The 144,179-nt window shown below is 39.1% G+C and overlaps 5 protein-coding genes and 2 non-coding genes across 7 annotated transcripts; 5 read left to right on the top strand and 2 right to left on the bottom strand.

Moving 5' to 3' along the window:
• The first annotated feature begins 46,859 nt into the window (after positions 1–46,859).
• Positions 46,860–49,560, top strand: LOC122010821. The gene is made up of 5 exons (XM_042567295.1): positions 46,860–47,573; positions 47,749–48,269; positions 48,481–48,762; positions 48,849–49,318; positions 49,406–49,560. Exons 1-5 carry the CDS (start codon positions 46,860–46,862, stop codon positions 49,558–49,560), a joined length of 2,142 nt encoding a protein of 713 aa, XP_042423229.1.
• A 9,931-nt stretch (positions 49,561–59,491) lies between these two features.
• On the top strand, positions 59,492–60,719 carry LOC122011540 (probable glutathione S-transferase GSTF1). Its single transcript, XM_042567927.1, has 3 exons — positions 59,492–59,685; positions 59,771–59,819; positions 60,027–60,719. The coding sequence occupies exons 1-3, from the start codon at positions 59,536–59,538 to the stop codon at positions 60,485–60,487; spliced, it is 660 nt and encodes a 219-aa protein (XP_042423861.1). The 5' UTR covers positions 59,492–59,535; the 3' UTR covers positions 60,488–60,719.
• Positions 60,720–73,222: 12,503 nt separating this feature from the next.
• LOC122010820 lies at positions 73,223–74,686 on the top strand. Its single transcript, XM_042567294.1, has one exon. It carries the CDS (start codon positions 73,223–73,225, stop codon positions 74,684–74,686), a length of 1,464 nt encoding a protein of 487 aa, XP_042423228.1.
• Positions 74,687–90,923: 16,237 nt separating this feature from the next.
• On the bottom strand, positions 90,924–91,029 carry LOC122013101. Its single transcript, XR_006120443.1, has one exon. It is a non-coding gene; the product is annotated as a small nucleolar RNA R71 (small nucleolar RNA).
• Positions 91,030–110,460: 19,431 nt separating this feature from the next.
• On the top strand, positions 110,461–111,710 carry LOC122011539 (probable glutathione S-transferase GSTF1). The gene is made up of 3 exons (XM_042567926.1): positions 110,461–110,672; positions 110,758–110,806; positions 111,014–111,710. The coding sequence occupies exons 1-3, from the start codon at positions 110,523–110,525 to the stop codon at positions 111,466–111,468; spliced, it is 654 nt and encodes a 217-aa protein (XP_042423860.1). The 5' UTR covers positions 110,461–110,522; the 3' UTR covers positions 111,469–111,710.
• Positions 111,711–115,112: 3,402 nt separating this feature from the next.
• Positions 115,113–124,537, top strand: LOC122010819. The gene is made up of 5 exons (XM_042567292.1): positions 115,113–115,334; positions 121,837–122,899; positions 123,044–123,196; positions 123,355–123,691; positions 123,772–124,537. The coding sequence occupies exons 1-5, from the start codon at positions 115,113–115,115 to the stop codon at positions 124,535–124,537; spliced, it is 2,541 nt and encodes an 846-aa protein (XP_042423226.1).
• A 12,311-nt stretch (positions 124,538–136,848) lies between these two features.
• On the bottom strand, positions 136,849–136,954 carry LOC122013100. Its single transcript, XR_006120442.1, has one exon. It is a non-coding gene; the product is annotated as a small nucleolar RNA R71 (small nucleolar RNA).
• Positions 136,955–144,179: the final 7,225 nt, after the last annotated feature.

Here is a 144,179-nt window from a genome sequence, read left to right as displayed (position 1 = left end):
TGATATGACATCATCACTATATGTTTCAAGCTCTTGTTCAACCAACATACACTTATTCCAAAAAAAAATCATTCTCGTAAAAATGAGACAGATGTACTAACTTCTATACATCAAATCTAAAGAATGAGTTCCTAGGATCAATGCATTAGATACAAATTAGCAAATCTATAGTTGTTTCAGAGAAATGACTATCCATCTCCTTTAGAATAATATCGATAACCTACAATTTAAAAACCAAATAACAAAAGTAAAAATTAATAAATATGTTACTGTTTAAAAGAATTTAATTGACTCCAAATAAAAAAAATTATGAACTTACCTCACAAAAGATTTCAACATGGCAGTAGTGATAAAAATTAACATTTTTTTCATCTCTCTTCAAATGACTACGGTTGTTGATGGTATCTGTTATATTAATTACTTCAATGGAATAAGTGTTACAAAATTTCTTCACATCCTCAAGTAAAACATCTCATCCAGAATCTCTCAACTTTTGCAATTCGTCTTTCACATTATTGATCAAACGCATCACATTCACAATATTTTGATTTTTCTCTTGTAGAACCATTGACAAATGATTTGTAATTGCCAATATACGTTTCATCAATAGTAGAATAAATACAAATTCATACCTATCAATTCTTTCAACCAAAGTTCTACTTAAACCCTTAGAAGAACAATCACCATCATCAATCAAATTTTGAAGAACATCTATAACATATTACCACATTTGTTTAATACGACATAAAGTTGAATGATGAGACCCCCATCGTGTATCTCCAGGTCTAGCTAGACTAGTTTCTTAGTTTAGTTCTCTACCAGAACTAATCTCTCCTCTTTCAAGAAGTTAAACTTTTTTTTCATGTTCAAGTTGTCGAAGTTTGTCGACCTTTTTGCAAGATAATGTAGATGTGTTCGCAATCGAACCAACACTCCACATGAAATCACAAACATATTGATTTGCTTTAGCAACAACTACAACCACTAGCTGGAGTTGATGCGCAAAACAATGAATATACCTTGCATACGGATTTTCTTTCATTATCAGTGACTTTAAGCCATTAAATTCTCCAGACATATTTGAAACACTATCATATCCTTGACCCCTCAATCTCTCCATTGACAAACTATACTTAGCAAATAAAGAGTCAATTCCCTCCTTCAAACAAGCAGTTGTAGTTGTTGCAACATGAACTATAGCCATAAATTGTTCAATCACCTCTCCATGTTTATTCACATATCTAATAACAACTACCATTTGCTCACAAGCCTCATCAAGTAGTAAAGTGAACCACCTGTTGGTTGATACCCAAAATATCGTACCAGTTCCCCTGTACAAAAATTTTATACAAGTCCTGAACCATTCCTAACAACCCATTGTGTTCTTTAGAAATTAAATTAGAAATCGCAAGCGGCACTTAACATTATTGATTCTAAATTTAACTTATCTGTTCTTAGAGGTTTAGACTTGGATCGCAAACGATGCTTAACATTATTAATCCAAGTCCACCCATGTTACAAAGTTGATTAAATATTTATTTCTAAAATCGGCTTTCAGGTTAAACATGGCGAGGCACTAGGCCTTCTTGGTTATGGGATCATCCACCACTTCCTTGACAAAGCCTTTTAAAGAAATTCAATATTCAATCTCATAGTAACCCTAGGTTTAACAAATAAGAACAATCGAATCACAAGATCGAAAAAGAAAAGAAAAGAACACAAACTCGAATCACAAATTCGAAACCTAGAATCATATGCCTCTTGTGTTTGGTATTTCAAAATCTATACAAAGAAAACTAGTATGATGCGGAATAGAATTACTAATTATACCTTTCTTTGTAAGCAACAATCTCTTGATCTTCTATCGTATTCCTCTTCTTATCTCGGACGTCGTGTGGGCGACGATCTACCGAAGACGAGAACCACCCAAGCTTCCTTCTTCTCCAACAAGTTTTGGCCACCACAAGAACTTCAAGAGAAGATGAGGTTCGACCACCACCACCTAGCTCCAAGGGATGCTAGAAACAAAGACTCCTATCTCTCCTCCTTCCTCTAACAATATCCGGCCACCAACAAAAACTCCTTGAGATGAAGATGCCGCCGGCCAAGGAAGAAGAATAGGAGATGAAGAGGAAGAGAGGGGCCGACCAACAACCAAGGAAGAGAGGAACTAATAGAAGAGATATTGTTATTAGGTGAGGCACCTCTACCCTCTCTTTTATATTCCTTGGTCTTGGCAAATAAGGAAAGTTTTATTAAAACTTCCTTATTCTCTTTGCCAATGAAAGGAAAGTTTAATAAAATTTCCCTTTCAAACTTTATATGGCCGACCACCTTAATCCCTCCAAATAAGGAAAATTTAAACACAAAATTAAAATTCCTAATTTGTTTCCGAAAATTTTTAAATAAAAATTTCTCTTTAAAAAATTTTCTTCATGGTTGGTCATAAAAGGAAACTTTTATAAATTAAAATCTTTCTATTAAAACATGTAGATGATTTACCAAAGGAAAGTTTTCTCTAAAATTAAAATCCTCCTTTCAATCTACAAATAAGAAAAGATATCAAATCTTTTATTAATCTTTTGTAGAAACTATAAAAGAAAAGATTTAATTTTAAAACTCTCTTTTAAATAATGAGGATGGTTAAAAAAGGAAAGTTTTATTAAAAATTAAAATCTTCCTTTTAACTACAAATAAGGAAAGATATCAAACCTTTCACTTAAACTTTTGTAGAAAGCTATAAAAGGAAAGATTTAAATTTTAAACTCTCTTTTAAAACTATGACTTCCACATAAGAAAGATTTTTAAAAATAAAATCCTTTTTAATTTAATGCGGTCGGCTACACCAAGCTTGGGTTCAAGCTAGGGCCGACCACCTAATGAAACCAACTCACCTTGGTTTGGCCGACCCTAGCGTGGGCTCCAAACTAGGCTTGGCCGGCCACCTTAAGGTGGGTAAGAAGGTGGGTATGGGTGGGTATAACACTTTATAAATAAAAGGCTACGATAGGGATGTTAGAGTGTATATTAAAAGCCTAGCTTTTGCAAACATTTATTTTGAAATAAAAAATTACATTGGTAAAAAATGTCTACATTTATATGCTAAGTGTAGTTGTTCAATTAATTTATATTGTAGATAACATGGTGTGTGGTGTCACACACAGAAGATCATGTTATCAGTTCTTTATAAATTATAAACAGTAGCTCACGACTAAAATGAATAGGAACAAACCATTGGAATAGTCGTAGTGTAATTTGGTATTAGTTTATCTTAACTATAAAATTACACAAGTACACTCTGAGTGTATTGAGCAGGACCATATAAGGTAAATTCTTTTTGTGCTGACTTAATAAAAGAACAAGACCTTAGTTATTATGGAAGTGTGTGCTCTTAATCCTAATATAATAACAAGCACATATATTTTGTATTAATTTTTTTTAACTTATCAATGGGTGAGATTTAGCTTGATAAATCAAAAGGCCCGATAAGTTGGGAAATGATATTACTTATAGTGTGTGTTATTGATTATAGAAGAAAACTGTGTCCTAGAAATCAAGGTTGATAATGTCCCCAAGAGGAGCTCATAAGGATTGTCATGTTAAATCCTACAGGTGGACTTAGTCCGACATGACAATAAGGTTGAGTGGTACTACTCTTGGACTAAGATATTAATTAAAGAGAGTTGTCAGTAACTCATTTAATTAATGAACATTTGACATCTTAAACACAGGGAGACTAACACACTCATAATAAGAAGGAACCCAAAATATAATTTGGGATTGGTGCGGTAGTTCAATAATAATTCTTTAGTGGTAAGAATTATTATTGATGAAATTAAGTTGGGTGTTCGTGGCGAACACGGGAAGCTTAATTTCATCAAGAGACCAAAACCAATTCCTCCTCTCGGTCCCTGTCGTAGCCTCTTGTATTGTAACGACCCACCTTCTACTGGCTAAGTTGTAAGGCCGGATCGTCACATTATACTATTGCTAACTATTCTTAATGTGCGGAAAACTGATCTGATTTAAGAATTTTGCTAACTAATACAATTTTTTTTCCTGTTAATTGCTATTCGATCTGGAGTTCATGTTTAAACTACATCTTGAATATTGTTCCTATGCTAAGGGAGATAATCTAGGCTTCCCATATGATCAAGAGCTGAGATGAGGGGTTTCCACCTGTTATCAGGCCTTCCAATCGATCGGTGGATCGATTGGAGTCACTTGATCGATCCCCTGATCGATTCAGCGTGCTGCTGTGCACGGACGAGATTCTGGATCGATCGGCTGATTGATCCATCCTGACTAATCGATCCCTTGATCGATTCAGCGCGCTACTGTGTGCGGGGTAATATTCTGGATCGATCGACTGATCGATCTAAACTTGTTGATCGATCCGGTGATCGATTCCAGGGCATTTTATTTGCGACAGAACGCGTCCGGATCGATCGGCGGATCGATCCCGGAGCTTACTGTTCGCGGTACAAGCTCCTCAATCGATCAACTGATCGAATGAAGACCCCCAATCGATCGGCTGATCGATCGGGGTTTCTGATTTCGTACCAGGAGTCTGATTTCAGCACTGTTTCGTGCCAAATTCACACACATGAGTTCTAATATGGCTATAAACATACCAACAACAATTAACTGACATTCTAAGCATGGTATACTGCATAATTCACTAGTTCAGGGCTTTCAAACATACTAAAGTGCGAAATGATAAAATGCTAGAAAGTTCTAATGCTTAAAACAAAACTCGCTAGATCCCTAAGATCTTTATTCCATGTTCCTGCCCACACACATCTTTGTAGCATTGCCCTCCAGCCTCCGCGAGTCCATCTTTCCTTTACCTTTATCTGCAGTATAAGGAAAAGAAGTATCTGTAAGCTTACGCTTAGTAAGAAACCATCTACCTCACAAAACATGCATACGATGCAATGTATGCTTTTTAAGACATGCTATTGAAATCTATGCTGAACATGCTAAAGCATGGCATGGCATACTATCATACAAAACATAGAATCAAAACTGATCATAGAACTATCACATGTATCAATAAGAAAGAGCTAAGCTAAAGCATGAACGGAGCTACACTAAAACTAAGCTAGAACTGAAATTAAACGGTACACACAACTGATTTGTGAGTTTTTGAAAGCTATTTATCGTAATAGATTAAAATACATAATCATGCTGTTGATGGGCCCGACAACTGTATTTGCTATGCGCGTATCTCTAACTAGACCCGGGGTTGCAAGTCCCGAATTTACTAGAGTTAGTAGGTTATCTAAACCTAGGGACGACTATGGGAGCACAACCCAATGGACATCTAGTCCAGTACAGTGCCAGTGCTGAAAATAAAATACTGGTTATAACTGAATTTTTCTTATCTTGCTATTTCTAGGTTATCTGAACCTAGATCTAGGTTGTCTAAACCTAGAGGCGACTGTGGGAGCCCATCCATTGGACCGTAGTCCCATATAAGTTGTAATAAACTGCATACACTAAATAAATGCCTCTATTGCATTTAGCTAAGCTATTAAAGCATCTAAGTTGCCCTTTTTCCTGCGCTGAACATATTCTCGAACACTTGGTGTGCGCTATTGCGCAACCTATGTGTCACAAATTCATATGCTACTAAACTAAAGTATGAAATCACACGAGAACTACTTATACTGCAGGTGAGGGGTTTCTTACCTCCTGCTCGAAGTTTCTTACAAATCTAAACGCTAGGTTTCCGGTGGAGAAGATCCCTTCGTCGATCTCCTCGCTTCTACGTGCCCTTCTCGTGGAGAGGAACGTTCTCGTGCTGGAGTCGTCACCGGAAAGGTGCTCCTATGGCCCTTGGATGGAACCCTAGGTTCCTTGGACTTGGGCGCCGAGAGGGTAAGAGAGAGAGAGAAGTCGGCGGTGTGTGAGGGTTTGGGAAGAGAAATCACGATCAGAAATTAACTCCTCACTTAATTATTTTCTATTTATATTAAGTGGTTAATTCACCCAATTTAATATAAATATAATTGATTCCCTTTTCTTTCAGCACGACCCTGCTGGGTTCACTTGGTTTCTAGAATTATCCACAAGTCGTAGGTCTCGGGTTCAATTCCCGCTTAGGTTGTTTTACGACTTATTTATTTTTGCTACTTCCGTTACTCTAAAAATTCTATAAAAATATCCCAAAATTCTAGAAAAATCATAGAATATTTCTAAAAGTATTTTGAGAATTTTCCGGGCGCTACAATCCCCCATACCTTATAAAAAGTTCATCCTCGAACTTAGAATAACCCTGGGTAATTCTGTCTCATACTAGCTTCTGTCTCCCAGGTTGCCTCTTCTGCTGTGTGATTTTGCCAAAGGACTTTTACTAATGGTACTTCCTTGTTTCGTAATTTCTTAACTGCTCGATCCATTATCTGAATAGGCAGACTATCATAGCTGAGGTCTTCGCGGACTTGTACCGACTGGGGCTCAATCACCTGGGTGGCATCTTGGATATGCTTCTTCAGCATAGAGACATGAAATACATTATGGATAGCTGACATCTCCTGGGGTAGCTCTAGTTCATATGCTACTTTGCCAACTCTCCTAGTGATAAGGTATGGTCCCACATATCTGGGACTTAATTTGTCATTCTTCCCAAAACGCATTACTCCCTTCATGGGAGCTACTCTGAGGAACACTGAATCCCCAACTGAAAACTCTAAGGGTCTGCGCCGTGTATCAGCATAGCTTTTCTGGCGGCTCTGAGCTGTCTCTATCCTCTAGCGGATCTGCTGTATAGCTGCTGTGGTATCTGCTACTAGATCTATCTGAAGCTCTAGTTCTTTCTGTTCACCACTCTCATACCAGCAGATTGGAGATCTACACCTCCGCCCGTAAAGAGCCTCATAGGGTGCCATACTGATAGTGGCCTGATAGCTGTTGTTGTATGCAAATTCTGCTAAACTCAGATATTTGCACCAACTTCCCTTGAAGTCTAGGGCACATGCTCGGAGCATATCTTCGAGTACCTGATTTACTCGCTCCGTCTGACAATCTGTCTGAGGATGGAAACCTGTGCTGAATTTTAACTTCGTGCCCAATGCTGACTGTACACACTCCTAGAAGTGTGATGTGAATCGACTGTCTCTGTTGGAAATAATGGTTCGTGGGACTCCATGTAGTCTAACGATCTCCTTGAGATACAACTGAGCTAGCTGTTCCATGGGGTAGGATATCCTGATGGCTAAGAAGTGGGCTGATTTAGTCAGTCTGTCAACTATTACCCAGATGGCATCATAACCATTCGTGGTTCTGGGTAGTCCCACTATGAAGTCCATGGAAATATCTTCCCACTTCCATCCTGGAATCTGAATAGGCTGCAAAACTCCTCCTGGTCTCTGATGTTCTGCCTTGATCCTCTGACAGGTCAGGCAGGTGCTAACATATCTAGCGATGTCTCTCTTCATCCCAGGCCACCAAAAACGTTTTCTTAAGTCTTGATACATTTTGGTAGAACCAGGATGCATCGCATAAGGAGTCCTGTGTGCCTCGTCTAGGATCTTTCTTCGTAGTTCCTCCTGATCTGGAACACAAAGTCTGTCACCAAAGTATAATACCCCAATATTGGACATTCTGAACTCTCCACTTTCTGATTTTGCTAACCCTTGTTTGATTTTCTGAATTTCAGGGTCCTGCTCCTGAGCTGTCTGGATGTCACCAAACAAGGTGGATTCTAACGTCATAGTAGAGAGCTGTCCCACTATAAGTTCGAGACTAAAATCCGTGATCTCTTTTTGTAAGGGCGGTGACATGGCTGCTAGGGATAGTAAGGTGGCGCTGGACTTCCTGCTAAGTGCATCTGCCACCTTATTGGCTTTTCCTGGATGGTAGAGAATATCTATATCGTAGTCCTTGACCAGTTCGAGCCACCTGCATTGTCGCATATTCAGATCCTTCTGAGTGAAGAAGTACTTCAGACTCTGATGATCTGTATACACTCTACACTGAGCTCCATACAAGTAATGTCTCCAAATTTTGAGAGTGAACACAACTGCTGCAAGCTCAAGATCATGAGTAGGATAGTTCCTCTCATAGTCTTTGAGTTGTCTGGAGGCGTAGGCGATCACCTTACCTCCTTGCATTAGTACTGCTCCTAGTCCCAATTTAGAGGCGTCACTGTAAATATCAAAGCTATTTGTGTTTTCCGGCAGAGTCAAAATGGGTGCACTGGTCAATCTCCTTTTTAACTCGCTGATGCTGTTCTCACAGTCCTCTGTCCATTGAAATTTTCTGTTCTTTCTGGTAAGAGCTGTCAGTGGGGAGGCTATCTTGGAGAAGTCCTCTACAAATTTTCGGTAATAACCTGCTAATCCCAGAAAGCTTCTGATTTCACTGGCGTTCTTGGGTCTTTTCCAGTTACTCACCGCTTCTATCTTACTGGGGTCTACCATAACACCATCCTTGGAGATGATGTGACCCAAAAAGGCTACCTGATCTAGCCAGAATTCACACTTGTAAACTTGGCATACAGCTGATTCTGCTGAAGAGTTTGCAATACTATCTTCAGGTGCTCTGCGTGTTCTTCCTAAGTTCTGGAATAGATAAGAATATCATCGATGAACACAATAACAAACCTATCTAAGTATTCTCTGAATACCCTGTTCATAAGGTCCATGAAAGTAGCTGGAGCATTCGTCACACCAAAGGGCATGACTACGAACTCATAGTGTCCGTATCTGGTCCTGAAAGTCATCTTGGGTATATCACCTTCTTTGACTTTAACCTGGTGATATCCCGATCTGAGATCTATCTTAGAGAACATTGCTGCTCCCTTTAGCTGATTAAACAGGTCATCTATTCTGGGAAGAGGATACATGTTCTTAATTGTGACTTGGTTTAGTGCTCTGTAATCTATACACAAGCGCATGCTCCCGTCCTTCTTCTTCACGAACAATACAGGCGCTCCCTAGGGTGAGTGGCTAGGACGTATGAAGCCCTTGTCAAGCAGCTCCTGCAATTGCTCATGAAGTTCTTTCAGTTCGGTCGGAGCCATGCGATAGGGTGCTTTGGAGATGGGATTTGTACCGAGAATGAGTTCTATCTCAAATTCTATCTCCCTGTCTGGTGCTAAGCCTGGTAACTCTTCAGGGAAGACTGCTGGGTAGTCACATACAACTCGGACCCCTTCTAGCTTTTGGTCCTTGTCCTGACTGGTATTGACTACATGCGCTAAAAATCCCGTACATCCTGAATCTAGCAATTTCTGTGCTTTCAGAGCTGAGAGAAATTTTTTAGCTCTTCTCTTTGATTCTCCGCTGTACTCAAATTGTACTCCTGCTTCAGGTTGGAATATAACTTTCTGTTTACGGCACTCTATGGAGGCACCGTACTTCGTCGGAAAGTCCATTCCCAAGATAACGTCGTAGTCGACCATATCTAATATTATCAGATCACCAAAAAGCTCTCTGTCTGCTATGATGATCGGCACTGCTCGGAGCCAGTGCGTGGACGCCATAATCTCTCCCGAAGGTAGCGTCGTCAAAAATTGGCTACTGAGTACCTCTGGAGGTATTGCCAAATTTTCGGTGAATGCCTTGGATATATATGAATGGGTTGCCCCAGTATCGAATAAGACAGTTGTACTTTGCTGAAAAATACTGATCTGACCTGTAACAACTGTCGAGGCATTCGCTACATCTTCTTTGGTCAGTGAGTAGATCCTTGCATTTGTTGCGACTGAGGGGGCTTCTAGTCTGCCTTGGCTGATGTGTGGACCATCTAAAGCAGCATGCATCTGGTGCAATTGTGCTGGCTTGACCTCATACTGGATCGGCTGTGGTGGAGGAAAGCTGGTCTTGTTTGGGCATTGTTTAGCCATATGCCCTTCCTGGCCACATTCAAAGCATCCTCGTGTGCCCTTGCGACAAACTCCTGGGTGAAATTTTCCACAAGTAGAACACTTGGGATAGCTGGGCTGCTTATTAGCTGGTCCTCCTTTTGGGTAATTCCCTGGTTTGCGCTTGTTGCTGGAGTTCCCTTTCCAGTTAGAGCCATGGGAGCTGTGGCCCTGGTGTTTCTGAGTACCTGAGCCTCCCTGACCTTTGGACTCTGAGAGGACTTGCTTCTGCTATTTGATATTGTTCTGGTAGTGCTCGGTGGTCAAAGCACTGCTTACTAGTTCTTCAATGGTTTGTGGCCTATGGACGTCACTGGTCACGTTCATTGCTATTTCCGGTCTTAGCATCTTGAGCATCAACCGGACTCGTTCTTTTTCAGTGCTGACTAACTCAGGGCATAGACGAGCCAATCTGTTGAATTTCTTCACGGCTTCCTCCACTGAAAGGTTGCCCTGGCGAAATTTAGTGAACTCGTCGTAGTGGCGGTTTGTAACCCGCATGTGAAAGAACTCTTCAAAGAATTCTCTCTCGAAGTCAGCCCATGTCATCTGGTTCACTGGGCGCTTCACTTTAATTCTCTCCCACCACATACGTGCGTCCCCTGACAGGTAGAAAGAGGCGCATTTCACTTTCTCATACTCTGGTCAGTCCAGAAGCTCCATCGTACTTTCGAGTGTTTTAAACCAGGCTTGAGCATCCCATAGTTCACTGGTGCCTGAGAAATTCTCTGGCTTAATTTTCTGCCACTGGATCAGATAAGCTTCCCTCCTTGCCCCTGTTGCTGGGGCTACTGGTGCTGTAGGTTGGACTGGTGGAACCGCTATTACTGCTGGGGTTGCCAGGTTAGGTTCCGGAGTGACAGTGGGAGTGTTCTGCTGACTAGCCCTTAAGGTGGCTATCTCCTGCTATTGTCCAGCTAGCTGCTTCTGTAACTGAGCCACTACTGCGGTAAGGTCTGGGGGAGGCACTGAGCCGCCTGCCTCATGCTGGGGCTCAGTAGCTGGTGTCTTTCTAGCTAGGTGTCCTCGTACCATTTCTAAAGAGATAGAGGACATACATGACTAAGGCAATCATGTTTATATAACTATTACTACTATCATGTTAGGTACTATCATCAATTAACATGCTACAGTATCTATAAATATGAAAGAAAGAGCATAATAAAGTGAGAGACATTTCTTACTTGGAAGCTGCAGGTTCAATGCTGATGTGTGTGTAGGAAGTATGGAATTTTTGCTCTGATACTACTCTGTAACGACCCACCTTCTACTGGCTAAGCTGTAAGGCCGGATCGTCACATTATACTATTGCTAACTATTCTTAATGTGCAGAAAACTGATCTGATTTAAGAATTTTGCTAACTAATACAATTTTTTTTCCTGTTAATTGCTATTCGATCTGGAATTCATGTTTAAACTACATCTTGAATACTGTTCCTATGCTAAGGGAGATAATCTAGGCTTCCCATATGATCAAAAGCTGAGATGAGGGGTTTCCAGCTGTTATCAGGCCTTCCAATCGATCGGTGGATCGATTGGAGTCATTTGATCAATCCCCTGATCGATTCAGCGTGCTACTGTGCACGGACGAGATTCTGGATCGATCGGCTGATCGATCCATCCTAACTAATAGATCCCTTGATCGATTCAGCGCGCTACTGTGCGCGGGGTAATATTCTGCATCGATCGACTGATTGATCCGGTGATCGATTCCAGGGCATTCTGTTTGCGACAGAACGCGTCCGGATCGATCGGCGGATCGATCCCGGAGCTTACTATTCGCGGTACAAGCTTCTCAATCGATCAACTGATCGACTGAAGACCCCCAATCGATCGGCTGATCGATCGGGGTTTCTGATTTCGTACCAGGAGTCTGATTTCAGCACTGTTTCGTGCCAAATTCACACACATGAGTTCTAATATGGCTATAAACATACCAACAACAATTAACTGACATTCTAAGCATGGCATAGTGCATAATTCACTAGTTCAGGGCTTTCAAACATACTAAAGTGCAGAATGATAAAATGCTAGAAAGTTCTAATGCTTAAAACAAAACTCGCTAGATCCCTAAGATCTTTATTCCATGTTCCTGCCCACACACATCTTTGTAGCATTGCCCTCCAGCCTCCGCTAGTGCATCTTTCCTTTACCTTTATCTGCAGTATAAGGAAAAGAAGTATCTGTAAGCTTACGCTTAGTAAGAAACCATCTACCTCACAAAACATGCATACGATGCAATGTATGCTTTTTAAGACATGCTATTGAAATCTATGCTGAACATGTTAAAGCATGGCATGACATACTATCATACAAAACATAGAATCAAAACTGATCATAGAACTATCACATGTATCAATAAGAAAGAGCTAAGCTAAAGCATGAACGGAGCTACACTAAAACTAAGCTAGAACTGAAATTAAACTGTACACACAACTGATTTGTGAGTTTTTGAAAGCTATTTATCATAATAGATTAAAATACATAATCATGCTGCTGATGGACCCAGCAACTGTACTTGCTATGTGCGCATCTCTAACTAGACCCGGGGTTGCAAGTCCCGAATTTACTAGAGTTACTAGGTTATCTAAACCTAGGGACGACTATGGGAGCCCAACCCAATGGACATCTAGTCCAGTACAGTGCCACTGCTGAAAATAAAATACTGGTTATAACTGAATTTTTCTTATCTTGCTATTTCTAGGTTATCTAAACCTAGAGCTAGGTTGTCTGAACCTAGAGGCGACTGTGGGAGCCCACCCATTGGACCGTAGTCCCATATAAGCTGTAATAAACTGCATACACTAAATAAATGCCTCTATTGCATTTAGCTAAGCTATTAAAGTGTCTAAGTTGCCCTTTTTCCTGCGCTGAACATATTCTCGAACACTTGGTGTGCGCTATTGCGCAACCTATGTGTCACAAATTCATATGCTACTAAACTAAAGTATGAAATCACACGAGAACTACTTATACTGCAGGTGAGGTGTTTCTTACCTCCTGCTCGAAGTTTCTTACAAATCTAAACGCTAGGTTTCCGGTGGAGAAGATCCCTTCGTCGATCTCCTCGCTTCTACGTGCCCTTCTCACGGAGAGGAACGTTCTCGTGCTGGAGTCATCGCCGAAAAGGTGCTCCTATGGCCCTTGGACGGAACCCTAGGTTCCTTGGACTTGGGCGCCGAGAGGGTGAGAGAGAGAGAGAGAAGTCGGTGGTGTGTGAGGGTTTGGGAAGAGAAATCACGATCAGAAATTAACTCCTCACTTAATTATTTTCTATTTATATTAAGTGGTTAATTCACCCAACTTAATATAAATATAATTGATTCCCTTTTCTTTTAGCATGACCCTGCTGGGTTCACTTGGTTTCTAGAATTATCCGCAAGCCGTAGGTCTCGGGTTCAATTCCTGCTTAGGTTGTTTTATGAATTATTTATTTTTGCTACTTCTGTTACTCTAAAAATTCTATAAAAATATTCCAAAATTCTAGAAAAATCATAGAATATTTCTAAAAGTACTTTGAGAATGTTCCGGGCGCTACATGTATATAGAGAATTATACTCACTACATACCCACCTTTCTACCCACCTTGAGGTGGCCGGCCAAGCTAGCTTGGAGCTCAAGCTAGAGCCGGCCAAAGCTAAGGGTGGAGACAATTTAAGGTTGCCGACCAAAGCTTGGATCCCAAGCTTAGGTGGTCGGCCACTAGAAAAATAAAAAGGATTTTATTTAAAATATTTTCTTATATGGATATCATGGTTTTAAAAGAGAGTTTAAAATTTAAATCTTTCCTTCTACAAAAGATTAAGTAAAAGATTTGATATCTTTCCTTATTTGTAGTTAAAAGGAATATTTTAATTTTTGATAAAACTTTCCTTCTTTGTAACCATGTTCATGATTTAAAAGAGAATTTTAAAATTAAATATTTCCTTTTATAAGTTTCTACAAAAGATTAAGAAAAGATTTGATATCTTTTCTTATTTGTAGATTGAAAGGAAGATTTTAATTTTAAAGAAAACTTTCCTTTTTGGTAATCATCCACATGTTTTAATAGAGAGATTTTAATTTATAAAATTTCCTTTTATAACCAACTATGAAGGGAAAAATTATTAGAGAAATTTTTATTAAAAATTTCAGAAGCAAATTAGGAAGTTTTAATTCTTGTGTTATTAAAACTTTCCTTGCTTGGAGCTATGAGGTGGCCGGCCATGATATTTTAAGAAAAGGAAATTGGTTTTAATCAATTAAAATTTTCTTTTGATGGCAAAGAAAATAAGGAAGTTTTATTTAAATTTTCCTTATTTGCCAAGACCAAGGATTATAAAAGAGAGGGAGGGGTGCCTTCATGAGACACAACTCTATTCTATTTTCCTCTCCTCTCTTCCTTGGTGGTGGCCGGCCATAAGTTTCTTGCTCTTCTCCTTTTCTCTTCCTCCTTGGTGGCCGGCGGCATCAACACAAGAGGAGTCCTTGGTGGCCGGTTCTAGCTAGGAGAAGAAGGAGAGAAAGGAGGCTTTACTCTTGCATCCCTTGGAGCTTGAAGGTTGGTGGTCGAATCTTGCAAGAAGGAAGGTGTTGGTGGTTCTCATCTCGGTAGATCCTTGCCCACACAATGTCCGAGATAAGAAGAGGAATACGGTAGAAGATCAAGAGGTTATTGCTTACAAAGAAAGGTATAACTAGTAATTGTTTTCCGCATCATACTAGTTTTCTTTGTATGAATTCCAAACACAAGAGGCTAGTGATTCTAGATTTTCGGATTAAATATTCGAAGTTGTGTTTCTTTTGTTTTGTTTTTTCGAATTTGTGATTTGATTGTTCCTTTTGGTTAATCCTAGAGTTATATAAGGAAATTAAATATTAGGTTTCTTTAAAAGGCTTTGTCTAGGCGGTGGTGGATGATCCCATACCCAAGAAGGCCTAGTGCCTCACCATGTAATCCTGGAAGCCAATTATAGAAATTAATATTTAATTAAATTTATAGCATAGGTGGATTTGAATCAATAATGTTAAGCATCATTTGAGATCCAAGTCTAAACCATTAAGAACAGATAAGTTAAATTTGGAATCAATAATGGTAAGTTCCGTTTGCGATTCCGAATTTAATTTCTAAAGAACACAATAGGTTGTTAGGAAAGGTTCAGGACTTGTACAAAATTTTTGTACAGTGGAACCGGTATGATCTTCCTAGGACCAACCAACAATTGGTATCAGAGCTAGGGTTTGCCTCTGTGTGCTTGGTTTTTAGTTTAATTATGCACATGTCATATATAATTTAGGCAGGATAATAGTAGGATGTGCTAACTCTGTGGTTGCAGTCTCCAACTATTATGGCTTATAGATATTGTGTGTGATTGGACCCTTGGACATGTCAAGGGCATTTTTGTGTATGCATGATTGTATGTATTAAATACAGCAGGAGCTGTATTAGTTTTAGGATTTTACATTTTTGTTTCGATCTAGATTACATGTATATTCCTTTGTGGAATATAGGATCGATATATGTAAAATTCTATTTTTGTCACGGATCGTATCCTTGCAAGGCGTGGTGCTATTGGAGGACCAGAAGTGCAGCGGAAAAGGAAGCTCGATGGACCCGACGACATGAACCCTAGGGCTGGCAGCGCGCAAAGGATAGTGATGGAAAAGCCATAATAGTTGGAAAATTAATTTCCTTATTTATTGCTTTTATTTACTGTGGTGTGTGTGATGTGTGCTTGCTAGGTTAAAATTCCTCACCTTAAATAACTAAGTGGGAGAGGGATTTTAAATAAATTCCATGGTCTCCATTACTGGTTTGTAAGTGATGCAAACAAACTTACGTGTTGGCTCTAAGTGCCTTCCTCCATATCGGATGAGTTTGTTTGCGGATCACTAGATCAAACTTCCATTTAGATGATTATAGGAAATTAATTAGGAGCGTGTGATCTTCCCCATTAGAAGGGGCACAATCTTATTTAATGGACTAAGTATCAAGTAATGGTATACACTTAGGCACAATTAATAGTATCCTCCCCATTGGAGTCACTGCTATTATTTGTGCGACCGAAGGAAAAACCAACTATTAATTTTATTTGTCATAAAGTTAGGTTGACAAGAATAAAATTAATGGGTAAAACCTCCTCTTACAAATGATTGATTTTGTATACGTCCTCACTATTGTGGCATGTAAAATTCACGGTGGTTTGAGGTGTTGGTAAATTTAAATAGTATTATTTGAGGAATCAATATTATTTTAAAATTTAGAGTCTTGAACAAAGTTTGTTTTGTGATTCTTAGGATGTCTTTCAACCCACTGGCCATTATACTGAAAGAGAACAAACTTACTGGTCCCAATTACATAGATTGGAAAATAAATCTGGACATTGTCCTTACTGCTGAAGGCTATAAGTTTGTACTGTTAGAGGTCTGTCCTAATGTGCCTAATAGTGATTCTAGTCAAGAGGAGATTGAGGCTCATAAGAAATGGGCAAAGGCAGATGAGATGGCGTGGTGTTACATTTTGTCTTCAATGTCAAATGTGCTGCAACATCAGCATCAGGATTTACCAACTGCTTATGACATAATGAACAATCTCAAAGAACTCTTCGGACACCAGAGTCGAGCTGCTAGGAAAGAGGTAATGAGAAAGTTAATGACAACCACCATGTCAGAGGGGACACCCGTAAGGGATCATATCCTCAAGATGATGGGTTATCTAAATGAAATACAGATCCTTGGAGGTGAAATCGATGGGGAAACCCAAGTCGATATTATTCTCCAAATGCTACCCAGAAGTTTTGAGCAGTTCCGCCTAAACTATAACATGAACAAAAGGGAGTATACGTTGGCTGAACTTCTGACAGAACTACATGCAGCAGAATGTATATTCCGTCACAGTTCTCAGATTCACTTTGATGAAAATGTTTCAAATTCTAAGTCGAAAGGCAAGAAGAAGAAGAAATAGGCTGTCTCAGCAAAGAAGGTGAATAAACCTCTAAGTACAAGACCAAAAACTGGAAGGAAGAAGCCGAAGGGCAAGTGCTTCATCTGCAAGCAATCATGACATTGGAAGGCAGACTGTCCTCGAAGGAAAGAGAACAATAGAGGTATATCTCATTCTCTAGTAGTTGAAACATGTTTAGCGGTGTTATCTACCAGCACCTGGTGTGTAGATACGGGAGCCACTGATCATGTCTGCAACTCTTTACAGGGGTTCCAGGAAACCCGTCGACTATGTGAAGGAGAGATAATCGTCTACATGGGCAACACTACTAAGGTGGCAATTGTTGCAGTGGGAGACGTCTACTTATCATTTGATAGGAATAGAAGTTTGGTTTTAAGAAATTATCTTTATGTACCCAGTTTCAGAAAAAATTTAATTCAGTTTCTAAACTGTATTTGGATGGATATTCTGTTTCTTTTAATAACAATGTGGTTATAAAGAGAAATAGAGTTATTATCTATTCTGGTGCATTGGTTGGCAATTTATATACTTTAAATATAATTTCTCCCACAAAACAATAAATGGAAATTAATAACACATCTTCTAATTCTAATAAGAGAAAGGAACCTTCGGAAATGAACCAAACATATCTTTGGCATCTAAGGCTTGGTCATATTAACTTAAGTAGGATTCAAAGGCTTATAGCTGATGGACTCTTGGGTTTATTAGTGGTGGAAAACTTTCCAACCTGTGAATCTTGCTTGGAAGGTAAGATGACCAAGAGACCTTTTAAGGCCAAGGGGTATAGAGCCAAAGATGTGTTAGAATTGGTTCATTCTGATTTGTGTGGTCCTATGTCTATCCAGGAAAGAGGTGGCTTCGAATACTTTGTCTCTTTTATAGATGATTATTCAAGATATAGATACATTTACTTGATGTGCCACAAGTCTGAGTGCTTTTATAAGTTCAAAGAGTACAAGGCTGATATGGAGAAACGTCATGGTAAAAGTATAAAGACACTACGGTCTGATCGTGGTGGCGAATACCTCTTAGGAGAGTTTAGGAATTACTTATCAAAGGTCGGGATTCAATCTCAATTGTCCGCACCTGGTACACCTCAACAGAATGGTGTGGCAGAATGAAGAAATAGGACTCTTATGGAGATGGTTAGATCGATGATGAGTTATTCAGAATTACCAAATTCGTTTTGGGGATACGCTCTAGAAACGGCAACGCACATTCTGAACTTGGTACCTTATAAATCAGTACCATCTACTCCCACAGAATTGTGGAATGGGCGAAAGCCTAGTCTGAGAATTGGCACAATTGGGTTGTGTTTCATGTAAGGAAATATGACATTGGGGTCATATTGCATGATAATTAGTTTTGGATGTATAGATGCCATATAAACCAATGCTAGGGATGCATTGTGATTTAGTATGACCAAATACATCAAGAGGAAGCCAAAACTAGGACTTTAGGTCAAGGTTCAATTGAATCATTTAGCTAGTTTTGGGTTTTGTGTCAATCTTGGGATTGGTGAGAGATACATTTTTTAATGTATTTTTGTTGGTACTTCAAGGTAGTTTTGATGTGATCAAACAAGTTAAGTTAAGTCATGTTGTGTTTAACCGTGTCTAAGTGTGCAGAAACTTAGGAGCACAGGACGTCGAGCAAAAGACGCAGCTAGATAGAAGGACGGCATGGGAGAGAGTTGACGGGCTCAGTGCGTCTGAGGGACGAGGTGCTGCAAAAGAGTACACAGGCGGATGAGAAGGAGGCGCGCAGTGTTTTCGAGGAACGAGAAGCCTGAGCAGAAGCTTGCTCGACAAGGCTAGAAGTTGGGTTTAGGTGAGACCTATTCCGGATGGTCGAAATCATCCAAGCGAGTGGAGCTAGAGCGGAAGACCTGGATTGTTGTGAGTGGAACCAAAGCAGGAGGCTTGGACCAAAAGTCAACAAAAGGCTGACTTTTGGGCCCCGGGGCGCCAAGAGTAGGGGCGCCCGGAACTCGATTCTTAGTCATTTCGACGTGGTGTTTGAATGTTGTGACAGGAATAGAATTTTATCCCATTCTAGGCACCTAGAACCCTTCTAGGCACCCCGAGCAGGGCTATATAAGCAGCCCTACTCCCAAAAGCTAAGAACAACAAGGAAAAGAGAAACAACACTTGTACTCATTCAGTTTTCTATTTAGCTTCTGCTTCTATGCGTTCATTGTTGTAAAGAGGTTTCTCCGCTTGAAGGAGAAATTAGTGCGAGTTCATTTTCCTTGGATTAACAACCTCCCTAGTTGTGACCAAGTAAAATTGTTGTGCCTCTTTCCTTTTTGTCTCTTTTATTATTCTTATGCAAGTATTATTTTAATTAAGTTATAAGTCGTGAAAGGTTTGTTTGCTTAATTTATGTAGGGGCTATTCACCTCCCCCTCCCCCCCCACTCTAGCCAACCGCCAAGGGTCCTAACAAGTGGTATCAGAGTCAAGACGCTTCAGGAGGACTAATCGCCAAATGAAGCACGCGAGATGACCGAACCAAGCATCTACCCACCAAAGTTCGAGGGGGAGTTCGCAAGTTGGAAAAAGCGAATGGAGGTATTTTTCAAAATCAATTTTGAACTTCTTTTAATAATGAAGTTTGGTTTTGTAGCACCCAAAAGTAAGGAAGAATACTAGTGGACGAAGAAGGAGCAGGCCGACTTTGTGACAAATGATAAAGCAGAGTTCCATCTGTTAAGCATCCTACCACCATAAGAAGTCAACCAGATTGGCGCCTATAACTCAGCAAAAGAGCTTTGGGAGAAGTTCCTTAAGTTATACGAAGGGACGTCCGAAGTCAAACTCGTAAGATGGGATTTCCTAAGGAACCAGCTGAGTAACATAAAATTGGAAGCAGAAGAAACCATTGCACATCTTCACTCAAGAATGAAGGAACTAATCACTAGACTCACGAATCTCGGAGAAAAGTTAAGCAACCGAGATTCACTAAGGTATGCGCTTAATGCATTTCCTAGAACTATTGAGTGGGCATCATTAGTAGATGCTTACTATATACCTAAAGATTTAGAATCTGTCACCTTGGAAGAAATTTATTTCAACATTTGAAGTCCATGAAACGAGATGTACAAATTCGAAGAAGGAGCAGAAGCACAATATTGTCCTCAAGGTGAAGATGGATGAACTAGATTCAGAATCTTCTCTAAACGACGAAGAAACGGCGATGATGGTAAATCAATTTAAAAAATTATTCAAATCTAGAAAATCTAACCATTTGCAGGGTAGAAAGAGAAGAAAAATCAGATGCTACCAATGCAATGAAGAAGGGCTCGTTAAAGATAACTGCCCTAAATTGAAGGACAAGGGCAAGAACAAGAAGCCTGTCCAAACGAACAAGCACAAAAACCTGAAGGTGACGTGGGATAAAACGTCGTCTGAATCAGAAGTTGAGGCCTTCTCTGGACTTGCGTTAATGGCAAGTCATCAAGAAAATGAACACAAAGCAAGCTTGTCTAAAATGAGCATCGAGAGCATCGATAAAGAGGGAGCTACATAGAAAGAGAGCAGCAATACAGGGGGAGCTACGGATAACGAGATCGACAAGTCAAGTACGATCTTTTCCTCCCGATAAATTATTCAAATTTGTTAAACTATTATCGAAAAACTATTACGATTAAGCTCAAAATTTAAAATTTTGAATTCAAAATTTTAAAACTGTTCAAACTGTTCAAACTCAAAATTTTAAAAGATTAAGCTGGTATCTTAGATTTCACATGGATCAAATTAGAAAAATTCTCAAAAGTTATGTGTCCCAAAATTTTTGATTAATCCTGTAAGAATGAACCTATATTGGGTTCTAAAAACTTGTATAAATTAAAGTTTAATTGGACTTAAGGCTTTCAAAGAGTAGATTAAATGTTTGATTTCCTTAAGAGGCTTTGTCTAGAAAGTGGTTGTTGTTCCAATAACCAAGAAGGCCTAGTACCACGACACAGCCTAGAAGCCAATTAATGAAATAAAATATTTAATTAACTAATTGATAAAGTATTTAATTGTAATTAATGCTTTAAATAGTTACTCAAATATTTTTTTTACTTAGATTTTTTTTTCCGAAACTTAAAGTTTCTAAAATTACTACAAATTTTTTTTAAGTGATATCAAAGTTATTTTCAAATTTTTCAAAAACTTGATAAGTTTTTCAAAATATTGGAAAATTAGAGTTTCTTTTAACTAAAAACTTTTTTATTTTTGAAAAGTTACCCTTAGATTTTTTTTTTACCCCATTTTTTTATGTGATCAAAGGAGGAGAAGGGAAGACTAAGTTTAGGGGGAGGTAGTTTAAACTTTTTTTAATTTGTGCACTTTATTGTAAAATTTATTTCTTTTACTTCATGTTGATTTATTCTAACTTAATTTGGGTTGCTCACATCAAAAAGGAGGAGATTGTTGGTACCCCAAGGTAGTTTTGATGTGATCAAACAAGTTAAGTTAGGTCCTATTGTGTTTAACCCTGTGTTTAAGTGTGCAGGAACTTAGGAGCATAGGACGTCAAGAAAAAGACGCAGCTAGCGAGAAAGATGGCACGGGAGAGAGCCGATGGGCTTAGTGCATCTGAGGGACGAGGTGCTGCGGAAGAGTACACAGGCGGACGAGAAGAAGGCGCACAGCGTTTCAAGGGATGAGAAGTCGGAGCGAAAGCTTGCTCAAGAAAGTCAGAAGTTGGGTTCGGGTGAGCCCTATTCCGGATGGCCAAAATCATCCAAGCGAACGGAACTAGAGAGGAAGACCCGGATCATTGCGAGTGGAACCAAAGCGGGAGGTCGAGACCAAAACTCAGCAAAAGGCTGACTTTTGGGCCCCAGGGCGCTCGGACCAAATCGAGGCGCCCATACCTGGTCGGGGCGCCTGGACCTGGTAGGGATGCCCAGACCTTATCAGGGCGCCTGGACCTGGTCGGGGTGCCTAGACCTGGTTGGGGCGCCTGGACCTTGTCGGGGCACCTGGACCTGGTCGGGGCGCCCGAACAAGGGGCGCCCAAACCAGTCTGGGGTGCTCGTAATCCGATTCTTAGCCATTTCGACATGGCATTTGAATGTTACATCGGGGATAGAATTCTATCTCATTCCAGGCGCCTGGAACCCTTCCAGGCGCCCCGAGCAAAACTATATAAGCAACCCTGCTCCCAGAAGCTAAGAATAAGAAGAAAAAGAGAAACAACACTTGTACTAATTCAGTTTCTATTTAGCTTCTGCTTCTATGCGTTCATTGTTGTAAAGAGGTTTCTCCGCCTGAAGGAGAAATTAGTATGACTTCATCTGTCTTGGACTAACAACCTCCCTGCTTGTAACCAAGTAAACCTGATGTGCCTCTTTCCTTTTAGTCTCTTTTATTATTCTTATGCAAGTGTTATTTTAATTAAGTTATTAGTCGAGAAAGGTTTGTTTGCTTAATTTTTGCAGGGGCTATTCACCCCCCCTCTAGCTAGCCGCCAAGGGCCCTAATAATTTTTCCTAAGTAGACATGGGTAAAATAGACCTCTGTATAAAATTTAGGGATTTTTGGATGTCTATGGAATTTTTGGTGAATTTCTGAAATTAGATCAGAAATGTTGAAATGGACTGGAAAAGAGTACCAGCCAACTGGTGCAGTTACTAGTCGATTGGTAACAGTATATTTCGAACACAGAATGGTTCTGTGTGTTGAAATCAATAGGAGCAGTCGACTGATGATTTTGGCAGTTGACTGATACTTGTTTGAATTTTTTTTAGCACTGGATTATGACCAGGTCAACTCATTTGGGTGTATGAGATCCATGGGGGATGAATATACGAGTTCATGGTCAATTTGGATGACTAGTTTCAATAATTGGGATATTATTGGAGCTTTTTAATATTAGACAAAGGGGGAGAAGTAAGGTCTAGTTAGGAAAACCTTAAATGCCTTTGCGTAGGGGGAGCCTTGTGATAAGTTCTTAAATAGCCTTGTGGTAGAATCCTAGCTCAATGGGGAGCTTAGGTGTAGGGGGAGCCTTAGGATAGGTTCTAATGCATGTTTTCATTTTTTCAATTCGACGGTGTAAGTCCAAAGGTCTAGCCTTGGCAATGTAAGTCCATTCGGCAATATAAGTCCAAGTGTGTAGCCTTGGCAATGTAAGCTCATTTGGTGGTGTAAGTCCAAGTGTGTATCCTTGGCAACGTAAGTCCATTCAACGGTGTAAGTCCAAATATGTATCCTTGGCAATGTAAGTCCATTCGGTAGTGTAAATCCAAGTTTGTATCCTTGGCAACATAAGTCCATTCGGCAGTATAAGTACAAGTTTGTATCCTTGGCAACGTAAGTCCATTCGGCGGTGTAAGTCCAAATGTGTAGCCTTGGCAGCGAAAGTCCATTCGATGGTGTAAGTCCAAGCGTGTAACCTTGGCAGCGTAAGTCCATTTGGCAGTGTAAGTCCAAGTATGTATCCTTGGCAACATACGTCCATTTAGCGGTGTAAGTCCAAGTGTGTATCCTTGGCAACGTAAGTCCATTCGGCGGTGTAAGTCCATGTGTGTAGCCTTGGCAATGTAAGTTCATTCGCCGATGTTAGTCCAAGTATGTATCCTTGGCAACGTAACTCCATTATTTTTAGCATATTGTTTTTCTATTATGTTTTTCCTAACTTAAACATATTGCCAAACATAAAAAAGGGGGAGATTATTAGAGCAATCCCAATGGTCCGTTCGACCATGTGTTTTGGTGTCTCAGAAAAGAGTTTAAGTTAGGTTCACCCTTGTATTTGATATGTGTATTTGAGTTGTGTAAGTTTTCAGGATACACATATGACTCGGCTTAATGGCTTCGGGTTCGGTGAAGGATGGAGCATCTGAGGGACTGTGGACAAGGAAGTAAGGACAAGGGCCAAGGGAAGCGACTTTGAGGCATATGAGAAGGATGACATTGAGGAAAAGCCACGGGCTTAGATGCATCTGAGGGAAGAGAGCTAAAGGAAGTAGGCTTGAAGGCAAGAGGTTAAGGCTGTAACAAAGAAGAGTGAAGTGAGTTGTAAGGGTGAGGGTCCGAGTGCTGAGAGATTGTACTCGGGTACCAGTCGACTGGTGATTTCATCAGTTGACTGGTTCATTCGACTGGGTAGTCAACTGGGAGTGAACAGAATATTTTTGTTCGCTCGGCCAGTGTGAATTAGCCGACTAGTACTTTCACCAGTCGACTGGTATCGAGTCATTGGGTTGTAACAGTCGAATATCCATAAAGGGCAGTCGACTGGTAGGCAGGGTTTACTAAACCGTGGCCTATATAACTAAGTCTTTGGAGCTTAATTAAGGCTAATGAAATAGAGGTGGTTAACCCCTATTAGTAGTCTACTAGTTCCCTAGCTTCTCAAGAGTTCTTGTGAGAGTTGTGGTGAGACTTCTCCACCCACAAGGAGCTATATAAGCTAGCCACAATTTATTGGGGGTTAATCCACCGATGGATAGGGATCGTCCATCTTACGGACAGTCATGGAGCAGGAGCCCTAATCTCTGAACCACGTTACATCGACGCGTATGGGTTTGCTTTGTCTTTCTTTGTCTTTAGCTTTTGTATTCGTATTTATTATTTTATTTCCGCTTGTACACTAACGAATACCTAGGAAGCAATCAATTTGGGGGTGCCGTCTATCCAACTCCCTTTCTAGCTGACCATACAAGATCTCCAACAGTACTAAGTCCCAGACTTCATTTCTTTCAGACTGGGTTAGTTCTTCCTGCATGGCTATGATCTAGTCTGGGTGAAGTAAGGATTCTTCTATCGTTTTGGGTTCAATTTTTTAAATCAAAGATATTTGACTTAAATTTCTAAAGGACGATCTAGTCAGAACTCTTAGGTTTGGGTCACCAATTATTTGGTTAATTGGATGATTTGGGTTAACTCTTACAGTTCTAGTAGGTTCATTTACTTGAGGTTGACCTTCTTCTTCGTGACTTAGGTTTTCACTAGCCCCTTCTTGACTACTGTTACCTTGAACAAAATCAATTGTTTGAATCTGGGTTTGTTCTAAGTTTTGGTTAGTCTCTTCAAAATTTACATTTACGGTTTCTTCAATTCTTAGTGTGACTTTGTTATATACTCTATAACCTCTACTGTTTAATGAGTAGCCTACGAAGATTCTATTTTCTACTTTTGAGATAAATTTTCTCAAGTATTCTCTTGTGTTTAGTGTGTAAGTTGGGCATCCAAATACTTTAAAATATTTAATATTAGGTTGTTTATTATAGTAGAGTTCAAATGAGATTTTATTATGAGTTTTATTTATTGTGGTTCTGTTTTGTGCATAGCCAGGTTTCTTCTTTCTGTGTCAACTGACACTTTAGTGAGGAACCAGTTAGGTTGATTACATAGATATTGTCTTTTCTAAACCCTTTTAGTTTTATGGTAAGGTTATCTATGTGCTTAATTAAGCATTCAGAGGATAAGAACCTAATCTTATATCCAAAATCACACAATTGACTGATGCTAAGAAGATTGTATTTGAGATTTTCAACAAGTAATACTTTCTTAATAATAAAATCAGTTTTGAGTTCAATATCATCTATCCCAATTACCTTGAGTTTATCGTTATTTACAAAGGCAATTGTTCCTAAGCTTTTATATGTTAATTGAGTGAATATAGTGTGATCCCCAGACATCTGTTTGGAACAACGACTACCCAATATCCACTTTGTTTCCTACAACAGGCAGGAGTTAAAACCAATTTAGATTAAACTTGATTTGAAATTCTTTAAGTTTTAAAATTTGAATTTAAGTTTTAAATTTTAATTTTAATTTAAATTTAAATTTTAAACCCTTAGTTTTAATTTTAATTTTAAATTTAATTTTTAGTTTTAATTTTAAATTTAATTTTTAGTTTTAATTTTAATTTTAATTTTAATTTTAATTTTAATTTTAATTTTAATTTTAATTTTAATTTTTAAGTTTAATTTTTAATTTTATGTTTAATTTTAATTTTAAATTTAAAGTTCTTAGTCATCTCACTCGATCTACATTTTCAATCAGGGAATCCTATAATTTTATGAGATGAGTTAAGTTTAATTTCAAGGTTTGGTTTAACTTTGTGTTAGATTCAGATTTAACTTTGGGTTCAACAAATAGACATTCTTTGGATAAACTTCTGGGCTATGGTGAGTCACTTGGATATCATTAGAGTAATCATACCTTCGAAGTTTTTTAAATAGTCCTATCTACTAAACTTAGTACAAAACCTTAGTCTAACTAGTTAGGATTCGTAAGGGGTAGCTTCAGTTAGTTCCACTAAGTCAAATGCACCAGGTCGAAGTCATATCTTCCTAGATATGCATAGACAGAGTTTTTCTAACCTATCATCCAAAACTTCACCAGTACTTTTGTCAAGTTAAACTGTTGTCTCTATTTTAGCTAGTCCTAATTATCCTACCAGGTAAGTTATTATTTTGGAGGTGTCAACTAATTTGGAGCCTTCCTTGAATTATTGAACTTGATTTTCAAGTTTTGGATTTGTGTCAATTACTTTTATAATTATAGTGGACTTGATGGTAATTAATTTTTTTTATATTATTTTGTTTTTAGAATTTAGTTTTGTAGATTTATTTTGGTTTGAATTTAATGTTTTAGTTGGATTTGATTTTATGTAGTGGATCTCATTTTTAGGTACATAATATTGATTGATTCCTACTTGTGTTGCTAGACATGCTTTTGGAACCCCAAGTTTTAATTTGGATCTTATTTTGATTAACTAATGATATAAAGGATTTGATGGTTGAGCTGGACTTGTATCCGAGTTCGGACTTGTTGTACATAGCTCTTTGTGACCCAAGTATCATGTCGAGATACTTGGATCTAGTTGTGAATTTTTGTAGTAATTCTTTTAGTTCAATTATTTCATTTTTTAGTGTGAGATTATCCTCCTCAAGTTTTGCAACTTGAGTTGGGATTTCAGCTTGAATTGGGTCATTTGTTGAACTTGATTTTAATTGATCATTAAGTTTGTTATTTTCTTTTGTTAGTTCATTTATGAAATTTTCAGAGTTAGTTAATTTCTTATTTAAGCATACAATAATTTAGAAAAAACTTTTGCTTAAATGAAAATATATCTCATCGGAACCTTCAAAAACGAGTACGGACTCGTGGCTTGATTCGGGTTTGGACCCATCTTCCAATTCATTCTCCGATTCTATTTCAAAAGCCATCAGCGTGAGGTAGTTAGAGTGCTTCGGTTCTCCACCATTTGATTCATCTCCGGACGATTCATCCCACGTCACTTTGAGGGCCTTCTTCTTCTTCAGATTCGGGCAGTCGATCTTGTAGTGCCCCTTCTTGTTACACCCAAAGCAGGCCACATTCTTGTTGTTAGAGTTGGTGGTGGAGTTGATCTTCTGCAGGCCCTTTTTGCTGAAATTCTTTTTTCTCCTGGTGAACATCTTGTTGGTGCGGTTAGCACTAACAGTCTAACTCAAGTTTTGATGAATGACAAAATAGGTTAAGTTAGTTTCATTGTTATCTAACACTCTGACCGAGTATGCAGGAGTATCCTAGACAGGTCGATATCCTGACCTGATGTCTAGCACGAAGCCCAGCTAGGTCGACGAGCCGACATGATAGCTGGCACGAAGTCCAAACGGGTCGATGGACTGATCACACGTTTGCCACGAAGTCCAGCTAGATCGACGGATTGACCGGATAGCTAGCACGAATCCCAGACGGGTCGAAGGACTCACCGGACGTCTAGCAGGTATGTGAAGGTAAGTCACTCGAGGGGAGTGAGTGTGACGACGCATTCCCAGGAAGAGAACATTAGGTGTCGATCCGACTTAGATCAATTTCAGATATCTAAGTCGAGATCGTGACTAGATTCCAGTCCCGAGGAGACGAAATCTAATTAATATTTTATTTGATGATAAACTGTGCTAACACTCTATTTTTCAGGATATATATTTGCCTCGGACTAACGTTTTCTTGCAGGAAGGAAACCGTTGAACAAGGGTCCGAGCGCCCGGAAGGGATCCGGGCGCCCGGAGGTGAATTTTATCCCCAACGTCACTTCGCCACGTGGAAATCCCTAGTTGGCTCGGCTACATCATATTCAGGGTGTTAGGACCAAAAGTAGCTAGAGGGGGGGGGGGGGGTGAATAGCTCGTCGCGTTCGCTCGGTGCTCGGCGTTGCTTGTTCCTTCAAAGATGTGCAGCGGAAAATACAGAAACAAACACACAACGCTAACACGGTTGGTTTACTTGGTATCCACCTCACAAGAGGTGACTAATCCAAGGATCCACACCACGCACGCACCCTCCACTATGAAAACACTCCTTTTCGGTAACTACCGAGGGCGGAGAAGCCCTACAAGACTCAATACAAGAAGAGAGGGAAAGGATACAAGAAATACAAGCTTACAAGCTTACAATGAGTACAAAACCCTAACCCTAGCTTCTCTTCTTGGCTTTGATCCGCCTCTTGACTTGGAGAGCTTCCAAGATCCTTCAAGAACTGGCGATCTGAGCTTTGTGAGCGCTGTGGAGGAGTTGGCGAGAGCTCTGGAGTGAATCAGTGAAGTGCTTACCGCAGCCATCGAACGCCTGCAGCTATAAACGACGCCAACGGTCGGATCCCGATCGATTCGAATGTTCCCAATCGATCGGGGAGGCTTTGGATCGATCCACGGATCGATCCAGAGCGCCTGTGCTCTGAAGCGCTGGATCGATCCACGGATCGATCCGGCGCTTATCGCGGAGGGCCCCCAATCGATCCATCGATCGATTGGGACCTCTGATCGATCCACGGATCGATCCGAGGCTCTGATTGGGACAGTCCGGATCGATCCACGATCGATCCAGAGCGGATCGATCCACTAATCGATCCAAAGACTTGATTTTGTCCAAAACAAAGTCCCAAACCTCCCAAACCAACATCCGGTCAACCTTGACTGTTGGTATGTCATGCCTAGCATCTAGTCACTCCTCGACTGCTAGGACTCCCTTACCAAGTGTCCGGTCAACCCTTTGACCCACTTGGACTTTTCTCTGCCAAGTATCCGGTCAATCCTTTGACCTACTTGGACTTTTCTTTCATGCCAAGTATCCAACAATCCTTTGACCTACTTGGACTTCCCAGCCCGATGTCCGATCATCCTTGATCCATCCGGATTTTCCTGGCCGGCTTCACTCACTGTGACTTTCACCTAGCTTCACTCACTAGGGTTTTCCATCTGCCTAGCTTCACTCACTAGGACTTTCACCTGGCTTCACTCACCAGGATTTCCATCTGCCTAGCTTCACTCACTAGGACTTTCACCTGGCTTCACTCACCAGGATTTCCATCTGCCTAGCTTCACTCACTAGGACTTCCTTCTGCCTGGCTTCACTCACCAGGACTTTCCTACTGCCTGGCTTCACTCACCAGGACTTTCATTTTGCCTAACATCCCAGTTAGGACTTCCCAGTCAAGTATCCAGTCAACCTTGACCTACTTGACTCTTCTTCAATCAATATCTTATTGTCAAACATCTAAACCCAAACCAAGACTCAGCTTGGTTACCCAGGTCAACCTTGACCTGAGGGATATTGCACCAACACAGGGTGCCCGAAGGGATCTAGGCACCCTGAACCTCCTATATAAGGAGGTAAAGGATGGAGTCATAGAACAACAACTCACGATCTGCTCTACTGTGCTCCTGTGACGCTGCGAAGGCTTTCCGACAAAGTGCTAATTTGTTTGTTCTTTTTCTTATTGTCGATTGTTTTTTTAGTAATTCCTATACTTCTTTTGTAATCAATATTTCGAATTATTAGTGATTTCCCAACGAAAGCACTCAACGAGTATGAGTCTTGGAGTAGGAGTCGACACGAGCTTCAAACCAAGTAAAAACTACTTGTGTCATTCTTTCTACTTTCAATTTTTCCGCTGTATACTTTCGTTAAAATTTTAATCGATATTCACCCCCCCCCCTCTCTCTATCGAATTCACGATCCAACAAGTGGTATTAGAGCAGGTACCGCTCTGATTTCGTACAACCACAAATTAGATAGGGGGTGAAACTAGTTTCTTTTCTTATTCTTCGGTTTTTAGTTTTTCGTAATATTTCAAATTGGTACTATTACCTTTTTGAAAAAAAATTTCACAATCAATCTAAATTGGTGCAACACTAATTCAGTTTTTATATTATTTTTATTTTCCCCCACACTACTAATCCAAGACCAAGTCTTGGGATTTCCCTTGTCTATTTCTTTACTTGTGTGCAGGTTATAAAATGTCTCAAATTGAAGGTTTCAGCATAGTACATCCTCCCCTATTCAATGGGGATGATTTTCCGTACTGGAAGAAGCGGATGGAAGTCTACCTGAAGACAGACTTCGACCAATGGTTCAGCGTCACCAGAGGCTATAAGGTGCCGGTCGACAACTCTAGAATTCCACTAGACCTGGAAGAGTGGACTCCGGACATGAAGAAAAAGTCGTCAACAAACTTCAAAGCCCTCAACACCCTACAATGCGGACTGACAAAGAAAGAGTCGAACCGGGTAGGACCACATCAAAATGTGAAAGAGCTATGGGACAAATTGATCGACCTACACGAAGGAATTAGTGATGCTAAGCTAACAAAACGGGACCTCTTCTTAAATAAGTTATTTAATATTAAAATGCAAGAAGGAGAAACGGCAAGTCAACTTCACGCGAGGATCAAGGACATCCTCAACAGACTCCACGCGATAGGTCATCAAATGGAGAACCGCGATCTAATAAGATATGTGTTAAATGCCTTTCCACGTAACACCTTGTGGGCATCCATCGTGGATGCCTACAAGATTTCAAAAAAAATATCTAAATTAAAATTAGATGAACTATTTTACGAATTAGAATTTAACGAGCAAACTAACGCCGGGACTGAGAAAGGTGTAGCCTTGTTTGCAGGTTCATCCAAGAAAAGAACAAAGATCAAGCCTGAAGTTGAAGATGAGTCTGACCAGGACTTTGAAGATGAAGAATACCTGGTGAACCTGGTAAGGAAAATATTCACCAGGAGGAAGAAGATCTTCAGCAAGAAGGACCTGCAAAAGATCAACCCCCCAATCGAACCGAGGAATGTGACTTGCTTCGGATGCAACAAGAAGGGTCACTACAAAAATGAGTGCCCGAGGTTGAAGAGTGACAAGACGAAGACATCCAAGAAGAAAGCTCTCAGAGCAACCTGAGACGACTCTTCTTCAGAAGAATCAGAGGTCGAAGATCAGAAGCACCAGAGCCACCTCGCATTGATGACCCTCGAAGCAGAGTCGGAGAATGAATCGGAAGATGGGTCCAAACCCGAATCGAGCCACGAGTTTGTACTCATTTCCGAAGGTCTCGACGAGATAAACTTTAATTTGAATAGAAAGTTCTTTAAAATTATTGCATGTCTAAATAGGAAATTAATTACAATAGAAAATAAAAACAAATTGCTCCTTGAAGAGAATCAAAATTTCAAGGATCAAATCACAAATTCAAATCCAACTCAAGACCTAACACTTGAGGAGGAAAATGTATCACTAAAAATAGAAGTTAATAAATTAAAAGATCTCTTAGAAAAATTTACAACATGATCTAAGAATTTAGATCTAATTTTAAACAATCAAAAAGTAATTTACAATAAAACCAGACTTGGCTACAAGTCAAGTTCAAATTGTAAGATATCACAAAATTTAAATAATAAATATTATTGGACGAAAAATATTATTGGATTTTTTCGGAATTTTTAGAATTTTTTCAGGATTTAAACGAAGTTCGTATGACTCGTTTTGAGGGGATGAATCAGTGGGGCTAGGAGGAGGCCTGTTTGGAATACCATTTGAGTGGGAGTTGATTGAGAAATCAACTTAGGGGTTAATGAAATTAAACCTAAGTATATTTACTCTGCCCGAGCCTTTTCTTCCCCCAATTTCGCGGATCTTCTCATCTCCCTCGACACTTCTCTTCCTCCAATCTCTCGGTTCCCATCGCCGGTCATTGGGCTCGACGCAGATGACTCTCCCAGTACACCACTGCCTTCCCTTCCTCCCGGTGCGATGAGGCGACATTTCATGCGCAATCAACCCGGATCACCTCTGCCCTAGACATGATCAACGTCGTCGCATCTGACCTCGACGCCTTCAATCGTGGGTTGCTCGATCGTCGGTCGTCTTCCATTGAGTGGCGTCGCCTAGTCCATTTCTTGTTTGTGATCACGGTGGTCGGAGGATCTGCTAAGCCATCTGCCAATGATCCTTGTCGCAACCACTCGTGCCCTAGCTTTGGGTAGCGCCACCATCGCCCTTCACCCAAGCCCTAGCTTCCCTCTTCTTGATCCGTTTCCACTGTGAGTGTGATTTGGTTGCCACTAATCGTCTCTGATCACCGGGACATATGATCTGAGCCATTCCATGGCTTGACGAGGAGTTTCTAGGCCCCAAGGTATGGTTGAATTTGAGTTAACAGAGGTCGATTTTTCCATTCCTTGTATTAGGATGAGGAGATTTGTTGATTCTTGACTGGTCTTTATAGCTTTGGCCATCATTGTTCGCTGGATAACCATGGTTCCGACCATTCCTGTTCCGACAGTGATCTCTCCGGCCGTGAGTCGATGGAGGAGCAATCCAATTTGGGTAAGTGGTGCTATGGATTGATTACATTAACTATTGGATTAGATTTGAGTATTTGATCTTAATGTAGTGTTGATTAAGGGTTTTAGTGGAGTTAACTCTGCTTAGTTGTAAATCGTAGATTGATTAAGGTTTGTATTGGGTTGGACTTTGTGGATATGGTGATTGGTTGATATAGATTGTTATGTGGTCATTCTTTGGATCATTGGATTGATTGTTGGTTGGGTTATCAGATGTGGTGGTTTGGTTAGTTATTGATGATGATGTTAGGTTGTTGTGGATTTATGGTAGAGATTTGATTTTGTGATAGGTTATTGTGGGTTGATATCATTATGAGATGAATTGATATTAGAGAGATGGATTTGTTATTGGATTAAAGGATGTGTTGATTTGGGGAATTAGTCAGAGATCAGATTTGATTGGAGTGACCCTATTGGGTTAGGGATTTTATTTAGCTATTTAATTCATATGAATTTAGCTAAATAAAATATAAACATATTGATTGCTGCAGGACTTGGATTCGGGACGAGTGTCTCGACGCGGGATTACTTGGCACAATCTACATTTTAAGGCGGGTATTTCTTCCTTGACTCTATGTAGATTTTTTATTGAGCTTAGTGCATGGTTTTATGTGATAGATTAGGCTGTTGTACCTGATATCATGTTCATTTGTTACTTTCTTGCTTGATACTTATGCTTGATCTTTGAGGTTTTCTAGTTATATCATATACAGTCTCTACTCTTGATATCTACTCTGCTATGTTCACATGTGTAGAGTATGTATTGTAGGATTGTCGGGTTGTTTGTATTATCATGTTGATTGTGCAGATGACGTGGGTTGTACGTAGGTTGGTATGTGTTATAGGAGTCATCATGTTGACCATACATTTGCATGTTGTATGTACACACTTGTTGGTTATGTGCTTTTGGAGGAGTTGTGTTGATTGTATTTTGTTGTATATACACGTGACTGATGTGTTTTTACTGGAGGATACACGTTGATTGTACCGATGTTTTGTGTACCTGTGTCTAGAGAGATTATTGGAGATTTTTGGGTGATTATACATGTGTAGTGGTGTACATGTGTTTGGTAGGATATGTGGATATATCATTACGATTATATTAATGTTGTGTGGTACTTATGTGGATTTGGGGGTTGCATGGATGATGACGTTGTCCATATCATGATTATATATATATCATGTTCATCATTCATTGCATTGCTGACGACTCGTGTCTCCCTTGTGGTTGAGAGAGTCGTCAGTTGTTTATGGCTATCCTTTCGACCACTGATGGAGAGTGGTAGCTTGGAGTAGAGTTAGTCATGTCACGCTTACTCAGCCGCTCAGTGTTCTGTCAGCCTCAACCACTTTAGAGTAGTGAGTCTTGAGGGTACAGTAGTCAGAGGGCTAGAGATGTGAGTGGTCAAGGACCCTTAGCTATGTAGTTAGATAACTACTTAACTGACCGTCCGCTTCGGCCGTCTATAGCGGTGTATGTACTGGAGGCTAGTACGGTTTGTCACGGACCCGAGCCTCTCGGTCATACAGGGGTCGTGGTGTCTAGAGAGGTGGCGGGGGTGACCATAGAGCACGCATGCACATTTTTGCATATGATGCGCGGTGCATCTTTGGAGATATATTTGCATACATGCCTAGTAGATACTAGATGCATATGATTGTGGTTGTTACACTTGTTTGAGATATGCTTGTTGCATATGGTTGTCATGGTGCATACATGTCATTTATTTTACATGTATATACAGTCGTATTTATATTGCACAGGTGTCATGAGTGGGTTTGTTGCAGATCCGGTGAGTTTACTGATCATTATACCATGTGTCGTCTCCAGATTGGGTATGTATTTATCATCTTGTCAGTCGTAGTAGGTGTAGTTTTTGTATGTCAGTTATGATCGTTATACCATGTGAGATAGACTGGTACTGGTAGTTGTGTTTATTGGATATGTTAGTATCATCATGTTCTTTATTCTCTACTGAGACTGTATACCATTGATCTCCATGTTTATTTGTAGATCATGCACTATCTTGTCTATTACCCGCTGAGTTACCTATACTCAACACCGCATTTATACCTTTATGTTTTCAGGTAGAAGATAAATGGGTTAGTGTGTCGCTTGGAGTATCCTGTTTGCCGGGTCCTACGTTACATCCGAAGACCGTTTCGGGATTTGTATTTGTTTTATTTGTAGTTGGTATTCGTTGTATTTGTTGTTGTGGTTGTTGTATAAAGCCTAGCTGGCTAGCAGTGTGTTGATTTGTGTTGTATTGGGCTTTCCGTTATCGTTTTTCCGCTGTGTTGGTTTTTTTAATACAGCCGAGTGGGTTGTTTATTGTATATATATAACTGCGTGGTTGTGTTTTATTATGTTCCAACCGAGTGTACCGAATATAAACTGCGTGGTTGTGTATATATTCCAGCCGTATGTGGATGATGTATATTGTGTCTGTAGAAATGTTTCAGATTGTCTCCAGTACAAGGGAGGTGCTGCCGAAATTTTCTTCGGACAGGGACTTCCCTAGGGCGTGACACAAATAAAATATTTAAATCTTTAATAACCCAACACAAACAATCAAGTAAAGCTTGGGTTCCGAAAGCATGCTTAACCACGCAAGTAGGACTTAACCAATACTACATACCCAAAGAAAAAATATATTATGTAAAATCAAATACATCAAATAAAAAACCAAAATACAAACCTAGACCAATAAATTCAAAATCTAAATACTTTAAAACCCACCAAAACTTAGAATATCATCAAGTTAATTATAATTATAAAAGTAACAGACATAAACCAAGAACTAAAATTCAAAAATAAAGGCCAATAATTCAGGGGGAGGCTCCAGAATAACTGGCACCTCCAAAAATAATCTACCCGACAGGGTAACCGAAACTAACCTATCCGGCAGGGTAACTAGGACTAGTTAGAAAGGGACCAAGTTTAACTTGACCTATGGTACTGGTGAAGTTTTGGATGATAGTACGTAAGGGAAGCTTAGTCTATGCATGTCTAGGAAGATATGGTTTCGACCTGGTGCATTTGGCTAAATGGAACTGACCGAAGCTACCCTTTATGGATCCTAACTAGTTAGACCAAGGTTTTGTATTAAGTTCAGTGGATAGGACTATTTGGAAAACCTCGAAGACATGGTTACTCTAATGATGTCCAAGTGACTCACCATAACCCAGAAGTTTATCCAGAGAATACCTATTTGTTGAGCCTAAAGCTAAAATTGAATCTAACACAAAGTTAAACTAAACCCTAAAACTAAATCTAAATTCACCTCATAAAATTATAGAATTCCCTGATTGAAAATGTCGATCGGGTAAGATGACTAAGGACTCAATTAATTAAAATTAAATCTAGATTAAATTAAATAAAATTAAAGTAAAATTAATTCAAATAAATAAAATTAAAAATAATTTAAATTAAATTAAAATTAATTCAAATAAATAAAATAAAATTAAAATTAATTCAATTAAATAAAATTAAATTCAATTAAATAAAATTAAATTAAAATTAATTCAATTAAATAAAATTAAATTAAAATTAATTCAATTAAATAAAATTAATTAAATTAAATTAAATTAAAATTTCTTTTAAAAATAATTTTAAAAAAAATTATTTTAAAAACTTTAAAATTCTTTTAAAAACTTTTAAAATTTATTTTAAAAATTCCTTTAAAAACTTTAAAAATTCTTTAAAAAACTTTTAAAAATTATTTTAAAAATTCTTTTTAAAACTTTAAAAATTCCTTTAAAAAACTTTAAAAATTATTTTTAAAAATTTTAAAAATTATTTTAAAAAATTATAATAATATTGATTATTTTACTATTATTCTTACCTAAACAAAATTAGAATCAAAACATAGACTAACCCTCAATTCCTACCTATTGTAGGAAACCAAGTGGATCTTGGACAATGGTTGCTCCAAACATATGATTGGAGATCACACCAAATTCACTCAACTTACCTACAAAAGTTTAAGAACAATTACATTTGGAAACAATAACAAACCCAAGGTAATTGGTATAGGTAATATTGAGCTTAAAATTGACTTCATTATTACAAATGTTTTACTTGTTGAAAATTTCAAGTATAACCTCCTAAGTATAAGTCAATTGTGTGACACTAGGTATAAGGTTAGGTTCTTATCTTCTGAATGCTTAATCAAACACCTAGATAATCCTACGATAAGTCTAAAAGGGTTTAGAAAAGATAACATCTATGCTATTAACTTAACCACTTCTTCAATTAAGTGTTATTTAACACAAAAAGAAGAAACTTGGTTATGGCATAGAAGAATGTCACACACTAATTTCAGAAATATAAGTAAGTTAAATGGATTAGTTAGAAGTTTACCAAAATTACCTAACTTAGACTCAATAATATGTAATGCTTGTCAACAAGGTAAACAAACAAAGTTTACTCACAAACCAACTAATCAAACTCAAACCAACTCAATACTAGAACTTCTACAGTTAGACTTATTTGACTCTCATGGGGTCAAATCAATAAATGGCAGTTTATATTACCTAGTAATAATAGACGACTATTCTAGGTTCACTTGTGTAAAATTTTTAAAAACTAAGGATGAAACTTTTGAAATTTTTACAAACTTTTGCAAACAAGTTGAAAATGAAAAAGACCTTAAAATTAAAAGAATTAGGAGTGATAATGGGGGAGAATTTAAAAATCATAACTTTAATAAATTTTATCTTGAAAACGGATATCATCACGAATTTTCGTGTCCTAAAACTCCCCAACAAAATGGAATAGTAGAAAGAAAAAATAGGACTTTACTTGAAGTCTCTAGAACTATGTTGAATGAATACAATCTACCCAAATACTTTTAAGCAGAAGCTGTCAGTACAACCTGTTATGTGCAAAATAGAACAATACTAAATAAAACACATAACAATTTTTTTTTCAAAATATATTATAATAAGCAACCCAATATAAAATATTTTAAAGTATTTGGGTACCCAGCCTTTATCTTAAACACAAGAGAATACATAGAAAAATTCATCTCTAAAGTAGAAGATGGAATCTTTATAGGATACTCCCTAAATAGTAGGGGTACAGAATATATAATAAGGTTACATTAAGAATTGAAGAAACTACTAATGTAAAATTTGAGGAATCCAAACAGAACCTAGAACAAACCCGACCTCAACCAATTGAATTTATTCAAGAAAATAGTAATCAAGAAGGAACCAATGATCACGAAGAAGAAGAAGAACCTTTAGAAAATCAACCGCCTAGAACTATAAGAGTCAACCCAAACCATCCAATTGATCAAATAATTAGTGATCCAGACTTAAGAGTTCAGACTAGGTCATCTTTTAGAAACTTAAGTCAAATTTCTCTAATTTCAAAAACTGAACCCAAAACCGTAGCTGAATCATTACTTGATCCAGACTGGGTCATAGCTATGCAAGAGGAACTAACTCAATTTGAGCGTAAGGAAGTTTAGGACTTAGTACCACCACCCAAAAAATAAGAAAATAATAGAAACAAAATGGGTGTTTAGAAATAAATTAAGCGAAACTGGGGAAATTACCAGAAATAAAGTTAGGCTAGTCGCTAAGGGATTTAGTCAAGTTGAAGGACTTGACTATGATGAAACTTATGCCCCAGTAGCTAGATTAGAGTCCATTAGAATGTTACTCAGTTATGCAGCCCATAAAGGGTTCAGACTGTATCAAATAGACGTCAAATCTGCCTTACTAAATGAACTGATCAAAGAGGAAGTCTATGTAGGCCAACCACCTGGGTTTGAATGTCTAGAGCACCTTGATTATGTTTTTAAATTAAAGAAAGCCTTATACAAACTTAAGCAAGCACCCAGGGGCCTAGTATAAAAGGTTAACCTCTTACCTAATATCCAAAGGGTTTAACTAGAGTCAAATTGACCCAATCCTATTCGTTAAATTAATAAAAGAGGGCATATTTATAGCCCAAATCTATGTAGATGATATAATTTTTAGCTCAACTAATTCAGAATTTTTAGAAGAATTCACAAACTTAATGGAACAAGAATTTTAAATGAGTTTAGTAGGAAAATTAACTTACTTTTTAGGATTGCAAATCAAACAAACAAATGAGGGAAATTATATTTATCAACAAAAATATACCAAAGAATTACTTAAAAAAGTCGAGATGGAAAATACTAAAGAAATAAAAATACCTATGGCAGTTTATACTATTATAGACTACGACCCAAATGGAAAACCAATCGACTTAAAATACTATAGGAGTGTCATAGGTAGCCTATTGTACTTAACTGCAAATTGACCCGATATTTTATTTGCAGTGAGTATGTGTGCTAGATACCAAACTTGTACTAAAGAATCTCATTTAACTCAAGTCAAAAGAATCTTTAGATACCTTAAAGGAACAACAAATGTAGGAATTTGATATCCTAGAACCAACAATTTTGAATTAATAGGGAATTCTGACTCAGATTATGCTGGGTGCAAATTAGACTGCAAAAGTACAAGTGGTGGATGTCAACTACTAGGTCCATCACTTGTCAGCTGGTTTAGTAGAAAGCAATACTATGTTGCTCTGTCTAGAACTGAGTCAGAATATATAGTCATAGTAGAATGTGTTGCCCAACTATTATGGATGATGCACACTTTAAAAGACTTTAACTTAAAACTTACAAATGTAAAAGTATTAATTGACAATATTAGCTCAATTAATTTAACAAAAAATCATGTGCATCATTCTAGAACCAAACACATTGAAATTAGGCATCACTTTATCAGGGATCATGTCACTAAATGAGACATTAAACTCAAGTATATTGAGTCCAAGTCTAATTTAGCTGACATATTTACCAAACCCCTCCCTGAAAGTGAATTTAGCAATCTACATAGAAAATTAGGGATGTTTTCAAAAATAATATTTTCAAATTCTAGGATAAATTTTTTTCTAGAATTTTAAATCAATTTTCACCTTAGACTAGAACAATTCCTTAAAAAGCATGTTCCCCTAGGGCTAGTACTTGAGCATCTCACCAACACCCTAGGATTCCCTTGTTTGTGATTGTTGAACATAGAAAGGGGTGAGATGCATAGACAAATTGCTTGGACTTAAGATGTTTATTTCAGTGCATCGACATAAGTCTGGGCGTTAAATACCAAACGGACATTAATCAGGTTAAGTCATTCAGTTTAGTCAAACACTAACTGATTACAATTAGACTTAACTTGACTAACTAAGTGAAAGTTGATATCCTCTAATAGTCAATAAGTAGCTAATTGGTTAGACAACTTTTGTAATGTCAGGTTCAGGGTGTAGCGACCCACCTTTCTACACTACTACTACTCTCTAAAGGTGACCGTTACTTGACTACTAACTCTACTTAACCGGTATGATTAAAAATCATATGGAAACCCTACCGAAAAATTTCGGCAGCATCTCCCCTGTACCGGTGACCCCAAACTGGGATACATAACATGTATACATCAGCCACAGGCGGCTGGAACATTTATATATTAATCAACCACGCAGTAATAATGACCAACAACTAAAAAAAAACTATTCTAGCAATAGTAAACAGATAGAACTCCAACGATAGGACATAACAAGCTACAAGTGCGGAATAACTCAATTACAATCTCAACTTCATAATAACATAAACTAAAACTCTAAACAGGTAGGTCCGGAAAATTCGCTAGCGAACTCTGGATCTCTCCATAGTCCTGGCATCACACACACTGTCACAGCATCTCCTTGTCGCCTTCCTTCTTATACTTTTCCTTTTCCTTTATCTGCAGTAGGAGGAAAATAGTATCTATAAGCTAAAAGCTTAGTGAGCGCTATCCTACTCACAAAAACTCGATATGCATGTATATAAATAAAAACATGCTAAAACTGAATGCTAACATGTAAAGCTGCTCATGCTCATAAATAGCAAAGAAACTAACTGAAAAGCTAACATGTAAAGATAATCATGCTCATAAATAGCAAAGGAATCTAACTAACTGAAATACTAAACATGTATAGCAAATCATGCTCATAAACCAATAAAGGAATCATACTAACTGAAATACTAAACATGTATAGCTAATCATAGAACTATCATGTGTATCAATAAGAAACTGAATTGATACCTAAGCTAAACTAATTAATGCTAACCTGAGTCTAACTTGTATTCACATAACTAATTTGTGAAGTTTTGAAAACTATTTACATAATAGATTAAAATAATAATCAACTTCTCTTGGGCCCGGCATTGTACTACTTTGCGCGCATTCTTAATAAGAATCGAGGTAGCTAATCCCGAAACTACTAAGATACTTCTAGGCCTTGTGCCTAGGGGCAACTTGGAGCCCATCCCTTGGACCTTGTGTCCGGTACATGCCCTTTAAAAGTAAAATACTTATTATCTTATTTACTTCTTCTTTAAATGCCTTGGCATTTTAATAAGCACCTCGTGTGCCAAAATCCTTAAAGTCTTGACTTTGGGATCTACTTAAGGCCTTGGCCTTTTTCTTTCCTTTCTTTATCTTTCTTATTCTTTTCTAATATTTCTAAAAGAATACTTCTTTAAAAGGAACTGAAATGTTTAAGCAAATTCTAACTTTGAAAGGCTTAAACCAAAAATCTGCCCACTATGCTAATAAAATTCTGCATATTAAGCTTACTAAAATCTGCACACTTAACAACAATCTGCATTCTATAAGCTTACAAAATCTGCACTTTATACTTATAAAATCTGCACTATACTAAGCTTAATAAAATCTGCACACTTATAAAATCTGCATACTTATAAAAACAATCTCATCCTATAATCATCTCTCACATGGTTCGGTCAGATCCAATGTTAAATGATGGACCACTAGTTAGCCATCCAATGCCAGCTACACTGTCTTCATCTCTATTAAAGAGTAGGCTCGAAAACTACAGCTCTAGCTACAATCGACACCCCCACTCATTTCTCTATCCCTCTTAACTAATGGAGATAATTTCACTAATTCCTAGCACGTACTTTGAGCCATCTACTTTAGAACTTCTGAACACATATCTGATAACAACAATCCTTTATTTAGTATCACATCACCGGCATCTACTATCAGTGTCATGCTTGCAAGGGCCCTCTCGCACTCATAAAAGACATTGGGTAGGACCATATTGCTTCATCATTATCACTTTCCCCCTATAAACCTGAATTAAACAGTAAGCTCAAAAGATACAATTCGTGCCCCTTTCACAGCACATATCACGGCAAAGAAAGCCTAAACTCAAATACTATACATATATATGTATCAATTCTGCTCAACATAGTAACAAAGAACCTAAATCCCTTCAAGCTTCTGATTATTTAATCATGCTACTATAGATGAAGACTAGCAACTCAATCCTGCTCACAGCAGTAACATGGAACATGGAATCCAAAAATGGTATGCTAACTATAAGTTATATTCCTAGCAACTCAATTCTGTACCCTATGTTCCGATTCTGTGAACACAAATTCCACTTCAAGGAAACCATGAGAACATCAAGATCGAAACCTTTCATCCAATTCAAGAATTTCTCACGGCAGCAACTCAAGAAAAACAAACCACATGCTAAGCAAACAAAACTATCTCCTTTCTTTGAGATTCTCGGCAGCAACTTCAACAGAAGGCAAAACTTCGGGAACAAAGAAAGGAATCAAGGAATAAAACTAACGAATCAAAGAAGGAAACAAGAATCGGCAAGAAAGCAAAGAAGAAAACGAAATCGCGGAACTACTCCTACTGCAGGTGAGTAGCAACTCACCTCATTGTTCTTGGACTTACAACCGAAAAGGAAGAAGAAAAGCCCTAGGGTTTCGGTCAACTCAAGTCTTCCGGTTCCTCTTCGTGCGCCTTCGTGTGTTCCTCGTCGAGAGGAGCTCGGCGGTGTGAAGACCGGCCGGAAAAAAAAACCCTTCGCCGGCGCCGGAGATCATGCCCTAGGTCCTCCTTTGTTTCCGCCCGTGAGTCGGCGCCGTCGCGCACCAGAGAAGAGAAGGAGAAGATTTTGAGAGAAAATGTTGATTTTCCAAAAAGAAACCTAAATTCCTTTTCTTATACTAGGGTTTCAAATCGAACTATACCTTAAATCAATTTGTTCCCATATTTAATTAACAAATCGAGCGCAGCTCGGTTGGTTGGCTGGGTTTTAACCGAGTCCAGGGTCTCGGCTTCAATCCCTCAGCCGCGCACTTTTTCCCAATTTATTCCCTAATCATTAACTATGCTATAAACTTAGTTCTCACCATATAAGGTTAACAAAACCGTTTAGCTCAGCTGGTTGGGGCTGGTTTTGCTTGGGTCAGTGCAACCCGAGATCGTGGGTTCGAATCTCACCTTCAACATTTTTTTAAAAAACTTCTTTCTTTTTATAACCCTACTAAACGACCTCCAAAAATTACGTAAAAATACTCTAAAAATTCCTAAAAATCTCTAAATATTTTAAAAGTATTTCCAAATATTTTTATGGACTTTTAGAACTTGAAATTGGAAAAATTGGGTCGTTACACAAGGGGAGGATTAATTATTGTTATACCTATTTTGAAATTAATTTTTGAAAATATCTCTTTTTGAATCAATTTAACACTAACTAAGTGTTTTATAATTTTTTTTGGATTTTTCAAACTTGGTTTTGAAAGTTAGACTTACTTAATTGGAATGCTTAAACTTAGGTTTGAAAATTAGTTTTATTTTCAAACTCTAAACTTTTCAAACTTAATTTTGAAATTCATGCTTTTTAAACTTAGTCTTGAAAAATAAACCTTATCCGGGTTTGTAACTTAGATTTTTCATTTTGAAAATATATTCTATTTAGTTTTCAAAATATATTTTTTTTGGAAATTTATTTAAAATAAACTTAGGTTTAAAAATAGATTTTACTTAGTTGGATTTTAAAAACTATGTCTTGAGAAATAAAATCTTATTTAGTTTTGAAAACTTGATTTGAAAATTGAACTTAACCCTCATTATCTGTTTTAAAAAAAATGCTATACTTGAAAATTATGCTTTCAATTTGCAAAACTTATTTCGAAAAACTAAGTTAAAATGACAAATTTTAAAGTTAACTATTTTTTAAAGCACTTTTTGAAAAAGATAAAAAAGCTTAAACTCCCCCAAGTTAATCTGACTTACATTTCTAGATTGTTTTTCTAGACTTCCTTGCATTTTTAATTATTCTATGTTTATTTTTGATGAATGCCAAAGGGGGAGGAGGGTTAGATGCACTACAACAAAAATCACTTTTCGTAGGGCGCTATTAACAGCGTACATTAAAAGCATGCCGTTAATAGTATTATTAACGACGTGCATGTTGATGTGCGCTGTTAATAGTATGAACTTTGAAATAAAAAAAGATATTAACAGCGCGCATTAAAAGCATGCCGTCAATAATATATTATTAACGGCATGCATGTTAATGTATGCTGCGAATAGTTAATAATAATAACAGCCAAACGTAGTAAATAAAAAACATGATTAAAATTTAATGATTAGTTTGGAAATAATAAAGAAAAAGTAATAAAAAATAAAGTTATATTAAACAAAATTAAATTAAAAAAATACATGAAACAAAACGTAACTTAATTGGTTAAAAAAATTGTTGTAACTTGGTTAAAAAAGTCAACAATTCCTTCGAATAAATTTTTTTTCGTTCATTGTAACTTGGTTAAATAAAGAGTGAAGATTCTGCTAAATTAAAAAAACGCCCGAACCCTGCGCCGCCGAAGTCTTCGCCGCAACCTCTCCGCAATAGTTCTGCCTCTCTTCACTACTGTCGTCGTCGCTGTCGCCGTCGCCGGACTCCTCTCTACCTCTCGGCACTCACCGCCACCAGCCGTAGGAATCCTCTCCGCCTCTCTGCACTGATCATCGCCGGCCGCACGACTCCACTCCGCCTCTCTGCACTCGCCGTCGCTGCAAGACTTCCTTCCATCTCTCCGTATCATAGGACCATAGCAAGAGTAAGCAAGCCCTTTGATAGCCACTCCACACTCTACATCAAGCCAAAAGCTCAAAGAAAAGGTAACCCTAATCTCTATGTCCCTAAACTTATTTGGGCGGCACTCTACAGCAAGTAGTTTTATTCATAAATTGGAGCTCGAGTGTATTTATATATTTTACGATTTTGTGTTCATTCTACTTGCATTGAAGATTTTAATCTTGCATGTTCATATTGCCAGCACAAGATTGTTCTATCAATTTTTTTCATTGATCCCCATTCCTGTTTGACGTATTTATATTGTGGACCAGTCCCAGTTCATGAGTTTTCATGCCACTCTGGTCATGTATGCTAGAACTTAGTAGTTACATTTAATGCACATCTAGTTTTAGTCTGTATCAGATGTGTTTCCAGGATTTAGTTTCACCTCCAAGCAAATTGCATTATGTGATTCTGTTTGTCTGCTGTCTAATGTACCTGCTAAACTTTTGGGTTTCATATTTTAGACTATTCCTTTTCATACTTCCTAGAGATGATCTCTATGCAATTTATTGCACTTCTATTAGTCGACAAATTTTTGACTTGTGATCTTCTGGAATATCATTGCCTATCCTATTTAGATTTATATGTGATCTTCTGGGTTTTATTAGTCGACAAATTGCATTATGTGATTTGTCGGACCAGTGGTATAAGTTTTTTTTTGGACTTATATCGAGAGAGATGTATTTCTTTGGTAGCCGAGAAGGTTATCTACTTCCTCCTTTCTTTCCTCTTATTTTTCTTAGAAATTATTTTGGAGTATAGTGTCTCAAATTGTTATTATTATTTTTCTTTTAAATTCTTCCCACAGCATAGATTAATTCTGATTTAATAGAATTGGTTAGGGATGATCAATTCTATAGAGTGTAGTGGAGGAGTTGGATTAATAATTACAATTTCGCATCCTCTTTTTGTGAGCGATTTATATAAAAGAATTTTTAGTTTCGATTGCTTAATGCTTCGATTTGTCTTACAATATTTGCGCTCCAAGAGTCATGCCTTTCTTCTTTATAAAATGATCAAGTATTTTACTAGTTTCAATTTATAAGCACGTTATCGATGGTATAATTCAACACCTCCCATTTTCTTATCTTGATGGTATAATTTAACACCTTCCATTTTCTTATCTTGATTTGGAACACGCTAATTAGATTAGAATTAACTGATCTTGTGTGTTACATGCATATATTAATACAATTCTATTAATTATGCTACCCTTGCTCTACATGAAATCTACATTATTTAGTTCTCACCATTGATATATTTTGTTTGATCTTTTGACATGAGTATATCATTAGAGACAATGATTGATACGTGTAACAAGAATGAATGGACACAAAAATAATGATTAAATATATTAAACTAAAAAAGAAAAAAACAAATTATCAGTCTTTAAAGTGTGTGAATAATACTTTGACATGGCTAGTAAATACTACTATGACACATGATATTTATTTGTTTAAAATATTATGATGTAGGAATCAATTTTTTATATTTAAGTTTTTTATTTATTATGTGGTGTTTTCTTATACATATATTTTGATAAAATCTCATAATTATTTCATATAAATGAAAAAGGTTTATTCACGAGATGGATAAGGAATAGATGCATCTGCCTTCAAGGCTTGTACCCGAGTATGAAGAAGGGGTAAAAAAATTTATTGCACAAGCTAGGAACTATGCAAAAACACGTGAAGTAATCTTATGTCCTTGCAAGCGTTGTAAAAATAAAAAGTATATGAAATTTGACCAAGTGTACGACCACTTAATTATTAAGGGGTTTGATCCTACTTACACTACTTGGGTCTCCATGGGGAAACTTATAACTCACAATCTCAAGATGAAGGTAGTTCAAAAGGCGTTCAAAAAGAGGATGAATGTAGAGAGGCATATCACTTATATAAGGATGTTTTGGTGCCAGAATAAATGGTTGGACACACTATGTCTGGGGAAAAAGATTATGAGTTTGATGATTTATTAAAAGATGCAGAAACACCTCTCTTTCCTGGTTGTACAGCTTATACAAAGTTGTCGGCAGTCGTCACACTATATAATTACAAGTCTACTAATGGTCACACAGACAATAGTTTCAATGAGCTCCTTAAGATCTTAGGTGACATGCTTCCAGAAAACAACACACTTCCAGAAACTGTTTACACAATGAGAAAATTATTAAAACCATTTGATTTAGGATACGAGAAAATTCATGCTTTCCCAAATGATTGTTGTCTATTTAGAAAAGAGTTTAAAGATTTGGACTTATGTCCGAAGTGTGGTTCCTCAAGATGGAAGATAGACAAAGTCACCACCAAAGTTTGTAAAGGAGTTCCTGAGAAGGTCCTACGATATTTTCCAGTGATACCAAGATTGAAAAGGATGTTTAAATCAAAAGAAAAGGCTGAAGAGTTGATTTGGCACCCGAACCACAAAAGTCAAGATCATATGATGCGTCATCCAGTTGATTCAGTGGCTTGGCATACAATAGATCATAAGTGGCCAGATTTTGCATCAGATCCTAGAAATCTCCGCCTTGGTCTTGCGACAGATGGATTCAATCCTTTTGGTGACCTTAGTTCCATATATAGTTGTTGGCCAGTTATTTTGGTCAATTATAATCTTCCTCCATTGATGTGCATGACCAAGGAAAATATTATGCTGACATTACTGATTCCAGGTCCAAAGCAACCGGGAAATGATATAGATGTATACTTGAAACCCCTTGTGGAGGATTTAAAGGAGTTGTGGGACATAGGTGTGGAGGCATATGATGCATTTAGCAAGTCAATATTCAACCTGAAGGTTATTTTGATGTGGACAATCAATGATTTTCCAGCTTACGAAAATCTAGCTGGATGTGCCACAAAAGGAAAATTTGGTTGCCCAATATGTGGTGAAGACACATGTTCTATGTGGCTTAAATATAGTAGAAAGTTTGCATACTTAGGCCACAGGAGATTTCTTTCTCCTAATCATCCATTTCGTCAGAAAAAAAAGTGGTTTAATGGGGAAAAGGAGAGTAAAGGGAAACCTAGACTTTTGAATGGGTTAGAAATTATCAATGCATTGAAAGATATTGAAAATGACTGGGGTAAAAAGAAAAAGGGTGAGACTGTCAACACTTTGAGGAAAAAGAGGAAGAAACAGAGGAGTTCAAAAGAGGTACAAAAACCAGTTCAAAGGTGGAAGAAAAAGTCAATTTTTTTCAATCTGCCATATTGGAGTGTAAGTTATTTTTCACTGTATTCATTAGCTTTTACAATTTGTTATTTTTTGTTCCTAAATTATGTTCTAATATTCTGAACTAACTATAAATCATGTTGATGTTTACCTTTAGGGCCTCTTATTACGTCATAACTTAGATGTGATGCATGTTGAAAAGAATGTTTGCGAGAATATCATAGGCACATTGTTAAACTTGAAGACAAAATCCAAAGATGGTGTGAATGCTCGCAAAGATTTGGTACACTTAAAAATTAGACAAGAATTACATCCTCAAGAAAAAGGAGAAAATAAATATCATTTGCCCCCTGCACCGTACACATTATCTAGAAAGGAAATGGATGTGTTTTGCTCTAGGTTGAAGAAAATAAAGTTACCCGATGGATATAGTTCAAATATTGGTAACTGTGTTTCTGTAGAAGAGCGTAATCTTATTGGGCTGAAATCTCATGATTGTCATATTCTAATGCAACAATTGCTATCAGTAGCATTGAGAAATCTTCTACCGAAAGGTCCACGTAATGCTATATTTATGTTGGGTGCATTTTACAATGAATTATGTCAAAGAGTATTAGACCGGAACCGTTTAGAACAACTCGAGGAGAATATTGCTGAAATTCTATGCATGTTGGAAAGGTATTTTCCACCTGCTTTCTTTACCATCTCGGTTCACTTAACAATTCATTTAGCAAGAGAGGCTCGTTTGTGTGGACCAGTCCAATTCCGTTGGATGTATCCATTTGAAAGGTAATAAATTATTATTATTATTTTTGATAATTTTAATATTATAAAATAATTTATATTTTATTAAACACTTCTTTCATTTAAATTTTGCTTTGTGATTTAGATTTATGAAAACACTAAAAGGGTATGTGAAGAACCGGGCAAGACCAGAAGGATGCATAGCTGAGTGTTACCTCGCAGAAGAACGAATGATATTTTGTAGTGCTTATATAAAAAAGGCTTATAGTATTGGTGTTCATTCTAATAGGAATGATGATTTGGAAGATGGATTATTAGAAGGTCGCCCAATTTCTAAAGGAAAAGAAAAGATTTTAGAGAACCACGTGTTGCAAGCTGCACATCGATATATATTTTTCAATAGTGCAGAAGTTGAACCTTACTTACAGTGAGTGTAGTTAATTTCATATTGTTAGTCTTGATCTATTACATTTCTTATGTATTCTAACATCTCCCTTCAATGATTTTAAATAGGATGCACATTGACGAGCTTAAACAAACAAATCATCGTTTCTCAAGTAATGAAACATTGTTACAAAAGAAACATATGGAAACATTTGCCGAATGGTTATCAAAACAGGTTTCTGTTAACTCTTCAGGTCGAATTCAATGGCTAGCACATGGTCCTAGAAAGCATGTTACATCTTATACAGGATATATTGTAAATGGATATCGGTTCCACACAATTGATGTTGGAAGGTCGACACAAGATAGTGGTGTTTCAATTGAAGCTGATACTATTTATCAATCTAATGCTAATGACAATTCACATATAGTAGGAAGATTATCATACTATGGAGTTATTCGAGATATTATTTTGCTAGATTACTATTCTTTTAAAGTGCCTGTTTTTAGATGTGATTGGGCCAATCCTGGAACTGGTATCAAAATTGAAGATGGTTTTACACTGGTCAACTTACATCAAGGACTAAAAACTTTTGAAAGTGATCCTTTCATTTTAGCATCACAAGCAAAGCAAGTATTCTATTCTAGGGATAATGATGAATCAAATTGGTATGTGTTGCTAAAAGCGCCGCCTCGAGGTATTCATAACATGAACTTGCTTGAAGAAGATGCTTATACGTCATCAACACCTCTTGATGTATCCCAACTTGAGATTAACATTACTGAGAAAGAACCATACTCAAGGAATGAGTGTGATGGAATTGATGTGATTGAGACATGATGGACATTTTCAACTATATATTTTATAGTTATTTATTTTGATTGATACATGTTCTTATCAATAATTGCATAACTCTTTATTTAGTGTTTCAATATATTTGTCTGCTTATTTATTTTCAGCAATGCATCATGTCATATTACATGTTTGACCAGGTCATTACATAGCTTTCAAAGGATGAGTAAAATGGTTAAAAAACGTGGCAAAGGATCTGTAGCTGAAATTCAGTTGATATTGTATTCTATTTTAAATCGTGGTTTATTTTACTAAAGACATTTCAATATCTCTTTTTGCTATTTAACAGGAAAATATAACTAATAAGTTATCGAGAATGGACTCTAACAATTCAGCCAATTCATCAGAAGATTTGCATGGTAAAGAACCAATTGTTGATGAGAAAATTGATAAGAAAAAAGGACGGGGTGCGTCAAAGTTGAAAATGGTTAGTAGCCAAGACAAGTGCAAAGAGCTGGAGCGTAAAGAGTTTGGTCAGCCGATTGGAGATAATTCAGTGAAGTACGCTTCTTTCCTAGGTTGCATGATAAAGGAATTTGTGCCATATACATTAGATGGATGGAGTGATATTGATGAAGAAGTGAAAGATAGGATGTGGAGTTGTCTTCAGGTAATATATTTAGTTACTTAATTTTTCATTTCCATTTTTATAACAAAATGTAGACATATTTTTGTGTTATTAAATGTGCAGATGACTTATAAAGTTGAGGATTGGGAAAAGAAAATAATTTTTCAAAAGTTAGCTAAATTGTGGCGTGATAGAAAATCCAAATTGCAAATACTTGTACGAGAAGCTAATACAAGTCGAGTGGCTTCACGAGATCTCAATTTGTTGAAGCCTGAATTTATGGACCAAAATCAGTGGGACTTGTTTGTACAGAGGACATTATTATCTACCTTTCAAGTAAGTATTTATTCACTTAGACCATGAGTTAGATGGGAATGCATTGAATTTATTCAAATGCTATGGTTGGGTAAGTGACTACTAAGTTTTAATATGTTGGAGAGTTTGATTATGCGATTTTGACTAATCTTAGGAAAAGAGTGCAAGATTTAGAGCAATGAGGGGAAAACAAGACCACATTCACACAATGAGTCGGAGGGGCTATGCTCGTTTGACTCACATTATGGTGATTATTTTTAATTTATTATAATTTAAGTAATAATTAATGATATATGCATCTTTTAAGTTATGCTATAATGATTTTGTATATATTTTTATATTTAAGGAAAAGACAAGTCCGGTGGATACAAAAATTACGAGATTGCAAGTTTGGATTGAAGGTCACAAGAGAAAAAATGGGGAGCCCAGTACTCAAGCCGTTGGAGAGAAAATGGTAAGCATGTTCATTCATTTTAGATTTCTTTGAAATTTTATTCCATTGATATGGTTTTTCATAAGCATTTATACTTAAGATCTCCATTTATACTCTTACCAATGTCTCTGTAGAAAGACTTTTATCATTGTTATACTTAGTGAACAAGTATAAATGAGGTCTTGTCATGTTGAGTACCCAACTTTATAACCTTAAAAAATTCTCCTTGTTTTACATTGAACTCATAAATACCAAAGCCAAAAGTAGATTAGAATAAAGAAAACTGGACTTTCAGTAATTCTCTCCCAATCAAACAATTCAAATCATAAAGTAATATATCACATATAGAGAAGGCAAGTAGTGTGATTTCTTAAAATTGCTGCTTCTTAACATACTGTAACAAATGTATGGATGAGAAAGCAAAAAATAGCAAGACCCAAAAAAAATTCAAAAAAATGTTTCTTTTCCAAGACAAATACACCATAAGTATAACAATAGTTGTTGGCCAAACAACAATTGATACAAGAAGGAAACAACCATTATCGTTGAGAGTACAACTATCTTGCTGGAAAGCAGCCATTAAGCTGACTTGGATGAAATAGAAATTTCATATCAGGTAAATAGTTACCTGGAAACCTACAGAGTCTCCTTTTAATCTGGACTTAATAATGGGTGACAATAATGAGAATGCATACAACCAATTAGCACTTTTTTTCCCTTTTTTGTGTGTATGTTTGGGCAAAGGTTTTCATACTCCAAGAGGAAAATGAAGATTGTTTTAATTAGCTTCATTGAAAACATATGGTCAGTGTTCCTGGCATTTAAGTTTGACAGGAATAATGGATTCCCACTTCTTTGCATCGTAAAATGAGATAGTAAAACCTCAAATTAAGTGCCTACTCACTGGATCATACTGAATAAACTAAACTCGATAAAAAGCAAAGAGGAGTAACAATGGAAACCTTGAGACAAGGATAAAATAAGAGACAAAATCAATCACAGAACCAACAAACTAGACCCCCAAATCTAGCTTTTCAATATGATGAAAATTAATTCTTCAATGACATCTGGTATATTGTATCGATAGAAAGAAGTTTATAGGATAGAGGAGTATGTTAAAGTTGTGCATCTGTTTTATCCTTTGAGGTCTTTTCTTACCATTTGCATAAATTTAACAATATGATGTCTCTATGTTACCTGGATAACTGTCTTTGTGTCAACAAAGGCTTCTATCTTCTTCCAGTCTCGATCAAAACTGAAAATCCAAAAGATTATTATAGTACTAAAGCACTGTAATTATTAGTCAATCTTCTTCCAGTCATCTATTATATTAATGATAATATATTGAAAGTTATTTTTTGTTGCAGAAAAAAATATTAGAATGTTCACCCGAATCTCAAAACACAACTAATATTGCTGATGATGCAATTAGCATTGTGTTTGGCAATGAAGCTCGGGGTAGAGTGCGTGGAATGGGCTTTGGAGTAACACCATCGAAAGTTGGAGCTTCAGCGCAACAAAATGGAATGGTTCAACAACTTCAAACTATAGTACAAAATGTTCAACAACAAATGCAGGAAATGAGGCAACAAAATCGACTAGAAATGCAAGAAATGAGGTCTATGTTTTTACAAAGTATGAGACAACAAAATCATCCAGAACATGTTAGTAAGTAAACAATATATATATATAATAAGTTTGATATGTACACTTAAATGATTTTCAATTATCATGATGACATTGTTTGACACGATTTGGTTATAAAATTAGATTGCTAGTGGTGGTATTTGTAGCGGTATTGGGAATGAATTTGGTAGCAATAGCGATATTAATATTGGTGCCAAAAAAAGTGATGATTTTGGTCATGTTTTTCAGGTGATTATCATAAAATTATGTATTTCTGAATCACAAAATTGTTACAAAAATATATATGATTTAATTAATAACTTTGTATTGTTTATTTACAGTCAAATTCGAGAAATGCGTGTCGTGGAGATATATGTGTTAATACTAAATGTAAGCTGCTTCATTGGTCTGCTGATGAATTAGTTGTTGCAGAAGGTCGAATTGCATCCACAGATCCAAATACAAAAGTGCATTACGTTATTCTTGGTGGATCATGTTGGAAAGTTTGGGTTGATAAAGTTTTGGTGGAAAAGGTCGACCTAATTCGACCAAATCATGAAATGCAGTTTCTTGATGATGCAATAGGAAGCACGGTTGCATGGTTATCGAAATTTATAGTATTGTGTGATTGATACATAATATACTAATTTGTGTGGATTGTAAGTTTAATTGTTGTTATGTAATAACTAGTTTGATAGAGATTTTGTATCTTGTTTAAGATCTTTAAATTTTTTTGGTATAATGAAAAACTATGACTTTTGTTAATTTTGTGGATTTATTTGCACTAAATTTATTGTAAAATTTTGGTTTATTATTTTCATCAAATTAATATTTTTTTTAATATAGTTAAGACTATCAACAGCGTACATTTATAAGCTGTAGATTATTATCCTTAGTGCATAAAAATGCTTTTCGCGGCGTGCTTTGCGCGCTACGGATAATATTATCCGCAGCGCGCAAAGCACGCCGCGGAAACTACTATTTGTAGCGTGCTTTGCGCGCTGCGGATAATATTATCCGTAGCGCGCAAAGCACGTCGCGGAAAGTATTATCCGCGGCGCACAACGCATGCCGCGGAAAGTAGTATCCACGGCGTGCAAAGCATGCCGCTGAAAGTATTATCCGCGGCGTGTAAAGCATGCCGCGGAAAGTATTATCCGCGGCGTGTAAAGCATGCCGCGGAAAGTATTATCCGCGGCGCGCAAGGCACGCCGCGGATAATATTATCCGCAGCGCGCAAAGTACGCTGTCAATAATTTAGGATTTTTAACAGCTTTTAAATGTGCAGCATGCAATGCGCGCTGCGGAAAGCGAATTTGCGCGCTGCGAAAAGTGATTTTTGTTGTAGTGATGGTTTAAGTTAGTTATACAACAAAATTTAAAACAAAGCTAACATAACAACCTGATAAATGCTTGCTTTTACTCGCATATATTTTTCACTAACTTAACCAGGTTGTCATTGTATCAAAAAGGGGGAGATTATTAGTGTGGTTAGCACTAACGGTCTAACTCAAATTTTGATGAATGATAAAATATGTTAAGTTAGTTTCATTGTTATCTAACACTCTGACCGAGTGTGTAGGAGAAGCCCAGATATGTTAACGGGCTGACCTGATGTCTGGCACGAAACCCAGCTAGGTTGACGGGTCGACCGGATAGCTGGCATGAAGTCCAAAAGGGTCGATGGGCTGACCGGACGTTTGGCATGAAGTCCAGCTAGGTTAACGGGCTGACCGGATAGCTGGCACGAAACCCAAATGGGTCGAAGGGCAGATCGGACGTCTGACAGGTAAGTGAAGGTAAGTCACTCGAGGGGAGTGACTGTGAGGATGCGTTCCTGGGAAGGGAACATTAGGCGTCGATCCGACTTAGATCCATTTGGGATATCTAAGTCGAGATCGTGACTAGATTCCGGTCTTGAGGAGACGGAATCTAATTAATATTTTATTTGATGATAAATTGTGCTAACACTCTATTTTTCAGGATATATATTTTCCTCGAATTAACGTTTTCTTACAGGAAGGAAACCGCTGGAAAACAAAGGTCCAAGTGCCCGGAAGGGATCCGGGCGCCCGGAGGTGAATTTTATCCCCAACGTCACTTCTGCACATAGAGATCCCTGGTTGGCTTAGATACGTCATATTCAGGGTGCCCGAAGGGATCCAAGCGCCCCGAACCTCCTATATAAGGAGGGTAAAGGCTGGAGTCACAGAAAAACAACTCACGATCTGCTCTCCTGTGCTCCTGCGACACTGCGAAGGCTCTCTGACAAAGTGCTAATTTGTTTGTTCTTTTTCTTATTGTCGGTTGTTTTTTTTAGTAATTACTGTACTTCTATTGTAATTAATATTTTGAATTATTAGTGATTGTCCAATAAAAGCACTCAATGAGTGCGGGCCATGGAGTAGGAGTCGACACATGCTCCGAACCAAGTAAAAACTACTTGTGTCACTCTTTCTGCTTTTAATTTTTTCGCTGCGTACTTTCATTAAAATTTTAATCGATATTCACCCCCCCCCCCCCTCCTCTATCAAATTCATGATCCTACACATCTTTCTTACCAGGTTCACCAGGTATTCTTCATCCTCTGAGTCTTGGTCAGACTCAACTTTTGATTCTGGTTTCTTCTTATGTTTAGCTTCTTTTGAGGGTTCTACAAGAAGAGCAACACCTTTCTCAACCTGCATTGAGTTAGTCTGTTCATGAAGTTCAAGTTCACAAAATAATTCATCTAGTTTTAATTTAGATAGGTTCTTCAAAATTTTGTAAGAATCCACGATGGATACCCAAAGTGTATTTCGAGGAAACGCGTTTAGAGCATACCTTATCAGGTCACAATTCTCCATCTGGTGGGCGATGGTGTGAAGTCCATTGAGGATGTCTTTTATCCTTGCGTGTAGTTAACTCGCATATTCTTCTTCCTACATTTTTATGTTAAATAATTTATTTAAATAAAGATCTCTTTTTTTTTACCTTCTCATCGTTGGTTCCCTCGTGTAATTCGATAAGTTTATCCCACAACTCCTTCGCATTTTCGTGTGGGCCGACGTAGTTCAGTTCTTCCTTTGTTAGCCCACACTTGAGTGTGTTGAGAGCCTTGAAGTTGATCTGAGCCTTCTTCTTCATTTCTGGGTTCCGCTGTTCTGGGTCCATTGGAATTCCGGCGGTGTCGACGGAGGCCTTGTAGCCTCTGGTGATGCTGAACCACTATTCAAAGTCGATTTTCAACTATACCTCTATCCGCTTCTTCTAGTATAGGATGTCATCACCGTTGAATAGGGTAGGACGAACGGTGTTTTACCCTTCATAGCACCCTTCAAGTTATGTCATTTGAGTGCTGAAAAGATAAACTAAAGAAGGTACCAAGACTTGGTCTTAGATTAGTATAGTTTAAGATATAAATACAAAAACATAGAAAAATTTGAGAGATGTTGCACCAATCTCAAACTAAAACCGAATGAAAAAATTATCTGAAAAGTTTTACCAATTCAAATGGAATGCAAAGAAATCTGAAAGTGATTCCCTCGGCTTGATTGGTGGTTGCACCAAATCAGAGCACAACCTGCTCTAATACCACTTGTTGGATCAATACGCACGTGAAAGGAGGGGGGGTGAATCACGTGGTTTTCAAAAACTCATTTTGTCAATTTTAAAATTATTAGTACACAGCGGAAAAGAATAAGAAAACAAACAAACACCAGAGAATACAAGCAGTTTTACATGGTTTAGAACCTTCGGCGACTCCTACTCCAAGATCCAGGTCCCGCGGACCTATCGATGGGTAATCCATTAAAAACCTCTTCTGGTACCTCCGAAAGAGGGAATCAAGTACAAGAATAGGGATAGTGTAACAACCTACACTTCCCTTTTTAAAGCAGTAATCAAGTACACAAATGAAATATTACCGACACTTTTAGAAATAGAAGTAGGAGCACTTGTGTATCGGCGTTGGTCTACCGGCCATGATTGGAAGTTCTTTGAGCAGTTGTTGGGCGCAGCAGCTTCACAGCAGAGTCGTAGCAGAAGCCTAGGGCAGTCGAAAGCTCAAAAGAATGTGCGGTAGCTCATATCTCAGTGTTGTTCCAATGCCTTCTCAAGACAACCTTATAAAAGGCATAGAAGGCACCTCCAATAAGGCAAATTCGATCCTAAACAGTCCGGTACTTATCCATGACTTCGGTCAAAATTTATCCTACAAAAGGCACTTTCTATAGCCACGGAAGGCACCTTCTATGAACAGTACGAAGGCGCCTTCGACGTTGCTCATATGAAGACAATTTTCTCTTTTTGTCCTGTAAAATAACGTGAGTCCAAATAACCTGCAACACAAGTATTATGACAAACAATAATTAATAATAAAGACTAGTAATTAGTTCTTGTCCTCCCAGGACCATAAACTAGTCGAGATCTCAGCTTAGGGAACTCAAATGAACCTAAATTGGATCGATGCCTACTGTTCCTTCAACCAGGATGTGTTCTCACTTGGTCACTCTCCTCTAGTGACTTACCTTAACTTACCAGTGTACCAGACATCCGGTCATCCCGTTGACTTGTCTGGACTTCATGTCAGCTATCCGATCGGCCTGTTGACCTAGCTGGACTTCTTGCCACATATCCGGTCAGGCTGTCAACCTATCTAGACTTCGTATCAGTTATCTATTTAGTCCGTTAACCTAGCTAAATTTCTTACCAGATACCCGGTCAGCCTGTCGACCTATCTGGACTTCGTACCAGCTATCTGGTCGGCCCATTGACTTAACTGGATTTCCTGCCAGATATTCGGTCAGTCCGTCGACCTATCTTGACTTCTCCTGTACACTTAATCAAGTGGTTAGATCACACCAACACCTAACTTAACTTACTTGTCATTCATCAAAACCTGAGTTAGACCGTTAGTACAAACTGCACCAACAGGGAAGCCGCTCAGCCGGGAGCACTGAAACCTGTCGAGCTCAATTGCTCTTCCGTGTGGTAATTGTGTAGAAACATAACTCCCTCGTTCGAACAAGCTATCTGATCTCCTTTGGCATCTTCTTGTTACATAATGAGCACCAGCTATCTCATGTATTATCCCAAGCTGAACTGGTGATCTACTCGGACAGGTCTCCCACCGGTCAGGTACTGACTGACCCAACTGGCCATTGCAATTGTCCTTTGATCGACCCTTCAACACCTGGGTGTTGACCACCATGACTTTAACCTCCGCCTTGGTAGTTGACCTCATGCCAAGTGGGTCTCCCTCTATCTCAACATCATAAAGTAACCTTTAGGTGAAGTAACCTTTTTGGTAAAGTAACCCTTTTGTGAAGTCACCTTATATAGGTGAAGTAATCTTTTGGGTGAGGATAATCTTTTTGGTTTATGCTCTTCTTCCTCTTCTCTTGACCAAAAACAATCTTGTGTAGTTGCTAGCACAACAAAAGTTATTTCTTCTCCAAGTTGTGAGTGCGTGAGACGGACGGAGAACGTGTTCGTGTGGATACCATAGAGGCACGGATGTACTGATCGCGCTCAGATCTACATCCGAATCAAAGTTGTTGTCGGGAGCACCAGTTCACGCAACAAAGGTAACTATTCTTTCTGATAGAATAGGAAAACGTAGTATACAGTATTCGCAAGGATCTATGAAGGGATCCTTTTTTCTATTATATTATGTGTTATTTTATGCATCAAATCCCTACATTGTCTCTATTAGAAGTTCAGAGGGAACACCGAGAAATCCTTCCAGCCTGTGCATCCTCATCTCCAATTCGAGAATATGATCACAAATCATAATGTTATTCATTGAAGAATTGCTGGATGAGGCTCTACCATTTCTGTATGTCTGCAACTCCAATGAGCCCTATAAAGAAGGAAACCCAACTCTGATACCAACTGTCACAAGGCCGACTAAGACAGCAAAGTATCACTCAAATTCTTCGACCTTGTGCGAATTGAATTTCGCTCCAATTTAATCAGTCAACTCACTTTTGACCTTTCCTCACTAAGTCAACACAAATCAGCACATGCATACAGTAAATGAGGCACATCAATTTACGAGCAATGCTCAACCTTTGCATTCATACACAATCTGAATATTACAAAGGAAAACCATAGTTTGCACACAAAGAAGGCTATGACTTTTGAATACCCTATGCAACTCATGGCCTATGCATAAATACAAGCAGACAAAGAATAAAACAAATAACTGTTGAGTAATTATAATGTCACTTGTTAGCATCAGGATTGAATTCGTGTCTTGTCCAAAACCACCCCCAAACTGTCTAAATGAATCCCATAACTATTGCCCTCAGTCAATTTTGGTCAACACAAGTCAATACAGTAACCACATTCAATGACTCATCAGTACTAAATCTTGAACTTCTAGCACTTATCTTCACACATCCACTCAAATGTGTTAAGTCTTTATGTACTTAGCCAACCCAAGCATGCCTTTATTATCTCACATTACCCGGTGCAAGGTATTAACACATCATGATGCGCTACACTCGCGCCATGAACTAGGTCCAATCGGTCTAACACTAACACTAGTCATGGTGTTGAAAGGGGAGATCATTGGCGCTTGCATGAATCTTATATATTTTTTAAAAAATTAAGAGATTTAAAAAAAAAAAAAAAAAAATTGGGTCTAACCGCCCCCAAATGGATGATTTTTTTTTTTTTTTACCGAATTGTTGTCAAATATGGCTGCCTTAATGTATCCATATAAATAGGCCTTAATTTTTAAAAAAATTAAGAGATTTTTTTTTAAAAAAATTGGGTCTAACCGCCCCCAAATGGATGAGATATTTTTTTTTTTTTACCGAATTGATTGTCAAATATGGCGGTATCCATATAAATGTAGCAGTTAGGGTAGGAAACAACCATGTTCCCTTTATTTTATCTTTACAAAAAAAGAATAAAAATTAAATGAAAAACTGGTGCAACGTTTGCACTTTCTATAAATTGAACATGATCCTTCACGAGACTTCACCCCATACCCTAATTTTCTTGGAGTTTCAGTGTGAGAAAGAGCGCAGAAATGGCTGCGGTGAAGGTATTCTGTTATGCGATCTCAACAGCTTCGATCCGCGTGATTCTGTGCCTTGAGGAGGTCGGGGCGGAATATGAGCGCGTCAACATCGACATGGCCACCGGCGAGCACAAGTCCCCTGCTCACGTCGCCAAAAATGTATCCTATTTACGCATGAATTCAATTGCATATATCTCTCTATTTTTATTGGATTAATATCACTTTTTGATTGTGTTATCTGCAGCCATTTGGTCAAGTGCCAGCTTTCCAAGACGGGGATCTCGTTCTTTTTGGTGAGTTCGTTCGATTCATCCTTAATCTTGAAATTTTCCACGCGATTTATGTTGAGTCGGTAAATCCGTGGGTCGTAGAGGCAGAGCAAGTATGGGCTCGTCTTTTCAAAGATTGGGTTACAGTTGTAGAATTTCTGAGGAAGATTTTCTCATCAAAAGAAGCTGACTTGGTTTTTGTGGACTAATTGATCTCTCAAAACCTTATAGAATCGAGAGCGATCGGACGGTACGTTCTGCGTAAGTTCAACTCCTCCGACGTTGACCTGCTACACGGGAGTAGCTTGGAGGAGTCAGCCATGGTAGACGTGTGGTTGGAAGTGGAGGCTCAGCAGTACGACAAGGCCATCTTCCCCATCTACTACCAGGCTATGATTATCCCCTGCTTCTACGGTGGTACGACGGACGAGAAGGTGGTGGAGGAGAACTTGGTGAAGCTGGCGAAGGTGCTCGACGTTTACGAAGCCCGTCTGTCCCAGACCAAGTACCTCGCTGGAGACTTCTTCAGCTTCGCCGATCTCAGCCACTATCCCGTCACCCACTTCTCTATCAAAATCCCTCAAGTGGCCGCCCTGTTCGATGCGCGCCCCCACGTGAAAGCCTGGTGGGAGAGCTTGGAGTCGCGTCCGGCCTCCAAGAAAGTGGCCGCCAAAATCCCTCAGTTATCATGAAGCATGCAGCTCCTGTCACTGCTCTCCAAATCTTAACCTTGCGATCGATATGTGTGTGCAGTGTGCTATATGCATGCTAGTTGCATAATAATATAACTTCCAATAATAATTCCAATGCTCTGCAACGCTTTGATGTGCGTGCTGCGTGCATTTGTGATCTCACTCCTCCTTTTCTTTTATTTTCAGGGTATGGATCTTGATCGTGAAATTGATTTCTTTAGTTGTTGTTCAAGTTTGTTTGGAGCATTTGATTGTGCACGAGTTTGAGAGCTTTGCTTAAATTAAAGTGTCAAAGTTTACTATTCTTCAATAGTTAAATTTCTCCATAATTTTTTTTTTAATTTTCAATATGCCACATTAATACCACATTAAAAGTGAAAAAATATACTATTCTCTTCACAATCAAAAAATCTCCATACAATTTTTTTTTTGTGGATTCTTCTACATTACAAATCATATATCTTTATTTATTATTTTTTCATTTAATTTCTCTATATAATTTTTATTTAATATTTAAATTAATTCTCATCTTTAATTTAATTTATTTTAATTTTTAATTAATAAATTAATGAACTTATGATTGCTAATTTAATTTATGAATTTTAATTTAATTATAGTCATTTGTATTTTTTTAATTTATCAAATATATTTATTTTCAAAAGAAATATGTATAATTTAACTATTATATAAAATATTTAATGGTTTTAAAAAGTCAAACATGCAATATTATTTTTTCTATGATTAATAGCTCTATCTTCTAGAGAAAAAAAATAGGTTTGAAAAATCAAACCTGCTTTTGAACTAATAACCTCAGAGTTTATCTCCATACTCATTAGAATTTTTTTGTTGAGCTTTTTTAAATTTATAAATCTTTTAAAAAGTTTGCATTGGAGATGTTCTAATAATACTAGTTGGGAAACTTGGATCCATAGGACTGATTCTCCAATCGATGCCCTTCACTGCCCACATTACTCCCCGGATCGAGAGGGTTATTTAATGAGCTGCCATACTGATTAGGTGAATGTTGAGATCGAGCAATCCAATCCAAATAATGTAGCCTGACCTGTACATATATTGGAGAGTAAATAAGCATTCGTGGTCGTCAAAGTTATTTGCTCAAGTTAATTAGCTAGAGATAGGTTAGTCAATTAGTATAGTTTTCTATAGTAGTTTTAGCTAGATCTACGAGGAAAAAAACAACTATTTAATCACTTCCGTCGTTATACTTATTGAGAAGTCAATTTTTTTACAAACGTTTTACGGATGTAAATTTTCGAATGCATGACCCTCGCTTTTGATGAAAAAAATTTGTAAGAGGAGATAAATCTATTTCAAGAGTATGAGAGATAATTTTGTCGGAGAAAATTATAAAATTGTAAAATAAATTTATCGAATATAAATTTTAGACTTATATCATCTGTCGAAATAGTCTTGATTGCTTGAACTCAAATCGGAAAGGTTGGATAATGCTGCAAAAGGTAAAATCGTTTGCTCTCAGCGCCTCCACTGTACCCAACCCAAGGTCATCACAAAGGAGGTAAATCATGATAATCAAGAGGGCAAGTGGTGAGTGGGGTGAGGTACACAGGGAAAGGTTGGATAATGCGCTACCTAGTATAGTTGAGTTGAGCTGTGCAATTAAGTTGAGTGACGGAGTGCCTAAGTTGGCTGAGTGTTGAATTGACCTAGCTGTTGAACATTCGAGTGTCAAATTGGCCAAGTGTCGAATCCTTGACGGACCAGAATTACTACAAAGTTGTAGTAAAAGTTGATTGTGTTCACCCCTCACAATCTATCCTCGAATTATACCAAGTGGCTAGGGGATGAGAGGAGTCTTTTTTTCTTGAGAGCATGCACCCACTAGAAATTGATCTCTTGCCCCTGATCCCGTCCGAAATCTGAGTCAGATGGAGGTCGACTGTGCTGTCGCTAGCGTTGACGGAAGGCAATGGGGGCTTTCCACGGGTACACTGTTGCACGGGCTAGTTCCACAGGTTGTTGACGGGGGTGATGACAAGGATGGCGTAGCGGGAGTTCCCTGCGCACACTCAGATGAGCACCCTCCACGTTAGGGACCAAGAACCAGGAAAAAATCCTCAGAGCAAGTCCTCTGACGTTTAAGTATGGTACTTTTTCCCCAAAAGAATAGTAAAAATTATAGAAAATAGAAGACAGATGCGAAAGGGTGAGTGAGCATACATACGTAAGGGAGAGGACACTCCTTTTTATATGACAATGTGTACTTCTGGTTTCTGACAAATGTCAGGGAATGTCCGGTGTCAGACCTTGCCTAGGGATAAGTGACGCGTGGCATCCTATCATAGGTTATAAGAAGGTTCTTTTAGCGATGAATCACAGACCATTGGAATATACCCTGACACACAACAGTTATTCTCTGATAGGCGGTTACGATTCTCTGGCATAATTGTCGTGTAGTGCCCTACCGACCTGAAGGGAAAAGCTCTTGCTAACTATCCATATGAGGGCTCAGCTTGGGTAGAACTGAGTAACATGCGAGGAGACCCGTCCAGGAAATCCCTACCGGTCTATCCAGACTAGCATATCCTGACCTGTAAGTCTTGGTCTATAAATCCTGACCTGCATAGCCTAATTCGTAAGTCCTAATCTGTAAATCCTGACCTACATAGCCTGACCAGTAAGTTTTGTTCTGTAAATCCTGACCTGCATAGCCTGACCGGTAAGTCTTGTTCTGTAAATCCTGACCTGGCTCTTCAAGTTCTTATATATATATACTTCTGTTGTGTAAAAACTTGCCCGGTAGAGATGGTTCCTTCCCGTTCTTCCTTATTCTTGATGTTATTACTTTGACTTCTTGACCTGAGCATCCTGACCAGTTCACATTCTTGACCTGGACCTCTTACTCGAGTAACTTGTCCGAGTTCCTGACCTGGACATCCTAACAGAGCATTCATCCTGAACTTATGATCTGGGCCTTTTGCCCGAGTAACCCATCTTAATTCCTGACATGGGACTGGCCTGGGACTCCCGACCAAGTGTTAGCTGGGTAACGACCCTTAAACATTACAACTTCTCGGTGGGGCGAGACATCTTAACCTCTGACTGTCATGCCGTCTTGACTTCTGACTACCACGCCCCCTTGACTTCTGACTGTCACGTCCCCTTGACTCCTGACTGCCAGGTCCTCTTGACTCCCGACTACCACGTCCCCTTGACCAGACTCTACCTTTATGCACCGTATCACAAGCCTCCCCCTCAAGTCTAGTCGAAGGAGGCCCAGGTCCGACTGACTAGACCAGAATCCGGTTTCACTTGCCCTTCTTACCAAGATATTAACCACTTCTCCTTTTCCCCTGGTCCTTGGGAATTTATCACGTGATCAAGTGTTGTACAACTTCCCAAATGTTTGGACTACTGCACTTATTATTAGATCTGGGAATGCGTAACATTTCCTTAAATGCGCCATCATTTCTCGGAGGCATTTGCATACCTTAAGGAGAATGCTTTATGTTCATCTCTTTAAGAAGAGTCAACCACCTTCCTACACTTATGCTTTCCTGGCGCTATTACATGTCATGGAACCTTCGATGGGGTCTGACAAAACATCATCCTTACATTACCAAATTACCCATCTGACTCAGTTACTTGCCTAGAAAGATGAGGCCTTATTGGAGATGACTCGGAGTAGAGACCTTCAGTCTTCCCTTCTTTGCGAAATGGAAGAACTCTGGTTGGCTGCTAAGTCCTGGACCCGGGCTGAATCAGCTTTGAAGCATAAGGCTTATGCATATTTGGAGAGCCATACCCACTTTATCACATATATGAAGATAAAACATGAGGCTTCTTTGTCCTTTCTTCAAGAAGAAAATCGGATAAAAGATGAAACTATCGCCCAACAACGCCGCTCCCTTCAGCATATCAAGACAGAACTGATTCAGGTACGATCTTAACTGGAGAAAGTAGGCCAAGCATATAACTCTGGCCATCAGATCCCACCCGATCCTGCCCTCTAAAAGGGAGTTCAGCATAACTAGCGCCTCTAATATGATAGTGTGTATTTCAAAGAATATCCTAGGAACTTTATCAAATGAATGCTAATCAGACTATGTTGTGAGCCTTTGCTCATGCTTTTTCGCTTGTGTTTTCCTTCCTTCCATAGTATTTCGTTTTTAGGTGTAATCCTTTTGGATCATTGAAATTTGCACCGAGGTGAGGGTCGGGAATCCAGGCCGAACATCGAGTATTGTGAGAACTTACTTATAACTCGCCCTGAGGTGAGAGTCTGTGACCAGCCCGAGAAATCGTTGGGCGTGAGCATAGTTTGCAAAATCGTTATCCGGATTGTAGGATCGTACGATCCTACGATCCGGAAACCCAAAATTGATCCAGGATCGTGCAGAATCATTTTTGCAGTAGGATCATAGCAGGATCGGTAGGATCGGTAGGATCAGAATAGAATCAGTAGGATCGGAACAGGATCGGAGCAGAATCAGAGCAGGATCGGTGGAAGCTTTGAGAGGTCATAACTTTTGACTCGGATTGAACCACAGGACTTATAATATATCAAATCAAAGTTCATTCAGAGATCTTTAATAAATTTCAAAGTTTATCCTTAACCACTCTATTTGAAACCCAAAAAATATCATTTAAATCATTTCCGAATGTCTAGAAGATTTTATCTTTTTTTATTATCTTTTTTTCATCTTATTAGGGTTTTAAATTATTTAAACATATGTTTAATTATTTTTTGAGTTAGTTTTTTTATCAACAATATTCTATCATTTCTTTTCCCTAAAATAATGAGTTTTTGGATGTCTATTGTCTAGTATTGTATGACATCAACCAGTCTTTAGAAGATTATTTCCGGCGTTTATATTTTAATCAAAGGATTCAATAGCTTCGGTTATATACGTCAGGTGCTTTGTTGACCTTTAAATTGAATTATCTTATAAACCAAGGAAATATTTTTGACATTGAATGTGTTATTATTATTATTGTGTTAATAGAAATGTTATATTTTTCATTTTATGATATAAAAATATAAATATTATTACTATATGAGAATGATAGTTGAATTACAAGTTAATTTAAATTTGTACACGTAGTAATGTAATTTGAGGTATTGAGTGTACATGATTGCATATATATACAAAATTAGTTAGTTATTTATATATAAATGAGTTTTTTAGGTATTCTTTCTAATTATTAATCATATATGACAAGATTTTAAGGGTTTTTGGTAGGATCGTCTGATCCTACGATCCGATCCTAACCGATCTGATCCTGACCCTAAATCGATTCTGCGTAGGATCGCGATTCTGCAAACTATGGGCGTGAGAGCAGGCTCACTTATAACTCGCATTGGGGCGAGAGTCTGGAGGTGTGAGGGTATGCTCACTTATAACTCGCACTAGGGCGAGAGTCTAGAGGCGTGAGGGTATGTTCACTTATAACTCGCACTGGGGTGAGAGTCTGGAACCCGACCGAGAGGTCATTGGGCGTAAGAGTAGGCTCACTTATAACTCGCACTAGGGCGAGGATCTGGAGGCATGAGAGCATGCTCACTTATAACTCGCATTGGGCGAGAGTCTGGAGGCGTGAGAGCATGCTCACTTATAACTCGCACTGGGGTGAGAGTCTGGAGGCATGAGAGCATCCTCACTTGTAACTCACCCTGGGGAAAGAGTCCGAGACCCGATGATGTGCGTAGATTATATCCACTGTTTAGCATGTTTTGACGCACATTCACATACTTTGAGCATGCTTTATCTATATATTTTCATACTTCTAGCTTTCCTTTCAGCATATTTACTCTTTTTGTTCAGATATCTGCTTTTGTGCATTTTCTGTGTATAGGGGTCGAATTTGGTGAAGGATTCATGTTCGAGGCCAAATCTACAAGCGAAGCTAGAGAGGAAGGCGTTGTACCTGAACCTCACACGACCCTGCCATGGGAGGTTGCCGAGGCCATGTGGAGATCCTTGGCCATGTGGTTGCAGCAGAAAAGGAAGTTGCCTCAGCCGTGTGAACTTCACACGGTCGTGCCAAGATTTAAAGCCAAAAGAAGCCTCGACCGTGCACACTACACGACCGTGCAACATTTCCAGAGACCAAGAAGGCCCTGGCCGTGTGCACCATACGACCAGGTAGTATTTCCAAAGACCAAGAAGTCCCTGGACGTGTGCACCACATGGTCGTGCAAGGTTTCTAGAGGCAGAGGTTGTTCAAGCCATGTAGATCTACACGACCATGCAAAGGGATATGTGGAAGAAGCATGTCACGGCCGTGTATCACAAACGGCCGTGAAAGGTTGGTAGAGAAGGGAGTGGCCTTGACCGTGTGAATCTCACACGGTCATGCCTTGGGGCCGTGTGGCGCGCAAACCTCCCCTCTATATAAGGCCTCCTTCATGAATTGAAAGGGGATCTTCTCCCTCTTTAGGGGAAATCAAGATTTGGGCGTTCCTCCACCTTCTTGGAGGGATTTCCAGCGGTCTAAGGGCAAATCTTCATCGTTTCGGCTCCGAGGAACGAGGATTGGATCCGAAGACGGTTCTTCATCGTAGATAAGCTTTTCTTCCCTTTCTTTCTTGGATTTGGGATCAAGATGCTTGTATTCTTCTTATCTTTGGATTTCTTTCCTTGTTCTATGGATTACATCTCTTGTTCTAAGATGGAGGGAGTAATTGTAAAGATGATTTGATGTAAAACTCTTGTAGATATGCCAATTTCTTATTTCTATGATTTTTCCCTGTTTGTATCCATTCTTTCTTGTGTGGAATGTTGTGATTAGGTCTTAATTACCATACTTGATTGAATGTTTGGATATCTTGTGGATCTTGTAGAGGTAATTCCTCATTCGATTTTTTGAGGGACGTACGTGACAGATATGCCCGTGTAAGGACGTTTAAGGGATGATCTTGAAGGTGAAATAGGGTTATTCAAGGGGGTAGGATAGATAGTATGCATTAATCTTTGTATCTTTATACAGTTGATTAATTGTGAATTCCTATGTTGATTATCCGAGGGACGTTCGTGACAGGAACAAGCCTGTGTAAGGGCAACATAGATTCATACCTAATTGATCACATTTAGGTATAGATTTTAGTCCTAGGTCGGTTGTCTATTGCAAGAGAGAACCGACAACCTTCTACAAATAATAGACAATTAAGGAATAAGATTTGGTAGATCGTTTACATTTAATAACCTTACAAAGAAATCAAAACTCCTAGAACATCCCTTATCATTGCTCTTATTCTTGTTTCTTATTATTTCATTTCTTTGTTTACCTTTCATAGTTACACTAAGCTTTTGAAAACCAATTGATTAGTTGTTTAGCTAATTTGCGTTGAGACATCTTTAGTGGTTATTCTAGTCCCTGTGGATACGATATCTATTATTATTACTTACAACATTTCCGTACACTTGCAGAGAGTCAACAAGTTTTTGGCGCCATTGCCGGGGACTGCGCTATAACATTAGGGATTATCAATTGTGTTAGACTAAACATAACTTTTCTTTTCTTTTCATTTGCATAGTTGAATCTAGTTTTTAGAATTCTGTTTTCATAACTTTTTCTTTTATTCTTTTCTACTTCTTGTTTGTTGCAATTCTAATTCTGCACTTTTAATTTTCTAACATTCTAATCTAATTTTTCTCTATTTTTCTTGTCTTTGATTTAGTTTCGTTCTTCTTTCTTGTTCTTTTGAACAACTATCATTTTGTAATCTTGTTCTTGTGTATGCGAAGATCTAACTTTGCAGGAGAACTTCTTCCTCTAGACCCTGAGATAGACAGAACATTTCATAGAAGAAAAATTCTGCAAAGACATTTAGAAGAACAAGAACATTCTATCATGGCTAATAGACCACTAAAGGATTATGCAGCACCTTACACTAGGGGTTTTCGATCTAGTATTTCAAGACCTTCAATCGAAGAAAATAATTTTGAGATCAAACCGACTATTATTTCTATGGTGCAGCAAAATCAATTTGGTGGAGGACCGCATGAAGACCCGAATCAACACTTGGAGGTCTTCTATGAGATATGCAGCACAATGAAGATGAATGGTGTTCCTTATGAAGCTGTCCACTTACTATTGTTTGGGTTTTCTTTGAGAGATAGAGCTAAGAAATAGTTGAATTCTTTAGCTTCAAATAGCATCACCACATGGGAACAATGTGAGCAGCAATTTCTTGATAAATTCTATCCTCCCAGTAAAACAGCTCATATGAGAAATCTTATTGCAAGTTTCAAACAAGCCGACTCAAAATCTCTATTTGAAGCTTGGGATAGATATAATAGTATTCTCAGACAATACCCACACCATGGTTTGGAGAGGTGGTTAGTGTTACATACATTTTATAATGACATCAATTATCATACAAAGGTGTCCCTTGATTCAGATGCTGGAGGGGCGCTTATGAACAAGAGCTTGGATGAAGCCGAAGAAATAATTGAAAGTGTAGCACAAAATCACCATCAATGGGCTAATGAAAGAAGTGGTGGCTATTCTTGTGTGAACCCAACAACAAAAGCATCAGGGAAATTTGATGTTGATGCAATTACTTTATTGGCTGCAAAACTGGATGCTCTTACAAAGAGATTTAAAAACATGGGAGCTATTCCAAGTACGGTCAATGCCATTGTTTCTTCTTGTGAATTATGTGGAAGTTCAGAACATTCTAATGACTCATGTCTATTGGGGGCTATCACTGCACAAATCAATCAATTAGAGCAATGTGACACCATCATGGGTCTTAATCAAAGGCAGAACAACCCATACTCAAATACATACAACCCTAGGTGGAAAAGTCATTCTAATTTTTCCTATAGGAAAAATCAAGATCAAGGACCATCTATGGGGGCAAGACCTAATTTTCAATCTGGGCAGCAGAATTTTCAGCAACAATCTTCTCAAGGCTTTCCTATGTCTAAAATCGAAAAGATGCTTGAAGAAATTATCTCTAATCAAAATGAAATGAAGCAGGACATTTTGAAGCTTCCTCAGAGAATGGATAATTCTGATAGACATCAAAAGATTCTGGATAGCCAGATTGCCCAATTAGCTTCCTCATCTTCTAGAGCACCAGGACAACTACTTGGTAAACCTGATGTTAATCCTTTGGAGCATTGTAATAGAATTGAACTTAGGAGCGGACGAACCTTGGGATATCCCCAAGTGACTGCTCCAAAAGGGATGCAAACTGAAGAAGAGCTCTCTCCTCCAACGCCAAATCAGATTCAAGATGATAAGGAGAGTACCACTAAGGTTGAAGAGACTCTTCCACTTAACCAACAAAGTAGGTTGTTCCTTTTCCTCAAAGACTTGTAATGCTCAAGAAGGATGAAGAGTTTGGCAAATTCTTGGAGAAAGATAAGGAAATATGTGTTGAAGTGTCACTTATTGATGCAATTCTACAAATGCCCAAGTTTGCCAAATTCTTGAAGGACTGTTAGAGTGTATACTAAAAGCCTAGCTTTTGGTATAAACATTTATCTAGAAATAAGAATCACATTGGTCAAATGTCTACATTTATGATAAATGTAGTTGCTCAATTAATTTATATTGTAGATAACATGGTGTGTGGTGTCATACACAGAAGATCATGTTATCGGTTCCTTATAAATTATAAACAGTAGCTCACGACTAAGATGGAAAGGAACAAACCGTTGGAAGGTCGTAGTGTAATTAGATGTTAGTTTATCTTAACTATATAATTACACTAGTACACTTAGAGTGTATTGAGTAGGACCATTTGAGGTCGTTCTTTTTATACTGACTTTATAAAGGAACAAAGACCTCAGTTATTATGGAAGTGTGTGCTCTTAATCCTAATATAATAACAAGCACATATATTTGATATTTATTTCTTTAATTTATCAATGGGTGAGATTTAGTTCGATGAATCAATAAGCCCGATAAGTTGGGAAATGATATCACTTATAGTGTGTGTTGTTGATTATAGAAGGAAACTGTGTCCTAGTGATACTAGGTTGATAATGTCCTCAAGAGGAGCTCATAAGGATTGTCATGTTAAACCCTGCAGGTGGACTTAGTCCGACATGATAATAAGGTTGAGTGGTACTACTCTTGGACTAAGAAATTAATTAAATGAGTTGTCAGTAACTCACTTAATTAGTGGACATTCGATATCTTAAACACAGGGAGACTAACACACTCATAATAAGAAGGAGCCCAAAAATATAATTTGGGATTGGTGCGGTAGTTCAATAATAATTCTCTAGTGGAATGAATTATTATTGATAAAATTAAGTTGTGTGTTCGGGGCGAACACGGGATGCTTAATTTTATCGGGAGACCAAAACCAATTCCTCCTCTCGGTCCCTATCGTAGCCTCTTATTTATAGAGTTCTATACCCACCTATACCCACCTTCTATACCCACACAATAGGGGCCGGCCAAGCTAGCTTGGGAACAAGCTAGGGCCGGCCTAGGTATAAAATTGGGTGGCCGGCCCTAGCTTGAACCCAAGCTAGTGGGGGCCGGCCAAATTAAATTAAAAAGGTAATTTAATTTTAATTTTTATTATGTGGAAGAAATAATTTATTAAAGAGAATTAAAATTAAAATATCTCTCTTGTAAAAGATCTACAAAAGATTAAAGAAAGAGATTAAATCTCTTTCCTTATTTGTAGATTGGAGAGTTATTTTATTTTCTCTTTAAAAATTATCCACATGTTGATAAAATTAAAATTATAGAAATTTCCTTTTATCAACCATGAAGAGATTTTTAAAGAGAAATTTTATTTTTAAAATTTCCGGAAACAAATTAGGAAGTTTTAATTGTTGATTAAAACTTGTCCAATTTGCTCTCCAATGATGTGGCCGGCCATTGAACTTTAATTTGGAAAATTTGTTTTATTTTTCTAAATTAAATCATGTCAAGGAAATTGAGGAAATTTTATTGTAATTAAATTTCCTAATTTGCCTAGGCCAAGGAATATAAAAGAAGGGGTGAGGGTGCCTTCATGAGATACAACCTCTATTGTTTTCTCTCCCTCTTTTCCTTGGTGTTGTGGCCGGCCATCATCTCTTCTCTTCTTCCTCTTTATGGTGGCCGAAACTCTCTATTGCTTGGAGGTCTTGTGGAGGCCGGATACTACTTGGAGAAGAAGAAGAAGAAGGAGAGGAAGCTTGCATCTCTTAGAGCTTGGTTGGTGTTTTTCTTCTTCCTTGGTGGAGCTTTCTTGTTTTGGCCGAACCTAGCTAGGAGGAGAAGAAGGTGCTTGGTGGTTTCTCATCTCGGAAGATCGTTGCCCACACAACGTCCGAGGTTAGAAGAGGAATACGGTAGAAGATCAAGAGGTTTTTCTACAAGGTATAACTAGTAATTTTTCTTTCCGCATCATGCTAGTTATTTATGGAAATAATACCAAATACAAGAGGCTTACGTTCTAATATTTCGAATATGTTTTTCGAAGTTGTGTTCTTTTGTTTTCTTTCTTTTCCTTGTGATTTGATTGTTCTCTTTGGTTAACCTAAAGTTATTTTAGGAAATTAAATATTAGCTTTCTATTAAAGGTTTTGTCTAGTCGGTGGTGGTTGCTCCCATATCCAAGAAGGCCATGTGCCTCGCCACGTCAGTACTGGGAACCTTTTATGGAAATTAATATTTAATGGAATTAATAACTTAAGGAGACTTGGGTCGAACGTGTTAAGTTCCGCAGGAGATCCAAGTCAAAACCTAAAAGAACAAATAGATTAAGTTTTGGATCAAACGTGTTAAGTTCCGCAGGCGATCCAAAATTTAATTTAAAAGAACACATGGTAGCTAGGAAAAGGTTCAGACCTTTGTACAAAATTTTTGTACAGTGGAACCTCTAGGTTTTCCGAGAAGCAACCAACAGACATTATGTCAAATGATGTGTGCAAATATTATGATCTTCTACGCATGTTTTAGCGCACATTCACGTGACTGATGCACATATATTCTTCACATGATCACATCTTTTATCTTGAATTCATCATATCTATTGTTTTGTTCGGATATCTGCTCTTTATTTGATTTTATGTTGACAGGAAAGATTTTCGGAGCTTGAACGGAGGACATTGATGCACCAGAACCAACCAGACGACATGGTTGTGTAACCCTGCACGTCCGTGTGGCCAAACAGGAGAGGAAGAGCACACGGTCATGCAACCCTACACGGTCGTGCGACCACAACAGCAGCCAGTCAGCACACGGTGGTGCAACCCTGCACGACCGTGCCACCCCAGACAGAGAAGGAGACTTGCATGGTCGTGCACCCCTGCACGGTCGTGCCCCATGAGACAGAGCCTAAGGGCTACACGACCGTGCAACCCTGCACGACCGTGCAGCCACGCACCGAACCGAAGAAGGGCACGGCCGTGCCACTCTTACACGGCCGTGCCGCCGCGGCCAACCCTAAGTCTATATAAGGGTTTTAACCCTTTTTGCTAGGGGGAGGTGAGCCGTCAGGGAGAAACATGTCTTAGAGCAATTCTACACCGCTTGTGGATGACGCAAAAAAAAAAAAAAAAAAAAAAAAAAAAGGGTTGGTTACAGGATGTTTCTGTTGGTATCAGAGCCACACTCCTAAGGGACATCATGCGCTAGCCATCTCGTCAGAAACTCGACTACTTCAACCAACAGTTTGTAAGATCTACATTATTTTAGTTTTGTATTTAATGTGATAACTTAGTCATATTATGATTGATATACTGATATGTAATTATGGAATATGAATGAGATTAAATCGGAAATGTACAGGATATGGCTGGTAGAAGGAACAACAACAACGGAGAGATGGGCGGTCAGAACAACCAGTTTCTAGAAAGACTTACTGCACTTCTACATGAGCAGAACTGCATTCATGGGAAACGGATTCAACAAATATTGCAGGCTAGGGAGCAGGGGAGCACACCCAGACGTTCTACATCTAGTACGCAACCGGTCTACAAGCAGTTTCGGGAGCTTGGACCGACGGAGTTTAAAGGCGCCACAGACCCAATCGCTGCAGAGGGATGGATTTGGTCTCTGGAAACGATATTTGACTTCATGCAGCTCACAGATGCGTACAAGGTCAGGTGTGCGATATTCATGCTCCGGGATGATGCTCGAGTATGGTGGGAGGGTGCGCGGCTGACTGTAGATCTAACTATTTTGACTTGGGCTGATTTTAAGGAGGTATTCTATGGAAATTATTTCACAGTTGACAATAAGACACGACTGGCACGGGAATTCTTGGAGCTTCGCCAGGGAGATATGACGGTGGCGGAGTATGTCAGGAGGTTCAAGAGAGGACGCTATTTTGTACCTATGATTACCAGCCAACCAGTCGAAGAATTGAAGCACTTCACCGAAGGGTTGAGGCCGGCTATTCGCCATGATGTCAGGCTGAGTCGGGTCACCACATTCAGAGAGGCAGTTGACCAAGCATTGATGTCTGAAAGAGATAGAAATGACATGGTCAAGGAAGCTCAGAACAAGAGATTGAGTTATCAGGGACGGGATCAGCAGGAGCCGGGAAAGAAGAGGTCAGTTCCTGGTCAGAATCCAGGAAAGCGACCATTTAAGCAGGCGCAGCCGTGGCAGCAAATTCAGAAGATACAAGCAGCTGAAGGCACTGGTGTCAGGGCTGAAAACAAGGTTCGCTGTTCCAAGTGCGAGAAGATTCACACTGGGCAGTGTTTGACGGGTACAGATGCTTGCTATATGTGTAAGAAGTCAGGACACTTCGCAAGAGAATGTCCACTGCTCACGGAGCCAACCAAAGGGAGAGTATTTGCGCTGACTCAAGAGCAGGTGGACCTGGACACAGCTATTATCACAAGTATGATTTATATTGCCAATATTCCAGCCCATGTATTAATAGATTCCGTAGCTACACATTCCTTTATATCTGAGGCTTACCTCACAAAACTCGGCATTATACCTAAACGAATGGTTGCGGGATATAGTGTTTCATTACCGTCAGGGGAGGAATTGCATAGCAACAGGATGGTAAAGAACTGTCAGATGATGATGCAAGATCATATGGTGGGCGCGAGGTTCATCGTGTTGGAAATGACAGAGTTTGATGTGATCCTTGGCATGGACTGGTTGGTTCAGCACGAGGCAGTCATCGATTGTAAACAGCGGACGATTAAGTTAAAGCTACCAAATGAAAAACTCCTCATTTTTCAAGCAGCTTCACAGATAGTTGTTCCCCACATGATCTCCATGTGCAAAGCTTGACGAATGCTAAGCAAGGGATGTGAGGAGATTTTAGTTCACATCTCGGTTAAGTCGGGGACACAACGACCAAGTTTGGAGGAAGTGGAAATAGCCCAAGACTTCCCAGAGGTGTTTCCAGAGGATGTTACAGGTCTACCCCCGACTCGGGAGGTGGAATTCGGAATAGAACTAGTACTGGGAACTACGCCGGTGTCAAAAGCACCATATCGGTTTGCGCCTACCGAAATGAAAGAGTTGAAGGGGCAATTGCAGGAATTGCTGGACAAGGGTTTTATATGACCAAGCGTGTCACCATGGGGAGCCCCGATGTTATTCGTACGCAAGAAAGATGGGACCATGCGGCTGTGCATCGATTACCGGGAGCTAAATCGAGTGACAATCAAGAACAAGTACCCATTGCCCATGATCGATGACCTGTTCGACCAGTTACAGGGAGCAACAGTGTTTTCAAAATCGATTTGTGATCAGGGTATCATCATATGAAGGTAAAGGAGGAAGATGTGCACAAAACAGCATTCAAAACCCGATACGGGCATTATGAGTTCCTGGTTATGCCATCCGGACTCACAAATGCCCCGGCAGCATTATGGACTTGATGAATCGAGTATTTCACTCCTACTTGGACCAGTTTGTTATTGTCTTCATTGACGATATATTAATTTACTCTCGAAATTGCCAAGAACATCGTCTGCATTTAACCACGGTGCTACAGACGTTGAAGGATCATCGTTTGTATGCCAAATTTAGCAAGTGTGACTTTTGGCTAAATCAGATTCCATTTCTAGGGCACATTGTCTCAGGGAACGGGATAGAAGTGGATCCGGCCAAAGTTGAGGCAATCTGGAATTGGGATACGCCAAAGAATGCTTCTGAGATATGGAGTTTCTTGGGATTGGTAGGTTACTATCGAAGGTTCATCCAGAATTTTTCCCGGATTGCCTTGCCGCTGACCTCGCTGACTAAGAAGGGGGTAAGATATGAATGGACAGATCGGTGCATGAAAAGCTTTGAGGAGTTGAAAGGAAGATTGACGACGTCACCAGTGCTTACGATACCGGATGGTTCTGGACGGTTTGTGGTGTACACTGACGCCTCCAAAACTAGACTGGGAGCTGTGCTAATGCAGAACGGGAAGGTCATTGCGTATGCCTCACGTCAGTTGAAGGTACACGAGGAAAACTATCCCACCCATGATTTGGAGCTAGCGGCGGTTATATTTGCTCTAAAGATCTAGAGGCACTACCTTTACGGGGAACGATGTGAGATCTACACAAAACACAAGAGTTTGAAATATTTCTTCACACAGAAGGAATTAAATATGAGACAGAGACGGTGGCTGGAGCTAGTGAAGGATTATGACTGTAACATCAACTATCATCCGGGTAAGGCTAACGTGGTAGCTGATGCTTTGAGCCACAAATCCGTCATGTTGTCGCAACTAACCAGCCAACAGCAGTTGATATCGGAATTCCAACGATTGAATTTGGAGGTAGTAGCACCAAGGGAGCAGCTTAAATTGTCAGCATTGATCGTAAAGTCAAATTTACTAGATCAGATCCAGGAAGGACAGATGGTGGACCAACAATTAACAGAGTGGAAGCGGAAAGATGAAGAAAAAGGGCAGGCTATTTACTCTACTGTGGGTGGAGTCGTGCGATACAAGGACCGCATCTGGGTACCTAAGATGGGTACACTTCGAGAGGATCTCATGAATGAAGCGCATAACACCCCATATTCCACACATCCTGGGAGCATAAAGATGTATATGGATATGAAGTTATTGTATTGGCGGCCAAGTATGAAAAAGGACATAGTCAAGGTAGTGCATGAATGCCTCACATGTCAACAAGTAAAGACTGAGCATCAGAGACCAGCAAGACTGCTGGAGCCACTTCCGATCCCTGTCTGGAAGTGGGAAGAAGTTTCCATGGATTTCGTGGTGTGTCTACCAACCACTCCTAAGGGATCAAACCCTGTATGGGTTATTGTGGACCGATTGACCAAGTCGGCACATTTCCTACCAGTAAAAACCACCTTCACGATGATGCAGTATGCAGAGCTATACATAAGAGAAGTAGTGCGGCTACATGAGATCCCAGTTCAAATTGTGTCAGACAAAGATCCAAAATTTACCTCGGGATTCTGGGAAAGTCTACATCGGGGAATGGGTACCATGCTCACTTTTAGTACCGCCTTCCATCCCCAGACGGATGGTCAGTCTGAACGGGTGATTCAGATTTTGGAGGACCTGCTACGAGCATGTATGATGGATTTCAAGGGAAATCGGGAGTCAAAGCTTCCTTTGATAGAATTCACTTATAATAACAGTTATCAGGCAACCATAGGTATGGCTCCATATGAGGCGTTGTATGGAAGGAAGTGCAGAACGCCGTTATATTGGGATGAAGTCGGCGAGAGGATAGTTCTGGGCCCAGACATAGTGACCCAAACAGTGGAGCTAGTGGAGAAGATTCGGAATAGAATGCAAGCAGCGCAAAGTCGTCAAAAGAATTATGTTGATCAGCGACGAAGAGATTTGGAATTTTCAGTTGGAGATCATGTATTTCTTAAAGTGTCACCAATGAAAGGGGTACTAAGGTTCAGAAAGAAAGGGAAGCTCAGTCCAAGGTATATTGGACCATTTGAGATTCTGGACAGGATTGGAACTCGAGCTTATAGGGTTGCCCTACCACCAAATCTGTCCGGGGTACACAATGTGTTCCATGTATCTATGCTTAGACGATACATATCTAACCCCTCTCATGTGATCGGACATGAGACCATGCAGTGGACATCAGATCTGACCTACGAGGAATGCCCGAAACAGATTCTTGAGCGTCAAGTACGAAAATTGAGGAACAAGGAGATCAAAATGGTGAAGATTTTATGGGGAAACCAGCAGATGGAGGAGGCCACCTGGGAAACGGAACAAGATATGCGCGGCCGCTATCCGGATTTATTTGGTAAGTCAATTTCGGGGACGAAATTCTTATAAGGAGGGGAGAATTGTAAGGCTCCCTAAGCCCCAGTTAGGGAGGTTATTAAATAAAGTAACAGAATGAGGCTTCATGGGCATAAACGGGAGGTTTAAATTACTGAATTTCCATAAAAAAAAAAGGGGATAGTGACGGGGTTATAAGATGAATTGGTACAACAGGGTTAGAAGGATCAAAATGATATGATTAAGAGGAATTAAATAGGGGTTAAATAACTCAACTTACCTATGTTAACATCAACTAGGGGAAACAAATATAGATTAAATGGTTATATCTACCTAAATTGACACCCATTAAGGAAACAAATAAGGGTACATTAGCCACCCTCACCTAAGTTAATAACCTAAGCTATTGCCAACTTAATAACCCTAGGTATAAAGAGTCCTAATCTTCGCATCACCCCACACCCCACGACTCAACCCTCCGTCTCCTCACGCGCTGTCAACCCCTTGGCGGAGCTACTTCTTTGGCTGTGGAAGCTCAGGGCGACGCTGGATTTGGAAGCCGATCGCCACCGTGAGGAGCAGATCGGACGGGGGAAAACGAGGACGCGCAGTGGAAGTCACGGGGGTCTCGGGGAGGACGGGGAAGCGCAAGAGCAGGCAAGTATATCTAACGGTGATAGCATAAGATCTGTGAGGTATAGAGGGGTGGAAACCTGGAATGAAGAAGATGTTTGTTGTGTGTTCGTTCCTGTTAGGGCTTCTTCTTTGTTGAGTTTTGATTCGGTCATTTGGTTTGCATATGTTTCAGATTTTTGATTGGTGAAATCTGCATTGATAGTGTTCGATTTCCTTGGAGTGGCCTTCTTGTGTTTCTATTGGCGTCTGTCGAGCGGTGTTTGAAGTTGAGGTTTTGGTTTCTTCCCTGATGTCGAGGTTTCAATTCCTGTGTGATTCCTGTTCGCTTAAATGTCTGATCGAGGTGTTGGTTTTAATTGTGTGCCGAAGGGAGCTTTGGTTATTGATTGGTTGAATTTCTTCACCAATACAACGTTGGCAAACAAATTTTTCTACAGTTCAGCCAAATATAATTTTGTTAGAGATGAAGATGAAATACAACATTGGCAAACGAGTTTTTCTACAATTCAGCTGAATATATTTTTTCAACAAAACACACGCATTCAAAATAGACAAGATTAGGAGTCCGGTGGTCACATGTACTAGTAATAGAAGCTTCACCATCATCACACTTGACTTGAGCAAGTAAACCATGTAGCTAGAAAATATATGCATTTGGTCCACCGTTTTAGTTTACATAGTCAAAATTATTAGCAAAATCAAAAACCAAAATGGTCCTTCTACGGTTGAAGGTCACCTCCAGTTTGATGCAGCATGACATTGATCTCGTCGCAATCTTCCATCTCAAGCTAGAAAGGAAAATATCAATGTGTTTACCGTGTGTTTATGTCTTCTTCTATTCTTCGGTATTGACCCCATTACATCTCATTCTTATGTTACCTCATTAATATAATGGAGTCAAAAACTAAAAACAGAATTCTTGGATTACAATATAACCAAACAAAAAAATGATGACATCAAAACACAAGAAATTAGACCAGTGTTATTTCAAGTTACTCTATTTTAGTCTCAGTAAACTAAAAACAAGAAATCAGACTAGTCTTTGGCATAAAAACACAATTCATCAATTACAATATAATCAAATAAAAAAAAAATTTAATGGCTAATTCTCATTGAGTGAAATCATCTTTAACACTGGAGAAAAGGGAATAGACTGTTGGTGCGGGAAGCATCCGACGATCGAATCTAATTTTTGATAATGGCAAAGGGTTAAAAGTTAAGGTTATTTATTATCTAACGTGTTTGAATGAGCTTGCAGGAAAGTCCTAAGTGACCTTAGGTAAAAGTCTTAGCTGTGGTTAGGCAGGTGGAAACTCCTAGGGTGAGGTAACCCTAGGTCGTAGGGGGTGGTAACCTTAGGAAGGAAGTCTTGGCAGGTCAAGGGTTTCGGGCAAAAGTCCTAGAGTCGAGGACTCTAGGTGGAAAGTCCTGGTGTTACGAACCAAGTGAAAGACTGGGTGGGTCGCGGAGCAGACGTCCGACAGAAAGTCCTGGAGTTTCAGGTGCTGAGCAAAAGTCCAGTTGATCTGGAGGATTAATTGTTAACAAGTAAACTCTCCTGAGTGGAGTAGGTGAGGGTGCGCTCCCCAGTGAGGGAACAATAGACGTCGGTTCGGCCTAGGGTTTCCGGTTGGGAATCCAAAGTCAGAACCGGACAGCCCGATGACTATCAAATACTTTATTTTACATGTTTATATTGTGCTAACTTTATTTTGAACTAATGTATCTTGCAGGAAGCAAATTAGACAACTTTGCATCAGATGAATAGTACCCGAGGCTCCCTCCATGGAGCTTGGAGGCGGCTCGGATCGTATACAGAGACTACCTCACAGCTTGGCATGAGGGCACCCTCATAGATCTTGAGGGTGCCCTAGACACTGGTGCGAGGGCTCCCTCCATGGAGGTTGAGGGCGCCCTCGGGCGGATAAGCGGCGAAGAAGTTAGAGCTCATCCACACTGTGGTTTCGGTGAGTATGAGGGTACCCTCCATGCTGTTGAGGGCGCCCTCCACGAGCTTTATAAGCAAGTCTCGAGCAGCATCTTAATACAACAACGAAATTGCAATCTGTCTTCTCCATGCTGCTTAAAAGACGATCCAGAGAAGCTATCGCAAGACCTGGACAACTAGGAGCTTCAAACTTATTGTCTTTTGTTGTCGGTATAAATTTTACTATTGCACTAATATTGTACTTAAATTATAAAGAACTTCCATGCTTATAGTGATTGCCCAAAGTAAACGCTCAATGAGCGTGGGCCTTGGAGTAGGAGTCGCCCTAGGCTCTGAACCAAGTAAATCTTGGTGTTCGTGTATTTGTTTTTATTATTTCCGCTGCATGTTTTATTTCTGATTCTTCCTAAACGAAAGTGAAAGCCACGAGCGCTATTCACCCCCCTTCTAGCCCTTTCGATCCAACAATTGGTATCAGAGCGGGGTCGCTTCGAATAGGTGAAACCACTATTCAAGCAATCTTTTTCTTTCTTTTGTGGTAATTTTTTGATTTTTTGAAGTCGGTCGGAATCGGTATAATTGCCGCCTTCTGATTCATTTTTTTTGCAATCGAAATTTTTGCTCGAAGCTGGTGCAACACTACTCGAGTTCGTGTTTTAATTTCTTAATCCCGCACTACTAATCCAAGACTAATTCTTGGAACAAGTTTTTTATTTTTTTTTGTGTATGAGATTTCCTTTGCTATAATGGCTCATCAAGAAGGCTACAGCACAGCTCGCCCTCCGCTCTTCACCGGTGAAGACTTCGGCTATTGGATGGGTCGAATGGAGTCATACCTCCAAACTCAGTTCGAGATGTGGATGATCATCAAGAATGAGATCGCACTTCCACTCGATGGCTCGAGAAAATCAGTAACATACGAGAATTGGGACGTTAGCATAATTAATAAGGTCGACGTCAACGCCAAAGCAACCTGCACCCTCCAATGTGGACTAACAAAGGAGGAGTTGAATCGAGTCGGTCCATTCTCAAGTGCGAAAGAGCTGTGGGAAAAAATGATCGAGTTGCATGAGGGCACGTCTGACAAAAAGGTAAGTAAGCATGATCTACTATTTAACAAATTATATAACATCAAAATGCAGGAAGGAGAGACAACAAGCCAACTTCATGCGCGGATTCAAGACCTGCTGAACGGACTTCATGCGATCGGACAGAAAGTGGAGAACCGCAATGTCATAAGGTACACACTTTATGTCTTTCCGAGGAACACTTTGTGGGCATCCATGGTTGATGTTTACAAAGTATCCAAGGATCTCTCTCAAATTAAGTTAGATAAACTTTTCTCTGAATTTGAATTGCACCAACAGACTAATGTACGTCCGGCCGAGAAAGGTGTTGCATTGTTTGCAGGTACAAGCAAGACAAAGGAGGCAAGAAAGAAGCATCAGATCGAACCCAAGTCCGAAGAAGAACCGGACTCAGATAATGACGACAACGAGATAGAAGCCGAACTCATCAACCTAGTACGCAAGATCAACATAAAGAAGAAGGGGCTTACAAAGAAGGATATCAAGAAGGTGGTGTTGGTTGCTACTCGGAATACCGTTCTAGTTCCCCTGTATAAAAATTTGTACAAGTATAGAACTATCCTAGCTACCCATGTACTTTACTGAAGTTAAATTTGGATTGCAAACGATACTTAACATTGTTAATCCAAATTGTCCTTCGGAAGTTAAACTTGGATTGAAAACGATACTTAACATTTTTACTCCAAGTTTAACCGATCTGATCTTTCTAAGTTAAACCATATTACAAAAGTTAATCAAATATTTATTCAAAGATCGGCTTCCAGGTTAAACATGGCGAGGCACTAGGCCTTCTTGGGTATGGGATCATCCATCACTTTCTAAACAAAGTCTTTCAAAGAAATCGGATATTTAACTTCTTATAGTAAACTAGGTTTAACTATAGAGACCTCAATAGAAACACAATATGGAAATATGAAATTGAACAATAAAATTGATAACAAAAATGATAACCTAAACCGATAACCTCTTGTGTTTGGTTTTACAAGATCTATACAAAAGATGAACTAGTTATGTTGCGGAAACTAATAACTAGTTATACCTTTTGTAGCTTATAGACCTCTTGATCTTTTGTTGTATTCCTCTCCTTCTCTTGGACGTCATGTGGGCAACGATCTTCCAAGATGAAATCCACCCAAGATTCTTCCTTTGCTTCCAAGATCAAGCCAACAACTAACCTCCAAGGGATGCTAGATAAGAGAGCTTCCTTCTCTTCTTCTTCTCCTTCAAGCAACCGGCCACCAAGAGATCGCCACACTTGATGCCGTCGACCTCCAAGGAAGAAAACAAAAGGAGAAAAGAAAAGGACAAGGGCCAACCACCAAAGGATTGGAAGAGAGGAATAGAAGATGTATTATCTCATGAGGCACCCCTCCATCTCTTTTATAATCCTTGGTCTTGGCAAAAAAGGGAAGTTTTAAACATAATTAAAATTTCCTTATTTTCCTTGCCAATGACTAAAAAGGAAAGTTTTAAAACAAAAAATTAAAACTTCCTTTAATGCTTGTCATGGCCGACCCTATACTTATGCTCCAAACAAGGAAAGTTTTACACATAAAATTAAAACTTCCTTATTTGTTTCCGGTAAGAAATTTTAATAAAAAATTTCTCTTTTAAATCCCTTGTTGGTTATAAAAGGAAAATTTTATAAATTAAAATCTCTCTTTTAAAACATGTGGATGGTTACAAAAAAAGAAAGTTTTATCAAAAATTAAAATCTTTCTTTTAACTACAAATAAGGAAAGATATCAAACATTTCTCTTAATCCTTTGTAGAAAGCTATAAAAGGAAATATTTTAAAATTTAAAAACTCTCTTTTAAAACCATGGCTTCCACATAAGGAAAGATTTTAAAATTTAAAATACCCTTTTAATTTTTATATGGTCGGCCACTTAGCTTGGGCTCCAAGCTTGGACGACCACAACTTGGCTCATATCTTTGGCTTGGCTTGCCCTAGCTTGGGCTCCAAGCTTGGCTTGGCCAACCACAACAAGATGGGTAAGAAGCTTGACTTTAAGTGGATATAAGGCTTTTTAAATAAGAGGCTACAATAGGGACCGAAAGGAGGAATTGGTTTTGGTCTCCCGATGAGCTTGAGCTTCCAGTGTTCGCCCCGAATACCCAACTCAAGTTCATCAATAATAACACATACCACTAAAGAGTTATTATTGCACTACTGCACCAATCCCATATTATAATATGGGCTCCTTCTTATCATGAGTGTGTTAGTCTCATTGTGTTTAAGATATTGAATGCCCACTAATTAAATGAGTTACTAACAACTCAATTAATATCTAGCTCCAAGAGTAGTACCACTTAACCTTATTGTCATGTCGGACTAAGCCCACCTACAGGGTTTATATGACAATCCTTATGAGCTCCTCAAGGGGACATCATCAACCTAGATTACTAGGACACAATTTCATTCTATAATCAATAACACACCATATAAATAATATCATTTCCCAACTTATCGGGTCTATTGGTTTAACGAACTAAATCTCAACTTTTGATAAATTAAAGAAATAAATATTAAGTATACGTGCTTGTTATTATATCATGATTAACAGTGCACACTTCCATAATAACAGAGATTTTATTCTTTTATGTAGTCGGTATAAAAAGAAACTACCTCAAATGGTCTTGCTCAATACACTTATAGTGTACTAGTGTAATTTTATAGTCAAGATAAACTAATACCAAATTATACTACAACAACTCTAATGGTTTGTCTCATTTTATCTTAGTTGTGAGCTATTATTTATAATTTATAAGGAACTGATAACATGATCTTCTGTGTGTCACCTCACACCATGGTATCTATAATATAAATTAAATGGACAACTACTCGGAAAACCTAGAGGTTCCACTGTACAAAAATTTTGTACAAAGGTCTGAACCTTTTCCTAGCTACCATGTGTTCTTTTAAATTAAATTTTGGATCGCCTGCGGAACTTAACACGTTTAATCCAAAACTTAATCTATTTGTTCTTTTAGGTTTTGACTTGGATCTCCTGCGGAACTTAACACGTTCGACCCAAGTCACCTTAAGTTATTAATTCCATTAAATATTAATTTCCATAATTGGTTCCCAGTACTGACGTGGCGAGGCACATGGCCTTCTTGGATATGGGAGCAACCACCACCGACTAGACAAAACCTTTTATAGAAATCTAATATTTAATTTCCTAAAATAACTTTAGGTTAACCAAAAAGAACAATCAAATCACAAGGGAAAAAAAAACAAAACAAAAGAACACAACTTCGAAAAACATATTCGAAATACTAGAACGTAAGCCTCTTGTATTTGGTATTATTTCCATAAATAACTAGCATGATGCGGAAAAGAAAAATTACTAGTTATACCTTCTAGAAAGACCTCTTGATCTTCTACCGTATTCCTCTTCTAACCTCGGACGTTGTGTGGGCAACGATCTTCCGAGATGAGAAACCACCAACCACCTTCTTCTCCTCCTAGCTAGGTTCGTCCAACAATAAGGAAGCTTCACCAAGGAAGAAGATCAAAACACCAACCAAGCTCCAAGAGATGCTAGCTTTCTCTTCTTCTTCTTCTTCTTCTTCTTCTCCAAGTAGTATCCGGCCACCACAAGAGCTCCAAGGGGAGAGAGAGGTTTGGCCACCACAAGAGGAAGAGAGGGAGAGGATGATGGCCGGCCACACCAAGGAACAAAAGAGGGAGAGAAATAATAGAGGTTATCTCATGAAGGCACCCTCACCCCTTCTTTTATATTCCTTGGCCTAAGAAAATTAGGAAATTTAATTACAATAAAATTTCCTTAATTTCCTTGACATGATTTAATTGAGAAAAATAAAATAAAATTTCCCCAATTAAATTCTAATGGCCGGCCACATCATGAAATCAAATTAGACAAGTTTCAATCAACAATTAAAACTTCCTAATTTGTTTCCGGAAATTTTTAAAATTAAAATTTCTCTTCAAAATCTCTTCATGGTTGATAAAAAGAAATTTTCATAATTTTAATTTTACAACATGTGAATAATTTTTAAAGAGAAAATAAAATATCTCACCAATCTACAAATAAGGAAAGAGATCTAATCTCTTTCTTTAATCTTTTGTAGATCTTTTACAAGAGAGATAATTTAATTTTAATTCTCTTTAATAAATTATATCTTCCACATAATAAAAATTAAAATTAAAATTCTTTTTTAATTTAATTTGCGGCCCCCTAGCTTGGGTTCAAGCTAGGGCGGCCACCATGAACCTAGGTAGGCCCTAGCTTGGTTCCCAAGCTAGCTTGGCCGGCCCCCTTTAGGTGGGTATAGAAGGTGGGTATAGGTGGGTATAATACTCTATAAATAAGAGGCTACGATAGGGACCGAGATGAGGAATTGGTTTTGGTCTCCCGATAAAATTAAGCATCCCGTGTTCGCCCCGAACACACAACTTAATTTTATCAATAATAATTCATTCCACTAGAGAACTATTATTGAACTACCACACCAATCCCAAATTACATTTTTGGGCTCTTTCTTATTATGAGTGTGTTAGTCTCCCTATGTTTAAGATATCAAATGTCCATTAATTAAGTGAGTTACTGACAACTCATTTAATTAATATCTTAGTCCAAGAGTAGTACCACTCAACCTTATCATCATGTCGGACTAGGTCCACCTGCAGGGTTTAACATGACAATCCTTATGAGCTCCTCTTGAGGACATTATCAACCTAGTATCTCTAGGACACAGTTTCCTTCTATAATCAACAACACACACTATAAGTGATGTCATTTCCCAACCTGTCGGGCTTATTGATTCATCGAACTAAATCTCACCCATTGATAAATTAAAGAAATAAATATCAAATATATGTGCTTATTATTATATTATGATTAAGAGCACACACTTCCATAATAACCGAGGTCTTTGTTTCTTTATAAAGTCAGTATAAAAGAAACGACCTCAAATGATCCTACTCAATACACTCTAAGTGTACTAGTGTAATTATACAGTCAAGATAAACTGATACCTAATTACACTACGACCTTCTAATGGTTTGTTCCTTTCCATTTTGGTCATGAGCTACTGTTTATAATTTATAAGGTACTGATAATATCATCTTCTGCATGTGGCACCACATACTATGTTATCTACAGTATAAATTAATTGAACAACTACATTTATCACAAATGTAGACATTTGACCAATGTGATTCTTATTTCTAGATAAATGTTTTATACCAAAAGCTAGGCTTTTAGTATACATTCTAACAGTTATTATATCATGATTAACAGTGCACACTTCCATAATAACAGAGATTTTGTTCTTTTATGTAGTCGGTATAAAAAAAAACTACCTCAAATGGTCTTGCTCAATACACTTATAGTGTACTAGTGTAATTTTATAGTCAAGATAAACTAATACCAAATTATACTACAACAACTCTAATGGTTTGTCTCATTTCATCTTAGTTGTGAGCTATTATTTATAATTTATAAGGAACTGATAACATGATCTTCTGTGTGTCACCTCACACCATGGTATCTACAATATAAATTAAATGGACAACTACATTTAGCATAAATGTAGACATTTGACCAATGTGATTCTTATTTCAAAATAAATGTTAATACAAAAAGCTAGACTTTTAGTATACACTCTAACAATCTCCCACTTATACTAAAATACTATGCTGCCATAAACGCTGCCATACATCTGATTCCCACCCCTTCAACATGTCGATCAAAAGCTTTCACCGGAAGGGCCTTAGTGAAAGGATTTGCCAGGTTATCTGCTGATGCAATTTTGGCGACAACAACTTCTCCTCGCTTTACGATGTCTCGTATTAGGTGGTACTTGTGCTCAATGTGTTTACTCGCCTTATGGGCTCGTGGTTCCTTCAAGTTTGCTACTGCACCCTATTATCACAATAAATTGTGATGATTTTGGGCAAACCAGGAATCACATCTAAGTCTATCAAAAAGTTTCTGAGCCATACAGCTTCTTTGGCTGTCTCAGAGGCTGCCACATACCCAGCTTCCATGGTTGAGTTTGAAATACATTTCTTCTTAGCACTCCTCCATGCTATGGCTCCACCTCCTAAAGTAAACACATAACCTGAGGTAGACTTACTATTGTCTCTATCTGATTGGAAGTCAGAATCTGTGTAATCCACAGGGAACAAATCATCTGCTTGGTAAACCAGCATATAATGTCTAGTCCTTCTCAGGTACTTTAATATAGTTTTACGGCAATCCAATGCCCCTGTCTTGGATTGATATCTGCTAACCATGCCCACGGTAAAATAGATATCTGGTCTCGTGCATAACATTGCATACATTAGGCTTCCTATAGCTGAAGCATAAGGAACTGCCTTCATTTCCTCTATCTCCTTTGATGTCTTAGGAGACATCTCTTTAGATAAAGATACTCGATGCTTAAAAGGTAGAAAACCTTTCTTGGAGTATTGCATGCTAAAACGAGCTAGGATAATATCGATATATGAAACTTGGGATAAACACAACATTCTTTTCTTGCGATCCCTTATTACTTTAATCCCAAGAATATGTCTGCATTCTCCCAAGTCCTTCATATCGAATTACTTGGATAACCATACCCTTACTTCTGACAACACTTTGATATTGTTGCTAACTAACAAAATGTTATCTACGTATAGTACAAGAAATACCACCACATTTCCATCACACTTCTTGTATACACAAGACTCATCCGGACACTGAATAAATCCATAAGACTGGATTACTTCATTAAACCGGATGTTCCAAGAACTTGAAGATTGTTTCAGTCCATAAATAGACCGATTAAGCTTACATACAAGATGCTCTTTGCCCTTTGCAATAAACCCCTCTGGTTACTTCATATGGATATTTTTTTCAAGACTTCTATTAAGAAAAGCTGTCTTGACATCTATTTATCAAACCTCATAATCCATATGAGCAGCAATAGATAAGAGTATCCGGATAGACTTAAGCATAGCTATTGGTGAAAAGGTTTCCTAATAATTGATTCCCTCTTTCTGAGTATACCCCTTCGCAACAAGACTTGCTTTGAAGGTGAAGTGCGTAGATTGTATACACTTGTTTAGCATATTTTGACGCACATTCACATACTTTCAGCATGCTTGATTTATGTATTTTCGTACTTCCAACTTTCCTTTTTAGCATATTTTACTCTCTTTGTTCGGAGATCTGCTTTTTTGCATTTTCTGTACGCAGGAGTCGAATTTGGTGAAGGATGCGTGTTCGAGGCCAAATTTGCTAGCAAAGCGACGGAGGAAGCCTTGATACCTAAACCCCACACGGCCCTGCCATGGGGGTTTGCCTAGGCCGTGTGGAGATGAGAGGCCATGTAGTTGCAGCAGAGAAAGAAGATGGATTGACCGTGTGAACCTCACACAGTCGTGCCAAGTTTTGAAGCCCAATGAAGCCTAGGCCGTGTACACCACACGACCATGTTAGTTTTCCATAGACCAGAGAAGCCTCGACCGTGTGTGCTACATGACCGTGTGAGGTTTCCAGTGAGCAGGAGAGTTCTGGCCGTGTGCACCACATGGCCGTGCCGGGTTTCCAGAGGAAAAGGTAGCTCAGGCCGTGTAGATCTACACGGCCATGCAAGGGGGGCTTTGATAGAGGCAAGTCACTGTCGTGTACCTCACACGACCGTATGAGCTTGGCAGAGAGGAGAATGGAGCAGGCCGTGTGAACCTCACACGACCGTGTGGCGCCCAAACCCTTCTTCTATATAAAGCCTCCTTCTTGATTTGAAAGGGGTTCTTCTCCCCTTTGGGAGAAAGGAAGATTTGGGCGATTCCTTCCATTCTTGGGTGGATTTCTGGGCGATCTAAGGGAAGATCTTCACCGATTCGACTCCAGGTGCGTGGATTGGATCCGAAGACCGTCTTCATCATAGATAAGCTTTCTTTCTTTCCTTTTCTTGGATTGGGATTGAGAATGCTTGTAATCTTTATGTTTTCGGATTTCTTTCTTCGATTTATGGAGTAGATATCTTGTTCTAGGATGGAGGGAGTATTTGTAAGGAAATCTTGATGTAAAACTCTTGTGGATATGTCAATTTCCTATTTCTATGATTTTTCCCTATTTTGTATCTATTCTTTCTTGTGTGGATTTTTGTGATTAGGGCTTAATTACCATGCTTGATTGAATGTTTGAATATCTTATGGATCTTATATGGATTGCTCCTCATTCGATTTTCCGAGGGATCTTCGTGACAGGAACATGCCCGTGTAAGGACGCTTGAGGGGTAATCTTGAAAGAGAAATTAGGTATTTCAAGAAGGTAGGATAGATAGGTTTAATTAATCTTTATATCTTGATGGGTTGATGAGTGATGGATTCCAATGTTGATTTTCCGAGGGACGCACATGACAGGCAAGCCCGTGTAAGGACAACATAGATTCATTCCTAATTGATCAATCTAGGTATGGATTTCAGTCCTAGGTCAGTTCTCTATTGCAAGAGAGAACCGACAACCTTCTACAAATGATGGACAATTGAGAAAAAGGATTTGGTAGATCATTTACATTGAAGAACCTTACAAAGAAACCAAAACTCCTAGAATATCCCTTATCATTGCCTTTATTCTTGTTGCCTATTCTTTCATTCTTTTGTTTATTGTTCATAGTTACACTTAGACTTTGTTAATCCATTGATTTGTTGTCTAGCTAATTCGCTTTGAGACATTCTTAGTGCTTATTCCAGTCCCTGTGGATACGATAATTTTTTATATTACTTGCGATATTTCCGTACACTTGCAGAGGTTAACAAATTTTTGGCACCATTGCCGGGGACTGCGCTATAACATTAGAGATTATCAATTGAGTTAGACTAGACATAACTTTTCTTTTCATTAGCATAATTAAAACTAATCTTTAGAATTCTGTTTTCATCATTTGCATATCTTTCTAATTCTTGACAATTCTTTTTGTTGCAATTCTAATTCTAATTCTAACTTTGCATTCTTGATTTCTAGCACTCTAATCTAACTTTTCTTTGTTTTCTCTTTTGATTTAGTTTCTTTCTTCTTTTCTTTTGTAAACATATCTTACAATCTTTAGCATATGAATTATTCTAGATAATTTTCTTTTTCCTTTTATCTTTTCTTTCTTGTTTTCATTATGTATTTTCTTTCTTGCAATTTTAATTCTACATTTTAATTCTTGCTCTTCATATTGCATTTTATTTCTTGTCTTTGATTCTTCATTTTATAATTTTTTCTTGAATATTCATGAGCACTAACATGTCAAGCAGGCCCCTGAGAAATTTTTTTATACCCTTTTATGCAAGATTTTTATCTCCCATTATGCAACCTCAAATTGAAGCAGAAAGTTTCCAACTAGACCCAGAGTTAATTTTCATGATACAAGGTTACAAATTTGAAGGAGAAATATCGGAAAGTCCTTATCTGCATCTTGAAACATTTTTAGAGATTTATGATATGGTGAACTCTGAAGGAGTGTCAGCAGATGCAGTTTGATTGATGACATTTCCTTTCAGTATCAAGGATAAAGCAAGGACTTGGTTATATTCTCTCCATCCTCAAAGTATCACAAGTTGGGAGCAATTGGAGAAGCAATTTCTGAATCATTTTTTCCCTCCAAGAAGAACAGTGTATATGAGGAATTGCATAACAAATTTTACTCAGGCATATGGAGAATCATTATTTGAAGCATGGGATAGATTCAAGAGTCTTCTAAGACAGTGCCCTCATCATGGTTTTGAAAAATGGTTGATTTTACACATATTCTATGGGGGAATTTCTTTCTCAGACAAGAGTTTATTGGATTCATCAGCTAGAGGTTCTTTTATGGACAAAAGTGTAGATGAAACATATATGTTAATTGATCAAGTGACATTAAACCTCCAAGAATGGTCGAATATAAGTTGGATGAAATCTCCCTCAAACATTCAAGAAGTGCAAGCCATAAATGCTATAGATCCTGTCAAACAAATTGTAACTCAACCATCTATGAGTTTTGAAAATCACAAGTCACAAAATGGGGAGTTCAAACATTTAGGGGCAAAGATTGAAAGTATTGTTTCAAATTGATTTAAAGAAGATCCCCCTCGTTCACAAACAAGATCTAGTGAAAAGTGTGATGATGTTAGGTTGAGAATTGAAAAAAATCATGAAGAACTTTTGAAGAAGGACATGTTTAGAATTGAGGAGAACAATAGAAGACAATATGAACTCAGTTCCACTATTCCAGGAGGTTCCCAAATGCCACAAGTACCTTTCCCTCAATGATTGATCATACCAACACTAGATAAGCAAGTTGAATCTCCTCCACAAGATAAAAGGGAATATGGAAAATTAGAAGTACCTTTCCCAAGACCTTCACTAAGGGTTCCTTTTCCACAAAGGTTAGTGGGGGTCAATGAGAACTATGACTTTAAAAAATTCTGTGACACTAGTAAGGTTGAGTGCAAATTTTTGAATTTGTATAAAGATGAAGACTCTTCAGATGAGGATTGTGAAGATAAAGCAGTGGTAAATAAGTTTTCAGATCTATCTCCAAATTTTACAGGGTGTTGTAGTGTCATTAAATTTTCATATGATGAATGTGATGTGGTAGATCAATTTAAAACTGCAAGTGAAGTTATTGACCCTCCTATAGTTGATTCTCCTATTGAGAATATTGATGTTGGTTTGTCTTTTAATGTTTGTGTTGATGATGTTGATATGGAACAATATGTAGGGAGCTGTGTTGTGGAAGCAGCATCTCAAGAATCACCTCCTTTGTCCACACAATCCTTGGATGTTGTAAGAGTTGCAAGGATTGAGCATGTTGTGGAACAATGTGTAGGGACTTATGCAGAGCTAGCAGAGTCTCAAGAATCACCATCTTTGATATCGCCAACACCTGAGCCTGAGCCAGAACCATCATTTGATTCAGAGGAAATCACATCCACATGTTTATAAATATCAGGTATTTATCAGTAAAGCAAGGTTAGTACTTCTTGTGATCTTTTGGAAAATTTTATAGAGGTACCTATCATTGACTTTGTTGGATTTGATTCAGTTTTTATTTCTTATTCTGCTTATCTTAATATGGTTATGTCTTTATCTTATCTAATATGTTTGTGAGAGATTTGTACTTTCTTTGCATGTGCAGATTTCACTTGGGCTAATGATTAGAAGCTCAATCTGAACCGTCTTCGACCACCTGAAAAAACTTTTAAGAAGACGAAGATGGAGATAATTATACTTTACTTTGTAGCTCCATTGATGAAAGGTCTTTCCATAACAAGAACCCCTGGTAGGAGGGTTCTAAAATATCTTACCCTTCCAAAAGCGAGATTTAGATGAATCTAATGAGGGGGTCGACCTAATGACCTTAAACAAGCGCTTCTTGGGAGACAACCCAAATTCGTTTTCCTTATTTTCTTTTATGTCTTTAGTTTTGAGTTTATAATAAACATGTATCCTCTACTTAATTTTTCTTGTCTATCTTATTATTGTAGAATTCAAAGTTGTGGAGGAATATGAGTATTGGATGGAGGAGTATCTTTAAAAACATGAATGTCAATCATTTGGAGCTCATCACTTGGTAACTTCTCTTAAAATCTCCTCCACATTGTTTTTAGTTATCATTGGGACAATGAAAAGTTTAAGCCTGGGGGGATGCATTAGATGCATTTGAATTGCTTTGTTTGTTTTTTTGTTTTTGCTTATGTCTTGCATTTTGTTTTGATTTCTTGTGGCATACATCTTGAGAACATCAAACTTCACTTATATGCTTTCTTGTCTTCAAGATTAAATGTTAGCATGTTCATTATCTAGATTCATGATGTTCAAATGATGCTAGTAGTATGCTTAATGTACCTCTTTTCTCTATCTTGGGTAGCATGAAATAAGCTAAGTATCTTATAGAGATGAGTTTTAGTTTTGGCTTGATCTTAAGGATCTTAATTTCACTACACCTATACTTGATGTTTGAATGGTTGATATGATTGAAATAGTTATGATCTATCTTGTTTGTTTAGTACTTGGTTTTCATGGTGATTTCTCAAATTTCATTTTGGTTATTGGATAAGGCTCAAATCATGTAAGCTCATTTGGAAAAATCAAAATATCCCAACATTTGTGCTAAAAGTACAATTGTAAAATAAGATTTACACAATGCAAATACTTATGAAAAAAATATGAAAAAAAAAGCAAAACAAAAAGTGAATAAGGGATATAAAAAACAGTTGTCGTGAGTGGAATTTAGCAAGTCACTCTTTTGAGACCAAGTTAGGTTACTAGGGAAATGATTGTTAGCTTCTCTTGAGATTGAGCACGCCTTTGAGACCTTGGGTTGATTGAGAAATATGAACCAAATGTGTGGCAAGTAAGTGTCTATCACTGGTTACTTGTCTATCACCGGAAACATTAGGAATTCAAACTTGATGACGACTTGACTAGGACATAGATTGAAACTTGAAGAGTTTTGAGTTGTTTTTGCACTGTGCATAGGGTACTTATGCTTGAGCCAAACTTAGGTTGTTTTCATGATCATGCTTACTAATGAAACTTTTTGATAGAGTTAGGAGAATGCATTAGGGATATGAGAGCATTGTCGAGCATATGAATTTAGATTGCAGCATTTTGCTTGAGGACAAGCAAAGGTTTAAGTCTGGGGGTGTGATTGTTGATACAGTCTGACCTGGCTGTTGTTTTGATGTTGACACAGATTTAAGTTTGTATCAGATATTAATTAAACTCAGACTGATTGATGATCAAGGTTGATCATGAGGAGAGGAAAAGTCCAAGTACGGATACTTGGCACGCAAAGTCGGAGAGGGCTCGACAGCTCGTTCTCCGAACTAGGTCAGAGAGGGCTCGGTAGCTCGTTCTCTGGACCGGACGAAGTCGGAGAGGGCTCGGCAGCTCGTTCTCCGGACTAGGTCAGAGAGGGCTTGGTAGCTCGTTCTCTGGACCGGACGAAGTCGGAGAGGGCTCGGCAGCTCGTTCTCCAGACTAGGTCAGAGAGAGCTCGGTAGCTCGTTCTCTGGGCCGGACGAAGTCGGAGAGGGCTTGGCAGCTCGTTCTCTAGACTAGGTCAGAGAGGGCTTGGTAGCTCGTTCTCTGGACCAGAAAGACGTTAGGGTTTAGGGCTGGGAGGCTCTAAAACTAACACAAGACATTGGATCGGTCTGTTGACCGATCCAGTGATACTCTGGTTGTCTGGATCGGTTGGCAGACCGATCCAGTGATACATGAGTCACCTGATTGGTCTCGTGACCGATCAGTGACCACACAGAAACTCTCTGTGGGTTATCTGATCGGTCTGGGGATCGATCAGTAACCACACAGAAGCATTCTGTGGGTTATCTGATCGGTCTACAGACCGATCAGAAAGAAGCGATCAGAAACGCTAGGACTCAAAGCGAAAGGGGGGATCGGTCTGTGGACCGATCCACCCATAGGCTGATCGGTCCACAGACCGATCAGACTCTTCCCGGACCGATCAGGATGAGTCCTGATCGGTCCAGAGAGCTATGGATCGGTCTGTTGACCTATCCACAACTTGTCGTTTGTTTCTGCTGCTTCTCTGATTTTTCTGATTCACTTCTGATTCACCTGATCAAATCATCTGCTGTGAGATTTTTAAGTTACAGGTTGCAGGTATCGTGCCATTGGTTAATTTCAAATGAAGCTCCATCAGAAGAATAAGAACAAGTGCCCTTTATGCTATATTTCACTGCAAGTGATGCAATTCGGGCTTCAACGATCACTGGCCGCGATCAGTTGGACTCTTGCTCATTGGTTCGAGCTCAGAGACACCAGTGAAGACCATGGATGGTATTGGTGTGAGTTCAGAGAACCAGATGAGAAGCAAGAGTGATTGGCGACGCCTGAGTTGGTTGCAGAGATTCGGGACAGTGAGAAAGCAGAATAAGAAGAAGGAAGAAGAGAGGTAAGCAAGTGTGCTGTGTTGTTGAGCTCATGGCTGATTCCTTCTGTCTTTGCATTTTGCTTTCATCGTGGTGTAAGTTCATCTGTTCAATCCTTTAGCCACTGAACTCTGTAAGTAATTGTGCTTCACTTTCAAATCTATTTTGTGATCTTTGTGGAGAGGTTACTCCACCGAGAAGGAGAAACATTTAGCCGGAATTTGTCCGGGGTGTGATCTAGCGAACGATCAAGGGATCGTCCACCTTACGGACACGCCGAGGAGTAGGGGCAAGTTATCCCCGAACCTCGTACATACTTGTGTAAGCTGTGGGTTGTGCTTCTTTCCTTGCATCAGTTTTATTTTTGTTTATTTCCGCTGTGCTAACAAGCTTTTGTGAGGAATTGATTGAGTTTTTAGTGGAGGCTATTCACACCCCCCCTCTCTAGCCATCTGAAGATCCTAACAAGTGGTATCAGAGCAAGGTGCTCTTCATCTGGATTAACACCCTAAAGAGCAAGAAGATGGCTATGAAGGAAGGTTTTAGTACCAATCGCCCACCCTACTTCGATGGAGCGGATTTCCAATATTGGAAGAGTCGTATGGAGTATTATCTCAAGACCGACATCTCCATGTGGTTCTCGGTCAAGGAAGGTTTCACACCTCCGAAGGATGAAGGAGGTAAGGAACTAGAGTCGTCGAGGTGGTCCGCCGAGCAAACTCGCAAAGGACAAGCCGATGCCAAGGCGGTGGTCACACTACAATGTGGAATAGCCAAAGATCAGCTTGTCAAGGTAGGTCCATTCGTGAGTGTAAAGGATTTGTGGAACAAGCTCATCGAGCTCCAAGAAGGAACTCGAGACTCTCGGATCGCCAAGAGAGACTTGTTCCTAAACCAACTACAAAATCTCACCATGAAGGAGAACGAAACGGTAAGTGAACTACACGGAAGGTTCAAGGAGATCATCAATGGTCTTCATTCCGTGGATGAACGCGTAGAAAATCGCGATCTCGTAAGGTACGCTCTCAAAGCTTTTCCAAGGAATGCCTTGTGGTCATCTATTGTAGATGCCTACAAGGTCTCCAAGGACCTCTCAATTGTTAAGTTAGATGAATTCTTTTGTGAAATGGAACTTCATGAGCTTGCTAACAAGGGTCAAAAAGAGAAAGGCATTGCTTTAGTTGCAGGAGAAAAGAGCAAGGATGGAAGGAGGAAGAAAGAAAAGAAGAAGGAGAAAGAAATTCCTACATCCTCATCCTCCTCCGAGCCCGATGATGAAGGAGGATCATCATCAAGCGAGATGGCCAACTTCGTGAGAAGAATCAAGAGAAGGAGCCGAAGATACAAAGGGAAAGGTAAGTCTATTAATCAAAATATTGATAAGACTAACGTTACTTGTTATGAGTGTAGGAAGAAAGGACACTATCGGAGCGAGTGTCCGAAACTCAAGAAGAAGGAAGAAAGGGCCAAGAAGAAGAAAGCTCTCAAAGCTTCTTGGGATGAATCCTCCTCAAGCACATCAGAGGAAGAGAAGGAGAAAAGCACTCGTCAATTAGCACTCATGGCAAGGGAGGAATCGGACTCCGGAAGTGATACATCAGCCGCGGCTTCATCATCTTCGGATGATGAAGAGGTAACCTCTCCACTTTTAGAAAAATGCTATAAGACTATTGCTCACTTATCTACACTGCTTAAGAAATCAAAAACTGAAATCAAATTATTAAAAGAAGAAGTAGAACACTTGAAGACTCTTAGGGAAGATGAGGTTGATGACCTTCATCAAGAGCTTCTTGAGGATGAAAATAATGCCCTAAAGAGTGAAGTTGAGAAACTCAAGAAAATGTTTGAGAAATTCTCAACTAGCTCTAAGACCTTAGATATGATTCTAAATGCTCAAAGGACGATCTACAACAAGGCTGGATTAGGATACCAACCTAAGGAGTTTAGTTTCATTTCCTTAGTGTCTAGAACCCAATTTCATAGATCACATGCTTCTAGGGTTCATGAGACTAGGAAGGGTGTGACCAAGGCATGGGTTCCTAGGTCTTTCATTGTAGATGCATTAGGTCCCAAGATTTGGGTACCTAAAACATCTATCTTTCGTGTCTTGTAGGCATTTGTCAAGGGGGAGCATCTATCGACTTGGTTTGTTGATAGTAGATGCTCCAAGCACATGACCGGGGACAAGTCACTCTTTACTACCCTTCAAAACAAAAATAGAGGTAATGTGTCCTTTGGTAATAATGGTAGCCTTAAGGTTATAGGAGTTGGAGATATTCAAATATCCGAATGTCTCCAAATCAAAAATGTCCTTCTAGTCAAGGGGATGACTTTTAATCTCCTAAGTGTCAGCCAATTGTGTGATACGAGTTACACAATTGAGTTTCATTCGAGTCAATGTCTGGTCAAACACATTGACACACTTGACACGGTACTAGTAGACACAAGGGTAGATAACATTTACCAAGTATCTTTTAAAAGTGCTACTAATGCCTCTGCTAAGTGTTTCATGTCAAAAGAATAAGAATCATGATTGTGGTATAGAAGATTGGCCCACGTAAACATGAAGAATATTCGAAAGCTGGCCAACAAAGGATTAGTGTGAGACTTACCAAGCATCAAGTATCAAAAGACAAAACTATGTGATGCATGTCAAAAGGGTAAGCAAACAAAAGCGGCTCATAAAGGTAAAAGCACTGTAAGTACATCTACTGCTTTAGATTTATTGCATATGGATTTGTTTGATTGCAGTAATGTTATTTCATTGAATGGGAGTAGATACTGTTTAGTGATCATTGATGATTTTACTAGATATACATGGACTTTCTTTTTGAAAAATAAGGATCAAACCATAGATATTTTCGTTTCTTTTTATAGAAGAACTGAAAATGAAAAATCAACAACGATTAAAACAATTAGAAGTGATCATGGTGGAGAATTTCAAAACCATAGATTTTTAGAGTTTTGCCAAGAAAAAGATATAGGCATGAGTTATCTACTCCAAGGACCCCACAACAAAATGGGGTTGTGGAGAGAAAGAACCGAGTTTTGCAAGAGGCTGCACGAAGCATGCTCAATGAGTACTCATTACCGAGCTACTTATGGGCTGAAGCGGTAAATACCGCTTGCTATGTGCAAAACCGAGTCTTGATACATAGGTTTTTAGGAAAGACCCCCCATGAACTTTGGTTTGGGAAACCCTCTACAATTAAACATCTTAGGGTGTTTGGTTGTAAGGTGTTTATCTTGAACACCAAGGATCATCTTGGAAAGTTCACGGCTAAGGCTGACGAAGGGATACTAGTCGGGTACTCTCTAACCAGCAAAGCCTATCGAGTCTACAACAATAGGACTAAATTGATTGAAGAGTCCTCTGATGTAGCATTTGAAGAAATCCCTAAATCAAATGATCAATCAAGGGATGTAGGAGAAATTCAATTTGAACTTAGAAATCTAAGTTTAAATGATCAAAACATAGAAAGAGTCGAAGTTGAATCCGATGACGATGAGCAAAGGCAAGAGAGGACTCAGTCTGATCCTTTACCTGATACTAAGCCCTTGCCTGTGTCTAGTGAGGCCATTCATGAGGCACCGCCAACACCAAGGCAATCTAGGATAGCCTCTAGTCATCCCCAAGACCAGATTGTGGGAGACATTCAACAAGGGGTTAGGACTAGGTCATTCTTTAGAAATGAGTCTAATGAGGTCACTTTGATCTCAGAAATTGAACCAAAATTAGTTGATGAGGCATTGCACGATCCTAATTGGATCATAGCTATGCAAGATGAGTTAGGTCAATTTGAAAGGAGCCAAGTGTGGGACTTAGTTCCTAGACCTAAGAAGACCATCATTATTGGAACCAAATGGGTCTTCAAAAATAAGTTAAACCAAAAGGGAGAAGTAGTAAGAAACAAGGCAAGACTTGTAGCCAAGGGCTATAGTCAAGTCGAAGGTCTCGATTATGATGAGACTTATGCTCCCGTGGCTCGATTAGAATCCATTCGCTTAATGCTAGCTTTTGCTACACATAGAGGCTTCAAGCTCTATCAAATGGACGTCAAATCAGCCTTCTTAAATGGTTTCATTAAAGAAGAGGTCTATGTTGAACAACCACCGGGGTTTGTGAATACCGAAGCTCCAAACCACGTGTACAAGCTCAAGAAAGCTCTTTATGGGCTTAAACAAGCACCTCGATCTTGGTACGAAAGGTTGTCAACTTACCTATTAGAAAAGGGTTTTGTGAGAGGTCAAATAGACCAAACACTATTTCTGCGTAGAGATGGTGAAAACATATTTGTAGGGCAGGTGTATGTCGATGACATAATTTGTGGCTCAAATAACAAGGGTTATTTGAATGAATTTATCACTCACATGGAAAGTGAGTTTGAAATGAGTCTGGTGGGAGAATTGACATTCTTCCTTGGACTTGAAATCAAACAAACTCGAGATGGCATTTATGTCCATCAAACAAAATATACTCAAGAGATGCTCAAGAAATTCAAAATGAGTGACTCTAAGGAAGTATCCACTCCAATGGCGACAAACACTCGCCTTGATAATGATGAGAGTGGAAAACCAGTTGATCTAACGCAATATAGAAGCATGATTGGTAGTCTTCTATATCTCACAGCTAGTAGGCCGGACATACTTTTTGCTGTGGGCATGTGCGCTAGATATCAAGTCTGTGCCAAGGAATCTCATTTAATTGCAGTTAAGAGAATTCTGAGATACCTTAAGGGCACAATTCGAGTAGGTCTATGGTACCCTCGCACGGAGTCTTTTGACTTGATAGGTTATACCGACTCCGATTACGCTGGGTTCAAATTGGATCGGAAAAGCACTAGTGGGGGTTGCCAATTTTTAGGTTCATCATTAGTTAGTTGGTCAAGTCGGAAGCAACATTGTGTTGCTCTCTCCATGACCGAGGCTGAATACATTGCCATGGGAGAGAGTGTATCACAATTGTTGTGGATGATCCACACTCTAGAAGATTATGGACTTTCGTATAAGGGAGTGCAAGTGTTGTGTGACAACATCAGCACAATAAACCTAACAAAAAACCTAGTCCATCATTCAAGGACCAAACATATTGAAGTGCGTCAGCACTTCATTAGAGATCACTTAGCTAGAGGAGACATTGCACTCACCTATGTTGAGTCAAAGTCAAACCTAGCCGATATTTTCACCAAACCTCTTTCGGAAAATGAATTTAGTCATTTGAGGAGAGAATTGGGAATGTGTTTGGCTCAATAGGCCATTAGGACTTCATCATAATCAATAAGGATAATTAAAACAACAAGAGAAATAGGGAAATTAATTTGGGCAACTTGGGAACATCTCACACAAACTATAAGGTTTAACAAATGATTTTTGTTTGCTAGAAATGGGGTGAGATGCTAGGATCAGCCGAATTATTCAAAATGTATCATGCATCCCTTGAATAATTAGGTTGAAGAGATATAAATTGAGTATGGGGAAGACCATTACATAATTCATGTGTATTTAGTTCCTAGATCTTACTCATATATTCCAACCAAGGAAACTTGGTTGGACCTTTACCTAGAAATTATGAAACTTTGGTTGATGGACTGTTTGATACACTTGAACGATGCTTTTCATGATTTTGATTGATACTAGGACAAGTCCTTGAAAGAATGATAGCAAGTTGGTTATATTTTGACAAACTTGAAACTGAACATAACAAAGGTCGAAAATTTCAGTTTTCAGGCCTTAAGTTGTTTGTTTTCTAAATGTCTGCAACTTTAGGGATATAAACAAGTTTAGACCATAATTTTTAGGTAATCGTTATGCTTGTAGATCCTCTAGGTTCTAGGTTCTGAACTTGGAAGTTTTCCTAGAGAAACTTCTACGAACTATCGAACATCTCTATGAATTTCAGTTACTGAAACTGCTAATTTCAGTTACTGAAATTACTGGAGAGATCTAAGTATCAGACACTGATCGGTCTACGGACCGATTAGGTCAGCCTGGCACGCTACTGATCACTTTCTGATCGGTCTACAGACCGATCAGGGAGTTCCCTGATCGGTCCGGAGACCGATCAGATCAATCCGGTACGCAAGCCACTGATCATTCTCTGATCGGTCTACCGACCGATCAGGAAGTTCCCTGATCGGTCCAGGGACCGATCAGCGAGTACTAATCGTCTCCTGATCGGTCTACAGACCAATCAGGATGTTCCTGGATCGGCAACTGTACACCCATCAATAAACCCTTAAATCTTCCCGATCCCTTCTTTTCCTTCTTTCAAGCGGAACCCTAGCCGACTCTTCCCTACACCTTCTCTTCCCTTCTCTTCTCTTTGCACGCCGGAACCCTAGCCGAAGCTCTAGCCAACAGCTCAATGGCACCAAGGTAACTCCTTACTTCTCTAGAACTTGGCATTTCGATTTCATTTCTCACCATAACTGTGGTTTTTGTTTCGGGTGGCTCCTGTGCTCATTTATTTCCCATTGTATCTGATTGTTAACTCTTAGAAAGAAACCAGTGGGTGAGGGGACCTCTAAGTCACCTGAGAAGTCGAAGTCAAAGGCTCCTTTCCGACCTCAACCATCTATTTCCAGGAGATTCCCGAACCACAATTTTGAGGAAGCCTTTAGACAAAGAACCTTTAAATTACTCCCTTGTAGGTCTGTAGATCGTAAATTCATGGACGAATTTTGTCCAACTGTGTCTGAAATCATTGCCTACTACAAACTTGACTCACTTGTCTACTTAGAATGGGATATCAACTATGACTTGGTCTCTGAGTTTTATAACAACGTTCATCAGACTAATGATGTAGGTTATAAAAGAAGAGTTGCTAAGCGGACTCTTGATTTCAGTTTCTCATCCTTCTTTGACTATCTCGATTGTCAGAGGTGTTCCGGTAATGTCTTTTCGATATTTCCTGATTTACCAGATCCTTTACCTCCACCTTTTGATATCTCATCTGATGATATTTATGAGTACTTCTTCAGACATCCTAGACCAGGTGGCCTTGATGAGCTTGATGTTGACTTTCCTACTTTTGCAGCCTTGAGATTATCTCCTCAAGACTACATTCTTTTCAAAATTGTCACAAACTGCCTTCTGCCTATCACATCTAAACCATTGTCTGAGATTCAACCATATCATTGCCTGATGCTTTATGGATTGCGTCGGCGTCTCGACTTTGACATCGTATCTAGCATCTACTCTTCGATCATCTCCTATAGTGAGCCGAGCGGCTACACTGTTTATATGCCTTATGGGCATATAATTACAGATTGGCTCGAGACCCTTCAGATTGATGTCTCTAAGGGTAGAATAGTCAAGATGGTCAGATAGGATTGTAGACTTGGGAAGCGGGCATTTTCCAAGTCTGGAATCATAGGACAAAATGGGGATGTTTGGTGGAAGGATGGGAGGGCTCTAGGTGAGTTACCACGGGGACCTTCACGACAGGTTATAGCTGCTCCTGTTGCTGCTCCTCCTGCTGCTGATGATGGAGAGGCCGATCCTGATCTGCGCTGGCAGATCGCCGAGCTGGAGAGTCGCTTTGATCGACACGATGAGCTGCTGGTTGCTGAGATTCACGGGCTGCGCGTCCGGATTGACCAGCGCTACGATGATTTACGCAGTCAGCAGCTGGCAACACATCAGGTGATTATGGATTGGATGGCCAGATACCCACCTCCGCAGGATTTCCCGGAAAATCCATCCTCGAGCAGCGGCATGCCACCTCAGGGACCCATTCCTCCCGTTGATGATCCTGATGCTCCTCATGATGAGGAGGCTGATTGATATACATTGTTCTATGATGACATTTTGACTGTCTATGTTTTGGATGTTGGTTGTTGGTTATGTATGTCTGTCCTGGATACTTACTGATTTCTTCTATTTATGTTGTTTATTTTATTTCTTTATGTTTCACTCCTTATTGGTTTTTAATATGCTGTTCATATGTCATGTCTTGTATGTCTCTTATTTCTTTATCACTGTCTTATAATACATTTAGAGGGTGTTCTAGGTGAATTAAGAAAAAGACAGTATGAGTTAAGGGGGAGTCCTTACCATTCTCTTACCTAATTCGCACCTTTTCGGTGTTTGACAAAGGGGGAGAGAATAACTAAGTTTAGAGATAAATGAAAGTTTGGCTTTAGGGGGAGGACCTTGATTCCCCTATCCTTACATGATGTTGTATCTGTCTTAGGGGGAGGATCTTGATTCCCCTAAAATTAAGGAAATATGGAAATATGAACATTTCTGATCTAAACTTAAATCGTGTTGTGAAACAACAAAAAGGGGGAGATTGTTGATACAGTCTGACCTGGCTGTTGTTTTGATGTTGACACAGATTTAAGTTTGTATCAGATATTAATTAAACTCAGACTGATTGATGATCAAGGTTGATCATGAGGAGAGGAAAAGTCCAAGTACGGATACTAGGCACGCAAAGTCGGAGAGGGCTCGGCAGCTCGTTCTTCGGACTAGGTCAGAGAGGGCTCGGTAGCTCGTTCTCTGGACCGGACGAAGTCAGAGAGGGCTCAGCAGCTCGTTCTCCGGACTAGGTCAGAGAGGGCTCGGTAAATCGTTCTCTGGACCGTACGAAGTCAGAGAGGGCTCGGCAGCTCGTTCTCCGGACTAGGTCAGAGAGGGCTTGGTAGCTCGTTCTCTGGACCAGAAAGACGTTAGGGTTTAGGGCTGGGAGGCTCTAAAACTAACACAAGACATTGGATCGGTCTGTTGACCGATCCAGTGATACTCTGGTTGTCTGGATCGGTCGGTAGACCGATCCAGTGATACATGAGTCACCTGATCGGTCTCGTGACCGATCAGTGACCACACAGAAATTCTCTGTGGGTTATCTGATCGGTCTGGGGACCGATCAGTAACCACACAGAAGCATTCTGTGGGTTATCTGATCGGTTTACAGACCGATCAGAAAGGAGCGATCAGAAACGCTAGGACTCAAAGCGAAAGGGGGGATCGGTCCACAGACCGATCAGACTCTTCCCGGACCGATCAGGATGAGTCCTGATCGGTCCAGAGAGCTATGGATCAGTCTGTTGACCGATCCACAACTTGTCGTTTGTTTCTGCTGCTTCTCTGATTTTTCTGATTCACTTCTGATTCACCTGATCAAATTATTTGCTGTGAGATTTTTAAGTTACAGGTTGCAGGTATCGTGCCATTGGTTAATTTCAAATGAAGCTCCATCAGAAGAATAAGAACAAGTGCCCTTTATGCTGTATTTCATTGCAAGTGATGCAATTCGGGCTTCAACGATCACTGGCCGCGATCAGTTGGACTCTTGCTCATTGGTTCGAGCTCAGAGACACCAGTGAAGACCATGGATGGTATTGGTGTGAGTTCAGAGAACCAGATGAGAAGCAAGAGTGATTGGCGACGCCTGAGTTGGTTGCAGCGATTCGACACGGGTGACAGTGATTCGGGACAGTGAGAAAGCAGAATAAGAAGAAGGAAGAAGAGAGGTTTGCTAAGGTTCTGAAAAAACTCTCTGTCGATCAAGAGGCTGTGTGTGTTGTTGAGCTCATGGCTGATTCCTTCTGTCTTTGCATTTTTGCTTCGTGGCTGTAAGTTCATCTGTTCAATCCTTTAGCCACTGAACTCTGTAAGTAATTGTGCTTCACTTTCAAATCTATTTTGTGATCTTTGTGGAGAGGTTACTCCACCGAGAAGGAGAAACATTTAGCCGGAATTTTTCCGGGGTGTGATCTACCGAACGATCAAGGGATCGTCCACCTTACGGACACGCCGAGGAGTAGGGGCAAGTTATCCCCGAACCTCGTACATACTTGTGTAAGCTGTGGGTTGTGCTTCTTTCCTTGCATCAGTTTTATTTTTGTTTATTTCCGCTGTGCTAACAAGCTTTGGTGAGGAATTGATTGAGTTTTTAGTGGAGGCTATTCACACCCCCCCTCTCTAGCCATCCGAAGATCCTAACAGTGATGTGCGTAGATTGTATACACTTGTTTAGCATATTTTGACGCACATTCACATACTTTGAGCATGCTTGATCTATGTATTTTCGTACTTCCAGCTTTCTTTTTTAGCATATTTTACTCTCTTTGTTCGGAGATCTGCTATTGTGTATTTTCTGTATGCAGGAGTCAAATTTGGTGAAGGATGCGTGTTCGAAGCCAAATTTTCTAGCAAAGTGATGGAGGAAGCCTTGATACCTAAACCCCACACGACCCTGCCATGGGGGTTTGCCCAGGCCGTGTGGAGATGAGATGCCATGTAGCTGTAGCAGAGAAAGAAGATGGCTTGGCCGTGTGAACCTCACACGGTCGTGCCATGCTTTGAAGCCCAATGAATCCTAGGCCATGTATATCACACGACCATGTCAGTTTTCCAGAGACCAGAGAAGCCTCGGTCGTGTGTGCTACACGACCATGTGAGGTTTCTAGTGAGCAGGAGAGTTCTGGCCGTATGCACCATACAGTCGTGCTGGGTTTCCAAAGGAAAAGGTAGCTCAGGCCGTGTAGATCTACACGGCCGTGCAAGGGGGGCTTTGATAGAGGCAAGTTACCGCCGTGTAACTCACACGACCGTATGAGGTTGCCAGAGAGGAGAATGGAGCAGGCCGTGTGAACCTCACACAGCCATGCTTCGGGGCCGTGTAGCGCCCAAACCCTTCTTCTATATAAAGCTTACTTCTTGAATCGAAAGGGGATCTTCTCCCTTTGGGAGAAAGGAAGATTTGGGTGATTCCTTCCATTCTTAGGTGGATTTCTGGGTGATCTAAGGGAAGATCTTCACCGATTCGACTCCGGGAGCGTGGATTGGATCCGAAGACCGTCTTCATCATAGATAAGATTTCTTTCTTTCCTTTTCTTAGATTGGGATTGAAAATGCTTGTAATCTTTATGTTTTCCGATTTCTTTCTTCAATTTATGGAGTAGATATCTTGTTCTGGGATGGAGGGAGTATTTGTAAGGAAATCTTGATGTAAAACTCTTGTGGATATGCTAATTTTCTATTTCTATGATTTTACCCTATTTTGTATTTATTTTTTCTTGTGTGGATTGTTGTGATTAGGGCTTAATTATCATGCTTGATTGAATGTTTGAATATCTTATGGATCTTGTATGGATTGCTCCTCATTCGATTTTCTGAGGGATCTTCGTGACAGGAAGATGCCCGTGTAAGGGCGCTTGAGGGGTAATCTTGAAAGAGAAATTAGGTATTTCAATAAGGTAGAATAGATAGGTTGAATTAATCTTTATATCTTGATGGGTTGATGAGTGATGGATTCCTATGTTGATTTTCCGAGGGACGCACGTGACATGCAAGTCCGTGAAAGGACAACATAGATTCATTCCTAATTGATCAATCTAGGTATGGATTTCAGTCCTAGGTCAGTTCTCTATTGCAAGAGAGAACCGACAACCTTCTACAAATGATGGACAATTGAGAAAAAGGATTTGGTAGATCATTTACATTGAAGAACCTTACAAAGAAACCAAAACTCCTAGAATATCCCATATCATTGTCTTTATTCTTATTGCCTATTATTTCATTCTTTTGTTTACTTTTCATAGTTACACTTAGACTTTGTTAATCCATTAATTTGTTGTCTAGCTAATTCACTTTGAGACATTCTTAGTCCTTATTCCAGTCCCTGTGGATACGATAATCTTTTATATTACTTGAGATATTTCCGTACACTTGCGGAGGTTAACAGAAGGTTTCCACCTTCCCGTCTGTCCCTCTTTTTCTTTTGTAGATCCATTTACATCCAATAGCTTTTACATCATTTGATGGTTCTACTAGCTCCCAGAATACATAGATTTTATTTCTGAATTCATTGCTCTTTGCCAAGATGCTGCATCTTTATCTTGGAGTGTTTCATCATATATTCGAGGATCAGGTTCATGTTTATCTGGGATCAAGTTCGAAGACTCTCCCAAAAACATGAATCTTTCAGGTTACCTAACAACCCTCCCACTACGACGAGGCACTGTCTGTAGTTCTATATCATTTGTGATACGTGTTGCAGTTTCTTGTGATATTTCATCTTGCACTGTTGGTACTAAAGTAGACGTGTCTTCTCTCATTTCTTCTAGAACAATTTCACTCATAGGCTTGTGGTTTATTACATAGTCCTCTTCTAAAAATTGAGAATTAGTGCTAACAATGAGCTTCTGATCTTTAGAACTATAAAACTAACCATCTTTCGTTCCTTTAGGATAACCTATAAACAGGCGAACTTTTGTACGAGATTCCAACTTATCAGCATCTCCCTTCAGCACATGTGCTAGATTACACCAAATCCGAACATGACTCAGACTAAACTTACGCACATTCCACAATTCCGTGGGAGTAGAGGGTACTGATTTAGAAGGTACCAAGTTCAGAATGTACACTGTCGTTTCTAAAGCATATCCCAGAACGAATTTGGTAATTCTGAATAACTCATCATCAATCTAACCATTTCCATAAGAGTCATATTCCTTCGTTCTGCCATACCATTTTGTTGGGGTGTACTAGGTGCAGATAATTGGGATTGAATCCCAACCTCTGATAAGTAATTTCAAACTCTCTTGAGAGGTACTCGCCATCACGATCAGACCGTAGTGTCTTGATACTTTTACCATGATATTTCTCCACATCAGTCTTGTACTCAAAGCACTCAGACTTACGGCGCATCAAGTAAATGTACCTATATCTCGAATAGTCATCTATAAAAGAGACAAAATATTCGAAACCACCTCTCTCCTGGATAGTCATAGGTCCACACAAATCAGAATGAATCAATTTCAAAACATCTGTTGCTCTATACCCCTTGGCCTTAAAAAGTCTCTTGGTCATTTTTCCTTCCAAGCAAGATTCGCAGGTTGGAAAGTTTTTCAATACTAATGAACTCAAGAGTCCATCGGCTATTAGCCTTTGAATCCTACTTAAGTTAATATAACCAAGTCTTAGATGTCAAAGATATGTTTGCTTCATTTCCGAATGTTCCTTTCTCTTATTAGAATTAGAGGATGTGTTATTAATTTTCATTTGTTACTTTGTGGGAGTTATTGGATTTAGAGTATACAAATTGCCAACTAATGTACCAGAACAGATAACTACTTTATTCTTCTTGATAACCACTTTGTCATCAAAAGAAACAGTATATCCACCCAAAAATAGTTTAGAAACTGAAATTAAATTCTTTCTAAAACTTGGTACATAAAGATAATTTCTCAAAATCAAAGTTCTATTCCTATCAAATGATAAGTAAACATCTCCCACTGCAACAGCCGCCACTTTCGTAGCATTGCCCATGTAGACGGTTATCTCTCCTTCATATAGTTGTTGGGTTTCCTGGAACCCCTACAATGAATTGCAAACATGACCAGTGGCTCCTATATCTACACACTAGGTACTGGTAGATAACACCGCTAAACATGTTTCAACTACTAGAGAGTAAGATATACCTTTATTGTTTTCTTTCCTACGAGGATAATCCGCCTTTCAATGTCCATACTACTTACAAATGAAACACTTGTCCTTCGACTTCTTCACTCCTGCTTTTAGTCCAGTACCTAGAGATTGATTCACTTTCTTTGCTGAGCCAGCTTGTTTTTTTTTCTTTTTCTTGCCTTTCGACTTAGAAGTAGAAACATTTTCAACAAAGTGGATTTAAGAACTATGACAAAATAGCCCTTCTGCTGCTTGAAGTTCTGTCAGTAGTTCCGTCAATGAATAAATCCTTTTATTCATATTGTAGTTCAGGTGGAACTGCTCAAATAGCGTTTGGAGAATAATATCGACCTGCGTTTCCCCATCGATTTCAGCTCCAAAGATTTGTATCTCGTTCAAGTAAGCCATCATTTTGAGGATATGATCCTTTACGGGTGTCCCCTTTGTCATAGTGGTTGCCATTAAGTTTCTCATAGCCTCTTGCCTAGCAGCCCAATCCTGGTGTCCGAAGAGTTCCTTGAGATTGTACATCATGTTATAGGAAGTAGACATGGACTGATGCTGATGTTACAACACATTTGACATAGAAGTCAAAATGAAACACCGCGCCATCTCATCTGCCTTTACTCATTTTTTATGATACTCAATCTCCTCTTCACTAGAATCACTATTAGGCTCATTAGGGCAGACCTCTAACAGTACAAACTTATATCCTTCAGCAGTTAAGATAATATCCAGGTTTCTTTTCCAATCTATATAATTGGGACCAGTAAATTTATTTTTTTTCAGAATAATAATAAGTGGATTGAAACTCATCCTAAGAATCACAAAATAAATTTTACTTTAAAGGTCAACTCACTTTTGACCTTCCCTAACTAAGTCAACACAAATCAGCACACATCCATACAGTAAATGAGGCACATCAATTACGAGCAATGCCCAACCTTTGCATTCATACACAATCTGAATATTACAAAGGAAAACCATAGTTTGCACACAAAGAAGGCTCTGATTTTTGAATACCCTATGCAGCTCATGGCCTATGCATAAATACAGACAGACAAGGAATAAAACAAATAACTGTTGAGTAATTATACCGCCACTTGTTAGCATCAGGATTGAACTCGTGTCTTGTCCAAAACCATCCCCAAACTGTCTAAATGAATCCCATAACTATTGCCCTCAGTCAATTTTGGTCAACACAAGTCAATACAGTAACCACGTTCAATGACTCATTAGTACTAAATCTTGAACTTCTAGCACTTATCTTCACACATCCACTCAAATGTGTTAAGTCTTTATGTACTTAGCAAACCCAAACATGTCTTTATTATCTCACATTACCCTGTGCAAGCTACTAACCCATCATGATGCGCTATACTCACGCCATGAACTAGGTCCAATCGGTCTAACACTAACACTAGTCATGGTGTTGAAAGGGGAGATCATTGGCGCTTGCATGAATCTTATATATTTTTAAAAAAAATTAAGAGATTTTTTTAAAAAAAAAAATGGGCCTAACCGCTCCCAAATGGATGAGATTTTTTTTTTTTTTTTTTTTACCGAATTGATTGTCAAATATGGAGGCCTTAATGTATCCATATAAATGGGCCTTAATTTTTAAAAAAATTAAGAGATTTATTTAAAAAAAAAAAATTGGGTCTAACCGCCCCCAAATGGATGAGATTTTTTTTTACCGAATTGATTGTCAAGTATGGTGGCCTTAATGTATCCATATAAATGGAGCAGTTAGGGTAGGAAAAACCATGTTCCCTTTATTTTATCTTTACAAAAAAATATAAAAATTAAATGAAAACTGGTGCAACGTTTGCACTTTCTATAAATTGAACATGATCCTTCACGAGACTTCACCCCATACCTTAATTGTCTTGGAGTTTGTGAGAAAGAGCGCAGGAATGGCTGCGGTGAAGGTATTCTGTCCGGCGATCTCAACCGCGTCGATCCGTGTGATTCTGTGCCTTGAGGAGGTCGGGGCGGAATATGAGCGCGTCAACATCGACATGGCCACCGGCGAGCACAAGTCCCCTGCTCACGTCGCCAAAAATGTATCCTATTTACGCATGAATTCGATTGCATATATCTCTCTATTTTTATTGGATTAATATCACTTTTTGATTGTGTTATCTGCAGCCATTTGGTCAAGTGCCAGCTTTCCAAGACGGGGATCTCGTTCTTTTTGGTGAGTTCGTTCGATTCATCCTTAATCTTGAAATTTTCCACGCGATTTATGTTGAGTCGGTAAATCCGTGGGTCGTAGAGGCAGAGCAAGTATGGGCTCGTCTTTTCAAAGATTGGGTTACAGTTGTAGAATTTCTGAGGAAGATTTTCTCATCAAAAGAAGTTGACTTGGTTTTTGTGGACTAATTGATCTCTCAAAACCTTATAGAATTGAGAGCGATCGGACGGTACGTTCTTCGCAAGTTCAAAGCCTCCGACGTTGACCTGCTACACGGGAGTAGCTTGGAGGAGTCAGCCATGATAGACGTGTGGTTGGAAGTGGAGGCTCAGCAGTACGACAAGGCCATCGGCCCCATCTTCTACCAGGCTGTGATTATCCCCCGCTTCTACGGTGGTACGACGGACGAGAAGGTGGTGGAGGAGAACTTGGTGAAGCTGGCGAAGGTGCTCGACGTTTACGAAGCCCGTCTGTCCCAGACCAAGTACCTCGCCGGAGACTTCTTCAGCTTCGCCGATCTCAGCCACTATCCCGTCACCCACTTCGCTATCAAAATCCCTCAAGTGGCCGCCCTGTTCGATGCGCGCCCCCACGTGAAAGCCTGGTGGGAGAGCTTGGAGTCGCGTCCGGCCTCCAAGAAAGTGCCCGCCGGACTCCCTCAGTGATCATGGCAGTCGCTTCTAGTCCTTTCTTCCAATAATAATTCCAATGCTCTGCAACGCTTTGATGTGCGTGCTGCGTGCATTTGTGATCTCACTCCTCGTTTTCTTTTATTTTTAGAGTATGGATCTTGATCGTGAAATTGATTTCTTTAGTTGTTGTTCAAGTTTGTTTGGAGCATTTGATTGTGCACAAGTTTGAGATCTTTGCTTAAATTAAAGTGTCAAAGTTTACTATTCTCCAATAATTAAACTTCTCCATAATTTATTTTTTTAGTTTTCAATATGCCACGTCAATGCATACCAAAAGTAAAAAAATTTACTATTCTTTTTTTTTTTATGGATTCTACATTACAAATCATATATCTTTATTTATTATTTTTTCATTTAATTTCTCTATATAATTTTTATTTAATATTTAAATTAATTCTCATCTTTAATTTAATTTATTTTAATTTTTAATTAATAAATTAATGAACTTATGATTGCTAATTTAATTTATGAATTTTAATTTAATTATAGTCATTTGTATTTTTTTTTAATTTATCAAATATATTTATTTTCAAAAAAAAGGTGTATAATTTAACTATTATATAAAATATTTAATGATTTTAAAAAGTCAAACATGCAATATTATTTTTTCAATGATTAATAGCTCTATCTTCTAGAGAAAAAAAATAGGTTTGAAAAATCAAACCTGCTTTTGAACTAAAAATCTCAGAGCTTATCTCCATATTCATTAGAACTTTTTTGTTGAGCTTTTTTAAATTTATAAATCTTTTAAAAAGTTTGCATTGGAGATATTCTAATAATAGTAGCTGGGAAACTTGGATCCATAGGACTGATTCTCCAATCGATGCCCTTCACTGCCCACATTACTCCCTGGATCGAGAGGGTTATTTAATGAGCTGCCATACTGATTAGGTGAATGTTGAGATCGAGCAATCCAATCCAAATAATGTAGCCTAACCTGTACATATATTGGAGAGTAAATAAGCATTCGTGGTCGTCAAAGTTATTTGCTCAAGTTAATTAGCTAGAGATAGGTTAATCAATTAGTATAGTTTTCTATAGTAGTTTTAGCTAGATCTACGAGGAAAAAAACAACTATTTAATCACTTCCGTCGTTATACTTATTGAGAAGTCAATTTTTTTACAAACGTTTTACGGATGTAAATTTTTGAATGCATGACCCTCGCTTTTGATGAAAAAAAATTGTAAGAGGAGATAAATCTATTTCAAGAGTATGAGAGATAATTTTGTCGGAGAAAATTATAAAATTGTAAAATAAATTTATCGAATATAAATTTTAGACTTATATCATCTGTCGAAATAGTCTTGATTGCTTGAACTCAAATCGGAAAGGTTGGATAATGCTGTAAAAGGTAAAATCGTTTGCTCTCAGCGCCTCCACTGTACCCAACCCAAGGTCATCATGAAGGAGGTAAATCATGATAATCAAGAGGGCAAGTGGTGAGTGGGGTGAGGTACACAGGGAAAGGTGGGATAATGCGCTACCTAGTATAGTTGAGTTGAGCTGAGCAATTAAGTTGAGTGACGGAGTGCCTAAGTTGGCTGAGTGTTGAATTGACCTAGCTATTGAACATTCGAGTGTCAAATTGGCCAAGTGTCGAATCCTTGACGGACCAGAATTACTACAAATTTGTAGTAAAAGTTGATTGCGTTCACCCCTCACAATCTATCCTCGAATTATATGAAGAGAGGTATATCACACGGTCAATATATAATCGAATACCAAGTGGCTAGGGGATGAGAGGAGTCTTTTTTTCTTGAGAGCATGTACCCACTAGAAATTGATCTCTTGCCCCTGATCCCGTCCGAAATTTGAGTCAGATGGAGGTCGGCTGTGCTGTCGCTAGCGTTGACGGAAGGCAATGGGGGCTTTCCACGGGTACACTGCTGCACGGGCTAGTTCCACAGGTTGTTGACGGGGGTGATGACGAGGATGGCGTAGCGGGAGTTCCCTACGCACACTCAGATGAGCACCCTCCACGTTAGGGACCAAGAACCAGGAAAAAATCCTCAGAGCAAGCCCTCTGACGTTTAAGTCAGGTACTTTTTCCCCAAAAGAATAGTAAAAATTATAGAAAATAGAAGACAGATGCGAAAGGGTGAGTGAGCATACATACGTAAGGGAGAGGACACTCCTTTTTATATGACAATGCGTACTTCTGGTTTCTGACAAATGTCAGGGAATGTCCGGTGTCAGACCTTGCCTGGGGATAAGTGACGCGTGGCATCCTATCATAGGTTATAGGAAGGTTCTTTTAGCGATGAATCACAGACCATTGGAATATACCCTGACACACAACAGTTATTCTCTGATAGGCGGTTATGATTCTCTGGCATAATTGTCGTGTAGTGCCCTACTGACCTGAAGGGAAAAGCTCTTGCTAACTATTCGTCTGAGGACTCAGCTTGGGTAGAACTGAGTAACATGCGAGGAGACCCGTCCAGGAAATCCCTACCGGTCTATCCAGACTAGCATATCCTGACCTGTAAGTCTTGGTCTATAAATCCTGACCTGCATAGCCTAATCCGTAAGTCCTAATCTGTAAATCCTGACCTACATAGCCTGACCAGTAAGTTTTGTTCTGTAAATCCTAACCTGCATAGCCTGACCGGTAAGTCTTGTTCTGTAAATCTTGACCTGGCTCATCAAGTTCTTATATATATATACTTCTGCTGTGTAAAATCTTGCCCGGTAGAGATGGTTCCTTCCCGTTCTTCCTTATTCTTGATGTTATTACTCTGACTTCTTGACCTGAGCATCTTGACCAGTTCACTTGGTCACATTCTCGACCTGGACCTCTTACTCGAGTAACTTGTCCGAGTTCCTTACCTGGACATCCTGACAGAGCATTCATCCTGAACTTATGATCTGGGCCTTTTGCCCGAGTAACCCATCTTAATTCCTGACATGGGACTGGCCTGGGACTCCCAACCAAGTGTTAGCTGGGTAATGACCCTTAAACATTACAACTTCTCGGTGGGGCGAGACATCTTAACCTCTGACTGTCATGTCGTCTTGACTTCTGACTACCACGTCCCCTTACCTCCTGACTGCCACGTCCCCTTGACTCCTGACTGCCACGTCCTCTTGACTCCCGACTACCACGTCCCCTTGACCAGACTCTACCTTTATGCACCGTATCACAAGCCTCCCCCTCAAGTCTAGTCGAAGGAGGCCCAGGTCTGACTGACTAGACCAGAATCCGGTTTCACTTGCCCTTCTTACCAAGATATTAACCACTTCTCCTTTTCCCCTGGTCCTTGGGAATTTATCACGTGATCAAGTGTTGTACAACTTCCCAAATGTTTGGACTACTGCACTTATTATTAGATCTGGGAATGTGTAACATTTCCTTAAATGCGCCATCATTTCTCGGAGGCATTTGCATACCTTAAGGAGAATGCTTTATGTTCATCTCTTTAAGAAGAGTCAACCACCTTCCTACACTTATGCTTTCCTGGCGCTATTACATGCCATGGAACCTTCGATGGGGTCTGACAAAACATCATCCTTACGTTACCAAATTACCCATCTGACTCAGTTACTTGCCCAGAAAGATGAGGCTTTATTGGAGATGACTCGGAGTAGAGACCTTCAGTCTTCCCTTCTTTGCGAAATGGAAGAACTCTGGTTGGCTGCTAAGTCCTGGACCCGGGCTGAATCAGCTTTGAAGCATAAGGCTTATGCAGATTTGGAGAGCCAGACCCACTTTATCACATATATGAAGATAAAACATGAGGCTTCTTTGTCCTTTCTTCAAGAAGAAAATCGGATAAAAGATGAAACTATCGCCCAACAATGTCGCTCCCTTCAGCATATCAAGACAGAACTGATTCAGGTACGATCTCAACTGGAGCAAGCAGGCCAAGCATATAACTCCGGCCATCAGATCCCACCCGATCCTGCCCTCTAAAAGGGAGTTCAGCATAACTAGCGCCTCTAATATGATAGTGTGTATTTCAAAGAATATCCTAGGAACTTTATCAAATGAATGCTGATCAGACTATGTTGTGAGCCTTTGCTCATGCTTTTTCGCTTGTGTTTTCCTTCCTTCCATAGTATTTCGTTTTTAGGTGTAATCCTTTTGGATCATTGAAATTTGCACCGAGGTGAGGGTCGGGAATCCAGGCCGAACATCGAGTATTGTGAGAACTTACTTATAACTCGCCCTGAGGCGAGAGTCTGTGACCAGCCCGAGAAATCGTTGGGCGTGAGCATAGTTTGCAAAATCGTGATCCGGATCGTAGGATCGTATGATCCTACGATCCGGAAACCCAAAATTGATCCAGGATCGTGCAGAATCATTTTTGTAGTAGGATCGCAGCAGGATCGGTAGGATCGGTAGGATCAGAATAGAATCAGTAGGATCGGAACAGGATCGGAGCAGAATCAGAGCAGGATCGGTGGAAGCTTTGAGAGGTCATAACTTTTGACTCGGATTGAACCACAGGACTTATAATATATCAAATAAAAGTTCGTTCAGAGATCTTTAATAAATTTCAAAGTTTATCCTTAACCACTCTATTTGAAACCCAAAAAATATCATTTAAATCATTTCCGAATGTCTAGAAGATTTTATCTTTTTTTATTATCTTTTTTTCATCTTATTAGGGTTTTAAATTATTTAAACATATGTTTAATTATTTTTTGAGTTTGTTTTTTTTATCAACAATATTCTATCATTTCTTTTCCCTAAAATAATGAGTTTTTGGATGTCTATTGTCTAGTATTGTATGGCATCAACCAGTCTTTAGAAGATTATTTCCGACGTTTATATTTTAATCAAAGGATTCAATAGCTTCGGTTATATACGTCAGGTGCTTTGTTAACCTTTAAATTGAATTATCTTATAAACCAAGGAAATATTTTCGACATTGAATGTGTTATTATTATTATTGTGTTAATAGAAATTTTATATTTTTCATTTTATGATATAAAAATATAAATATTATTACTATATGAGAATGATAGTTGAATTACAAGTTAATTTAAATTTACACGTAGTAATGTAATTTGAGGTATTGAGTGTACATGATTGCATATATATACAAACTTAGTTAGTTATTTATATATAAATGAGTTTTTTAGGTATTCTTTCTAATTATTAATCATATATGATAAGATTTTAAGGGTTTTTGGTAGGATCGTCTGATCCTACGATCCGATCCTAACCGATCTGATCGTGACCCTAAATCGATTCTGCGTAGGATCGCGATTCTGTAAACTATGGGCGTGAGAGCATCTCACTTATAACTCGCACTAGGACGAGAGTCTGAGACCCAACCAAGAGGTCGTTGGGCGTGAGAGCAGGCTCACTTATAACTCGCACTGGGGCGAGAGTCTGGAGGTGTGAGGGCATGCTCACTTATAACTCGCACTAGGGCGAGAGTCTAGAGGCGTGAGGGTATGTTCACTTATAACTCGCACTGGGGTGAGAGTCTGGAACCCGACCGAGAGGTCGTTGGGCGTGAGAGTAGACTCACTTATAACTCGCACTGGGGCGAGGATCTGGAGGCATGAGAGCATGCTCACTTATAACTCGCATTGGGCGAGAGTCTGGAGGCGTGAGAGCATGCTCACTTATAACTCGCATTGGGCGAGAGTCTAGAGGCGTGAGAGCATGCTCACTTATAACTCGCACTGGGGTGAGAGTCTGGAGGCATGAGAGCATCCTCACTTATAACTCACCCTGGGGAAAGAGTCCGAGACCCGATGATGTGTGTAGATTATATCCACTGTTTAGCATGTTTTGATGCACATTCACATACTTTGAGCATGCTTTATCTATACATTTTCGTACTTCCAGCTTTCCTTTCAGCATATTTACTCTTTTTGTTCAGAGATATGCTTTTGTGCATTTCCTGTGTATAGGGGTCGAATTTGGTGAAGGATTCATGTTCGAGGCCAAATCTACAAGCGAAGCTAGAGAGGAAGGCATTGTACCTGAACCTCACACGATCCTGTCATGGGAGGTTGCCCAGGCCATGTGGAGATCCTTGGCCGTGTGGTTGCAGCAGCAAAGGAAGTGGCCTCAGCCGTGTGAACTTCACACGGTCGTGCCAAGATTTAAAGCCAAAAGAAGCCTCGACCGTGTACACTACACGACCGTGCAACATTTCCAGAGACCAAGAAGGCCCTGGTCGTGTGCACCACACGACCAGGCAGTATTTCCAGAGACCAAGAAGTCCCTGGACGTGTGCACCACATGGCCGTGCAAGGTTTCTAGAGGCAGAGGTTGTTCAAGCCATGTAGATCTACACGGCCATGCAAAGGGATATGTGGAAGAAGCATGTCACGGCCGTGTATCACAGACGACCGTGAAAGGTTGGTAGAGAAGGGAGTGGCCTTGGCCGTGTGAATCTCACACGGTCATGCCTTGGGGCCGTGTGGCGTGCAAACCTCTCCTCTATATAAGGCCTCCTTCATGAATTGAAAGGGGATCTTCTCCCTCTTTAGGGGAAATCAAGATTTGGGCGTTCCTCCACCTTCTTGGAGGGATTTCCAGCGGTCTAAGGGCAAATCTTCATCGTTTCGACTCTGAGGAACGAGGATTGGATCCGAAGACGGTTCTTCATCGTAGATAAGCTTTTCTTCCCTTTCTTTCTTGGATTTGGGATCAAGATGCTTGTATTCTTCTTATCTTTGGATTTCTTTCCTTGTTCTATGGATTAGATCTCTTGTTCTAGGATGGAGGGAGTAATTGTAAGGATGATTTGATGTAAAACTCTTGTAGATATGCCAATTTCTTATTTCTATGATTTTTCCCTGTTTGTATCCATTCTTTCTTGTGTGAAATATTGTGATTAGGTCTTAATTACCATACTTGATTGAATTTTGGATATCTTGTGGATCTTGTAGAGGTAATTCCTCATTCGATTTTTTGAGGGACGTACATGACAGATATGCCCGTGTAAGGACGTTTAAGGGATGATCTTGAAGGTGAAATAGGGTTATTCAAGGGGGTAGGATAGATAGTATGCATTAATCTTTGTATCTTTATACAGTTGATTAATTGTGAATTCCTATGTTGATTATCCGAGGGACGTTCGTGACAGGAACAAGCCTGTGTAAGGACAACATAGATTCATACCTAATTGATCACATTTAGGTATAGATTTTAGTCCTAGGTCGGTTGTCTATTGTAAGAGAGAACCGACAACCTTCTACAAATAATAGACAATTGAGGAATAAGATTTGGTAGATCGTTTACATTTAATAACCTTACAAAGAAATCAAAACTCCTAGAACATCCCTTATCATTGCTCTTATTCTTGTTTCTTATTATTTCATTTCTTTGTTTACCTTTCATAGTTACACTTAGCTTTTGAAAACCAATTGATTAGTTGTTTAGCTAATTTGCGTTGAGACATCTTTAGTAGTTATTCCAGTCCCTGTGGATACGATATCTATTATTATTACTTACGACATTTCCGTACACTTGTAGAGAGTCAACAAGTTTTTGGCGTCATTGTCGGGAACTGCGCTATAACATTAGGGATTATCAATTGTGTTAGACTAAACATAACTTTTCTTTTCTTTTCATTTGCATAGTTGAATCTAGTTTTTAGAATTCTATTTTCATAACTTTTTCTTTTATTCTTTTCTACTTCTTGCTTGTTGCAATTCTAATTCTGCACTTTTAATTTTCTAACATTCTAATCTAATTTTTCTCTATTTTTCTTGTCTTTGATTTAGTTTCGTTCTTCTTTCTTTTTCTTTTAAACAACTATCATTTTGCAATCTTGTTCTTGTGTATGCGAAGATCTAACTTTGCAGGAGAACTTCTTCCTCTAGACCCTGAGATAGACAGAACATTTCATAGAAGAAAAATTCTACAAAGACATTTAGAAGAACAAGAACATTCTATCATGGCTAATAGACCACTAAAGGATTATGCAGCACCTTACACTAGGGGTTTTCGATCTAGTATTTCAAGACCTTCAATCGAAGAAAATAATTTTGAGATCAAACCGACTATTATTTCTATGGTGCAGCAAAATCAATTTGGTGGAGGACCGCATGAAGACCCGAATCAACACTTGGAGGTCTTCTATGAGATATGCAGCACAATGAAGATGAATGGTGTTCCTTACGAAGCTGTCCACTTACTATTGTTTGGGTTTTCTTTAAGAGATAGAGCTAATAAATAGTTGAATTCTTTAGCTTCAAATAGCATCACCACATGGGAACAATGTGAGTAGCAATTTCTTGATAAATTCTATCCTCCCAGTAAAACAGCTCATATGAGGAATCTTATTGCAAGTTTCAAACAAACCGACTCAGAATCTCTATTTGAAGCTTGGGATAGATATAATAGTATTCTCAGACAATACCCACACCATGGTTTGGAGAGGTGGTTAGTGTTACATACATTTTATAATGACATCAATTATCATACAAAGGTGTCCCTTGATTCAGCTGCTGGAGGGGCGCTTATGAACAAGAGCTTGGATGAAGACGAAGAAATAATTGAAAGTGTAGCACAAAATCACCATCAATGGGCTAATGAAAGAAGTGGTGGCTATTCTTGTGTGAACCCAACAACAAAAGCATCAGGGAAATTTGATGTTGATGCAGTTACTTTATTGGCTGCAAAACTGGATGCTCTTACAAAGAGATTTAAAAACATGGGAGCTATTCCAAGTACGGTCAATGTCATTGTTTCTTCTTGTGAATTATGTGGAAGTTCAGAACATTCTAATGACTCATGTCTATTGGGGGCTATCACTACACAAATCAATCAATTAGAGCAATGTGACGCCATCATGGGTCTTAATCAAAGGCAGAACAACCCATACTCAAATACATACAACCCTAGGTGGAAAAGTCATTCTAATTTTTCCTATAGGAAAAATCAAGATCAAGGACCATCTATGGGGGCAAGACCTAATTTTCAATCTGGGCAGCAGAATTTTCAGCAACAATCTTCTCAAGGCTTTCCTATGTCTAAAATCGAAAAGATGCTTGAAGAAATTATCTCTAATCAAAATGAAATGAAGCAGGACATTTTGAAGCTTACTTAGAGAATGGATAATTCTGATAGACATCAAAAGATTCTGGATAGCCAGATTGCCCAATTAGCTTCCTCATCTTCTAGAGCACCAGGACAACTACTTGGTAAACCTGATGTTAATCCTTTGGAGCATTGTAATAGAATTGAACTTAGGAGCGGACGAACCTTGGGAGATCCCCAAGTGACTGCTCCAAAAGGGATGCAAACTGAAGAAGAGCTCTCTCCTTCAACGCCAAATCAGATTCAAGATGATAAGGAGAGTACCACTAAGGTTGAAGAGACTCTTCCACTTAACCAACAAAGTAGAGTTGTTCCTTTTCCTCAAAGACTTGTAATGCTCAAGAAGGATGAAGAGTTTGGCAAATTCTTGGAGAAAGTTAAGGAAATATGTGTTGAAGTGTCACTTATTGATGCAATTCTACAAATGCCCAAGTTTGCCAAATTCTTGAAGGACATTATGTCAAATGATGTACGCAAATATTATGATCTTCTACGCATGTTTTAGCGCACATTCACGTGACTGATGCACATATATTCTTCACATGATCACATCTTTTATCTTGAATTCATCATATCTATTGTTTTGTTCGGATATCTGCTCTTTGTTTGGTTTTATGTTGACAGGAAAGATTTTCGGAGCTTGAACGGAGGACATTGATGCACCAGAACCAACCAGACGACATGGTCGTGCAACCCTGCACGTCCGTGTGGCCAAACAGGAGAGGAAGAGCACACGGCCATGCAACCCTGCACAGTCGTGCGACCACAACAACAGCCAGTCAGCACACGGTCGTGCAACCCTGCACGACCGTGCCACCCCAGACAGAGAAGGAGACTTGCATGACCGTGCACCCCTGCACGGTCGTGCCCCAGGAGACAGAGCCTAAGGGCTACACGACCGTGCAACCCTGCACGACCGTGCAGCCACGCACCGAACCGAAGAAGGGCACGGCTGTGCCACCCTTACACGGTCGTGCCGCCGCGGCCAACCCTAAGTCTATATAAGGGTTTTAACCCTTTTTGCCAGGGGGAGGCGAGCCGTCAGGGAGAAACATGTCTTGGAGCAATTCTACACCGCTTGTGGATGGCGCAAAAAAAAAAAAAAAAAGAGGGTTGGTTACAGGATGTTTCTGTTGCTATCAGAGCCACACTCCTAAGGGACATCATGCGCTAGCCATCTCGTCAGGAACTCGACTACTTCAGCCAACAGTTTGTAAGATCTACATTATTTTAGTTTTGTATTTAATGTGATAACTTAGTCATATTATGATTGATATACTGATATGTAATTATGGAATATGAATGAGATTAAATCGGAAATGTACAGGATATGGCTGGTAGAAGAAACAACAACAACAGAGAGATGAGCGGTCAGAACAACCAGTTTCTAGAAGGATTTACTGCACTTCTACATGAGCAGAACTGCATTCATGGGGAACGGATTCAACAAATATTGCAGGCTAGGGAGCAGGGGAGCACACCCAGACGTTCTACATCTAGTACGCAACCGGTCTACAAGCAGTTTCGGGAGCTTAGACCAATGGAGTTTAAAGGCGCCACAGACCCAATCGCTGCAGAGGGATGGATTCGGTCTCTGGAAACGATATTTGACTTCATGCAGCTCACAGATGCGGACAAGGTCAGGTGTGCGATATTCATGCTCCGGGATGATGCTCGAGTATGGTGGGAGGGTGCGTGGCTGACTGTAGATCTAACTATTTTGACTTGGGCTGATTTTAAGGAGGTATTCTATGGAAAGTATTTCACAGTTGACAACAGGACACGACTGGCACGAGAATTCTTGGAGCTTCGCCTAGGAGATATGACGGTGGCGGAGTATGTCAGGAGGTTCGAGAGAGGACTCTATTTCGTACCTATGATTACCAGCCAACCAGTCGAAGAATTGAAGCACTTCACCGAAGGGTTGAGGCCGGCTATTCGCCATGATGTCAGGTTGAGTCGGGTCACCACATTCAGAGAGGCAATTGACCAAGCACTGATGTCTGAAAGAGATAGAAATGACATGGTCAAGGAAGCTCAGAACAAGAGATTGAGTTATCAGGGACGGGATCAGCAGGAGCCGGGAAAGAAGAGGTCAGTTCCGGGTCAGAATCCAGGAAAGCAACCGTTTAAGCAGGCGCAGCCGTGGCAGCAAATTCAGAAGATACAAGCAGCTGAAGGCACTGGTGTCAGGGCTGAAAACAAGGTTCGCTGTTCCAAGTGCGAGAAGATTCACACTGGGCAGTGTTTGACGGGTACAGATGCTTGCTATATGTGTAAGAAGTCAGGACACTTCGCAAGAGAATGTCCACTGCTCACGGAGCCAACCAAAGGGAGAGTATTTGCGATGACTCAAGAGCAGGTGGACCTGGACACAGCTATTATCACAAGTATGATTTATATTGCCAATATTCTAGCCCATGTATTAATAGATTTCGTAGCTACACATTCCTTTATATCTGAGGCTTACCTCACAAAACTCGGCATTATACCTAAATGAATGGTTGCGGGATATAGTGTTTCATTATCGTCAGGGGAGGAATTGCATAGCAACAGGATGGTAAAGAACTGTCAGATGATGATGCAAGATCATATGGTGGGCGCGAGGTTCATCGTGTTGGAAATGACAGAGTTTGATGTGATCCTTGGCATGGACTGGTTGGTTCAGCACGAGGCAGTCATCGATTGTAAATAGCGGACGGTTAAGTTAAAGCTACCAAATGAAAAACTCCTCATTTTTCAAGCAGCTTCACAGATAGCTGTTCCCCACATGATCTCCATGTGCAAAGCTTGATGTATGCTAAGCAAGGGATGTGAGGGGATTTTAGTTCACATCTCGATTAAGTCGGGGACACAACGACCAAGTTTGGAGGAAGTGGAAATAGCCCAAGACTTCCCAGAGGTGTTTCCAGAGGATGTTACAGGTCTACCCCCGACTCGGGAGGTGGAATTCGGAATAGAACTAGTACTGGGAACTACGCCGGTGTCAAAAGCACCATATCGGTTTGCGCCTACCGAAATGAAAGAGTTGAAGGGGCAATTGCAGGAATTGCTGGACAAGGGTTTTATACGACCAAGCGTGTCACCATGGGGAGCCCCGGTGTTATTCGTACGCAAGAAAGATGGGACCATGTGGCTGTGCATCATTACCGGGAGCTGAATCGAGTGACAATCAAGAACAAGTACCCATTGCCCAGGATCGATGACCTGTTCGACCAGTTACAGGGAGCAACAGTGTTTTCAAAAATCGATTTGCGATCAGGGTATCATCATATGAAGGTAAAGGAGGAAGATGTGCACAAAACAGCATTCAGAACCCGATACGGGCATTACGAGTTCCTGGTTATGCCATCCGGACTCACAAATGCCCCAGCAGCATTATGGACTTGATGAATCGAGTATTTCACTCCTGCTTGGACCAGTTTATTATTGTCTTCATTGACGATATATTAATTTACTCTCGAAATTGCCAAGAACATCGTCTGCATTTAACCACGGTGCTACAGACGTTGAAGGATCATCATTTGTATGCCAAATTTAGCAAGTGTGACTTTTGGCTGAATCAGATTCCATTTCTAGGGCACATTGTCTCAGGGAACGGGATAGAAGTGGATCCGGCCAAAGTTGAGGCAATCTGGAATTGGGATACGCCAAAGAATAATTCTGAGATATGGAGTTTCTTGGGATTGGTAGGTTACTATCGAAGGTTCATCCAGAATTTTTCCCGGATTACCTTGCCGCTGACCTCGCTGACTAAGAAGGGGGTAAGATATGAATGGACAGATCGGTGCATGAAAAGCTTTGAGGAGTTGAAAGGAAGATTGACGACGTCACAAGTGCTTACGATACCGGATGGTTCTGGACGGTTTGTGGTGTACACTGACGCCTCCAAAACTGGACTGGGAGCTGTGCTAATGCAGAACGGGAAGGTCATTGCGTATGCCTCACGTCAGTTGAAGGTACACGAGCAAAACTATCCCACCCATGATTTGGAGCTAGCGGCGGTTATATTTGCTCTAAAGATCTAGAGGCATTACCTTTACGGGGAACGATGTGAGATCTACACAGACCACAAGAGTTTGAAATATTTCTTCACACAGAAGGAATTAAATATGACACAGAGACGGTGGCTGGAGTTAGTGAAGGATTACGACTGTAACATCAACTATCATCCGGGTAAGGCTAACGTGGTAGCTGATGCTTTGAGCCACAAATCCGCCATGTTGTCGCAACTAACCAACCAACAACAGTTGATATCGGAATTCCAACGATTGAATTTGGAGGTAGTAGCACCAAGGGAGCAGCTTAAATTGTCAGCATTGATCGTAAAGTCAAATTTACTAGATCAGATCCGGGAAGGACAGATGGTGGACCAATAATTAACAGAGTGGAAGAGGAAAGATGAAGAAAAAGGGCAGGCTATTTACTCTACTGTGGGTGGAGTCGTGCAATACAAGGACCGCATCTGGGTACCTAAGATGGGTACACTTCGAGAGGATCTCATGAATGAAGCGCATAACACCCCATATTCCACACATCCTGGGAGCACAAAGATGTACAGGAATATGAAGTTACTGTATTGGCGACCAAGTATGAAAAAGGACATAGTCAAGGTAGTGCATGAATGCCTCACATGTCAACAAGTAAAGACTGAGCATCAGAGACCAGCAAGACTGCTGGAGCCACTTCCGATCCCTGTCTGGAAGTGGGAAGAAGTTGCCATGGATTTCGTGGTGTGTCTACCAACCACTCCTAAGGGATCAAACCTTGTATGGGTTATTGTGGACCGATTGACCAAGTCGGAACATTTCCTACCAGTAAAAACCACCTTCACGATGATGCAGTATGCAGAGCTATACATAAGAGAAGTAGTGCGGCTACATGGGATCCCAGTTCAAATTGTCTCAGACAGAGATCCAAAATTTACCTTGGGATTCTGGGAAAGTCTACATCGGGGAATGGATACCATGCTCACTTTTAGTACCGCCTTCCATCCCCAGACGGATGGTCAGTCTGAACGGGTGATTCAGATTTTGGAGGACCTGCTACGAGCATGTATGATGGATTTCAAGGGAAATTGGGAGTCAAAGCTTCCTCTGATAGAATTCACTTATAATAACAGTTATCAGGCAACTATAGGTATGACTCCATATGAGGCATTGTATGGAAGGAAGTGCAGAACACCGTTATATTGGGATGAAGTCGGCGAGAGGATAGTTCTGGGCCCAGACATAGTGACCCAAACAGTAGAGCTAGTGGAGAAGATTCGGAATAGAATGCAAGCAGCGCAAAGTCGTCAAAAGAATTATGTTGATCAGCGACGAAGAGATTTGGAATTTTCAGTTAGAGATCATGTATTTCTTAAAGTGTCACCAATGAAAGGGGTACTGAGGTTCAGAAAGAAAGGGAAGCTCAGTCCAAGGTATATTGGGCCATTTGAGATTTTGGACAGGATTGGAACTCGAGCTTATAGGGTTGCCCTACCACCAAATCTGTCCGGGGTACACAATGTGTTCCATGTATCTATGCTTAGACGATACATATCTAACCCCTCTCATGTGATTGGACATGAGACCATGCAGTGGACATCAGATCTGACCTACGAGGAATGCCCAAAACAGATTCTTGAGCGTCAAGTACGGAAATTGAGGAACAAGGAGATCAAGATGGTGAAGATTTTATGGGGAAACCAGCAGATGGAGGAGGCCACCTGGGAAACGGAACAAGATATGCGCGGCCGCTATCCGGATTTATTTGGTAAGTCAATTTCGGGGATGAAATTCTTATAAGGAGGGGAGAATTGTAAGGCTCCCTAAGCCCCAGTTAGGGAGGTTATAAAATAAAGTAATAGAATGAGGCTTCATGGGCATAAACGGGAGGTTTAAATTATTGAATTTCCATAAAAAAAAAGGGGATAGTGACGGGGTTAGAAGATGAATTGGTACAACAGGGTTAGAAGGATCAAAATGATATGATTAAGAGGAATTAAATAGGGGTTAAATAACTCAACTTACCTACGTTAACATCAACTAGGGGAAACAAATATAGATTAAATGGTTATATCTACCTAAATTGACACCCATTAGGGAAACAAATAAGGGTACATTAGCCACCCTCACCTAAGTTAATAACCTAAGCTATTGCCAACTTAATAACCCTAGGTATAAAGAGTCCTAATCTTCGCATCACCCCACACCCCACGGCTCAACCCTCCATCTCCTCACGCGCTGTCAACCCCTTGGCGGAGCTACTTCTTTGGTTGTGGAAGCTCAGGGCGACGCTGGATTTGGAAACCGATCGCCACCGTGAGGAGCAGATCGGACAGGGGAAAACGAGGACGCGCAGTGGAAGTCACAGGGGTCTCGGGGAGGACGGGGAAGCGCAAGAGCAGGCAAGTATATCTAACGGTGATAACATAAGATCTGTGAGGTATAGAGGGGTGGAAACCTGGAATGAAGAAGATGTTTGTTGTGTGTTCGTTCCTGTTAGGGCTTCTTCTTTGTTGAGTTTTGATTCGGTCATTTGGTTTGCATATGTTTCAGATTTTTGATTGGTGAAATCTGCATTGATAGTGCTCGATTTCCTTGGAGTGGCCTTCTTGTGTTTCTATTGGCGTCTATCGAGCGATGTTTGAAGTTGAGGTTTTGGTTTCTTCCCTGATATCGAGGTTTCAATTCCTGTGTGATGCCTGTTCGCCTAAATGTCTGATCAAGGTGCTGGTTTTAATTGTGTGCCGAAGGGAGCTTTGGTTATTGATTGGTAGAATTTCTTCACCAATACAACGTTGGCAAACAAATTTTTCTACAATTCAGCCAAATATAATTTTGTTAGAGATGAAGATGAAATACAACATTGGCAAACGAGTTTTTCTATAATTCAGCTGAATATATTTTTTCAACAAAACACACACATTCAAAATAGACAAGATTAGGAGTCCGGTGGTAACATGTACTAGTAATAGAAGCTTCACCATCATCACACTTGACTTGAGCAAGTAAACCATGTAGCTAGCAAATATATGCATTTGGTCCACCGTTTTAGTTTACATAGTCAAAATTATTAGCAAAATCAAAAACCAAAATGGTCCTTCTACGGTTGAAGGTCACCTCCAGTTTGATGCAGCATGACATTGATCTCGTCGCAATCTTCCATCTCAAGCTAGAAAGGAAAATATCAATGTGTTTATCGTGTGTTTATGTCTTCTTCTATTCTTCGGTATTGACCCCATTACATCTCATTCTTATGTTACCTCATTAATATAATGGAGTCAAAAACTAAAAACAGAATTCTTGGATTACAATATAACCAAACAAAAAAATGATGACATCAAAACACAAGAAATTAGACCAGTGCTATTTCAAGTTACTCTATTTTAGTCTCAGTAAACTAAAAACAAGAAATCAGACTAGTCTTTGGCATAAAAACACAATTCATCAATTACAATATAATCAAATAAAAAAAATTTTTAATGGCTAATTCTCATTGAGTGAAATCATCTTTAACACTGGAGAAAAGGGAATAGACTGTTGGTGCGGGAAGCATCCGACGATCGAATCTAATTTTTGATAATGGCAAAGGGTTAAAAGTTAAGGTTATTTATTATCTAACGTGTTTGAATGAGCTTGCAGGAAAGTCCTAAGTGACCTTAGGTAAAAGTCCTAGCTGTGGTTAGGCAGGTGGAAACTCCTAGGGGGAGGTAACCCTAGGTCGTAGGGGGTGGTAACCTTAAGAAGGAAGTCTTGGCAGGTCAAGGGTTTCGGGCAAAAGTCCTAGAGTCGAGGACTCTAGGTGGAAAGTCCTAGTGTTACGAACCAAGTGAAAGACTGGGCGGGTCGTGGAGCAGACATCCGACAGAAAATCCTGGAGCTTCAGGCGCTGAGCAAAAGTCCAGTTGATCTGGAGGATTAATTGTTAACAAGTAAACTCTCCTGAGTGGAGTAGGTGAGGGTGCGCTCCCCAGTGAGGGAACAATAGACGTCGGTTCGGCCTAGGGTTTCCAGTTGGGAATCCGAAGTCAGAACCAGACAGCCCGATGACTATCAAATACTTTATTTTATATGTTTATATTGTGCTAACTTTATTTTGAACTAATGTATCTTGCAGGAAGCAAATTGGACAACTTTGCATCAGATGAATAGTACCCGAGGCTCCCTCCATGGAGCTTGGAGGCGCCTCGAATCGTATGCAGAGACTACCTCACAGCTTGCCATGAGGGCACCCTCATAGAGCTTGAGGGTGCCCTAGACACTGGTGCGAGGGCTCCCTCCATGGAGGTTGAGGGCGTCCTCGGGCGGATAAGCGGCGAAGAAGTTAGAGCTCATCCACACTGTGGTTTTGGTGAGTATGAGGGTGCCCTCCATGCTGTTGAGGGCGCCCTCCACAAGCTTTATAAGCAAGTCTCGAGCAGCATCTTAATACAACAACGAAATTGCAATCTGTCTTCTCCATGCTGCTTAAAAGACGATCCAGAGAAGCTATCGCAAGACCTGGACAACTAGGAGCTTCAAACTTATTGTCTTTTGTTGTCGGTATAAATTTTACTATTGCACTAATATTGTACTTAAATTATAAAGAACTTCCATGCTTATAGTGATTGTCCAAAGTAAACGCTCAATGAGCGTGGGCCTTGGAGTAGGAGTCGCCCTAGGCTCTGAACCAAGTAAATCTTGGTGTTCGTGTATTTGTTTTTATTATTTCCGCTGCATGTTTTATTTCTGATTCTTCCTAAACGAAAGTGAAAGCCACGAGCGCTATTCACCCCCCTTCTAGCCCTTTCGATCCAACAATTGGTATCAGAGCGGGGTCGCTTCGAATTGGTGAAACCACTATTCAAGCAATATTTTTATTTTTTTTGTGGTAATTTTTTGATTTTTTGAAGTCGATCAGAATCGATATAATTGCCGCCTTCTGATTCATTTTTTTCGCAATCGAAATTTTTGCTCGAAGCTGGTGCAACACTACTCGAGTTCGTGTTTTAATTTCTTAATCCTGCACTACTAATCCAAGACTAATTCTTGGAACAAGTTTTTTATTTTTTTTTTGTGTATGAGATTTCCTTTGCTATAATGGCTCATCAAGAAGGCTACAGCACAGCTCACCCTCCGCTCTTCACCGGTGAAGACTTCGGCTATTGGATGGGTCGAATGGAGTCATACCTCCAAACTCAGTTCGAGATGTGGATGATCATCAAGACCGGGATCGCACTTCCACTCGATGGCTCGAGAAAATCAGTAACATACGAGAATTGGGATGTTAGCATAATTAATAAGGTCGAGGTCAACGCCAAAGCAACCTGCACCCTCCAATGTGGACTAACAAAGGAGGAGTTGAATCGAGTCGGTCCATTCTCAAGTGCGAAAGAGCTGTGGGAAAAAATGATCGAGTTGCATGAGGGCACGTCTAACAAAAAGGTAAGTAAGCATGATCTACTATTTAACAAATTATATAACATCAAAATGCAGGAAGGAGAGACAACAAGCCAACTTCATGCGCAGATTCAAGACCTGCTGAACGGACTCCATGAGATCGGACAGAAAGTGGAGAACCGCAATGTCATAAGGTACACACTTTATGTCTTTCCGAGGAACACTTTGTGGGCATCCATGGTTGATGTTTACAAAGTATCCAAGGATCTCTCTCAAATTAAGTTAGATAAACTTGTCTCTGAATTTGAATTGCACCAACAGACTAATGTACGTCCGGCCGAGAAAGGTGTTGCATTGTTTGCAGGTACAAGCAAGACAAAGGAGGCAAGAAAGAAGCATCAGATCGAACCCGAGTCCGAAGAAGAACCGGACTCAGATAATGACGACAATGAGATAGAAGCCGAACTCATCAACCTAGTACGCAAGATCAACATAAAGAAGAAGGGGCTTACAAAGAAGGATATCAAGAAGGTGGTGTTGGTTGCTACTCGGAATACCGTTCTAGTTCTCCTGTACAAAAATTTGTACAAGTATAGAACTATCCTAGCTACCCATGTACTTTACTGAAGTTAAATTTGGATTGCAAATGATACTTAACATTGTTAATCCAAATTGTCCTTCGGAAGTTAAACTTGGATTGAAAACGATACTTAACATTTTTACTCTAAGTTTAACCGATCTGATCTTTCTAAGTTAAATCATATTACAAAAGTTAATCAAATATCTATTTCAAATATCGACTTCCAGGTTAAACATGGCGAGGCACTAGGCCTTCTTGGGTATGAGATCATCCATCATCTTCTAAACAAAGTCTTTCAAAGAAATCGGATATTTAACTTCTTATAGTAAACTATGTTTAACTATAGAGACCTCAATAGAAACACAATATGGAAATATGAAATTGAACAATAAAATTGATAACAAAAACGATAACCTAAACCGATAACCTCTTGTGTTTGGTTTTACAAGATCTATACAAAAGATGAACTAGTTATGTTGCAGAAACTAATAACTAGTTATACCTTTTGTAGCTTATAGACCTCTTGATCTTTTGTTGTATTCCTCTCCTTCTCTTGGACGTCATGTGGGCAACGATCTTCCAAGATGAAATCCACCCAAGCTTCTTCCTTTTCTTCCAAGATCCAGCCAACAACTAACCTCCAAGGGATGCTAGATAAGAGAGCTTCCTTCTCTTCTTCTTCTCCTTCAAGCAACCGGCCACCAAGAGATCGCCACACTTGATGCCGCCGACCTCCAAGGAAGAAAACAAAAGGAGAGAAGAAAAGGACAAGGGCCGACCACCAAAGGATTGGAAGAGAGGAATAGAAGATGTATTATCTCATGAGGCACCCCTCCATCTCTTTTATAATCGTTGGTCTTGGCAAAAAAGGAAAGTTTTAAACATAATTAAAACTTCCTTATTTTCCTTGCCAATGACTAAAAAGAAAAGTTTTAAAACAAAAAATCAAAACTTCCTTTAATGCTTGTCATGGCCGACCCTATACTTATGCTCCAAACAAGGAAAGTTTTACACATAAAATTAAAACTTCCTTATTTGTTTCCGGTAAAAAATTTTAATAAAAAATTTCTCTTTTAAATCCCTTGTTGGTTATAAAAGGAAAATTTTATAAATTAAAATCTCTCTTTTAAAACATGTGGATGGTTACAAAAAAAGAAAGTTTTATCAAAAATTAAAATCTTTCTTTTAACTACAAATAAGGAAAGATATCAAACATTTCTCTTAATCCTTTGTAGAAAGCTATAAAAGAAAGATTTTAAAATTTAAAAACTCTCTTTTAAAACCATGACTTCCACATAAGGAAAGATTTTAAAATTTAAAATACCCTTTTAATTTTTATATGGTCGGCCACCTAGCTTGGGCTCCAAGCTTGGATGACCACAACTTGGCTCATATCTTTGGCTTGGCTTGCCCTAGCTTGGCCTCCAAGCTTGGCTTGGCCGACCACAACAAGATGGGTAAGAAGCTTGGCTTTAAGTGGATATAAGGCTTTATAAATAAGAGGCTGCAATAGGGACCGAGAGGAGGAATTGGTTTTGGTCTCCCGATGAGCTTGAGCTTCCAGTGTTCGCCCCAAACACCCAACTCAAGTTCATCAATAATAATAACATATACCACTAAAGAGTTATTATTGCACTACTGCACCAATCCCATATTATAATATAGGCTCCTTCTTATCATGAGTGTGTTAGTCTCATTGTGTTTAAGATATCGAATGCCCACTAATTAAATGAGTTACTAACAACTCACTTAATTAATATCTAGCTCCAAGAGTAGTACCACTCAACCTTATTGTCATGTCGGACTAAGCTCACCTACAGGGTTTATATGACAATCCTTATGAGCTCCTCAAGGGGACATCATCAACCTAGATTACTAGGACACAATTTCATTCTATAATCAATAACACACCATATAAATAATATCATTTCCCAACTTATCGGGTCTATTGATTTAACGAACTAAATCTCACCCTTTGATAAATTAAAGAAATAAATATTAAGTATACGTGCTTGTTATTATATCATGATTAACAGTGTACACTTCCATAATAACAGAGATTTTGTTCTTTTATGTAGTCGGTATAAAAAGAAACTACCTCAAATGGTCTTGCTCAATACACTTATAGTGTATTAGTGTAATTTTATAGTCAAGATAAACTAATACCAAATTATACACAACAACTCTAATGGTTTGTCTCATTTCATCTTAGTTGTGAGCTATTATTTATAATTTATAAGGAACTGATAACATGATCTTCTATGTGTCACCTCACACCATGATATCTACAATATAAATTAAATGGACAACTACACTTAGCATAAATGTAGACATTTGACCAATGTGATTCTTATTTCAAAATAAATGTTAATACAAAAAGCTAGACTTTTAGTATACACTCAACAATCTCCCACTTATACTAAAAGACTATGTTGCCATAAACGCTGCCATACATCTGATTCCCACCCCTTCAACATGTCGATCAAAAGCTTTCACTGGAAGGGCCTTAGTGAAAGGATCTGCCAGGTTATCTGTTGATGCAATTTTGGCGACAACAACTTCTCCTCGCTTTACGATGTCTCGTATTAGGTGGTACTTGCGCTCAATGTGTTTACTCGCCTTATGGGCTCGTGGTTCCTTCAAGTTTGCTACTGCACCGCTATTATCACAATAAATTGTGATGATTTTGGGCAAACCAGGAATCACATCTAAGTCCATCAAAAAGTTTTTGAGCCATACAGCTTCTTTGGCTGTCTCAGAGGCTGCCACATACTCAGCTTCCATGGTTGAGTTTGAAATGCATTTCTGCTTAGCACTCCTCCATGCTATGGCTCCACCTCCTAAAGTAAACACATAACCTGAGGTAGACTTACTATTGTCCCTATCTGATTGGAAGTCAGAATCTGTGTAACTCACAAGGAATAAATCATCTGCTTGGTAAACCAGCATATAATGTCTAGTCCTTCTCAGGTACTTTAATATATGTTTTACGGCAATCCAATGCCCCTGTCTTGGATTACTTTGATATCTGCTAACCATGCCCACGGTAAAATAGATATCCGGTCTCGTGCATAACATTGCATACATTAGGCTTCCTATAGCTGAAGCATAAGGAACTGCCTTCATTTCCTCTATCTCCTTTGATGTCTTAGGAGACATCTCTTTAGATAAAGATACTCGATGCTTAAAAGATAGAAAACTTTTCTTGGAGTATTGCATGCTAAAACGAGCTAGGATAATATCGATATATGAAACTTTGGATAAACACAACATTCTTTTCTTGCAATCCCTTATTACTTTGATCCCAAGAATATGTCTGCATTCTTCCAAGTCCTTTATATCGAATTACTTGGATAACCATACCCTTACTTCTGACAACACTTTGATATTGTTGCTAACTAACAAAATGTTATCTACGTATAATACAAGAAATACCACCACGTTTCCATCACACTTCTTGTATACACAAGACTCATCCGGACACTGAATAAATCCATAAGACTAGATTACTTCATTAAACCGGATGTTCCAAGAACTTGAATCTTGTTTCAGTCCATAAATAGACCGATTAAGCTTACATACAAGATGCTCTTTGCCCTTTGCAATAAACCCCTCTGGTTACTTCATATGGATGTTTTCTTCAAGACTTCTATTAAGGAAAGCTGTCTTGACATCTATTTATCAAACCTCATAATCCATATGAGCAGTAATAGATAAGAGTATCCGGATAGACTTAAGCATAGCTACTGGCGAAAAGGTTTCCTAATAATTGATTCCCTCTTTCTGAGTATACCCCTTCGCAACAAGACTTGCTTTGAAGGTGATGTGCGTAGATTGTATACACTTGTTTAGCATGTTTTGACGCACATTCACATACTTTCAGCATGCTTGATTTATGTATTTTCGTACTTCCAACTTTCCTTTTTAGCATATTTTACTCTCTTTGTTCAGAGATCTGTTTTTTTGCATTTTCTGTACGCAGGAGTCGAATTTGGTGAAGGATGCGTGTTCGAGGCCAAATTTGCTAGCAAAGCGATGGAGGAAGCCTTGATACCTAAACCCCACATGGCCCTGCCATGGGGGTTTGCCTAAGCCGTGTGGAGATGAGAGGCCATGTAGCTGCAGCAGAGAAAGAAGATGGATTGACCGTGTGAACCTCACACGGTCGTGCCAAGTTTTGAAGCCCAATGAAGCCTAGGTCGTGTACACCACACGACCATGTTAGTTTTCCAGAGACCAGAGAAGCCTCGGCCATGTGTGCTACATGACCGTGTGAGGTTTCCAGTGAGCAGGAGAGTTCTGGCCGTGTGCACCACACGGCCGTGCCGGGTTTCCAGAGGAAAAGGTAGCTCAGGCTGTGTAGATCTACATGGCCATGCAAGGGGGGCTTTGATAGAGGCAAGTCATTGTCATGTACCTCACACGACCGTATGAGCTTGGCAGAGAGGAGAATGGAGCAGGCCGTGTGAACCTCACACGGCCGTGTGGCGCCCAAACCCTTCTTCTATATAAAGCCTCCTTCTTGATTTGAAAGGGGATCTTCTCCCCTTTGGGAGAAAGGAAGATATGGGCGATTCCTTCCATTCTTGGGTGGATTTCTGGGCGATCTAAGGGAAGATCTTCACCAATTCGACTCCAGGAGCGTGGATTGGATCCGAAGACCGTCTTCATCATAGATAAGCTTTCTTTCTTTCCTTTTCTTGGATTGGGATTGAGAATCCTTGTAATCTTTATGTTTTCGGATTTCTTTCTTCGATTTATGGAGTAGATATCTTGTTCTAGGATGGAGGGAGTATTTGTAAGGAAATCTTGATGTAAAACTATTGTGGATATGCCAATTTCCTATTTCTATGATTTTCCCTATTTTGTATCTATTCTTTCTTGTGTGGATTGTTGTGATTAGGGCTTAATTACCATGCTTGATTGAATGTTTGAATATCTTATGGATCTTATATGGATTGCTCCTCATTCGATTTTTTGAGGGATCTTCGTGACAGGAACATGCCCATGTAAGGACGCTTGAGGGGTAATCTTGAAAGAGAAATTAGGTATTTCAAGAAGGTAGGATAGATAGGTTTAATTAATCTTTATATCTTGATGGGTTGATGAGTGATGTATTCCAATGTTGATTTTCCGAGGGACGCACATGACAGGCAAGCCCATGAAGGACAACATAGATTCATTCCTAATTGATCAATCTAGGTATGGATTTCAGTCCTAGGTCAGTTCTCTATTGCAAGAGAGAACCGACAACCATCTACAAATGATGGACAATTGAGAAAAAGGATTTGGTAGATCATTTACATTGAAGAACCTTACAAAGAAACCAAAACTCCTAGAATATCCCTTATCATTGCCATTATTCTTGTTGCCTATTGTTTCATTCTTTTGTTTATTGTTCGTAGTTACACTTAGACTTTGTTAATCCATTGATTTGTTGTCTAGCTAATTCGCTTTGAGACATTCTTAGTGCTTATTCTAGTCCCTGTGGATACGATAATTTTTTATATTACTTGCGATATTTCCGTACACTTGTGGAGGTTAACAAATTTTTGGCACCATTGCCGGGGACTGCGCTATAAAATTAGGGATTATCAATTGAGTTAGACTAGACATAACTTTTCTTTTCATTAGCATAATTGAAACTAATCTTTAGAATTCTGTTTTCATTATTTGCATATCTTTCTAATTCTTGACAATTCTTTTTGTTGCAATTCTAATTCTAATTCTAACTTTGCATTCTTGATTTCTAGCACTCTAATCTAACTTTTCTTTGTTTTCTCTTTTGATTTAGTTTCTTTCTTCTTTTCTTTTGTAAACATATCTTGCAATCTTTAGCATATGAATTATTCTAGATATTTTTCTTTTTCCTTTTATCTTTTCTTTCTTGTTTTCATTATGCACTTTCTTTCTTGCAATTTTAATTCTGCATTTTCTTTCTTGCTCTTCATATTCCATTTTATTTCTTGTCTTTGATTCTTCATTTTATAATTTTTTTCTTGAATATTCATGAGCACTAACATGTCAAGCAGGCCCCTGAGAAATTTTTCTATACCCTTTTCTGCAAGATTTTTATCTCCCATTGTGCAACCTCAAATTGAAGCAGAAAGTTTCCAACTAGACCCAGAGTTAATTTTCATGATACAAGGTTACAAATTTGAAGGAGAAATATCGAAAAGTCCTTATCTGCATCTTGAAACATTTTTAGAGATTTATGATATGGTGAACTCTGAAGGAGTGTCAGCAGATGCAGTTTGATTGATGACATTTCCTTTCAGTATCAAGGATAAAGCAAGGACTTGGTTATATTCTCTCCATCCTCAAAGTATCACAAGTTGGGAGCAATTGGAGAAGCAATTTCTGAATCATTTTTTCCCTCCAAGAAGAACAGTGTATATGAGGAATTGCATAACAAATTTTACTCAGGCATATGGAGAATCATTATTTGAAGCATGGGATAGATTCAAGAGTCTTCTAAGACAGTGCCCTCATCATGGTTTTGAAAAATAGTTGATTTTACACATATTCTATGGGGAAATTTCTTTCTCAGACAAGAGTTTATTGGATTCATCATCTAGAGATTCTTTTATGGACAAAAGTGTAGATGAAGCATATATGTTAATTGATCAAGTGACATTAAACCTCCAAGAATGGTTGAATATAAGTTGGATGAAATCTCCCTCAAACATTCAAGAAGTGCAAGCCATAAATGCTATAGATCCTGTCAAACAAATTGTAACTTAACCATCTATGAGTTTTGAAAATCACAAGTCACAAAATGGGGAGTTCAAACATTTAGGGGCAAAGATTGAAAGTATTGTTTCAAATTGGTTTAAAGAAGATCCCCCTCGTTCACAAACAAGATCTAGTGAAAAGTGTGATGATGTTGGGTTGAGAATTGAAAAAAATCATGAAGAACTTTTGAAGAAGGACATGTTTAGAATTGAGGAGAACAATAGAAGACAACATGAACTCAGTTCCACTATTCCAGGAGGTTCCCAAATGCCACAAGTACCTTTCCCTCAATGATTGATCATACCAACACTAGATAAGCAAGTTGAATCTCCTCCACAAGATAAAAGGGAATATGGAAAATTAGAAGTACCTTTCTCAAGACCTTCACTAAGGGTTCCTTTTCCACAAAGGTTAGTGGGGGTCAATGAGAACTATGACTTTAAAAAATCCTGTGACACTAGTAAGGTTGAGTGCAAATTTTTGAATTTGTATAAAGATGAAGACTCTTTAGATGAGGATTGTGAAGATAAAGTAGTGGTAAATAAGTTTTCAGATCTATCTCCAAATTTTACAGGGTGTTGTAGTGGCATTAAATTTTCATATGATGAATGTGATGTGGTAGATCAATTTAAAACTGCAAGTGAAGTTATTGATCCTCCTATAGTTGATTCTCCTATTGAGAATATTGATGTTGGTTTGTTTTTTAATGTTTGTGTTGATGATGTTGATATGGAACAATATGTAGGGAGTTGTGTTATGGAAGCAGCATCTCAAGAATCACCTCCTTTGTCCACACAATCCTTGGATGTTGTAAGAGTTGCAAGGATTGAGCATGTTGTGGAACAATGTGTAGGGACTTATGCAGAGCTAGCAGAGTCTCAAGAGTCACCATCTTTGATATCGCCAACACCTGAGCCTGAGCCAGAACCATCATTTGATTCAGAGGAAATCACATCCACATGTTTAGAAATATCAGGTATTTATCAGCAAAGCAAGGTTAGTACTTCTTGTGATCTTTTGAAAAATTTTATAGAGGTACCTATCATTGACTTTGTTGGATTTGATTCAGTTTTTATTTCTTATTCTGCTTATCTTAATATGATTATGTCTCTATCTTATCTAATATGTTTGTGGGAGATTTGTACTTTCTTTGCATGTGCAGATTTCACTTGGGCTAATGATTAGAAGCTCAATTTGAACCGTCTTCGACCACCTGAAAAAACTTTTAAGAAGACGAAGATGGAGATAATTATACTTTACTTTGTAGCTCCATTGATGAAAGGTCTTTCCATAACAAGAACCCCTGGTAGGAGGGTTCTAAAATATCTTACCCTTCCAAAAGCGAGATTTAGATGAATCTAATGAGGGGGTCGACCTAATGACCTTAAACAAGCGCTTCTTGGGAGACAACCCAAATTCGTTTTCCTTATTTTCTTTTATGTCTTTAGTTTTGAGTTTATAATAAATATGTATCCTCTACTTAATTTTTCTTGTCTATCTTATTATTGTAGAATTCAAAGTTGTGGAGGAATATGAGTATTGGATGGAGGAGTATCTTTAAAAACATGAATGTCAACCATTTGGAGCTCATCACTTGGTAACTTCTCTTAAAATCTCCTCCACATTGTTTTTAGTTATCATTGGGACAATGAAAAGTTTAAGCCTGGGGGGATGGCATTAGATGCATTTGAATTGCTTTGTTTGTTTTTTTGTTTTTGCTTATGTCTTGCATTTTGTTTTGATTTCTTGTGGCATACATCTTGAGAACATCAAACTTCACTTATATGCTTTCTTGTCTTCAAGATTAAATGTTAGCATGTTCATTATCTAGATTCATGATGTTCAAATGATGCTAGTAGTATTCTTAATGTACCTCTTTTCTTTATCTTGGGTAGCATGAAATAAGCTAAGTATCTTATGGAGATGAGTTTTAGTTTTGGCTTGACCTTAAGGATCTTAATTTCACTACACCTATACTTGATGTTTGAATGGTTGATATGATTGAAATAGTCATGATCCATCTTGTTTGTTTAGTACTTGGTTTTCATGGTGATTTCTCAAACTTCATTTTGGTTACTGGATAAGGCTCAAATCATGTAAGCTCATTTGGAAAAATCAAAATATCCCAACATTTGTGCTAAAAGTACAATTGTAAAATAAGATTTGCACAATGCAAATACTTATGAAAAAAAATATGAAAAAAAAGCAAAATAAAAAGTGAATAAGGGATATAAAAAATAGTTGTCGTGAGTGGAATTTAGCAAGTCACTCTTTTGAGACCAAGTTAGGTTACTGGGGAAATGACTGTTAGCTTCTCTTGAGATTGAGCACGCCTTTGAGACCTTGGGTTGATTGAGAAATATGAACCAAATGTGTGGCAAGTAAGTGCCTATCACTGGTTACTTGTCTATCACCGGAAACATTAGGAATTCAAACTTGATGACGACTTGACTAGGACATAGATTGAAACTTGAAGAGTTTTGAGTTGTTTTTGCACTGTGCATAGGGTACTTATGTTTGAGCCAAACTTAGCTTGTTTTCATGATCATGCTTACTAATGAAACTTTTTGATAGAGTTAAGAGAATGCATTAGGGATATGAGAGCATTGTAGTGCATATGAATTTAGATTGCAGCATTTTGCTTGAGGACAAGCAAAGGTTTAAGTCTGGGGGTGTGATGTGCGTAGATTGTATACACTTGTTTAGCATATTTTGACGCACATTCACATACTTTGAGCATGCTTGATCTATGTATTTTCGTACTTCCATCTTTCTTTTTTAGCATATTTTACACTCTTTGTTCGGAGATCTGCTATTGTGCATTTTCTGTACGCAGGAGTCAAATTTGGTGAAGGATGCGTGTTCGAAGCCAAATTTTCTAGCAAAGTGATGGAGGAAGCCTTGATACCTAAACCCCACACGACCCTGCCATGGGGGTTTGCCCAGGCCATGTGGAGATGAGATGCCATGTAGCTGCAGCAGAGAAAGAAGATGGCTTGGCCGTGTGAACCTCACACGGCCGTGCCATGCTTTGAAGCCCAATGAATCCTAGGCCATGTATATCACACGACCATGTCAGTTTTCCAGAGACCAGAGAAGCCTCGGTCGTGTGTGCTACATGGCCATGTGAGGTTTCCAGTGAGCAGGAGAGTTCTGGCCGTATGCACCATACGGTCGTGCTGGGTTTCCAGAGGAAAAGGCAGCTCAGGCCGTGTAGATCTACACGGTCGTGCAAGGGGGGCTTTGATAGAGGCAAGTCACTGCCGTGTAGCTCACACGACCGTATGAGGTTGGCAGAGAGGAGAATGGAGCAGGCCGTGTGAACCTCACACAGCCGTGCTTCGGGGTCGTGTAGCGCCCAAACCCTTCTTCTATATAAAGCCTACTTCTTGATTCGAAAGGGGATCTTCTCCCTTTGGGAGAAAGGAAGATTTGGGTGATTCCTTCCATTCTTGGGTGGATTTCTGGGTGATCTAAGGGAAGATCTTCACCGATTCGACTCCGGGAGCGTGGATTGGATCCGAAGACCGTCTTCATCATAGATAAGCTTTCTTTCTTTCCTTTTCTTAGATTGGGATTGAGAATGCTTGTAATCTTTATGTTTTCAGATTTCTTTCTTCAATTTATGGAGTAGATATCTTGTTCTAGGATGGAGGGAGTATTTGTAAGGAAATCTTGATGTAAAACTCTTGTGGATATGCTAATTTTCTATTTCTATGATTTTACCCTATTTTGTATTTATTCTTTCTTGTGTGGATTGTTATGATTAGGGCTTAATTACCATGCTTGATTGAATGTTTGAATATCTTATGGATCTTGTATGGATTGCTCCTCATTCGATTTTCCGAGAGATCTTCGTGACAGGAACATGCCCGTGTAAGGGCGCTTGAGGGGTAATCTTGAAAGAGAAATTAGGTATTTCAATAAGGTAGAATAGATAGGTTGAATTAATCTTTATATCTTGATGGGTTGATGAGTGATGGATTCCTATGTTGATTTTCCGAGGGACGCACGTGACATGCAAGTCCATGAAAGGACAACATAGATTCATTCCTAATTGATCAATCTAGGTATGGATTTCAGTCCTAGGTCAGTTCTCTATTGCAAGAGAGAACCGACAACCATCTACAAATGATGGACAATTGAGAAAAAGGATTTGGTAGATCATTTACATTGAAGAACCTTACAAAGAAACCAAAACTCCTAGAATATCCCTTATCATTGTCTTTATTCTTGTTGCCTATTCTTTCATTCTTTTGTTTACTTTTCATAGTTACACTTAGACTTTGTTAATCCATTGATTTGTTGTCTAGCTAATTCACTTTGAGACATTCTTAGTCCTTATTCCAGTCCCTGTGGATACGATAATCTTTTATATTACTTGAGATATTTCCGTACACTTGCGGAGGTTAACAGAAGGTTTCCACCTTCCCGTCTGTCCCTCTTTTTCTTTTGTAGATCCATTTACATCCAATAGCTTTTACATCATTTGATGATTCTACTAACTCCCAGAATACATAGATTCTATTTCTGAATTCATTTCTCTTTGCCAAGATGCTGCATCTTTATCTTGGAGTGCTTCATCATATATTCGAGGATCAGGTTCATGTTTATCTGGGATCAAGTTCGAAGACTCTCCCAAAAACATGAATCTTTCAGGTTGCCTAACAACCCTCCCACTACGACGAGGCACTGTCTGTAGTTCTGTATCATTTGTGATACGTGTTGCAGTTTCTTGTGATATTTCATCTTGCACTGTTGGTACTAAAGTAGACGTGTCTTCTCTCATTTCTTCTAGAACAATTTCACTCATAGGCTTGTGGTTTATTACATAGTCCTCTTCTAAAAATTGAGAATTAGTGCTAACAATGAGCTTCTGATCTTTAGGACTATAAAACTAACCATCTTTCGTTCCTTTAGGATAACCTATAAACAGGCGAACTTTTGTACGAGATTCCAACTTATCAGCATCTCCCTTCAGCACATGTGCTAGACTACACCAAATCCGAACATGACTCAGACTAAACTTACGCCCATTCCACAATTCCGTGGGAGTAGAGGGTACTGATTTAGAAGGTACCAAGTTCAGAATGTACACTGTCGTTTCTAAAGCATATCCCCAGAATGAATTTGGTAATTCTGAATAACTCATCATCAATCTAACCATTTCCATAAGAGTCATATTCCTTCGTTCTGCCATACCATTTTGTTGGGGTGTACTAGGTGCAGACAATTAGGATTGAGTCCCAACCTCTGATAAGTAATTCCAAACTCTCTTGAGAGGTACTCGCCATTACGATCAGACCGTAGTGTCTTGATACTTTTACCATGATATTTCTCCACATCAGTCTTGTACTCAAAGCACTCAGACTTACGGCGCATCAAGTAAATGTACCTATATCTTGAATAGTCATCTATAAAAGAGACAAAATATTCGAAACCACCTCGGTCCACACAAATCAGAATGAATCAATTTCAACACATCTGTTGCTCTATACCCCTTGGCCTTAAAAAGTCTCTTGGTCATTTTTCCTTCCAAGCAAGATTCGCAGGTTGGAAAGTTTTTCAATACTAATGAACTCAAGAGTCCATCGGCTATTAGCTTTTGAATCCTACTTAAGTTAATATGACCAAGTCTTAGATGCCAAAGATATGTTTGCTTTATTTCTGAAGGTTCCTTTCTCTTATTAGAATTAGAGGATGTGTTATTAATTTTCATTTGTTGCTTTGTGGGAGTTATTGGATTTAGAGTATACAAATTGCCAACTAATGTACCAGAACAGATAACTACTTTATTCTTCTTGATAACCACTTTGTCATCAAAAGAAACAGTATATCCATCCAAAAATAGTTTAGAAACTGAAATTAAATTCTTTCTAAAACTTGGTACATAAAGACAATTTCTCAAAATCAAAGTTCTATTCCTATCAAATGATAAGTAAACATCTCCCACTGCAACAGCCGCCACTTTCGTAGCATTGCCCATGTAGACGGTTATCTCTCCTTCATATAGTTGTTGGGTTTCCTGGAACCCCTACAATGAATTGCAGACATGACCAGTGACTCCTGTATCTACACATTAGGTACTGGTAGATAACACCGCTAAACATGTTTCAACTACTAGAGAGTAAGATATACCTTTATTGTTTTCTTTCCTACGAGGACAATCCGCTTTTCAATGTCCATACTACTTACAAATGAAACACTTGCCCTTCGACTTCTTCACTCCTGCTTTTAGTCCAGTACCTAGAGATTGATTCACTTTCTTTGCTGAGCCAGCTTGTTTTTTCTTCTTCTTCTTGCCTTTCGACTTAGAAGTAGAAACATTTTCAACAAAGTGGATTTAAGAACTATGACAAAATAGCCCTTCTGCTGCTTGAAATTCTGCAGTAGTTCCGCCAATGAATAAATCCTTTTATTCATATTGTAGTTCAGGTGGAACTGCTCAAATAGCGTTTGGAGAATAATATCGACCTGGGTTTCCCCATCGATTTCAGCTCCAAAGATTTGTATCTCGTTCAAGTAAGCCATCATTTTGAGGATATGATTCTTTACGGGTGTCCCCTTTGTCATAGTGGTTATCATTAAGTTTCTCATAGCCTCTTGCCTAGCAGCACAATCCTGGTGTCCGAAGAGTTCCTTGAGATTGTACATCATGTTATAGGAAGTAGGCATGGACTGATGCTGATGTTACAACACATTTGACATAGAAGCCAAAATGAAACATCGCGCCATCTCATCTGCCTTTACCCATTTCTTATGATACTCAATCTCCTCTTCACTAGAATCACTATTAGGCTCATTAGGGCAGACCTCTAACAGTACAAACTTATATCCTTCAGCAGTTAAGACAATGTCCAGGTTTCTTTTCCAATCTATATAATTGGGACCAGTAAATTTATTTTCTTTCAGAATAATAACAAGTGAGTTGAAACTCATCCTAAGAATCTCAAAATAAATTTTACTTTAAAGGTCAACTCACTTTTGACC

This window comes from Zingiber officinale, chromosome 8A, assembly GCF_018446385.1.
Source record: "Zingiber officinale cultivar Zhangliang chromosome 8A, Zo_v1.1, whole genome shotgun sequence".
NCBI classification, from domain to species: domain Eukaryota; kingdom Viridiplantae; phylum Streptophyta; class Magnoliopsida; order Zingiberales; family Zingiberaceae; genus Zingiber; species Zingiber officinale.
Note: the sequence above shows the minus strand (reverse complement) of the source record. Positions and strands in the feature narration are given on the sequence as shown.

Coding starts and splice junctions, on each gene's coding strand:
- LOC122011539 (XM_042567926.1), top strand. CDS start 110,523: ATGGCTGCGGTGAAGGTATTCTGTCCGGCGATCTCAACCGCGTCGATC. Junction 110,673..110,757: donor CTGCTCACGTCGCCAAAAAT/GTATCCTATTTA, acceptor TGTTATCTGCAG/CCATTTGGTCAAGTGCCAGC. Junction 110,807..111,013: donor CGGGGATCTCGTTCTTTTTG/GTGAGTTCGTTC, acceptor AAAACCTTATAG/AATTGAGAGCGATCGGACGG.
- LOC122011540 (XM_042567927.1), top strand. CDS start 59,536: ATGGCTGCGGTGAAGGTATTCTGTTATGCGATCTCAACAGCTTCGATC. Junction 59,686..59,770: donor CTGCTCACGTCGCCAAAAAT/GTATCCTATTTA, acceptor TGTTATCTGCAG/CCATTTGGTCAAGTGCCAGC. Junction 59,820..60,026: donor CGGGGATCTCGTTCTTTTTG/GTGAGTTCGTTC, acceptor AAAACCTTATAG/AATCGAGAGCGATCGGACGG.
- LOC122010821 (XM_042567295.1), top strand. CDS start 46,860: ATGCGTCATCCAGTTGATTCAGTGGCTTGGCATACAATAGATCATAAG. Junction 48,270..48,480: donor ATTCTATGCATGTTGGAAAG/GTATTTTCCACC, acceptor TTTGTGATTTAG/ATTTATGAAAACACTAAAAG. Junction 48,763..48,848: donor GAAGTTGAACCTTACTTACA/GTGAGTGTAGTT, acceptor GATTTTAAATAG/GATGCACATTGACGAGCTTA.
- LOC122010819 (XM_042567292.1), top strand. CDS start 115,113: ATGGAAGAACTCTGGTTGGCTGCTAAGTCCTGGACCCGGGCTGAATCA. Junction 115,335..121,836: donor TCAAGACAGAACTGATTCAG/GTACGATCTCAA, acceptor GGAAATGTACAG/GATATGGCTGGTAGAAGAAA. Junction 122,900..123,043: donor GGACACAGCTATTATCACAA/GTATGATTTATA, acceptor CATTATCGTCAG/GGGAGGAATTGCATAGCAAC.
- LOC122010820 (XM_042567294.1), top strand. CDS start 73,223: ATGGCTGGTAGAAGGAACAACAACAACGGAGAGATGGGCGGTCAGAAC.